Source organism: Neolamprologus multifasciatus, chromosome 7 (genome assembly GCF_963576455.1).
Source record: "Neolamprologus multifasciatus chromosome 7, fNeoMul1.2, whole genome shotgun sequence".
In the NCBI taxonomy this organism is placed as follows: Eukaryota; Metazoa; Chordata; class Actinopteri; order Cichliformes; family Cichlidae; genus Neolamprologus; species Neolamprologus multifasciatus.
The window spans coordinates 24,876,786-24,997,327 of NC_140445.1; the positions used below are offsets into that span (position 1 = coordinate 24,876,786).

The following is a 120,542-nucleotide window of genomic DNA, read 5'->3' on the forward strand; positions in this document are numbered from 1 at the left end:
CCTAACTATATGTTTTAGCAAAAAGGAAAGTTTTAAGCCTAATCTTAAAAGTAGAGATAGTGTCTGTCTCCCGAATCCAAACTGGAAGCTGGTTCCACAGAAGAGGGGCCTGAAAACTGAAGGCTCTCCCTCCCATTCTACTTTTAAATACTCTAGGAACAACAAGTAGGCCTGCAGAGCGAGAGCGAAGTGCTCTAATAGGGTGATATGGTACTACAAGGTCATTAAGATAAGATGGGGCCTGATTATTTAAGACCTTGTATGTGAGGAGCAGGATTTTGAATTCAATTCTGGATTTAACAGGAAGCCAATGAAGGGAAGCCAAAACAGGAGAAATATGCTCTCTCTTTCTAGTCCCTGTCAGTACTCTTGCTGCAGCATTTTGGATTAACTGAAGGCTTTTCAGTGAGTTTTTTGGACATCCTGATAATAATGAATTGCAGTAGTCCAGCCTGGAAGTAATAAATGCATGAACTAGTTTTTCAGCGTCACTCTGAGACAGGATATTTCTAATTTTAGAGATGTTGCGCAAATGGAAGAACGCAGTCTTACATATTTGTTTAATATGTGCGTTGAAGGACATATCCTGGTCAAAAATGACTCCAAGGTTCCTCACAGTGTTACTGGAGGCCAAGGTAATGCCATCCAGAGTAAGAATCTGGTTAGATACCAAATTTCTAAGCTTTTCAGCGCCGAGTACAATGACCTCAGTTTTATCTGAGTTAAGAAGCAGAAAGTTAGTGGCCATCCAAGTCTTTATGTCTTTAAGACATTCCTGCAGTTTAACTAATTGGTGTGTGTTATCTGGCTTCATGGACAGATAGAGCTGGGTGTCATCTGCATAGCAGTGAAAATGTATGCTATGTCTTCTAATGATGCTGCCTAGGGGAAGCATGTATAATGTAAACAGAATTGGTCCTAGCACTGAACCCTGTGGAACTCCATAATTAACCTCAGTGTGTGAAGAGGACTCTCCATTTACATGCACAAATTGGAGTCTATTAGATAGATATGATACAAACCACTGCAGTGCAATACCTGTAATACCTACAGCATGTTCTAATCGCTCTAATAGGATATTATGGTCAACAGTATCGAATGCTGCACTAAGGTCAAGAAGGACAAGCACAGAGATGAGTCCACTGTCAGAGGCCATAAGAAGATCATTTGTAACCTTCACTAAAGCTGTTTCTGTGCTGTGATGAACTCTGAAACCTGACTGAAACTCTTCAAATAAACCATTCCTCTGCAGATGATCTGTTAGCTGTTTGACAACTACTCTTTCAAGGATTTTTGATATGAAAGGAAGGTTGGAGATTGGCCTATAATTAGCTAAGACTGCTGGGTCTAGAGATGACTTTTTGAGTAAAGGTTTAACTGCAGCCACCTTGAAGGCCTGTGGTACATAGCCGATTATTAGAGATAGGTTGATCATATATAAGATCGAAGAATTAATCAATGGCAGGACTTCTTTGAGCAGTTTTGTAGGAATGGGGTCTAAAAGACACGTTGATGGTTTGGAGGAAGTAATTATTGAAGTTAACTCAGAAAGATCAATTGGAGAAAAAGAGTCTAACTTAACATCAATGAAACTAAGAGTAGCTGTAGATAATATTACATCTGTGGGATGATTATTGGTAATTTTTTCTCTAATGATAAAAATTTTATTTGTGAAGAAGTTCATGAAGTCATCACTAGTTAACGTTAAAGGGATGGTTGGCTCAAAAGAGCTCTGACTTTTTGTCAGCCTGGCTACAGTGCTGAAGAGAAACCTGGGGTTGTTCTTATTTTCTTCAATCAGTGATGAGTAGTAAGCTGTTCTGGCTTTGCGGAGGGCTTTCTTATAAAGCAACAAACTATTTCTCCAGGCTAAATGATGATCCTCTAAATTTGTGACACGCCATTTCCTCTCCAGATTACGAGTCATCTGCTTTAGGGTACGTGTTTGAGAATTATACCACGGGGTCAGGTACTTCTGATTAGAGACCTTAGTTTTCACAGGAGCTACAGTATCCAGAGTCGTACGTAGTGAGGAGGTGAAATTATTAACAAGATAATCGACCTCTGTTGGGGTAGCGTTCAGATAGCTGCTCTGCTCTGTGTTGGTACAGGGCATTGACGATGATAACAGTGGCTGGATTATATTCTTAAACTTAGTTACAGCGCTAAGTGATGACAGGCACCTTTATTTAAGTGAAATTCATTATAGATTATTTTTTATTATTAATGATTGATCAATTTCAGCAACAGTAGTGGTTATCAATTTAAATTTATGCTGGTCATGCTTTTTATTTTCACTCATAAAATGCTATCTTTTATATTAATTTTGTACTTGGTGAGAATGCTGCCATGATAGCTCGTGTAATATTCTTAAATGTTGTTGAATAAATTGTCTATATCCAACCCCCCCCCCCCCCCCCCCAAAAAAAAAATAAAAAAATAAAAAAAACAAAAAAAAAAACCAGGTCAACTGATCACAGCGAGCACACAAAGAAAACTCTACTGGGGCTCACAATCCAAATCATCATACCGTACTGCTACACTGGATCTTAGCCTAACCCCACCTATCACATCCCGTTTAAACCCTTGATCAAGAAGCATGTTTACTGGTGCAAGTTTTTGGTCTCTGTGGACAATTTTCCTCTTAACGGGAGTCATTGAACTCAACCTCTCTGGTGTGTTTGCACCTTTGTTGCCTTTTGCAGCATTCCTGCTGTTGCACTTCAAAGCCTTTGTTTTAAAGTTTTGGTAACTGAAGTTAAAGTGTATACTTTAGTGTTTGTTTGTTATGAGCTACCTCTCATTTCCTTGTGTTTTGTTAGGGAAATGGATATATGTGCAGTGATTTATTGAAACGTGTAAACATACATGGAAATTCAGCATATTAGGTAATAACACAGTCAAGCTTAAAAGTCAATATTTGGTATGACCACCTTTGTTCTTCAACACCGCCTGAAGGTTTCTTGTAATTTCTTTAAGTAGTCTTTAGGAGTAGTTCTTCATGGATATTTAAAGCTCTTCTTCGGATGTTTGGCTGTCTTTTGTTCTATTTACTAACAAATATGATCCCACACTGCTTCAGTTATGTTTAGGTTTGAACTTTGGGGAGGCCAATCCATGACTGATAGTTAGTACCATTGTGTATATTTCTATCCAGGTATGGTTTTACTGCATTGGTGTATTTATGATCACTGTCATGCTGAAAAATGAACCTGTTGCCAATCAGATACTTTTCAGATAGATGCTTTCCACCATTGGATCAAATGCATTGTAAACCATGACACAGCTTCTAGTGTGTTTTACAGATGGCTGTAGACACTCACTGTTGTACCTCTCCTGACCTTTGTACTTACTAATGCTTATTTTGAACTAAAAATGTCAAATTTGTATTCATCAGTTCATAAAACCTGTTGTCACTGATTTTCAATCCATCTCTTGTGTAATTTGGCATATCTCAGCCTTTTCACCCTGTTTGCAGTCCTTAAGAATGGCTTTGTGGCAGCCAATTAAAGGGCCAGATGCATCTCTCGGGTCTTTATTTGGCCTTTGCTGGATTTTCCCTTGTCTTTTTCTTAAGGACATGACTTTCAGATACTGTTCACCTGGGGGGGGGGGGTTCTTGGCCTAACTCTTTTCTTTTATCTTCCACTAGTCTAATTACCTCATATTTTAAGGACACACTGCACACCATGTGGAGATTTAGCAGGTTTTCAGGTGTTAGCACTTTGGGAATCACAATGTTGGTGTAAAAATATTATGTTATGCCCGTAAAACTATCTTTGGCATTTTTCAAAGACTGAAGGGAAGAAATTTAAAGAAATGATTATGAGCTTTGCAACATGCTGCTAGTGACAAAGAACTACAGCATACACTTATTAAGTAAATTCTTCGTTAAGTTATCTGCTATGTACAGACACATCACTGATTCATCCCTCGAGTTAGGTGCCTTTTAAGTGTATTAGCAAATGCGACATTCCTATAGAGGCAAGGACTGGACTGAAAATGAGCGAAATAGCAACAAATGTCCAAACAAAAAACTCTTAGTGCTCAAGACCACCTCACAAAATGAAAAAAAGTCTGGCTGGAAAATAAAAAAATGAAGACTTTTGCAGCTTAATGTTTTTAACATCAGACATGTGCTGTGTGTTGATCCTGTGTGGTTTATAAATCCATTTTGATAATCACACTTGCCAACATTAGCTAATAATCCACTTAAAAAGACGGCCCAAAATGATGATTTCCCTTCTCTGTTAAAAACAAAACAAACAAACAAGAAAAAACGCAGATAATATTGAAAAAAAAAAAAAAATCATCAGCTTGCAGGTTAAAAGTAAAACACAAAAATTAAATAAACAAAATCCTACATGACTGAATGAGTTGATGATAAAATTTCCACCTACTTAACTGGGTGTTGTCGTGCTGAAAAACAACCACTGCAGGAAGCAAACATCTTTGTTGGCAAGTAGCAAGTTCTCTGACGTGATTGGGGAAATCAATAAATTATCACATTTTTCAGTGTCCTAACAGGCCTAATTGATATGCAGACAACACTTTTCATCCTCCTCTTCCATTTAATTAGTAAATTCAGCTGTGCAGCTGCACTCTGACCAAGTTGGATATAATTTGCTTCCCGTTACTGCCATGGGCCGGTCAGAAACAGCAAGGTCATTTCATCTCTGGATTTAATCTCAGATTTTCCATGCTACATATTACAGTATACTGTTGTTACATGCCACACCACATTATTTATATCATTTTAAACATTGTGTGATCAGTATAACACTTTTTTTTGCAAAGTATTTATACTGTGTCCTTTAATATAAGAATATGATAGGGAAAAAAGCAACAAAAAAAAGAGAGAGCACGCTTTAACATTTGAAATGTGTTGACTCTGCTGCAGAGGCACAGATGTGCACACAGAGAACACAAAGCAAGAAGCATAACATCTGCTGTGCAAACTAAATAAAACTGGATTAAAGACGGTGTAAACAACAGGCAGCTCATCTGTTATCAGTTCAGTGTAACATGTTGGTAAATGCAGTAGACAATTTTATTAGAAAGCTGCACTAACATGACTTCTTTCTTTCTTTCTTTTGACATTTTCTGCCTGGATAACCAGTCTTTCCCATTATGTGCAAACTTCCAAAATCCAGTGGAAGCAAGAGAAACCACAGCACAGAAAAAAGCAACATTGAGTCAACTGCCACAGTATGATTATTTTTCTGCAGCAATTATATTATGCTATCAAAAATAACTTGATGACTTAAGCTGCATATTCATCAAATACAGGAAATGTGGGCCTTAGGGACCAAGCTGATGAATTTAATTTCACACTTCACAAAGATTAGCTCTGACACCAGCCCCCCTGGTGCAAACAACCACCTTTGTGGTTTCCAAATGCAATTTGAACTCATGGTTTAATGTGCTATTCATATCCAGTAAAGCTGCACCCGTCTGATATGTTCTCTGTCATTTTTGATTAAAAGCTGAAACCCTTCTTATCTTATCTCCTCTAATTCACTGGAAATATTACTATTAAACAAATTATTACAAACATTTTTTTAAAATATTAACATTTCTTTTCAAACAGCGCTGTGGTCCATGACAGTAGTCTGAATTCTAACTGTCTGATATTTATGAAATCTGCTGCTGATATGCACCCTCCCCCCCCCCCCCGTGTTAGCAGGGATTCTTATCTTTCAGCTTGTGGCACATGGCAACCCATACAAAGGAAATGTGTGGATCTAAGTAACCACAAAAGTAGCTGCATGCACTCATGCTTGCCTTAGCCTGGTTTGGGTCCTCTGAGTTTTCGCCGCTCTTGGCTTAAATGATCCGCCTTTTGCACAAATGGGTGCTATTCCCACCTAAACACGACTGATCGTGCCATTTAACAGATCGTCTATTTGCTCACAATCTTTACTCTGCTGCTAATTTTTTGGAGTGATTCCTAAGAAAATGAATGCACATTTTCATGCTCCCCAGGTAATAAACCACGTGAGATTCACCCCCATCCCGTTTTATAACTAATGACTGCATTACCACGAATGTTTAGGTGGAATGGTTTGCTGGTGAGACCTGTGTTTCCACTTGCGCTCAGGATGAGTCAGAAAGTGACACTAAATTAATGACAGAGGATGCTCTTCACTAGTCAATTACAATACCACGCTAGCGGCACAGTGATTGGCAGGCACTCCAATGCGATGATGGCACTTGAACATCTTCCGCAGCTCGGTGCGGAAGCGGTCGTGAAGCCAAGCGTACAGGAAGGGGTTACAGCAGGAGGAGCTCATGGCGCACAGGTGGCACAGCAGTTGGATGAGCAAAAAGTAACGCTTGTTAATGAGGTGAATGTCAATGTCTCTCAGCACGTTGAACACGTGAATAGGAAGCCAGCACACCGCAAACGCAGACACCAGGAGAGCGACCAGGCGAAAGATCTTTCTTTTGCGAGCCTGCTGAGCGCCTGCCTGGTCCTGCGTCCTGTGGCCCGGAGCAACGCAGTTCCTCAGTTTGACAGTGATGCAGAGATAAGAGACAAAAACAGCCGATAGCGGGAGGACGTAAGTAACCAGCAGGGTGCTGTACGCATAAGCACGTCTTTCTTTTTCCTGACCCAACCAGAACTCCTCACAGATAGTGAAGCCTTCCTCTTTGAATTCAACATGATAGGTGTGGGTCACTGCTGGAGCTACCAGGCCACAAGACAGAAGCCAGATCCCAGTAAGGACAGAGGCACAGGTCGCCACAGAGGTCCGCTTCTTCAGGGGGTGAACTGTTGCATAATATCTGCAATGAATAAGGAACAGTACTTTATAAAAAAGAAAGGGAAGGTGCTCATGCTTAATTAATGAATGGCTATTAATGCAGTCGTGAACTCCTACAATTATAATACAAGCTCATTGGCCGTGGCGTTACATAATATTGGCTATAAATGTTAAGTTGAATCATTTTCTCATAACCAGTTACTTTGCATTCGACGTGCTTCACTGAAGGACAATCAAATTTGTTAGAAAAGACAGAGTCGACTCCGTGACCTGCACAGTCCACGAGGAAAAAGAGTGAATTATTTATATTTTAAACTTTAAGACTGAACCCAGTTGTGCATCACAAAATGACAGCAGCATTATATTCTCTGTAAAAGTAAAGGGACTTTTCATTTCATGTTAATGTCTTCCCCTTAGAAGGAACAGACATTGCAGTAGATTGAATGCAAAGTACAATTGAAAACTTAACTAAAGATCAATGAATTTTTCATGGGTCCAGTGAGCAGACCTGTTCAAATCTGAGGTCTGTTGCATGTCTCAGGGGTTTAATGATGAACACCCTATACAGCTGAATAATTAGGTTTTGTCTGGGTCTGGAGCTCATGTAAATGAATTAATGCATTCAGTGGAAAATCTTTATTGTTTAAGTGTCACCTCAATGAAAAGGAAACACTCAGTAATCAGTCTCCCTTCATATCTGCCTAATTTCTAAACTAATGTCTCATTTCCAAGTAATCATAATGAGTTATAATTGCAATTTATAATCACATTTACAGTCTCTCATATATACTGTGAAGAATTTGTTCCTTTCCTGCTGTCTTTCTATTCTTTTTTTTGTTTTTTACATATTTGTCACACTTTGTCCATGTTTCAGATCATGAAACAACAACAAAAAAAGGCAGTTCTTCATGAGTTTCAGCAGTTTTGCTGTTAATGAAATTAACAATTGTCACACTAGAAGAGCAAAAGTGAGACAATCCCCAAAACAGGACTGGTTTTACATCTTTTCTCACATTTAGGATCAGTTTCACTGCTGATAGCCCAAGGCGATACCTGGACCCAACAGAGGTAGCACAGGTAGTCCAGCTCCTCCAGGATGACTCATCAATTTGTGCCATGCCAGAAGGTTTACTGTGTCTTCCAGCAGTCTCAAAATCATGGAGGATTCAGGATTCAGGCAGATACTCTAGGAGAGCTGGATGGGGCTGTAGAACGTGCGTAAACCATCAGCAGGACCAATATCTGGTCCTTTGTGCAAGGAGGAACAGGATGAGCACTGCCAGAGCCAAAGCCCTACAAAATGAATTCCAGCAGACCACCAGTGTGAATGTTCCAACAATCAGAAACAGACTTCACAGAGATGCCCTTAGGGTCCGACATCCTCCACAGTATTCACTGCCTGGCACCATGGAACCCAATTTACATTTGCCATAGAATATCTGAACTGGCAGATCCACCACTCGCATCCCGTGCTTACAACAGATGAGAGCGGGTTCACCCTGAGTACATGTGACAGACACAAAAGGTGTCTGGAGAAGCTGTGGAGAAGGTTGTGTGGCCTATAACCTCATTTAACATGGCCTGTTTGATGGTGAGTCAGTGATGGTCTGGGGAAGGATGCACAGACCTCTGTAGGCTGGCCAAGAGCAACTTGTGTGCTATTAGGTATCAGGATGAAATCCTTGGACCCATTGTCAGACCCTACATTGGTGCAGTGGGTCTTGGGTTCCTCGTGGTGCATGACAATGACAATCCACGTCATGTGGTGACAGTATGTAAGCACCTCCTGAAGGATGAAGCAATTGATACCACTGACTGTCCCCCAGGCTTGACTAACTTAAATTCAATAGAACACCTCTGGGACATTATGTTTCAGTCCATCTGATTCTGCCAGGCGACACCTCAAACTGTCCAGGATCTAGGAGGAAATCAGGACTTCAGCCATCATCTCATTCGGAGGATCCCTCGACATTTTCAGACATGCATACAAGCACGTGGGATCTGTACAAACTGCTGAACACTATTTTAAGTTGCTGCAATGAAATTTCGACAAAATGATCTGACCTGCTGCATCAATTTCTCATTTTGATATTTGGGGTGTTTTCAGGGTCTGATCATTTTTATTTCCATCAAGGGATGCGGCAGCCTTTTGTACCAAACACATTACCCAGTCCATATCAGTGTAGATATCCAAGAGGATTTTTTTTGCCATTGAGATGTGATGCGTTTTCAAGCCTTTCTAATTGTCTGTGAGATATATACATATATATGTACAGAGCAAGAGAGAGAAAGAGGGAAAGACAAAGGGAAAAACATTTAAAAGAATTCAAATAATTCAAATATTCAATTTTGATCTAAAAAAGATCTCATATGCCACAAGGAGCACTCACCTGTCCACAGCAATAGCAGTGAGTGTGAAGACTGAAACATACACTGTGACAGGTTGGATGAGAAACACCAGATAGCACATGGTGCGCCCGAAAACCCAACCATGAGGGTTGAAGGCGTAGGCGAGAGTAAAGGGGACGCAGGTGACACACATGAGCATGTCAGAGAAGGCCAGGTTTCCAATGAAAAAGTTGGTGACGTTGTGCATCTTTCGGGTTCGGCAGATGACATAAAGAAGCAGGTAATTCCCAAAGACACCCACCACCACGACTAGAACGTAAAAGGGGATGATGAGAGGTTTGAAAGTTTGCAGCAAGGCCACGTCTGCAAACTGGGAGCTGCGGTTGGTGGAGTTGGTTTGTACCGCAACTTCATAAATGTGCCCATCAGTCTGTCTTTCTAGCAAAGATGGTTGTATGCTTCCAGTCAAACCACTGTGAGTACCCTCCATGGGAGCAGAATCAGTCTGCCAGTAACTGCACTATAAAAACAAAAAACAAAAAGCAGTGAAACGACACAACATTCTAACTTTTCCAAAGGTAAAATCTCAATTTTGTCCAGTCAATCCGAGACTGGACAAAATGTAACCACATTCTGGTGCAAGCCATTCGTGACATTTGGAAAACAGAACAGCAATTTGCTTTAGTAAAAGCAACACACAGAAAGTGTTGGTCATGGAGAGAAGAGAAGAAGACATTATTATGATAGTTATGAATGCATTTGAACATGAATGAACAGCCCAGCATGCATTCTCTACTTAAGTCTGCATATTGAGAATGTCAACCCATATGATTGTATCTACTGTTAGAGCACATTCTGCGTCTCGAAACTGTGATTATTAAGCTGACTGCTTACAGCACTTTTCTGCATCAACTGAATAATTCAATATGACAAAGATGCTTCGTTTTTATGCATTATATTAATTGATTAAAATGTTGCTTCCCTTTCCGGTTATTGTCACATGCCACCTAGCAGAGAAGGAATTGTGAGTTAATTAATTAACGGGAGGAAACATTTAAGCGTAAAATCCAATTAACCACTTCCTTGTTTTTGTGTGCCTGAAAAGTGGAACCAGGAACAGCTTCACATGTGTAAGGTGGGACCGAACACCTCTTGGCTCTGTGGTTCAAAGACTTTTGGAAGACTTAAAAGAACTACAGATATTTAACTAGTAGGGGTGCAACGATACTCGTATCGATATTGAACCGTTCGATACAGTGCTTTCGGTTCGGTACACATATGTATCGAACAATACAGCATTTTTAATTTATTTTATCAACTTTCCTTCTGATGGTGCTGTCTGTGTTGAGCGCTCATTGGATCTGCGCTCGACAGTGCAGCCTAGGCGGAGTAGTGCAGATTCACTGAGCGCAGGGCAAGCTAGCGAGACAGAAGTTAAGCTCTCCTTGCAACATGGCAAATTGAACCTCCCCCACCCTCATTCAGATCTGGCGTTTGGAACTATTTTGGTTTTCATGTGACGTATGACCCTGAAGGTAAGCGTGTCATGGACTAAAGTAAAACAGTATGTTGGATGTGCCACGCAATGCTCAATTACATGGGTGGGAACTAGTGTGTTAGCGCAGTTAGCCCGTTAATGTGTTGGCCGTCCACCCCCATGCACGGGGCAATCCGCGGTAGCTCGTTAGCGGAGATTTGCCGTGTTGTGGCGTTAACCTCATTTCAGATTTACGCTGACAGCACTAGTGGGAACACAACGAATATGACTGCACATTTATGCCGACATCATCCTAGTGCGGAGACAAGTGGAAGCAGACAAAAACAACAAGCAGGCATGCTACAAACTTTACCCGAGTCATTTAGACAGCCGTTAGCACATGATTCTCCTTATGGGGACCTGATATGTTTAATATGCTGCTGAGAATATAGCCCAGAAGAAGCGTATAGTATAGCTTTTATTTTGGAAAGAGCCATTTCTCTGTAATAAACTCTCTTTTCCAAAGATGAGTGATTCCTCAATCAGATACAGGGCTCGCAAAATCGCTAGCCCGACGTCCCGGGGCTAGCGATTTTTCCAGTCGGGCTGCCCTGCCCTGCCTGTCGGCCTATCGTAGGAAGGAAAAATATATGTCAATGCTTTTGCATTCTTTCGGAAATGTAGCTGGGTAATTATGTCATTGGCATCGGTGAGCCACTGTCAATATGTGACATATTGAAATCGCGTTTGAATTTGCGCTTGTTTTTTGCTTTCACTTTGCAATCGCGTGAACTGTGTATAGAGAGCGACAGTACTGATTGGTGAGTGATGATAATTTGCGCACCAATTCCTCTGACATCATCTTATCGATCGTTAGCTTACTATGCAAACATGACAAGTGAAATCTCCCACAACAAGCTTAAACATGTGAGAGGTTAATCGCGCAGAGAATCGCTGAGCGTTATGTTAGTGCGTGTGTAAAAGCAGCAGGATATATATTTTCGTTCTGCTGAGCCAAATAAGACAGGTCAGCGTGAAGAAGTGACAGCCAAAGAAAAGCTTACCACAAAACGGAAAAGTTATGACAAATCAGACTATAAGGCAAAAAGAAAGTGCAGCTTTATGGTTTCATGGACAAAAGAATTTCTGTGGCTGCAATATGACGAGCTAAATAACCAGGGCTGCACATAAGTGGTCCGCAGGTGCGCATTCGCTGTCAAAATAAATGCGCACAAGATAAGAAGTTGCAACGCGTGTTTGCATACATAAGATTTTCTGGAGGAGGACAGACATTTGTTTAGAACTCTTAAAGATGTCGAAGAAGCTCCTTTAAGCAATTACTTTGGTGTTCCTCCACCTCCAAAGAAATGTCAGGAGGAGTCCGAACCACAAAAGAATGGTGCAGAATGTGCCGTGAAAATTTAATAAATGACAAATTAATAAAAAGGCATGAACATTTTTTTTGTATCGAAAAAATATCGAACCGTGACACCAAAGTATCGAACCGAACCGAACCGTGAATTTTGTGTATCGTTGCACCCCTATTAACTAGTAAAAAACTGTTTTAAATCAGCGAGCCAAAACTTGCTGATTTATCATCATCGATGTTAAACCTGTCCTTGAAGCTGACAACTGGAACACCACCAGATGGAATGAAAAAGAAACGAAGGAAAACAAATGTACACTAATTGATCTATCAAACTAGCTCTTCCAGGCATCATGTTGAGTTTACAAGGATGGTAACCTCCTCAAAATTGCAATGGGCTGCCATTATATGGAGCACCCGGACGGAAATTTCTGAATTTCTACATATTAAATCTCCTGTGCAAAATAACTTCACAGCCTTATTTTGAAACCAGCTTGCTGATGCAATGTGTCGTGTAATTATCTAAATGTAGTAATTTGCAAATAGATGATGAAACAGGAGCCCCTCTGCAAAGCAGTGGTGTTTTGAAATGAAATCTAAAAGGAGCGCAGTCAGAATCGATGAGGTTTATTATTGTGGTTGTTTTGTTTTTGCACATAATTTCATGAAAATCTTTCTGTCCTTTTCACCTCACCAGATTACATCATTTGCAGCTGCAGCACAGACTGTGACTTTCTGTACTCATTCTGTTCTTTTTACACTTGACACTTATACTGCTCCTTAGTGTAGCAGTACACAGAATAACTAAGGACTGAACTGTACTTTGTCAAGGCATTTTTTTTTTCATTTAAATTAATTCTGCCATTGATGCAAAGGACTGATTCTGACAGCTAATCCTAATGTTCACCAAGAGTGTGAAAAAATGAAAAGATTGTAAAATATGATCAGATTTCCTCCATAGTTTGCTGGTGCTTGTTCAGGATTTTGTTCTTTTCAGGTACAACTGAATACAATTCTCTCCTTTGAACCTCTTACAGATTACGGCAGTGAAGAAATTATGCACTCCATAATTTGTATGTATCACAGGGCTTTTTCATGTATTAATGCATATCATGTTGTATTTTCTTTCAGTGACGATTTCCCAAATGGATGTTGACAGGTCTAAAAGACTGACCCTGGTGCTTTAAATGTGGTTAAAAAGATCAGATCTGCACAAATAAAAAGTACTTTGCTCGCCCAAATTACTTTCCACACAAATGAGGCTCAAACAGAATGACATAGTAACCTGAATGTGAATAAGGAGAAGAAATGATGGAGTCTTGTGCACCAAAAGAGCTCCAAAGTGACAAAATATAAAGTGCTATCAATAAACGTTGTATAAGTGAAAAAAAGTAAACAACAACAAATTAATATGCTATTATATGCATTTTTTATGTTTGATAAAAGCATTTTAGAGAACTTTCAACAGCTCTTATGTGGATGAAGGTTTAATGTTATTGTCTCTATATCTAACCCAATATTAATGCATTGATTTGTTTGGGTTTATTTTACATCAGAGCTTTGTAGGAACCCAGAACCTGCTGCAGGGTTCCTTATCTGCCCTTAACTCAGGTGATGAGCTTGTCTTGCTTTACAGACGGGCAAATAAGCTCTCATCTTTCAGAAAGATCACTTCTGACAGAATTCTGTGTATTGTACTGTATATAGGGTGTCAATGGAAAATTGTACTTAGTAGTCAGTATAATCTTTTAATGATATAAGTTTGAATATGGTAGAAAACTGCATGTAATCATTTGTGTTTAGAAGTATGTAGTTGGTCTCATCCTAGGAAGTCTGTAACATTCCAGGGTGTTCTGGCTTTCACCCCCACATCCTAGGAGCATGGGAAAGTTCGTACCTTGTTTTATTGTTTTACGGTAGGATTAACGTAGTTATATCTGTTTCCAGTCTAAGTGCTTTTGTTTAGGTGAACTGCTGGACTTTCCAGACCAGCAGTTTTAGGGAAGTCATTTATGGGGTCACACTCTGACCACACACGCACACACACACACACACACACACACACACACACACACACACACACACACACACACTTCAATGTATGGAACAAACGCTCACTGAAGTGTATAAATAAAGGACCAGGGCGGTCCTCAGGGCGGGTCTCTGAGTCTCACTCTAGGCTGCCCTTGCTAGCAAGAAAATCTGTGTGTTTCTCCTCTCTGATTCTCTGCTGAAGAAGTGTTTTAGAATATATCTCTTAACATAGGGGTATCAGGGTTTCACAGGTTCTCAGCTGATGATGCTGTTGGAGTTCTTCCAAATACTTCTCAAAATAAGGCTTTATGTCTCTTTCATCTGTTGGACACAGTGTCCTGCTACCTATTTTTGTTTCCTGTCCAAAGCTCATTATGTTGGACATCTGCAGAAGAGCCCGGATATCTAGAAACATCTGCCTGCTGCAGAATTTCTGCCGGTGAGAGTCTTCGCTAATGCAGGGTGACCACCACCTTGTGTCCTGTTGCTATGCTGATGTTTTTCATTGTGTAAGATTTCAGATAACCTGCCAGCTCTCCAGCAGCCCCATCTTTCTCATATGTCCATCCCAGATACAGGTTTGTACACCCTTCCAGCACTTCTCATTTACTAGTATTTTGTTATTTATTAAAAAAAATTAATAAAAAAAATATATAAATGATTTCTATTTATTTCTATTTATCTATCTATCTCGCTCTCTATCTAAAAAGATGCAAATTTCTTCTCATTCAGATATTTGCAATATAGATGATTACAAATCTAAACTTTTTCTCTTGACAGACTAATAGATATTTCATATCAAGAACAATTAACTGTTCCAAAATAATGTTTAGCGTTAGATGACATACACAGGTCTTTTTGGTTCCTTTGTGTTCACACACTCACCCTTCAACAATACAAAGCTTCACATGTCCATGCCAGCAGTTATTTGCAATCTGATTTTATGTTAGAAATCCAGCTGTAGGCCCTTGGATGAAAATGCCAAGAAGCATCATGAAAGAGGTCTGGCATGCAAAACTATTAGCTCACAACAATGTATACCTTTATATGCATTAATTGAAAAAAAAAAAAAAGGGGGGGGGGGATAAGCATGTAGTTGCCATATATATATATAACATTCTGAAATTACCTAACATAAGCCCCTACCTGTGAGGCTTGTGTTACATGTGACTGGAAAAGCTTGAAAAACAGGAAACACTCTGCTCGTTTCTGTTCTAATTACATATTTTTATGCACTTGGAAAAAGAAAAATGTTACTACTACTGCTTAAGGTGCAGCTGAAAAAATAAATAAATAAAAAAGAATAAAATAACATGAAAATTCCTTAAAAAACAATCAGCTGATAACCTACCTGTGCTGCTGTTTCTCAGTGCAATGACGAGTTGAGTGTGTGAGGAGCGTGAAGAGCAGACCTTCCTTGTGTGCTTCTCCACAGTGAGTGAGCTCGGGCTGAATGCAGTTTTATAAAGACAGGAAGAGAGAGCGCGCGAGAGAGGAGGAGAAAACGGGGGGAGAGAGAGTGGGTGAGAGAAATGCCAATAAGATAGTTTAGTTCCAAGTCTAGGTTGGACTTGCCAAAGACGTTTGATCTTCAACACGTTAGTTAGCGGTCTGAATGAGAGATCTGGGAATGGTGACAGTTAAGATAATTAGAGCTGTGTTCACAGGCATGTGCAGGACTCGCTATGACAGTAGTTTAATTAATTGCTTGCTGACTCATGTTGACTTAACACACAATCAAAGTGCTGATTGTCAAAAAGATCAGAAAAATGGAAGCTGAAGCTGGATTCCTTCCAATCCTGCTGGAAAGGGGTCTACAAAAGCTGTTGGGTACTGTTGGCTGCTACAGATGCAGGTCTGCATGTCAGCAGTATCTGAAGTATCTCATGTAAAAATGAGTTATTAATTACCATGAAATATATGAATGAACAGTTAAGGGTGGCATAGAAGAATGAAGATCGTGACTTACACTCATATTAATGTGGCTCACGAGAAGGGTTATCACTGTACTGAAATTAAATAAACACTGCACAAGTGCTGTTGCAGTTTTTTTTTAAATATATAATTAGAGATATATTATAATTATATATATGTAAAAATGCAGATGGTTAATAGTGGCTACTACCATTACCTCTTGGCAAAAAGGTCTGGGATTAAAATCCAAAAGCTGGCCATGGGATTTCTGTGTGGAGTTTACATGTTCTTTCAGTGTGTGTGTGGGTGTGTCCTATCAAAGACGTGCATGTGGGTTAACTGGTGATTCTAAATTGGTTGTGAATGCTAGTGTGAATGGTTAGCACTGCAGTAGACTGGCAGCCTGTCCAGGGAGTAACCCCCCTCCTTGCCCTGTGACAGCTGAGAGAGGATCCAATCCAACTGCTGCCCTGCATTGAATAAGCAGAAGGAAATAGATGGGTGGATGGCTGGAAAATGCAAATATGTTAATAAAAAAACAAACATACCCACTGGACCCGCAAAAGGTCAAGTTAGGAAAAGCGAGAACAGCCAGAGGCTGCAGCACAGTGTGGGACTCAATTTAATTTACCACTCACGCTAAGCAATCACACCACAGTTCCACTACAAATCCAGACGCAAACTTAAACTACACCGCCCCAAGTGTGCACACCGAAGAAGACTGTGTTAAAATCACCAGCACAGTATCTTTCAATGCCAAAAGACATAAAACAATCTATGTATTAAAATTACAGGATAGTCAAAACGCAACTGGATAACAATTAATGACAAGTCCGCATAGTCCAGGCACCTACATGTTTTGGAACGTCTTTAAAATGAGTCTTTCTTGGGGAAACACATCAATCTTGGAGGGCCGTGTTGAGTCTTTGCTTGGACAACAAAAAAAGTGACTGTGACACCTGATGCATGGTCGCTTGTTGCCCAAGCACCTCCCACTAGCACACCCACTAAGGAATCCCATACACTACATTAATATAGCCAAAAGAAAAACTGTGGATTGCTCAGATGTAATGAATGGATCCACTGAAAATGAATGAATGCAGATGCCAGGCAAAAAGGAAATTGAATTAACTGCACTTCTCTCACTGAGGGATTCATCATGACGGAAACTGACTTAGGGCGATGAGATGGTCAACAAAGCTTCCTGTTTTTAAAGAAAAATTGCTTTTCAAATGTTTCCATTTAGAGCATTGTCCCGCTAAAGCCTGTACAAGTGCTTGCTTATAGAACACAGCTCCCAGAGCCTGCACAGATAAAAGGTTTTTAAAGTGCACCGTGATTGACAGTTGAGTTTGCGGTGGTTGCAAATGGCAGAGGTAAGCTGTATATAATTTATTTAACTAAAAATAATAAAAAATAACAAACTGACCTTTTCAATGTAGGAGACTGAATGATGTAAATCCGGCAGCTGTTATGCCTCAGCAATTCTTCTGCTATAAATATTTTGACTTTTTAGAGGAAAACAAGGCTGTCATTTCAGTTTTGTGACAGCTGGGACCCTGTTTACTAGAAGGTTTTAAAATTTCTGTACTTTTAGGTGACAGAAGGAAACATGTGGCCTGGTCAAAACACAGAGAGCGGCACTCTAAAAGATCTTTAAATATAGCAAACATACCTTGTGTGCCACAGACTGCTTCCAAACACGAGGGGGCAAATAATACCTCTAAAACACTTAAGTTGGCTTTATTAAATGTTAGATCTTTAGCTGGGAAAACATTTTTAATGATTTAATGATTTAATCACTGAGCACAGCCTTGATTTTAACAGAAACTTGGTTGGACCAAAGTAATAGCGGAGCTGTTCTCATTGAGACGGCCCCTCCTAACTACAGTTTTATCAGTGAGGCCAGGGTGAGCAGGAGAGGAGGAGGGGTTGCTGTCTTATTTAATGAATCATTTCAATGTAAGCAGCTATCTCCTGGAAGTTTTCAGTCTTTTGAATATGTGGCTTTACAGCTGAAGGCCCCATCCAAAGTTCAATTCAATTCAATTCAATTCAATTCAATTCAATTCAATTCAATTCAATTCAATTCAATTTCTTTATTGTCCCACACGGGGAAATTAGTTTAGCAGCAGGATATAAATAAACAGAACAATACTATAAAATAATAATGACAATAATAGTGATAGAAAGTCCAAGGACAGTTATTTGCCATTGAGGAGACAAGATGCAGTGGGGATAAAAGAGACCTGGAGTCTTTTAGTCCTCCTCACAGGTACTCTAAAACGGCGGCCGGAAGGCAACAACTCAAACTCACTGTGAAGTGGATGGTTCAAACAATTAATAATAGAATGAGCCTTTCTAAGCACATTTCTATTGTAAATGGCCAAAAGTCCATCTTGCCAGCGCCCTGAAATTTTGCTAGCAGTTTTTACCAGAAGTCCCAACCGATTCTTATTCTTCACCGTCAGGTTACCAAACCAGGCAGCGATACAAAAAGACATCACAGGTTTGATAAAACTTCTATAAAACAAAGACAACATCTCAGATGAGACATTAAAAGATCTCATTTTCCTTAAAAAGAACAGTCTTTGTTGAACTTTTTTAGTAGTGGCATCAGCATGAGATTCAAAACACAGTTTATGGTCAAGTACCACACCTAGATATTTATAACTCTCAATGATCCCAATATCAACAGTTTTAATGATAGTAGGTGATGAGGACTATACTATATATAATATACTAATAAGAGGACTTCCTAAAATCAATAATCATGTCTTTAGTTTTTGACACATTAAGTGAAAGGAAGGACTCATCACACCAATTCACAAAATCATCTACAACCTGTCCATGGCCTGACTCGTCCCCCACTAGAAGACTGACGATCACTGTGTCGTCAGCAAACTTCAGGATGTGTCTGTTCGTGAAATTGCTGTGACACTCATTTGTGTACAGAATGAACAGAAGGGGAGAGAGGCAGCAACCCTGGGGTGATCCAGTAGAGGAGGAGAGCACATCAGAAATTACACGATTCACCCTCACGCATTGTGACCTATTGATCAGAAAGTCTGTCACCCAGCCGACCAGACTAGTGTCAAGCTTGAAATGATTGTAAAGCCTTCATCACTAAAGAAGTCAGAGCCACAGGCCTAAAATCCTTCAGTACCTTAGGAGAACTGCCCTTAGCAACAGGAACAATGATAGCATGTTTCCAAATCTTAGGTACTGTCTGTAGCTCTAAAGAAAGTGAGAAGATATGGTGAAAAATCCCACTCAGCTGATCAGCACAAGTTCTCAGTACCTGTCCACAGATGTTGTCAGGCCCAGGGCTCTTGCTTTTAGTGTGTCTAAAAAGATTAGCTACCCCCCTCTCATCAATACAAATTGATGGGGGAGTGATAGTCTTTTCCCTCACTGTGCTGGTCTGCCTAGAACAGTCAAAGTTCTCAAAACGAAGGTAAAAACTGTTAAGACTCTCTGCCAGATGTTTGTCAGAGGTAAACCCCTCTAAGGTAATATTACTTTTACCTTTCGTCTGTAGCCCTGCCATTGTTTTCATACCAAGCCAAGCTCCTTTGAGGTTGTTACTGCTGAGTTCTGCCTCAATCTTATTTCTATACCTCATCTTGGCAATCTTTATTGCAGCCCTCACCTCCTTCCTCAATATTCTCATAGTGGGAATGTCTCCCTCGTTAAAAGCAATTTTCCTTTTAAGAATCAGATCCTTAATATCTTTAGAGAGCCCCGGTTTGTTATTAGGGAAAGTCTTAAATTCTCTGACTGGAACCACAGAGTCTTTGCAAAAAGAGATGTAGCTACACACCACATCAGTGAGTTCATCCAAATCAGAAGTGCTCTCTTGAAACAAGGACCAATCAGTGCAATCAAAACACCCCTGAAGGGCAACACAACTGTCTTTTGTCCAGACATTAGTCCACTTCACACAGGCCTTCTCCCTCCTAATCACAGATCTGTAAGCAGGGAGGAGATGAATAACATTGTGATCCAAAGAACCTAGCGCAGGTCCGGCCACAGACTTATATGCCCCCTTAATTGGTCCATAACACAAATCCAGCGTTTTGTTATGCCTTGTAGGACAAGTGACATATTGAAAGAAATTGTTCAGTGATTTCTTAAGATTACAATTGTTCCATCCGGTTGCATCCGGTGAGAGAGTCTGCAGATTGTGTACCACTTTAAAAATGGCATCAGCAGCAACTTTAACGTCAGCTTTAGGATGAATGTAAACAACAGTGACAAAAAGTTGAGGGAACTCCCTCAGTAAGTAAAAAGGCCTGACAGATACTGAAAGGAGCTCGATGTCAGGAAGACACAACCGCTCCCGCACAGTAAAGTTATTACACCAGCCCTGGTTGATATACAAACATAGAAGAGTCGTACATAGACAAACAGGACCACTGTAATCCAAGTAGTTCCTCGCGTGTATAAGTGATTGTCAGTGAGAGTGAATGACTCCAGGTGAATATCGCCAACAATAAAACTAAGGTGTAGAAGATCTCCATCTCAGCAAAAAAAAAAAACTTCATAAAAAGTTAAAACCATGGTTAAGAACAGAGTTAAAACAAAGTTAAAAACAAAAAGAAAAAGAAAACGCCAGTAAGCACCTGCTGCAGGTCGCCACAAGAGCAGCATCCCTTTGTGTTGTGTTGTGTTCTTAATGTTTACAGGCCTCCCAAATACTGTACAGACTTTTTTTAATGATCTCAGTGAACTGCTGTCTGTGATCTGTGTTGATTTCGACTGTGTAATTATTGTTGGGGATTTTAACATCCATGTGGACAACCCTTAGGACAAAGGGACTAAAGACCTGAGTAACACTCTGGGCAACTTTGGGCTGACTCAGCATGTAACAGAGACCACACATAATAGAGGACACACTCTTGACCTACTGATCTCCAAGGGCCTGAGCATTTCGAAGGTTACTGTGTCTGATGTGGGCCTGTCTGACCATTACTGTGTTTTCTTTGAAAGTAAAAGTTCAGCCCACACAAATATATCAACAGCAGTGATCACAAAACGGTGTATAACTGAGTACAGTAGTGAGATATTTAACCAGGTCTTCCCCTTAACACCTGGCCTGTCCAGAGGTTCAGGCAATGAGCTCGTCAATAGCTTCAATGTTAAAATGTTAAATGTAATGGACACTATTGCTCCCATTAAGGTGAAGGTTATCTCTGGAAGGAAAAGGTCTCCATGGAGAAACTCCACACTGGTGAAAAATGAAAAAAGAGAGTGTAGGAAAGCTGAGTGCAGATGGAGAAAAACAAACCTCCAGGTTCATTATGACATCTATAAAGAGAAGCTTCAAAATTATAATTTACAACTGAGGAGTGCAAGAAGGTCCTACTTCTCTGACATCATCACCAAAAACAGTCATAATGCTCGGGTCTTATTTTCTACAGTTGACAGGCTAACAAACCCTCCTGTGTCAGTGGCAGCTGAACTTCATTCAACCATGGCCTGCAATGACTTTGCCAAATTCTTCACAGACAAAATCCAAAAGATTAGACAAGCAATTGGTACATCAACAGCAGATCCAGAATATATACCGTGTCCACTGAAAAACTGTTTAAACACCATGAAACAGTTTCACCCTATTAACAGCAAAGACCTGGAGGACATCTTAGGTCAACTGAACTCCTCCTCTTGCTGTTTAGATGTCCTGCCAACAAGTTTTTTCAAAAAGGTCTCAAAGACTTTAGAGTCAGACCTGTTACAGATCGTCAACTTTTCTTTAATGTCAGGTGTGTTTCCAGAATCACTAAAAACTGCTGTAATTAAACCTATACTGAAAAAGGACAATCTTGACAAGACACAAATGAACAACTACAGGCCGATCTCAAATCTCCCATTTTTAAGTAAGATCATTGAAAAAGCAGTTTCTCAACAGCTCAATTACTTCTTAAAACAGAATAACTGCTATGATGCCTTCCAGTCAGGTTTTAGACAGAACCACAGCACTGAAACCGCTCTGACCAACCGCTCTGACATATGTCTGAATACAGACAGTGGAAAAATGTCAGTCTTAGTTTTACTGGATCTCAGTGCAGCATTTGATACAGTTGACCACAACATATTACTCAAACGACTGGAGAACTGGGCAGGTCTTTCAGGAACTGTACTAAACTGGTTCAAAACATACTTAGAAAACAGGAAATACTTTGTATCAATAGGTAACTTCACATCTGAGCAGACAAGTATCACATGTGGAGTTTCCCAAGGTTCCATCTCGGGACCTCTTCTGTTTAACATTTACATGCTCCCACTGGCACAGATTATAAAGAACAACAAAATAAACTATCATAGCTATGCAGATGACACACAAATATATATCACAATGTCACCAGGAGACCGAGGCCTTGTACAGGCTCTTGGTAAATGCATTGAGGAAATTAATGACTGGTTGTGCCACAATTTTCTCCAGCTAAACAAAAACAAAACTGAAGTAATAGTCTATGGTGACAAAGAAAAACGATTACAGGTCACCAGAGAACTTCAATCTATACACCTAAAAACCACAAACCAGGCGAGAAATTTGGGTGTAGTGATGGATGCAGACCTAAACTTAGAAAAACACATTAAGACAATAACAAAATCAGCTTACTATCACCTCAAGAATATTTCAAGGATAAAAGATCTGATGTCTCAACAGGACCTGGAAAACCTCGTCCATGCATTCATCTTTAGTAGGCTTGACTACTGTAACAGCATCTACCTAAAAAATCAGTCAGACAACTACAGCTCATTCAGAACTCTGCTGCTCGAGTCCTCACTAAGACCAAAAAAGTGGACCACATCAGTCCAGCTCTGAGGTCTTTACACTGGCTGCCTGTCCGTCAGAGGATAGACTTTAAAGTTCTGATGCTGGTCTATAAAGCTCTGAATGGTTTAGGACCAAAATACATCAGTGAACTCCTGACCCTGTATGAACCTTCCAGATCCCTCAGGTCATCTGGAGCCGGTTTTTTATCAGTTCCCAGAGTCAGAACCAGACACGGAGAAGCTGCATTCAGCTTTTATGCTCCATATATCTGTAACAAACTTCCAGAAAGCCTCAGATCAGCTGAAACTCTCAGTTTATTTAAATCCAGGTTGAAGACTCACCTATTCTCAGCTGCATTTGAATAAAGCACCAAATCCACACTTAAGCTTAAATTTCAAAACTTACATTTTAACTACTGATTTTATCTACTGTTTTTTTTAATCAATTTTAAATCATGCTTTTTATTGTTTTTGTTTTTTAATGTCTCTGTAAAGCACTTTGAATCACCTTGTTGTTGAATTGTGCTATATATTTAAACTTGCCTTGCCTTTGTTTATGAGGCAGAAATTTGCTCCAAATTTCAGAGGAAGCCACATATGAATGCATGAATCTTTGTAAAAGACATAAACAAGGCTAGCAAGACACAGTGTCACTATAGAAATACAAAATATCACTTGTGCCATTTCTCATTAAAAAAGAAATACTGAAAATAAATACATAAACTGTATATCACACTACATATACACATAATAATGCTATTACTGGCATAGACAGAAAAACAAAAATAAACTGAATTAGTTTGATCCCCAGATGCTAGAAGTCTATTCTGTCATGTCATTTTCGCAGATTTAGAGGTCTAGTACTGTAGGAAGCAATTTTTACCTGGTGTTGTAAGGATTCAAAGGAAAGGGCGGGCCTGTGGCTGCAAAGTTCATAACATATGCAAATCATGTGTAATCTGTATAAGCAGAAGTATTTTTTTTAAAGAAAAGATGAAAGTGCCCATTTAATGATGCAAAAATGTGTTGCTGTGATGTTGATGCACATGAACCATCTGGTGTCATGTCCCTCAACAAGGTTTCTTTATTATAAATAATATTAAAATATTTTCAAAAATGCTTAATATATCTCTCAGAGTGCTTTCACAAAACAGATTAACATTAATTGTGTGACCTTTAGTGTTTTCCTGTAATTGTCTTGAACTTAACTTAGTAGAAGAGCTCTTGTCCCTTTAGCAGGAAGGAAATTTCATGTTCAAGTCTGCTGACAGATGTTTCCACAGGAACTTTGTTCAAATACTGTTATGGCTGATACATAAGCGGCAGTTAATTAAGGCTTCATTAGAGTATTGGATTTATCAATGATACACCTTTAAAAGTTGCACGTTTTTGGTTTCTGAGTTTTGAAAAAAGTCTCTTTTGCTGGAGTCGGTCCAACCACATGATTACCTATTTAGTTCTTCATTTGAAAAAAGCTCCAATGGAGCATTTAAGCCCTGACTTTCTTGGAAACAGCTGCAGAGCTGAATCCAAATTTTATTAGCAGCTATGATCAATATTTTTATATAGCAAGAGACCCACTCAGTGTTGTCAGTGACAAACCTACAGACCATCCTTATCTGAGTCTGCTGCTCCCTCATGCATCAAGCTTTCACAATTCAGCTCATTGTTCAGATGTCTGGCCCACAACTTTACTGTAATGGTCTCCCACCAGTGATACAGTGCATCGTTTACAGCCTCTGCTTTTCTAAATACACAGAACATAAAGCACCTAAAGGGCAATACATTTTCTCTCAGGAATTACAGACTGAAAGCAGTGTTCACACAATTTGGAAACACAAAAGGGAAAAAACAATGCCAAAGCATTTATTTTGACCTCAAGTGACTATAATGAGGTTACAGTTTGTAATCCTACACCTAATCCAAAATTAGTTGTTACAGGTTTATTAAGAAATTATAAACATTAATAAATTAGTATTGCTTGCGTGTTGTTAATGTTAACTTGGGTTTTAGCTGCAAGTTTTGTTGCTTAAATGTAGGAAAGTTGTGTCCCACTGGCAGCCCATGGATGGGCTTTCCTTGCAGCTTCAATCAAAGATTGAATGGCCCTCCTGCAGCTCCTGTAATGTTCAATTTTGCAAAATGAGCATCCTGCAAAGCTTCTGCATCCTCCTTCTCTTGGCTCACAGAAAGTCCTCCTGCCCCTGTTCCTACACTTTTCCTCCAGGTCTTGGTACCTTCTGCGTTTTCTTCTCAAGGTCTTGTTTGAAATACTCTTTCCAGGGCACCGTGAGTTCCATCGTGATCAAATGTTTTGAAACTTCAGAGGTAATTATCAAGTATGGTCTGACTGAAGTTTTAACAGTGAGCTCTGGGAACTGCTTTTCAAGATATACTTCCAACTGCCAGTCCAAGGCTGTGTGAAATGGCCTGTATTTGTTTGTTGGTTTCTCTGAGGCTTTGACAGTTGATATTGTCTTCTTTGAATCATGATGTCGTTTGCTGCAATTAATAGATAAGTCTAGCCACTGCCATAAGAACCTGGTCAGTGGCTGACAGTGGCTGTCTGCCAACGTAGACATTGTCAAGCCCACCTGATGAAGTTCAAACTGAGCATCAAAATGGGTAAGGAAAAACAATTTAAGTGACTTTGAATGTTGTTGGTGCCAGACAGGTTTGCGTTCCCCAGTATTTCACAGCATTTCAGAAACTCTCTGGGAGAAAATACCTTGTTGATGCCAGAGGTCAGAGTAGAGTGACCAAATCAATTCAAGTCAGTTTTATTTAATTAGCCCCAAATTACAATAGCAGTCATCACAAGGTTCTTTATATTGTAATGTACCACCCTACAATAATACGGACACTAACCCCAACAATCAGACAACCCCATATGACCAATCCCTTGGTGAAAGTGGGAAGGATAAACTCTATTTTAACAGGAAGAATCTGGAAACTCACCAGCCACTCTATTAGGGACTCTTTAGCACTGTCAAACCCAGTGCTAAAGAGTCCTTAATTGAGTGGCTGGTGAGTTTCCAGATTGTTGGATTTTGAACATACCTGCATGTGTGATGAGGTTTATATAGAGACATTTAAAATTTGTATTCTTTTTCTTTTATACAAATGAAAAAAAAACAACCCTTAAAGAGTCATAATCTATATATTTTCTAAAGTATCTCTCTACAATGTGTGACTGCAAAATGAGAAAAAGAGACCTATAGAAACATTTTAAAAGGAATTTAAAATATAAGTACAAGGGGACAAATGTACTTCAGAAGAACTGAGAACAAGTGTGAAACTCACAGGAGGAAAACGAGCTTTGCTGACACCCAGCTCACGCCGGCTCTGATGTGAAGTGACTCCTATGATTGCTGAGGTCATCATCATTGATCTTAAAGAATGTGAAGTATCACAGCACTCGTGACTTGTTATGTTCTCAGTTGATGGGGTCTCAAAACACCTTTATCTGACTCATAAGACGCACAGACTCTGTGTTCACTTCATCAGGATAAAACTCACTTCAAATGCTGCATCACACTCTGATGTAAACAAACCGCACAGTTTGTGAGGGACATGTGGAAGAATAGTGGTGTAGTAAAGAAGAAAATATTAAATGAGAGGTTTATTTTTTTATTTAAAGGATTTTATCACCACATTTTCTTTCTTTGCCTTCCATGGAATCTGCTCAAGGTTAAAGGGGCGATGCACTTTTTAAAAACATGATCGTACTACCCAGGATAACCATAATGATCTCTTCAGGGTAGCTCATCTTCAGCTGGTGACTTAAAGCAATCAATGATCAATAATTTCATTCTGACAATGGAGCACATGCCTACTTGGATGAGAAAGGGTTCACTCAAAACGATTTTTCATCCCTCTCATCAACCTTATGCCTTTTTTGGCAATAGGAGGCAGCTGTTTGAGGTTTAAAAAAGGGGGGAGAGAAAAAGGTTTAAAAAGCCATTTCTTGCCCATCAACAAATGACAGATAAACGACAGCTGGTGAATGTAGAATAATCATAGCAGGGGCTTAAATCACAGCAGCAGCTAGCTGCGGCACCACTAGCTCCCTCCAGAAGCCAGAGCATTACAGAGGCGAGTGCTGCTGTTTTGGGGTGACGCCACAACCTAATGTAGCTGTTTGGCACCGCCAGGGGTTGATGCCACTTCTTACCATAGTTGTTGCTGCTTCATTTATGTAGATTATATCTAAATTATATTCATTTTTTTTACCATCTGTGGCATGGAAAGCTTTTTGTATGGACCCTTAGACTGTCACAGTACTTCAGTCTTCTCTCTGCCCTTTCAAAATAGGCAGCATTTAGGCTTTATCTTTGAATTTTCTCTGAAACCATTAATTTTTATGAACATACTGATTAACAGGACTGTAAAATACCATACAGTCCTGTATGATTTAGTTATTGTAATTAATATACAACTTACTTACTTACTATCAAAACACAGTTTTTAGGGAGGCTAATGATGCAAAACCTACTCATGGCTGCAGTTATAAGACTTGTATAATAAATAATGATGCAGAGTAAAACATTAATCTGTGATTTAAATTGTCCAAATAAAGGACCACAAGTCACTCTAAGTTTCAGCTGGTCTCCGCAGAGACATGGGTGCTGTATTGAGAGAGTTAAACATTATTGTTCTCATTGTTAGCGCAGTATTTGCAATTAGGCAACATTAAACCATTTTGAATTCTGGATAGACATGCGAACACAAAGTTAACAAAAATTAAAGTGAACACAGATTTCTAACATTGAGAGAAGCTAAATTAAAGCCTTTAATTATGCTATAATTTAAAAATAAATAATAATACGTTTTTTGGCAATGATTTTTAGCACTCATTAAAAATTCCAACAAATGTTCCTCCTTCTGATTAAAAAGGCTCATATTATTATATGATATTATATTATTATATTTTGTGTCCAAATATGCAGAAGATAAGTAGCCAGTTGGTTATTAGGTACACGTGTTGAAACTGCTATTTATGCAAATATCTAGCTCAGTGCATTTAGGCATGTAGACGTTATCAAGACCACCTGCTAAAGTTCAAACTGAGCATCAGAATGGGAAAGGTGATTTAAGTTGTTTTTGTCAGATGGATTGCTGATGTACTGGGATTTCCATGCCACTGTTTGTATCATGGATGTAGAGATACATTTTTAAGACAGTTTGGGCCATAAATCAAAAATGCTGAATGTGAGAGACCTCCATATTTAGTCAGAATGTTAGCATGTAGCGAATTAAGTTGTACAAATATCAGATTATTGCCTGATACAAAATAGATCCAATATAGAGTTCAAGCCTATCCCCACTGTCATAGGATGAAAGGAGGGTTACATTATGGACAGGTCACCAGTCTATTGCAGTGCAAAATCAAACCCATGAGCCAGAAATCCAATTTAAGGCCAAGACCATAACCAGCACGACAGAGAGTATAGAACATAAGTATATGACATACGCAACAAAGCAGAGCAGGAATATGTCTGTGTAGGTTGTCAGTCATCCAGGTCATGGTAATCTAAGGAGCTTGGAAAGAAACTGGATGACTGGACTTCTTTAAGTTTCTTGAGGATGTTTCACCTCTCATCTGAGACGCTTCTTCAGTTCTAAGACCAAATGGTGGAGAGTCAGGTGTATTTAAGTGGGAGTTAAGAGGGTTGTTGACCCACTATTGATCATGTGCCTTATCACATGAGCCAAGGTGTGAAAAAGGGTGTGGGTCATTAGTCATCAGTAAACAAACAAAAGACAGTGAAGCACAGAGGGCACGAGTACATGAACGTAACATTAACCCTCTCCAGGCAGACGTTGCAGATTTGCAACAGTTAAGAACTAACAACCTGATTACCCCACATACATATTTTATGAGATTTTTTTACTCAGAAGTATCACTGCAGGACTTGGTTGTGCATTAGCAACAAAAAACTTAATTTGGGCCTGAGAGGGTTAAGAGCGCAGACAGCGAGGCCCCAACGAGGCTGGAGTAACAAAATGAATAGAAACCAGAAATCAATTTCACAAGAGCAAAGACTCACAATCACAAAAAATAAAACTAGCACTACAGTGGCAAGTAAATCAAAATATGAATGAGAACTGAACCAAAGAACTGAAGCGTAACATGACTGGAATAATAATGAAATCAAAGCAGGAATCCAAGACGCCAATCCAAATAATACCCTGGGAATTTTTTTAACAAGCAGATTGAATCTTTTATCTTTATCTTTATATATTTACTATTTAATTAACATGGAACACACATAGAGTTGTTTTTTTAAAGTGGTGTTATACAGCACAAGTCTACAATTCAAGGATCCAAGGATTAAAAGAAAAATAAGGAGAAAATTGTAGCTACTTGGCTGTCTGTGCGTTTGACTTTCCGGATAACACATTGTGACTGGTATCTGAAGCTTTCAGTAAAAACAACAAAACACAAAAATCAGTGTAGGACAAAAGAACGTGGTGAGAAATTGTGTTTTGCACTGACACAACTTTCTTCCCATACATTTTGAATGAATGTACAGTTGTGTGCAGACTATAGATTAGTATGTAGTCTGTACGTGAATCCATGTGTATGCAAATGTACAGGGTGGGCCATTTATATGGATACACCGTAATGACATAGGAATGGTTGGTGATATTAAAGTCCTGTTTGTGGCACATTAGTATATGTGAGGGGGCAAACTCCTCAAGATGGGTGGTGACCATGGTGGCCATTTAGAAGTCGGCCATCTTGGATACAACTTTTGTTTTTTCAATAGGAAGAGGGTCATGTGACACATCAAACTTATTGGTAATGTCACAAGAAAAACAATGGTGTGCTTGGTTTCAATGTAACTTTATTATTTCATGAGTTATTTACAAGTTTCTCTTTGGTCACAGCCATTGACATGTCGAAGAGGTTAACACGTGAGGAGCGGATTGAAATTGCGTTGATATCTGGTGAACGCAGTAACTGGGTCATTGCAGCAGATTTCAATGCAAGACACCCGACGAGACCACCCGTCTCCCATGTTACAGTTAGCAAACTGCTTGCTAATTTGGTGAAACTGGTTCAGTGTTGGATTTGCCAAAATGTGGACGCAAGAAAACTGTCACTAATGAAGAAACATCCGTGGCTGTCCTAGCTTCATTCAGCAAGAGCCCACAGCATAGCACTCGCCGCATGTCACTGGAGAGTGGCATTAGTCGAACATCCCTTCGGCAGATATTAGCTACTCACAAATGGCACCCTTACAAACTTCAGCTACTGCAGCATCTCAACGAGGATGATCCAGGCGCACAGAATTTGCAGAATGGGCAAAACAAAAATTGGAACAGGACCCTCAGTTCACGCAGAAGATTTTGTTCAGTGATGAGGCAAACTTTTATGTGAATGGTGACTAGGGATGGGTACCGGTATCCGGTGCCATGATGGCACCGGTTCTGACGTAAACGGTAGTAACCAGACCGAAAAGCAGCGCACATTTCGGTGCTTTATTTCGGTGCTTTTTTTTTTTCCTGAGCTGTCATACACTTTGAATTCTAGCCAATCATTTTACGTTTCCGAGGATAGTAGGCGGGTCCAGGTACGTACGTTCTTTTAGGGCAGAGCTACAGATTAAAAATGCCCAAGGCGAAGCGGTCAAAAGTCTGGCTGTACTTCACAGCAAAATAAGCAAACTCAGCAGCCTCCAACAAGTGCTTTAAGCTGATACTGTGATGCTGTCAAAGGAGGTAACACCTCAAATCCGATGAAACACCTGGCGACGCATAGCGTTTTTTTTTTTTTAAAAGCCGAAAAATGCGCCGTATTTGATAGCTTGCTGCGAGACCTCACACCGAGCACATCTACGGTGGGTGTGGTGCCTGTTATCGGACCCGAAGTAGCAACATCCCCCAAAAACCCAAAGAGTAGAGTCCTGGCCCCTAGCCCTGCCAGTGTAGCAGAAATGATGACGGATGATGATGCAGCAGCAGCCGTTCTTCTCTGCGTGAGTCGCTTAATGTTGTTCGTGTATAATTTACGTTGAGTAGGCTAACCACGTTATTAAATTAATGCATGTAAGGTGAACTAGCAAACACCGTCGTAGTTACATGCGGCTGTCTTCTTGTTTGATGGCAGATACTCCCTTCACCCTGGCCAAAAAGGCTAAAATGACCAAAGAAAAAGTGGAAAACAGTTAAACATGAGAGGTTTTTGGACAAAGTTTGTGTTTTTTCCATTGTTTAAGCACTGCTTCCAGCCAAGAGTGATACCATATATGCCCCATAGCTGCAGAAAAGGCTAACATTGTTATCTTTTTACAAAAAAACAGCTGAACATGAGAGGTTTTTGGACCAATTTTGTGTTCTCCATTCTTTAAGCACCGGTCTGAGCACCGTTTAAGCACCGGCACCGTTTCAAAAGTACCGGTTTGGCACCGGTATCGGATAAAACCTAAACGATACCCATCCCTAATGGTGACGTTAACAAACTAAACCACCGCTATTGGTTTGACACTAACCCACATTGGATGGATCCCTCCAAGACTGTTGGAACAACAAAAGTGATGGTTTGGTGTGGTATATGGGGTACAACAATAGTGGGTCCATTCTTCATCAATGGAAACCTCAAGGCCACTGGATATTTGAAATTGCTACATGATGATGTGTTTCCCTCTTTATGCGCTGAACCTGGCACGTTCCCTGAGTTTTTCCAGCAAGATGGTGCACCACCACATTATGGGTGCCAGGTCCGAGCATTCCTAGATGAACAGCTTCCTGGAAAGTGGATTGGTCGTCGTGGGCCAGTTGAATGGCCCCCAAGGTCTCCCGATCTGACCCCATTAGACTTTTATCTTTGGGGTCATCTGAAGGCAATTGTCTATGGTGTGAAGATACGAGATGTGCAGCACCTGAAACTACAGATACTGGATGCCTGTGCTGGCATTTCTCCTGCGGTGTTGCTATCAGTGTGTGAAGAGTGGGAGAAGAGGGTTGCATTGACAATCCAACACAATGGGCAGCACATTGGACACATTTTATAAGTGGTCAGAAACTTGTAAATAACTCATGAAAGAATAAAGTTACATTGAAACCAAGCACACCATTGTTTTTCTTGTGACATTACCAATAAGTTTCATGTGTCACATTGCCCTCTTCCTATTGATAAAACAAAAGTTGTATCCAAGATGGCCGACTTCTAAATGGCCACCATTGTCACCACCCATCTTGAGGAGTTTGCCCCCTCACATATACTAATGTGCCACAAACAGGACTTTAATATCACCAACCATTCCCATGTTATTACGGTGTATCCATATAAATGGCCCACCCCTGTATAATGGCTTTCATGTGCCTAAGATTTGGATTTCTCTAAAAAGATCTGTGTGGATTTGTGGGATTTTGAACAAATCTCTTTCATATTCTGGTTGTCTGGAAAAAGCTAATATTTGATTTGTTAAATTCTAGTTCATTGCACTTGCAGCTACGTGTGCAAATAACACATATGGTTTCAATGCATTCAACCACAACAACAGCTTAAGTCTTCCCCTGTGACTTTGCCAGAATTTAGTCCATATTAATGCTTGTGTGACTGTGTGTGTGTGCGTGTGTGTGAAGGAAATGACCTTTATTAATTAAGATTTTCTGCATTGCCCATCTACTGCACTCACAGCCTTCAAAATGGACCCCCTAGAAAATGACTGTGCACTAAATTATCATCTGACTTATAAGAAGTAAATGTGAATAGAAATATTTTTAGCAATTTGCATTTTTTATGCACTCAGTATCGACAATCAGGCTGAAGATGATGTGAAATGTCCATTATTTTGCAAATGAGGATCAGATTTGATCCACAGACATGAACTTATTTACATAGAAAGAGAGAAAACGTCAAAGAAAACTTTCAACAAGACAGTTTGAACAGCGATTGAACAGTGAGTGAGTCAGTATCTGTTTTTAAAATCTCATGTGTCATCTCAGTTTTCTTTGCACAGAGAACCCACACCCCCACCCCACCTGCCTGCCACTTCCTGTCACTGATTTGTGTTATGCAAATTTCTTCCTAATCTCTCAGCAATTGAACACGATGAGCATTTTGTTTGTTTGCTTGTGTAAATTGGGAGCTAAATTATGATCCGCCGCAGGCCTTTGCACCTCGCCTGCTCCTCCGGCATTTGATTTAATTTACACAAGATGTTTGTGTATGCGAACACATTTGCGTAATGTGTTTTTCCCTCATGAAGGAAGCAAATGTTTCAACAAAGGCCTTGGTGATTAGTCAAGCTGAACCCCAAATAAAATTTCCAAAGTAAAAGAGCACAAAGTTGGTCAGACTAAGTATATATGCTCAGGATTTTCACCGAGGAATGGTAATAAAATACTTTAATCCCACTAGATGAGAATGAAGTAATGGATCAATACTGAGCAGGAAAGCAATGAATAATGATCATGTTATGGAGCAAATTTCAGATCACATAATACCCTCTATTTTTGTTTAATGGATTTCTGTGAAATTCATTAATGGGCCCATTTGCTCAGCTTTCATGTCACTGAAAATATTTAAATCTGTATTTCTTTAAAGGTAATTAAGGTGTCCCTTTGAAGTAAAGCAAAAATGAGGGATGAATATCTGTTTAGCTTTATAAATAATAAATAAAAACCTAAACAAATAGCTTCAGATTTCAGCTGTGAACCTTAACTTTTATCCTTAATTTTTATCCTTAAATAATGGATCACTTGAGTACTCAGGATTGTGAACCTAGTGAGCATTTCCTCACAGGTTGAAATCTTTCAGGTTTTTTGTTATGCTTTTCCACTGACATGCTGTTTTTGTCCACCTTCAATGCTCTCATACACCTCTTTTCCACTGACACAGTGTCAATGCCCAATCTAAAACCGGTTCCACACATTTACACCAAAAAAAAAAAAAAAGACTGGTTCCGATGCCAACAAGCTCACAGTGGCATAGCACCACATAATTGCTGGGCACAAAGCTGGACCCACTAACAACAATAGTTACCACAAGAATTGCACAGAGGCAGCACGGACTTTGTCTACCTTTTTTCTTCTTCCACAGAGCTGACCCCAGCTTCTGCTGGTAATACTATACATAATAATAAGTAGTTCTCAGATCCACTGATATCTGGGCTGGTGCTCAAACAGAAACACAGAACTGGCTTTGCACTGGCACACTGCTGGAAAGAGCTATTTAGTGTCATTTCTTTGTCCCAGCAGGTGGCCATGTGTGAAAATCTTGTAAAAAAAAAAAATGCAGCTGCACATCAGCACCAAGCAACATATAACATATTTCCTGCATAATTTTGCCTACAATTTTGTTAGAAGCAGAAGAAGGTGTGTGGCCTTTGGGAAACTAAGCCAAATTGAAAGTTAAACAGAAATAGATTATATATGTAAAAAATATATTAACAACACTCTCTCTATTGTATACACCCACCATTAGGCGGCTCAGGTGTTTGACCCTCACTACCCTCTGCAGCCCATTAGTGACCTGTGGCTGATGTGGAACTAGAGTTTCTGCAGTCACTTCTGTTTTATCTTTGTACAACAATGATGCTGTAAGCACTTGGTGAGGGTCAGTACATTTTTGCTTGGCTATTTCAAAGGCCACGGAAAAAATCATGGAAAGGATTTCCATGTTATTAAATTGCTTTATTTTAGCATTAGGCAATTCTGTTATTTCAACTTCAAGTATTTGAGTTGGACCAACGTAATTAATGACTAATCAACTTGATTTAATTGAGTTAATCCAACCCACACAAATTACGTTAGTATAACAAAGTATTTAATGCTAATATAAAGTCATTTATTATATTTTGTTTGGTAACACATTATAACACGACTAGCAAATAAGGCGCAAGTACCCTGTACTTATGTGCAATTTGCAGGCCACAGATCAGGTTTTCTGGAATGCGAGCCATATTATAGAGTCACATGCAAGACCCTCAAAACAATGAAACAATTACACTGTAAGTATCCTGTACTTCTGTGTATTTTCTGAGCAACTAGTCAGGTTTTTTCAGGAAACAATGAAACAAGTACACTGCAAAAACCTGACTTGTTGCCTTAGTTAATCATCAGTTAATTGGATTGTGGGAGGAAGGCTGAGGACCCAGAGAGAACAACACAGAAAAGGCCCCAGCCAGTTGGTAGATTTGAAATCAGGACCTTCTTGCTGTGAGGTAACAGGGCTAACCACCGTGCCACTGAACTGTCACGCCACAGCAGGAATCAAGGCTTGATACAGAATTTTCTTTATGTTTTTGTCTTTGACAGGTTAAATCACAATAAAAAGCAAGAGCATGCATGTGGTGTGTGTATGCTTTTCTGCCTCTTATAACCCCAGTGATTTTCCTTTGGTTTGAAATCTCACGTGATCTTGTGAAATCAAGTAACTAACCACCCTTGCTAGACTGTATCACTTCATCTCAGTAAGAATAAATTAATAACACGTATTAAGTTGTTGAATTTCATGCAGATTAAATTATGTTCAACATAGAAACATATAATTATTTTGTTAAAATTACAAGTTAGACTCTTGGAAATGTAATGACCACCCAATTTCACTTTTCGAGTGTAGGTTGTCAGGTTTGGTGAAGCTTAGATAAAGATCAGGTTTGGGTTTGACTTACTTTGTCATAGCTACAATCATATTTGTGCAAAGGTCACACAAAAGTCTTATTTAAAATTCATATTAATGATCACAACAGCAAAACAAATATAAGTCACCTGGGTTCTTGCCAGTGTGGTAGCTTGCATATAGCCACTAGAGGGCGAGGTTACAATTAAAATATGTCGGGAGATGTGGCATTCAGGAGAATCTGCATTTTTGCTAAAATGATCAGGCGCTACTCTTCTTCTTTAAACCCATCATCTGATCATTTTCTTTTACTTACCTGATTCAGGGTCGCAACTCACTTATCCAGCTGTCATGAGCCAAGAGGGTCAAGCCAGGGTCACATTCACACTCACACCTACAGCCAATTTATAACCATTTATTAATATAACATGAATGTTTTTGGACTGTGACAGGAAGCCATATTACCTGGAGAGGACCCACCACTTTCTTGGCATGACAACACAGCGAACCACGGCACCATGCCGCCCTCTTAAATCCTTTTTACGTCTTTCATTTTCCTTTCACATACTTTCTGGAAGATTCAACAAGAAATTCAAGCTTCTTCATCTTAAATGTCAAAGCAGAACATATGCATATTTGTTTACTCGTCCACTTCTTTCATTCAGCATGTTGTTGACTGCAGTGGCATGTTGGTAGTTTAAGCTCATGTACATGTAAGTCAAGTCCTCTTTAAACCAGTGCTGTCTTTTACTTCCTGCATGTGTACTGAATGAGGCTTGAATCACAAACAAAGCAAATCTAAAACTGAATGTAAAGAAAAAAAGAAAAAAAAAAAGTTGTGGTTGTGATGCCAATTCACCTTAAGAAACACACATATACATTCATTTTCCCAGTCTTGCATAAATTACTGTGAACTTGAAACACTTTTCTATATTTCCACCTTTTACGGTAACATGACAGCCACATTGGTCCTGAAGCCAAAGCAGCATACCTTTTTACTTGTTGGCAAATCCATATTGTTGATAATGATCTTCTGTCTCAGCTTACCGCCCACTTATGTCAGCAGAGGGCTGAGTGTACAGTATGCATTAGCACATACGGTTTGCTGGAGGTTTTCTTGCTTCGCTGTTATTTCTCTTGTTCTGTCTGTTACATCTGCAGTGCTGTGTTCATTCACCTTCCACAGGACTATTTAGGGATAATTCTCAAAGTGTTGAAGTAAATATAAAGAAATGACCTCCGTGTGTGACCTTGCTATCAGTGCATTCCTCAAGATATAAAATGTCGTTGCTTGTGTTTGCTGTATCGACTTATTGTCACCTTGTCTAGTTGTTTTTTGGTGTAGTAACATATGTCCTGTCGAGTCATTCTTTCTAAGTGGTCTTTTATAATGTTTACCTTGATTAGCTCATATATTACAGTACACAGTGAAATACCAAATCCTCTGTCTTGTGAATAGAACTTACCAAAGGTGCTTGTAAAAAAGGATTAAACTGAACGCAATAAAACAAAATGATTTCTTTGAAAGCTTTTGCATCACAATATATATAACAATGCGATAAGGCGGAAAATGACATTACAAATTTAAAATGTTTTAAAGAATTTACACACCTGTAATAAGACTGAGATCAACAAAGGGGTACAAACTCTGCACGATAACTATGCAGGGCTAAACAACACAGCAGCCTTTTGGGGCCTCTAAAACTTCAAGACAGCCTTGAAAACGCCTTGTTTTTTCCCTCTTAAATGGTTTCAAGCTATAAAAACAGGCCAGATAAAATAGCAAGGAGCCCGCTTATACGGTTGAACATGCCACCAGATTGTCCAGGGAGCAAACAAACATTACAGAAAATATGGATGTCAGGATGTCATGGATCTGGAGACCAGTGCATTCTCGTTTTGTACACTGATCACTCACTAGGACCGCCATAAAGCATACTCTGCTTTTTCATCCATTTTGCATTAGAAGTGACCAAAATGTAAGAAAATGAACGTCTTGCTTCACTGAAGAAGAACTGAAACTAGTGACTGAGACCATGAGGTCATAAAGGAAGTAAGCAATGGGGCATTTTTCAAATATCTATAAAATCAGACTTCTTTTTGCAGCTGAGAATGGAAGTTTAAAGGGGCCTCTTCATTGACTTGACTTTTATGGGCCCTATTTGGAGTTGTTTTGGTTCCACCTAGTGTTCACCTTGACCACTGCACACTACAGCATTACCTGGGCCTATTGTTCAGGCACTGAGCTGTAAGTTTATACTTTATGTGACATTCCCGATAACCTGATTAGAGCATGTACTGCCTCCCAAATCAAGATAGCATCTTGTTAAGTAATTGAATCAAATTATAAAGGGCTGACTTAGCAAATGAGGAACTGCTACCAATTAAACAAATGGACTTCATTGACTAGATGGTAATGAAAATGCTGCACTGTAAAAACAGCTAGATGCCAACAACATCCATCTTTTTGTTGCATTTAAAGATGAGCAACGCATATAAATTTCACTCTCTATAATGCAATTAATAAATCCTTAACACAGCATCAACAACAAGGACAAGAAAAAACAGAAATCTCTGCACAGCTCACTGATCTTTGGTTTAATTATTTTTAGAAAGCGTCAAATAAGGCACAGTGAAATGTAAAAAGCACAGATGAACAAACTGTAATAAAAAAGGCCAATATTGAGTATGAGTAAACACATGGCTGAATGTTGGAGTGAGATTTTCCTTACTCGCCTCCACAGAGCTCGAGCAGGATTTTGCGGTAGTCACCAGATGTGTCTCCCTACGGGGGGTTAAAAAGAAAAAATTAGAACATATTTTTACGACTTCAAGGCTTCTGACCCCCCCCCCCCCCAAAAAAAAAAAAAAAAAACCTTAAGTATTGTCTTGCAACATTTCAAAACAACATAAGGACATTACATAAAGTTAGAAGTGCATATATTACACCCCAGCTGATGTATTGCAAAGCTTTTGATGATGAAAGAGCGTTACCGTCCCCTGTCTTTGGTGCCTCACCTTGATGAAGGAGTGTAGAGTTTTTCCATACATCTTCAGGAACTGTGCTTTAATGTCCAACATGTCAATCTCAGCCCTGGCTACCATTATCCGGATAAGGACACTGTCTGTAGTGCCCAGGCCCTGGAAAGAGAGAAACAAAAACTGTATTTTCACTGCACTGGACTGGACTCGCAGACTATAACAGCCTCGGACTGATTTCTTTTTGGCCTAATTCATAATATATTATGGCATACGGTGCTGTGCAAAAATCTTGAGCCACTTTTATTTTTATATCTACCTACAAGAAGCCTGACTTACTTGTACAAAGTAGTTTTGAGCAATCATTATTCAGGCTCTCTGAAGGTCTTTCAGATTTTTTCCTTTGGACAATGGTTGATTTTTCCACTCATTTCCACTTTCACAGGGATGTTTTTTTGTTTGCTTGTTTGTTCAAACCACTTAACACTAAATTATGAATTATAGAAGCATAAAAAAATCTAAGGGAAGCTTAGCAAAGAACCAAGTTTAAATTGTTTAAACTGCCTAAAATTTAGGCATTTTGTGACAGGCTACAGTAACAGCCTGTCACAAAAATTGTGTTTGTTCCAAAAACACAATTTGCTCCTTTTCTTTTATTTGAACCTACAAAAACATAATAATAATAGTAATGTCAAAAATAACAAAGTTTGACAGGCGTGAAATTTGTATTTTTGTACCAACAAGGTGCTATTAGCTGAAACCTGGGCAAATCTCAGCATGCCGTGCAGTGTGTCCTTAAAAATTTGGAAGAAACTGTGAGAACAAAAGAAAAAGTGGCAGGCTTAAGAAACCATCTACATCAGATCAACAGTATCTGAAAGTCATGTCCTTAAGACTGGCTGCATCTCAGGAAGTAGAGGGTGTCGTCTACCAACTGAGTGGTCGGTGGTTTGATGCATGTCTGCATGGCTAAATATTTCTGGGAAATATATTGAACTCCAAGTTTCCGCTGATGCATTTTTTAGAGTGTGTGAATGTTAGACAAGTGCTGTTTGAAAAAGGAAAAATATAGGTACATAGGTAAATAAGAGTGTTTTATATACCATAGTGGGCCATGTGCCACAGGACCTGAAAGATACATCCCACCCTTCAGCTGATCAATCTGCCATACCCTCATCAGAAATGAGCTCAATAGCTGTCAAGAAGCCATTAATGTTGAGGTCCAACTTCAACATTAATGAAGCAGAGAACAGGACAAAAGGCAGCCAACATCCAGAGTTGAACTATACTTGCAGACTTTTTAAAGAAATTACAAGAAAAACTTTCTGAGAGAGTTCAGGCTGTATTGAAGTATAAAGGTTGTCATACCAAATATTGAATTTGCAGGCTCATTATAATTGCACAAGCTCTGTTTTTGCCTTATATGCTGTATTTCCACGTATGTTTGCACACATTTTAATAAATCTCTGAATCCATTTCCCATTTTCCTAGCAATATATACAGAAATGAGGGGTGACAGGAGGCTTTTGCATACAGTAGCACTTAATGGAAGTAATTCTTTATATTTGTGGTTGTTTTATGATAGAACTGGAAGTGGAAGAAAGAAAAGTAGCTATGTATTACTGCATGAAATATTTACCTTCATTGATTTGTATAATCGCTCAGCAAAAAAAGCCGGCTTGTTCCTGATGCATTTCACTGCAAAGTAGAAAACAAATCACTGCACATGAGATGCAAATCGTAGTGTATGATGCAGAAAAACAATTTATTCTACTTGATTCTTCAGTCGACCTGCAATTCCTCATTTTGTGGATTTTTAAATATTTAGTGTCAACTGATCAGTGTATTTTTGTGTTTCTGCACTAAACTTTACACAGACCACCTGGTAAATCAGCAGCAAATATTGTAGACTTTCTTATTTATTTATTTTTTGTGCCAATTTGAACCCATGTGTATCTTAGACTTCATCTGAAGGATCACGTAACTGAAAAGACACACCTATAGCCAGAAAGACGTCTTCCAGGCAGCTAGACATCTCCCTCTTGATGCTCTCCTCAATGTCTCTTCCAGAAATCTTCTGATACTCCTCAAACACTGGAGTGGGACATAACATGATTCATAAGGACGTTGCCAATAGTGACCTGATGACTCACTAATTAAAAGATTATGTGATTTAACAAGTGATTTTGGTCATAAATTTGATATAATCATTAACTGAAATTCCTTTGGTGGCCAATTTAAGGAAGTAAGGCAATGCAAAGTATTTTCACATGACACCAAGCACTTATAGTACCTCGCAGCAGATGGTTTCGGTTCCTCACACAAAGCACTGTGAGGAATTTAACCTCATCTGTGCCCCATCGAGCCTCACCAGCCTCATAGATTTCCTATAATCACAGATATAAAATTGTTGTCAACCAGCCTCTACGCCTGTGTAACAGGCGAGTTAAATACACCATTTTCCCTTATGACCTGAACCTTTACCTTGGCATCTTGAATAGCCTGGGCCTCGTCCACATTGGTGCTTTCATCCCGTCCAGCCTGCAAAACAGGAGATGCGTCAGCTCAAGAGAACGTGCGGACAAGATTAAGCAACAGAAAAAGTAATATTAACTGGTTATTTTATTATGCAGAAGTGACTCATTCTTCCTCTTCCCGGAAAAAAAAAGATATTCGATAAAGGTCCAACTGACATTTTACAAGTAAGGCTGAACCTGCTAGTAAATACCAGGAGGTCAATACTTCATACTTATAATCTACACAGCCTGACTTTATTCCATTTGAAAATGGTAGTATTAAATATCACACTAAAGTCCAAAATGTTTGGGTTTCCTTACTTTTTTGATTGCTAAAATGCTAAAGGTTCTAAATTTTAAAACAAGCCGAATTTATTTTTCTGTTGTTTATTTTCTATGAATTTTAACTTAGAGCTGTCAAACAGTGTCCGTTCTTTGGATTAACACAGTTTAGTAAAAATGCAAAATAGATAAATATTCACTTTTGTCAGCTTTGTAAATGATCAAACATCCGATTAAAGCTTTGTAAACAAAGTGGAAAAGAAAAAGCGGTTTGCTGGATGAGGATTTAGGGCAGTTACATCAGAAAATGTTCAACAAATTACTTTTTTTTGTTTTGTTTTTTGTAACACGGTTAGGAGATACAGTGAAGTTCAGATAAGCATTGGAAATATTAGAAACTTCAGTTGGTCTGGACGGTATAATTGCTTGTCTACTTTTGCGTCTCTGGCCAGCGTTTCGCACACTGATCAAAGTTTGCTCACCGTGAGTAAAGAGACCAAAACCCTTTGAAACATTCCAGTTGTATCCCCAGTTACAGCATCTTCCAGTTTCTTCTCATATTCTGCCATTAATAAAAAAAAAGACATAAAATCATGTGACATTGTACTCTTTTATTTTTATTTTAAAATTACACTTACCACTAAACATGCAGTTCACTAAATGTACATTAGGCTCTGTTGGTTGTTAGTACTCGTAGGAAAGATGCTGTTAAGTTGCTACTTGCTCAACTAGTTCAGTCAGTCATTAAATGTGTCAAACTACCGTAGGCACTAATAACAGCTTCTCATGTAAATATTAGCCATACAGTAGATCAAGACTGGGCACTCTGGAGGATTCTTGTCGATGGCTTATACCACAGGAGGCGTGTTAGACATAAGTAATATAGTAGATTCTCAGATTTCTCCATTATGAACAACAGCTCGTGGGAAGAATAATATTTACTGCGGGCTTAAAAGGGAGCCATAATCCAGATTTCTATGAGATTCAAACAAAACAAAAATAAAAAACAGATTTGGAAGCCAAATATTGACATTCACGTTCAGTTAATATTCATTGTTTTTAATCTAAAATTTCCAACTATTATGCTCTATAGAAAAACACAACAAAGCAGACAAATCACTCAAGGCAAGGTTACTGAAAACCACTTTATAAATACTTTCCAGCTACTCTCATTTCACCCACAGAGGAACAATTCAGCAACAATAAACCGCCACACAGAGAGCAGCAGTGGCTTTTATGAATAATTTACAGCATCCAGTGTTTTCTAATAAAGGAGGTCATTGCAACTCCTAACAAAACACAGAGTTTTGTTGCTGCTACATAATATCATATATCATTGGTACCAGCTGGTAGGGAGACCTGACGAGGTGACAGTGTTACCTTTCTTGTAGACGTCGTTGATGACTTTTACTTCCTCGTTTGACCTTGAGGCGAGGATATCAATGAGACAAGCCTCTTCGGTTCCAGCCCCCTGTAATAAATCAGTATGCTGTAAGCTGTACATTGGGAATTAAAGGAAAAGGCTGGCGGTATATTTGTTATATATTTATATATAATATATTTGTTATTGTCACATAATCCCACTTCCTGAGGTTCCCAGTCCCAAGCAAATTTCTTCGATATTTTCCCCAAATCACTTCACACTGTTATAAACAGTGCAACTGTTTAAGCTGAGCTACGGATTAATACATATTTGTAAAACAGCAGAGGGCTGATATTGTGTGCAGGATTAGCTCAAAATAAACTACAGTATGTAAATAACAGCAACAGAGAGGTGTCATTCAAAGACTGTGAACATAAATGATGATTTGTGTGACATAAAAATAACAGACTTTGCATACACAGATAATACATGTTCCTATTGTCCTTGGGGACAATAGGAAAATATACAGGCGCATTAGTAAAAGACTAGCAGCTCTATCAAAAACCTCTTCAATCACCTTCATTGCATTTCTCAGCTCGTAGGCATCATATACAGGCGCCAGCATCAGCAGACCCAGAACAACACTCCTGAAGTTCCCACTCAGCTCTGAGGACAGATCATCAGCCAGGTCCTGAAGGGGGATGGAAACAGATTAATGTTCTTATTGTTTTAAAGTTAGTCCTGCATTTATTACTTCTAGCCTGGACTACTGTAATTCAGTATTGTCATGATGTCCTAAAAACCCTCTGAAAAGCCTTCAAATGATTGAAAATGCTGCAGCAAGAATATGGACGGTGTCTACAAAGAGAGCACATTTCTCCCATATTGGCTCCTTGTCATTGGCTCCCTGTTCAATCCAGAATCAACTTTAAAATCCTTCTCCTCACATACAATGTGTTGAATAATTAGAGTCTAGCTTATGTACTGTATCATCCCAATAGAGCACTTCACTCTCAGGATATTTAAAGTAAACCGGGAGGCAGAGCTTTAAGCTTTCAGGCCCCGCTTCTGTGGAACCAGCTTCCAGTTTGGATGCAGGTCTCTACAGCGTCTCTACTTTTAAGATTAGGTTAAAAACCTCCTTTTTGATAAAGCATGTAGTTATGTTGGAACAGGTGAATCTAATCCTCACTTAGTTATCCTGCAATAGGCCTAGGCTGCTGGACAGCTTTACACACCTCTTTTCTCTCTTTGTGTGTTTACACAGCACTCTGTGTTTAATCATTAGGTATTATTAATCTCTTGCCCTCCACAGTGTGTTTTTGTCTTTTTGTCCCTCCCCTTACCCCAAACCAGTCATGGCAGATGGCTGCCCCTCCCTAAACCTGGTTCTGCCCGAGGTTTCTTCCTGTTAAAAGGGAGTTTTCCCTTCCCACTGTTGCCAAGTGGTTGCTCATAGGGGGTCGCCTAATTGCTTAGGTTTTCTCCATATTATTATAGGGGCTTTTACTATGGAAGTAGAATATAAATCACCTTGAGATGACTGTTGTTGTGATTTGTCGTGATATAAAAAACTCAAGTTGAATATTTAAGTGAATTTATTAGGCTGTGCCAGCGTAACAAACACAGACTCTCTACAACATTCACTTGAGTGAAATGGATTTATGTTGACCATGACTTCACTCATTCCAACAGCATTTGGGTCTCCGCTAGAGGGTGTGGTTCTTGGAAAGAGTTTTGGTGAAAAGAGGAGCTTGTTCCACTCAGCCCCACCCCCTCCCCGTGTGGGTGTCCGCGTGTGCAACATGACTCACTTTTCCTGACTGCAACAACTCCGCTCACTCTGCTGTTCCCATAGCTCCCCTCAGTGAACTTTCAGTTGCTTTTAATGACTTTGTACAAGATGTGCAGTGTGTACAGTGTGCAGGGAGATAAATATTATCTTAATATGTCAATACAATAAAGATCTCAAGCTTCCCGTTTTGTTAATATATTGAGCCCCATAATCAGGAAACAACCGAAGTGACAGTGGGTAACACACCTATGTGGGTTCAGCCTGTGTTTTTTATTGACTCAGACCTTCCTCTTCTAGAAAACTCACAAGCCCCTCTCTGTATTAGCCTTTATTTGCAAGTGTTATTCATTTCTGCTTTGCAGTTAAAGGTTAACTTGCACCTTATCACCTTACCCCACCTAAAACATGGACAGTGAGAGTACACAGCAGAGTAAGAAACAACACATCTGCTGCTACTGGCAACAGCGTTCATCAAACTCATTTATATATTATTACTGTATTTAAGATGCAAAGGCACATCTTCAGTTATGAATGGACTACTTTTGCTGCATCTCACCTTCCCCACTGTTTGTTTGTAGGTAATTTTGATGCGCTGCCTCTGGGCAATGGTACGGTGGGCCAGGATCTCAGTGATAGCTGCCTCATTAGTGCCTGAAAGAAATTTCATAGACTCAGGTTATGTAATCTTAACTGCTGTCAATCTTGAAATAAAAGGAACATATTTATTTCTTTTGCTGGAAATTCATTTAAAAGCATAGGTTCGGTCATTTTATGTCAGCCGTAGAGTCGGGCGACACTGCTGCAGGCCTGGAGATTATCCTAACACAAGGTTGTTTGTTCCCATGGCCATAGAAACCATCTGTTTCCAATGGAGCTCAAACAAGAGTCAGGAGAAGATTATTAGAGTATCAAACCCGAACAGCTTGAACATTCCTCTCCATGAATTTGCTGAATTTGTTAACACTACCAAATGCTGAATATTAGAGAGGATCTACATAGCACCTACACAGTATCTCCCTGCTTGGCTTTAAAACAGCATAATCCATGACAAAGCTAGTCTACTACTACAACCTGCATGATAAGCAAGACTCATTTCCTTCCTAATCAGGAGTGAAAATGTTGTAAAACACAAAGGTTAAAGATTAGTCACTGTCAGAGTAAAAGATTACCAATCAAATGGACTATAAAGGAAACACTAAGATACCCCATGACCGCTGCGCAATGTTGAAATTAGTTTTCAAACTTTCCTTCAGAAGAAGGGAGAGACCAAGGAGAATTTATTTTCTCCATAGAGGGCTGAGGAAATCTTTAGCTGATGGTCAGTGGGTGACAATGGTGTTGGATCACTCACCAGCTCCTTTCATGGATTCTCTAAGCTTCTGGGCATCTGCGTCGGGATTAAAATTAGCGGCTTCAGTCACAGTTCCACGGTTTCCGATCTGATTACAAATGACAAAAATACAATTATTAATCTATTAAACAGAAATTAAATAAGTAAACACAAAGATTAAAGTACAACTCAATCATTTTTCCCATTCATGCCATTTTTAAATAATCTCACTATGTACATGTGAAGGGTTTGACATCAATTTGTTTGAACTAGTTTAACACAGGGCAGCACGGTGGCACGGTGGTTAGCACTGTTGCTGCACAGCAAGAAGGTCCTGAGTTCAATTCCAACATCAGGCCAGGGTCTTTCTGTGTGGAGTTTGCATGTTCTCCCCGTGTTTGCGTGGGTTCCCTCCGGGTACTCCGGCTTCCTCCCACTGTCCAAAGACATGCAGCTTGTGGGGATAGGTTAAAAAAATCCAAATTGTCACTAGGTGGGAATGTGCAAATGAATGTGAGTGCGAATGGTTGTCTGTCCCTGTGTGTTAGCCCTGCGACAGACTGGCGACCTGTCCAGGGTGTACCCCGCCTCTCGCCCTATGACAGCTGGGATAGGCTCCAGCACCCCCCGCGACCCTGAAAAGGATAAGCGGAAGCGAATGGATGGATAGTTTAACACATCTGTGTAAGAGCCAATTTTAAAGCCAGTATCCATTTCTCAGAAGCTTATCTGCCCATCGCAAATGTCATCTTTTTCAATAAGTAGAAAAGTAAAGATAAGCAGATGAGCATTTGTAAACATTTTACAGAATTAATTAAAAATATGTGTAATAAAGTATGTCTGATTATTGATCATTTATGCTAAAGTCAAAGGCATATGTGCTACAATGCATAATTATTCTTCTATTCATGAGTGTTAGGTTATTTTACAGTTTTAAAAAGCAGGATTGAATTGTAAGGGCTCTATAATCTTGTTTAGGGGACTTGCATTGAACATAAAAAGAAAAAAACGAAGCAAAACAAAACTATCTAATAAACTACCTTTATCACGGGTTGCTGAACCTTTAACCTTTCTTTAACTTGAATGCCGTGTCGAAAGTGCAGTGACTCCCTACCGGTGATGCAAATTCACACTGACTACATGACCGTGCAGCTGAGAGAGACTTACTGCTGCCATTGTAGGAAGAGTGTAGATTTTCAAATTGGAAGTCCTGAAAGCTACAAAAGAACAGATTTAAAAAAAATGCACAATGAGTACTTTATTACATTGCAAGGGCAGGAAGATGTTACAGGTTTGAATGTGGCCTTCGTTAACCTTTGATCAATATTGTATACAGGTCATCATCTCACAGAGGGTTTCCACCACACGACGTTTCGTCACAGGTTCTCATGTGTCCTACATCTGTGGTGGTTTCCCGGGAGCTTATCTCATTAAACTTGTGTTTGTTTGCACCTGTAATTACTTCACTGAGAGGAAACCTAGTACACTCCGACCTGGTTTTATCCCCGTGGAGATCAACTTACCCTGTCCACTTCCATCCACTTATGATCCAGCACATTAAATGTTTTTACCATAAATTATACATAACATGACTCATCTCCCAGTATTTGTCTGTGGAGATATTTGATATTCAAACACGGGAGCCTAAACTCTGCACTTAGGGTTAGGGCCACACCTTAGCGGTGTGTAATGTAAATATGAAGCATGCGATTCTTGCTGTTGCCAAAGCGCAATAGTGCAACCTAATGTAAAAATCCTCATTTGCGTGAACAAACCAACACCTTGCTTTTCAGGGTAAACTCTTGATCGTGCATGGAGGGGGAAAAGTTCTAACAACTGCTGGATTATAGTTTTCCTTTGGGCTGCTCACGCTCATTCTGATTCTCCGAAAGCGAGCAAGTGGATTGTCAGTGAATTCACATAAAAGAATAAACTAAAAGCTGAAGCTCAAAAACGAAATAGACTCATAGTGCCAAAGACATTCTTGAAACTGAAACTTATTGATCGATGCCTTATAGATCTATGGTTCAGACGTGGTTAGATACGAAATATAAAGAGTACATCGCATCGATTAAAAAGTCAGGAAACAGAAGACTTTACAGTTAACTTGTCTTAAACTCAGTGGACACACCCTACAGACAGATAGACAGAGGAGCTCCCGCCTAATCTCCACGCTGACAAAGTCACACCGCAAAACAGCGTAAATAAATGACTGACCGGTGCTAAAGTATAGCTTACCTATCCCGGAGACAGATCTACTGAGCCTGAAGTCAGACACGAAGGTAGAACGTCACAGTCTAGCGAACTCTACAGCTTATAACTGCCAGCTGTTTTTCTTGCACCTCCCACGGACGTCAGTTTTTTGCAGGGTCGTTCGCGTTTTGAGGTGCGTTCGCGGAATGTCGGCCAAGGCATTGTTTTGTTCCACTGCAGAAGAAAGAAATTACCTTATAACTCAGAGTCAAAATTCTGAGATATGCAGATACATTTTATGTTGTGTAAAATCTATTATAAATTATAAATATATTCGAATGTTTGTTTTTTTCAATCACTTGATTCCATGAAATTGAACATACACAACGTAAATTGTAACATAAAGTTACATTATTTTTGTCTCCATTGTTTTTTAATTAAACCTATAAAATCGAAAGTAAAACATAAATGCAGGATATGTCTTTATATCATTTTATTTTATTTTATCATTTCGATGCACGCGTGCGAGCGACTTGACGTAATCGCGCCACGTGATGACATAAGCTAGGGTGAGGGGGAGGCTGCAGCTGCGCTCTGAACTACAATACCCATAATTCCGTCCGCTCGTCAACAGCAACAGCTAGGATGTTGCGATAACGGTGGAAGCCAAAGATTGCTGTGGTTGCAGAGATTGTACCGCTGGGCTGAAACCTCTGTCTACTTGTTTTGGTAGATGTCAGAGTCTGTGATTACATATTCGCAGCTATAACTGCGACAGGCGGAGGCTTCAGTCTACTGTCGATTCGACGCTTGTTTGTGTTGATGAGAGGCTTCATCGCGCTAATGCGTTAGCCAACTAAAATCATAGTTTTTTTTATTTATTTATTGTAAATGGAAGCAATTAAATAGCAACACAGTCAGCTAGCTATGTGGCAACAAACGGTCGCTCCACTTGGCTGAGGATGGAAATATTTTTGCTGGCAACGCTGTCAGACAAGTTACACGTCGGTTACATCGCACCCGAAGACATTATCTTCAGAGGATAACCTGGATAACCTTAACGTACACGAAATGTCATAGCGCGTAAGTAGCTAGCATTGAGCTAGCCTAAAAATGGCTGGACGAGATGGAGATGGACCGAATGTTATCGCCGTCAGCAGCAGCCGACCGTGAACAGCTGGATTGATAGCTAAAGAAATACTTTCTCCGGAGATGCTTTAGCCTCCTGGGTGGTGTAATTCACTTACATAACAGTTAGTCGCAACGGCTCTAGCTATCACCAACTGTCTTGATCTGGCAAGCAAATGGGAAATTTGCCACCAGAAACCTGAGTTCTCACAATATTATATATCATAAAGGCATCACTACAAGCTCCACATAGACTCGTTAGGGTTACAGTCTGAGCTGCTTTATTATCTATATCACTGCAATAATTGTGCATACAAGGACCTACAGCTCATCTGAAGCCGCTAATACCCCTGTCATTTTGACACTATGAGGAAGTTCTTTGATTCCCGTCGGGAGTTAGTCAGCTCCGGGCCTGGTTCTGGAGGAGGAGGGAGCAGTTCGGGGTCCAGCCACGCAGGCGGCAATTTCATTGGACGAGCCTTTACTGTCGGGCGACACCAAGTCACTGTTGAAGAGATAATTGCTGAAGGTAAGAAAGGGTTGCAAACACCAGATGATGCCATTTGTTTGTTTGTTTTGCCCGTTCTCTTGTCTCCTTCTATGCATGTCACAGTATGATATGTGTCCTGCATGCCCAGTACATGGGTCGCATAACAGAGATGCAACCTTGTATCATTCCCACAGGAATAATGGAGCTGTGCATCTATGTATTTCAGGTACATAAATGCTAAACATAGGCAAGCTACTTCATCCAAACTGTACTCTGACTAACACACATGCATACAATTTTCTTTTAGCTTTTGTGAATCAGATGAGTGATTCAAGCAGGTGGAGATGTACCTGATGTCAGGCATATGTGTGATTTCTTTGAAATGAAAGGTTTACTGTCAAAGAGATTCTGTATTCAAGGTTTTTGTAAGAACAGCCATTGGCAGGAAAACGTGGAACATCAGGATAATATAATGGGTGCTGTATAAGAGGCCTGAAACCTGACCACTAAAAAGTAGTTTTAACAATTATGTTAAACCAGTACATTTAGTCTGAGTGTGCATTTCTAATGTCCAGTAGCAAGTGAATAGGCTTGTGTGAACATTAGCTGTGTATATTCTGTTGTAATGCTTGCATTAATGTATTCTTAAAGTCTCTTGTCTAACTTAGACACCCCTTTATTCTACCAGGAGCTCTCTGAACCAAAGACTGCACAGTATCTATGCTTTTAATCAGTTCTGTTAGGCTGCCAGCTACACGGCGAGTGCCCAGTCTGCATATAATACAAGAATACAGTGCAGGACAGCTCATCGCGATGTCAGCTTTTACTGTAGTCACATAGACGCTCCAGACGTGGCTCTAAACTCTCAAACTAGACTGATGCTCTTGCAGATGTATAGTACCATACTGCCATTACACATGATGAGCAAATGATGCAATGTAAGCTGTGATGTCTGCCTGAAATTGATGACTCCACAGCTAAACTCTGCACAGCAAATTTGTGGTCTGAGCTATACCAGATGGTTAGGCCTCAATGTAGGCCTCTACGTAAACCCCGCAGCAATGACATGACTAATAGATATTATGCTATAAGGCGGTGCCATTTGGTGCTGATTGTGCTTTTTGATGTAAGAATATACATGGATAGGAAGCTCGACAGTTGCTGAAGAATTGAGGCTTAAAAATTAGCACGTCTGCTAAATGTTCAAAATCATGGCATCCTGATAAGGTTCATAAGATTGATGTTTTGATTTTATTTTGAATGCACATTTTAAATGTGTCGTTTCTCTGCATCATGCAGGTGGCTTTGCAATCGTGTTCCTCGTGAAGACAAACCAAGGGGTTCGTTGTGCTTTGAAGAGGATGTACGTCAACAACGAACACGATCTCCAGGTCTGCAAGCGCGAGATTCAAATAATGGTGAGTGACTGAGACTCAACATTTCTCTACAGACTTTCACTTTAAGCTGTCATGGTTTGGCGTGCTAGGTAAAACCACGTAAGGCAAGCACAAAAAAGTCCTTCAGAAGAAATCCACAGATGCCTCATTCTGTCCAGAATAAGTAAGAGCAACGCACACCCTGCAGCAGGCTTGTTTGGATTGTTCTACCACATTTGCCATCCTGGTACTTAGTGTGCTGTTTTTATTTGCCTTTCATGGTTTCATATAAATAACCAGATTAATGGGCTGTTTATTTCTTAATGAATTGTTATTTTCTAAGCATTTATTATTGGTAAGGTATATTAAAAAAAGGATGGGTGTTTGACACATCTCTGATCACATGAAATAACATTGATCTGCATATTTCTGCTATAAATATGTTATACATAAAGATGTTTACATTACTCTAAAGTAAAGATTTCTAGGGAATCGATATATTTAGTATATAAACAGATATTAATGCCATGGTAGCCTACCACAAAATATGAATAGTCTATTATGGGTCTTGGAAAGTTTGACAGCATTTTTGATGGCTATCCTGTATTTGTCTTTGATGTTAGAGTCTGTATAGTTTTCCATTCAAGGCAGCACTCCAGAAAGAACCAAGGAAGAAATATATGGCAACAGGTGTTCAAATTATTAAAACATGGCAGATTGTATCATTAAACAAACACTTCATAGAATTATTTTCATCGTTGGCTTTATTTTGCTTCTGAAGCCAACTGACCTGTCTTCCCCATGTGATGTTTGTGTAATGTATGTATGGTCGGAAGGGTAAGACGGCGCTGGCACGGCTGGCAGCCTTAACCCAATTTCCTTCGGGATGAATAAAGTATGATCAATCAATCAATCAATTAACTGACTCCAGTATTCGCTGTGAAGATGGGGGTTCCCCAGCATTCAGGGATTTCGTCACATCTCAGTCTTTCTCGCTTTGTGTCTCGCACACTCTCATTGAGACACACAAACACACTCATACACAAGCAGATGGTGCTTCACCTGGGCTGTACTACTTGACATTTTTTTTATTACATAATAGAGTTTAGATTTCAGCTCTCCATTGACACTGCCCCTGCAGATGAACGTCTCATACTACATCTCAAAACGCTGACCTTATCGAATGAATGGGTTAGCTTCCTTTTATAGAAAGAAATGGATACATTTTGTGCTTGTGTTCTTGCAGAAAGATCTAGTTGGTCACAAGAATATTGTTGGTTATCTGGACTCCAGTATCACAGCTATGGGATCGAGGGACGTATGGGAGGTGCTTATACTAATGGATTACTGCAAGGGTGAGTGCTGAAAGGGAAGTGAAACCTCATGCCTTGATTATTGAAAGAATTTAAATTTCTGTTGGCCTTTCAATTTCAGGATGGATTTGTTAGAGTGCAGTTGTGCTATTAAATGATCAAAACAATCTTATTACACGATAAGTCTGAAAAATATTGTGATAGAACATGCAGAAGTTAAGGTAAAATCAAATACTTCTTTAGTTAATTTCCTCTGTTTTTCAATGTGCTGCCTAATTGGATGGTATTTTGCAGGAGGTCAGGTGGTCAATTTGATGAATCAGAGGCTGCAGACTGGTTTCACTGAAGCTGAGGTGCTGCAGATCTTCTGTGACACCTGTGACGCTGTTTCTCGTTTGCACCAACGCAAGACACCTATCATCCACAGAGACCTTAAGGTTTGCCACTGACACTCACTCTAAAACTGCAGCAGTTAGCTTTTTCTCTGTTTTGTTTGATTTTTTTTTCCACAAATGAGCAACTTCCAGTCTCAACTGGAATCAGGATAACTGCTATTGGCTTTTGCATAAAGTTGCTGTGTAGCATGGCTTTCTTTTGAACCTTTAAAGCTCAGGGTTGGGTACACAGGAGCAAAGTCAGTTTAGGCTCTATCCCAGCTTTTTGAAGTCATATGTGAACAGCCAGTAATTCACTGCTATGTACCCTCTGCTTTAAGAAAGAACAGGTGGCCAACACCTACTTTCAAGATACTCCCATCCTGGCACTTTCCTTATCTAAACCACACTAGTGCAAAAATGTGTTCCAGGCAGATTATTTTGTGGAGTGTGCGACATGTCAGAGGAAATTTGTGGAAAATGTTCCCTGACTCAAAAGAATTTGGCATTAATGTGAGAAAATGGCCTAGATCAAAGTATAAAAGACATTCAGAGTGGCTGTTTGTTTTAATAAAAATATTGATCGATTCATTCATTGGTGCACAAGAGGACATGCACAAATATATAGAGCTATTAATATTTTACTCCGTTTTTAAGCACTATGCTGTGAGTCAATTGATAAAGAGAAGAAAAAGGTAGTTGTCAAAATACTTCAAATAACTTCCACTCAGTCAGCAGCTGCATAGCTGTCTCATTAGTCTCTGGTTACTGTCACTCAGTAATTATATAGAATTATATGGACTTCAGTGTATTACAGATTTGCTTTTGATTTTGTTGTTGTTGTTTTTTAGTAATAAAACCTCAAAAATAATGTGTGACAGTTTTTAGAGCATATTGAGAGGAACGTGCAAGTTTTGAACGTGGCTTCAATCTGAAAGTCATAATGTGAAGGTGTAGATTATAGATGCAGTGCACCTTTATTATTATCTCAATCTCAGATCTTGCAAGAAACAAAGGCCGTTATTTGACTTGGCAGTGTGGCTCATCGCTTACTGCCAAAATTATTCCTTTCACGATAAAACCCTGTATTGTCCTCAAAGCAAGCAGCCCTGCCCGTCACTGTGTGAGTTACGTCTTGTATGTCTGCAGGTGGAGAACATCCTCCTGCACGATAAGGGTCATTATGTGCTGTGCGACTTTGGTAGCGCCACTGACAAGTTCCAGAGCCCTCAGACTGAAGGAGTGGCTGCTGTGGAGGAAGAGATCAAAAAGTTTGTGCCTCTTTTCATCCTCAACTTTCATTCATTAGCACATCTTTTAGGTAATGTGGCACAGAAACTGACTGCATTTTTAAATTCCTAAGCAGCTCCATTGTTTTGTTTTTTTCTTTATTTTATTATGTTTTTGAACTTTCTCAGTTTTTCACCGTTGTGTGGAATTGAAAGGTTCTGTTTTTAGGTTTAATTTGTGATATCTAAAAGCAAAACGCATTTGTTTGCATTTATAAGCACATTGTGCTAAGCAAGTTATTTTTTTCCAATACCTCACTAAAAATCTGTAGCTGTCCCTTATTGCAGGTATACCACCTTATCATATCGTGCTCCAGAAATGGTGAACCTCTACAACAATAAGATCATCACCACTAAGGCAGACATCTGGGTGAGTGAAGATTGCAGACTGCTGTGATATTCATGATGAGTTAATACATGCAGCCTATACTGGTACCTGGTATAAATCTCAACTTAAATGTAATGTTTGGCTCAAACTACAATATTGTGCAAAAGTCTTGATCCAACCTCTCATTTATTTCTATTTTGCTTCCAAGGAGCCAGCCTTTTTTTGTGTGTGTGTGAATCATTTAATCATTTTTTTACTAGCAGCCTGTCACAGAAAACACGTTTGTTTGCAAAGCTACCGAAGATAACGCAGTTTCACAGGCATAAAAGAGTACTTTATAATTCCTGCAGGTCTAAAAAACTAACTAGAGAAGATGAACAGTATCTGAAAGACGTGTTCTTAAGAAATAGGAAAAAATCCAGCATAAACTTGACACAGGACCTGAGAGAGGCATCTGTATGAGTCCTTCAAGAAGCCTGGAGAACTGTTCCTGAAGATTACTTAAAGAACTTGCACCAAAGCTTGACTAAGAGACTTCGGTCTGTGTTTAAGTGTAAAGGTGGTCACACCAAATATAAACACCTTTGGTTTGAGGCTTGTGTTTTTTCCATATATACTATATTTCTGTGTATGTTTGCAGTTTCAATAAAGCATCGCACATATTTCTCATTTTCCTAGCAAAATTTTAAAGAAATAAAGGGGTGCCCAAGACCTTTGCACAGTACTACAAGTTTGACATTATAGCCCAAGATTAAACACGTCTTAAAGAGAAAAATATAAAATCTCTAGGTTTGTGAAATAGCTATGATGTTAATACACAAATTTGTAGTGCTATCTCAACTGGTGTTTGGATGGGAAATACTTTCTTATCACCATATTTGATTAATTATCTTCCTCTCCTCTCCTCTTGGGCATGCATGTGGTTGTCTTCTCCAGGCACTGGGCTGTTTGCTGTACAAGCTGTGCTTCTTCACTTTGCCCTTTGGTGAAAGCCAGGTGGCCATCTGTGATGGCAGTTTCACTATTCCAGATAATTCCCGTTACTCTTATGATCTTCACTGCCTCATTCGTTAGTACCGCTTACATTTCAGAAGCATAAATTTCATATCTACTAACTGACTGGTGTCTACCTTGTTGAGACTTTCATTTTTATGTACACGGTATGTTTCAGGGTACACGCTGGAGCCAGATCCAGACAAGAGACCAGATATCTACCAGGTGTCCTATTTTGCTTTCAAACTAGCTCAGCGGACGTGCCCTGTTCAAAATGTGAAGGTCAGTGCCTCTTGGCACCAGAAGTAGTCAAAATATTTGGATTTGCTTGACTTTGTCTCATCGAGACTCTGCTATGGGTTCTCTGCCTGACCTACATACAGGCCAGTTGTCACGCTGTGGGAGGAAGATAAGCTTGGATTCTTTATTTTCATAGAGTGTAAAATACTTGTTAGTCCTGATGATATTTTAGTTAAAAAAAACTTTTCCGTTTTTGTGTGTGAAACATTGATTTTCTCATTGCAGATCTCTTTGTAAAATCTGTGCAGACTTCATTGTAAAGCCTTTCCTTTTTTTTCATAAACAAGAATTCTCCGATTCCTTCCAAACTTCCTGAGCCAGTCAAAGCTAGCGAGGCTGCGGCAGCAAAGAAGAGCCAGGCTAAGCCCAGGCAAGCATGACCTGCTTTCACTGTGTTACCATTAAAGCTGTAGTAACATTGTAGAAGTAATTAGGTATCATCTGTATTCTGATACTCATTAAATAATTATGTTAACACTGTTTGCCATGATTAACAAGAAGGCCAACATCCTCCCTTTGTTGCCAGACTGACAGATCCAATTCCCACCACTGAAACCTCCATCACCCCTCGCCAGAGGCCTAAAGCAGTCCACACCCAGCCTGCTGCTGGCATCTTACCCATCCAGCCTGCTGCTCTGACCCCTCGCAAGCGGGCTAATCTCCCTGTTGGTGCAGCACAGCCTGTGGGTACGTACAGCGCTCTGTCCTTATTTTCCTGTCACAGGAAAAGAAAACCAGTCTTTTGAATAAGGATGAGAATAAATACAGGGATGTCACTAATCCTTTGTGTGCACGTTGAATACCTCAATTCTCAACAAGAACAGCTCAAATAAACAGGTGAAGACTCGTGCAAATTAAAGTTATCTAACCAAAACCCCAAAGTGATTATGAAATGATTTTCTCTGCTTCTCTTGTAACAATGCTTCAGGTACTGTAGGTTCTTTTTTGTGTGATGAATCACTTTGATGTGTTTGCGTTTAATAGACTGTTTAATCCACTTTAATGCATTTTGATGAGCGTTATATCGTTTTTTTGTTGTTGTTGTTTTTAAATTCAGATAAACTCGTTTGTGTTGCTTCACATTAGGTCTTTTGAGCATCTGTGCAAGTATTCAGATCGAATTGTCTCCACTGACTAAAGTAATGCACTCTTTTGTGTTTTTGTCTGCAGGAGTCAGTTTAGATCTCTCTCAGCCAGCTGCAGCTCTTCAGTCACAGAAGGCTCAGGCTTCAGCTCTGCCTCTCATTCAGTCACAAAATAATTCAAATCAGGCTGCAGCTCTACAGAAGCAGGTTCACTGACCATTGTGTCTTCTTTTTTAACGAAACAGATTATAAGTTGCTTTTATTTGCAGATCTACTGTTTTTGAGTGACAGTTCCTTTCAAATGTTAAAATCTTTGCATGTTAGGCTGTGCAGCCAGCTCCAGCTCCAGCTGCAGAGACAGCAGCACCAGCAGCAGTGGCATCACCGGTGACCAAAGCTGACATCCAACCACAAGCACAGCCAACAGTCCAGCAACAGACTACACCCACCTCTGTTGTGAGCTCAACCTCCCAACAAGGAGCACAGACCCCATCCAGCCCAGCCCCTCCTCAGCGCCCAGCTCGTCGTAAGCAGGCCAGCCTGGCTCAACAGCCAGAGGCGCAGCCTTCCCCCAGCAAGCCTGCAGTATCTCAGCAGCAGATAACTCAACCGTCAGCTGCCCAGGCTCAGCCTGGCGCTACTGAGAGCAGCCAAAAACCAGCTGAGACAGTAAGTGGCTTGCTGGCAAACATCTAGCTTCAAACAATGCCTAAATACCAGCACTGCAGAGCTGTCAACTTCATCCTTTTCCCCTTAATCTACGTGTGGTATGTCCTGATCTAAAGTGTTTCTCTGTCTCATCAACCAGAGACAGTTCAAAATGTGAATAAATGTGTTGTTTTTTTTATATTCTTCCTCTTGTGAACACAATTAGCTGTCTTTCTAAATTAAATAGTTGTTGATTTTTGATATTTTGGCTTCCTTTGCCTCTTTTGATCAGACCCCACCTGCTACTCCAAAGACAACTGAAGAACAAAGCCACCAACGCACACCGAGTGACGCCACAGCTCCTGCTGTTTCTGCAGTTCCAGAGAGCGACTCCTCACAGCAGCCACAGGGAGCTAATGAAGAAGCAGCTCTCAATCAGTAAGTGTCACATTTTCTTCAATAATATTCAACTACAGCTTCTCCTATTTGGTTTATTTATGAGGTTTTGCTGCTGTTGTTGATGTTTACTTTCAGATCACTTCCGTCTCAGCCAAATCTTAGTGATGCACTACAGGACCAAAGTAAAAATGTTCCTGCTTCTGGTGCCACCACAAACACCCCTACACAGCCAGCATGGAACCCCTTTGATGATGACAACTTCTCCAATATCACTGCTGAGGAGTTTAAAAGTGATGCCAAAAAGGCTAATGGTAACATCTGCATGCTAATGTTCATGTGCAGTATTTTTAAAATAGGATAAACAGTGAATGACAGAGACTCTCCTTTTATCAGACCTAACCCCAGATACTGAAACAACTGCTTCAGAAGAGTTGATACCAGGCCTTCAGGCCTCAGCTGTTGATACCACCCCACAGGAAACTGGTATGTGAGTTTTTACACTTAGATAATTCACATAGTTTTTCTTCTGTGTGGTCTAAGTCAACGGTCCCCAACCTTTTTTGCGCCACTGACTGGTTTATGTCCGACAATATTTTCACGGACTGGCCTTTAAGGTGTCGCGGATAGATACAACAAAATAAAACCAAAAAAAGAAGATTTATTCATAACACACAGGAAAAGACCCAGGGAAACCAAGTTAACGATAAAAACAATAAAAAAAAAAGAACTCCTGAAAACCATGAATTTCATACCCGAGCCTCAACTTTCGCAGCCGGTACTGGTCCGTGACCCGGGGGTTGGGGACCGCTGGTCTAAGTGATCCTTGATTGCTTAAATTTACTATTATAATCTAAACTGTGATTATAAAAATGCAAAAAATATAAGCACGTAATAAACTAATGAAACAAGTAGATACAAAATATGAAGGTGATCTTGTCAAACTAAAATGATCTCATTGTACTTTAATGCTATCCTTAATAAATATAACAGTATCAGGACGTTTAGGAACAAGAGACTCTACAATAATACAGAGACAACCCCAACAATCAGAAAACCCCATATAAGCCTTAATTTAGAGACAGTGGGAAGGAAAAACTTCCTTTTAACAGGAAGAAACCTCCAGCAGAGCCAGCCTCAGGGAGGGGCAGCCATCTACTGCCACTCAGTAAGGGGTGAGGGGAGGGAGACAGGACAACAGACACACTGTGGAGAAGAGCTAGTGTGAATAAATGAATCTTGATAATTAATCTTATGATTGTCATCATATCATCTAACACTAGCATGAGTTTATTAAGACCGCTGTAGATGATATTTACTGTTATCTATACTATGTTTTTTCCCTCCTTTTGTTCCACATGAAGCTCTGCACTATAAAATCTGGAGGAGAAACATTAAAAGTAAACCTCTTAATGCGCCTAATCCTATAATCTGATAGCTTTAATGATCTTTGGAAAACAACAGGGCTGCACTGTAGTGTGTGTTAAACTGGTAACTAAGCTATGCTGGCTCTCTTTTAACTTGGCTCAATCACTGTAGTTAACTATCCTGCAAACCTGACCAGCTCCAGTGCAGAGTTTTGGTTTTAAAATCAGCTGTGCTCATTTTATTTCAACGTCTTCACTAAATCGTGAAGCTGACAGAATATGTTGTATATAAATACCTTGGCCGTTACAGTTACACGAACTGTGTAACTGTCACTTCGCTACGGGAAAGCGTTCAGCTGATGATGTGGAAAATGTATAACTGTTGTTGTATTTTGTCTGAAAGTCTGTTGTAAACTATGTTTGAAATGAAACATCACAGATTAGATAACTGATTAGTCAGGTGGTATTTATGAAAGAGAAATAGCTGTGAATTAATATCACAAACAACTATCGTGATTTCCACGTCCTTCATTGTGGGATAAACAACAAAATAACGGAATCAAAACGATGTAAAGACGACTCATTCATCGATGAGATGTTCAGACCTGACCTGAAACAAATATTTATTTTATTATGAAATAGTTTTCCAAAGCACCGCTGATCATCTAAAGGATACTTTTACTTCATGAGAAAAGTCGCTTTTTTTCTTAATTGTGAAACTAATAAACAGGTATTGCACTTAGTAAGGTTGGGTAAGTTCATTAGCCTCAGTTTTAAAGCATGGTTGTTGGATCTGCTTTTGAATCAAATTTGCACTGGAGCATAATCAGGCTGTTTTCCTTTTGTATTTTTAGTGTAATTTTCCAACCTTATGTCATGGATTATAAATCTTTCCTTTATGACACCTCTCTGCACCTCCTCTGCTTTCTAGTTGAAAGACCAACATCCATTCTTGATGTGGAATCAGGAGCCTCGCTGCTGGCTGTCCCTGATCCTTTCCATACCCTCGAGCTGTCAGATGCACCAGGTAAAGGCCTGTCTTTGTGGATTAGTATACTGCTTACATATGTGTGAACTGTTATTTCTAAATTTCCTGATTTGTTTTAAGTAGCGAGCCCATTCGCCACACATGCCGATGCCTTTTGCAATATTAAAGAAAATCAGATCAGCATCAGGCTTACCTGGTAGCGTACGTTCCAGTAATAGTACTTGCTAGGCATGATGTTCTCAGGTTGTGTGTCCATCTATGCCCTTCTCCTGAACCCAGTAACAGGCAATGGTTTTTAATTTTTACACAACAAAACACTTTAGCATTATATTATCCAAATATATTGTTTAACAAAATTATTAGACCACAACCACAGGAAAGGTCTATGCCCCAGCTGCCCTAAATTAGCAGTATTGGTAATTACCAAATCATCTTTTATGTTTCTGTAATAGTTACACCAGTATGTATACAAGCTTACTAATATAAATGATATTTTTAATGCCTAAATGTATTTATTGATGTTAGTATGAATTTACAAATTTATTGTTTTACACAAAAAGAGAAAAAAATAGTCCATTATTATTTTTTGATTAAGATGCCAAATTACAGTTATTTACTTAGGGCAGCAATTTCTAGCCTGCCTGCTTAGCGCTGTACTGGACTCTGACTGTTGTTAGCCCAACCTACTGCTTTTGAATGTAAGGACGGGGTAAGAAGGTTGCAGAACAGAGCTATACCCCCAGATAGAAATTACAAACTGGAACTGAATGGAATCCTTGAAAGTTTTAAGTTCGAGCAGGCTACTTGGTGAAGGTGTGCAAGCTTCTTTTATCAGTAAATTCTTCAGTTTAGACAACATTGAACTCCGGGCAATGTTTTGAGCTTTGTGTGAATGCCTGTGACTTAACATCTTTACATTTTTGACACAGTTGTGCTTAAATATGTCTCATTTGTCTCCCTCTTATCTTTCCACTGGGCTTTAGAGAAACTGATTGAAGGACTCAAATCTCCAGACACATCTTCACTCATGCTTCCTGACCTCCTGTCATTATCCGATCCTTTTGGTGGGAATGTGGAAGAGTCTGCAAAAGGTGTGTGTGTGTGTGTGTGTATTCAAGTTTCTGTGTTTAAAAATGCATCAAATACATGGAAAGGTTTAAAAAGAAACAAAAACAAAAAAAAGCAATTAAGGCATTTCAGATATTATAGTGTAACGCTATTTATAGTTTTCCTTTCCATTATTTAAAAAACCCTATAAATAAGAAGAGAGAAGTTTATTTATATTTACCTTTGTGTATAACTTCACACTTGGCTCTTTTAATGTTTGAAAGTAGTAGAAGAAACCTCACTGACAGGCTGTGCATTCATCTGTTTACTTGTTGTCAGTGAAAATTCAACCGTAACAAGACCTCTTCCTCTGTCCACCTGTCCTGACTTGTCTCAGATCCTCTCACGGCAGACGACTCTCTCCTGGGCTGCTCTCTGATCTCTGGTCCGTCTGCCCCCCTGGCAGCAAGCAGTGCAACTTCCTCTGTGTCTTCTGCTCCCACTTCTGCTGCCTCTGCTTTGGATGATTTCAGCCTGTTGTCTGGAGACTCCACACAGCCTAAAGCAGGTAAGGAACTCTGCCAGGGCTGAACTGAAAGCAGCATTACCTATGACCTGCTTACCGTGATCTTTGACAGAAACCTTTCTGTATTGTGGGTAGTGGCGTTTTCCTTAGAGACATAGCACCAACGATGTTCTTTACCATCTCAGTCATGCGGCAGACTGAGCTCTGCTGTCGAACACTAGCTGGGAAGCAGAAGCCGGCATCTGTTGTAACAGTTCAGTGCTGCAGCCTCTTCAGTTAATTATCCTGCAAGCTCTGCAATTACCACGAAGGTGCATGTTTGGTCTTATTTTTGCTGGCTAATTAAGAATGACACTTTAGCAGAAAAGCTAATGTGGATGTTGCAGCAGGCTGTTGTCTGGCTCCATGTAGCCTTCTGCTGTGCCTCTGTGTGGAAAAAGGGGAGGCATTGAAACCAAATGACCAAAGAAATCCTCACCAAGTGGAGTTGTTATTTGTTTTCTTATTCACCATTCAGAAAAAAGAAATTTTCACCACTGGGTGGCATCAGAAGCACGGCTTAACAAATCCATTTTCATTCAAAATGTTCTCGACTGGCCTCGTGTGTTTTTTGTTTTGTTTCGTTTTTTCCTGTTTGTGTGTCTTGTGTTTCACTTAATCTTTAAAAGTTAAAAATGAAGGCAAAGTAAATAATCTGTGGAAATGTTCTCTATGTCACAAAGTGAGAGCTGTACAGCTGTGGTTTAGTTTTTCGCTTCTCGGCTGGTGAACAAAAGCCTTTGACTGTCGTTGACAGTGCCAGCTTCAAATCACAGCCTGACTGTGCACCAGCTGCATGAAAACAATAACTACTGGCCTCTCCTCATAATATCTTATCAAACAGGCTTTGTGTCACTGGAGAGCAGCAGATATGTTTTTGTAGTAATGGCTGTTTTTTTTTGTCTTTTTTAGAACATTCTTATCGTAATGAGGAACGATAATGGCTCGTATTATCACTATTGTCTTAAATTATATGTGGAAGAAGCAGCTACACTATAAAGCCCTTATAAAATTATTTTCCTTAGAGTTACTTCTGGTTTCACTTCAAAGGTTTTCCTTTTTGGGATTATTTGGCTTTTATTTTGTGCAGACTCGTCTCTCCTGATCTCAGACTTCGAGTCCCAGCAACCCAACGCAGAGGCTGGTACAGAGGATGAGTTTGATCCTATTCCCGTCACAGGCCGAAAGAATTCCCAAGGTATGTCTTTACACTCTCCTCTAGGAAGCACAGGATGGGAAAGATGGTTCCAGAAAAAAATGAATCGCAGTGATATTTACTGAGAAGCAGACCAGCTAGCTGTATTATTCTACATGCTCAGTCAAAGTAATGTTTGAAAACCTGTAGAAGGAAATGGGTAAATTCAGCCCTCTCTTTCTCTTTTCTCTTTCTTGACCTCTCTCCCCCTTGCTTTGATTGCTTTATGTGACTCCCGCTCCTGCGCCCCTCCTCACCTCTGTTTGCTTGTATCCGTCTCGACCCCTTTGCCTCCCTCCCCTCCTTTTTTGTCTCTCGGCCAGTTTCAGGAGGCCACTCGCGCAGTAACAGTGGCGGCTCTGAATCCAGCCTTCCCAGCTTGGCCCGCTCCCTGCTGCTGGTGGACCAGCTCATCGACTTGTAGGCACTCTCCCCCCCATAGAAGCTGTAACACTGGATTATAGACTGGCATAGCATAACAGCGATCAACACTGTTGTCATAGCTAGCTTCCTGCACCCCTTGGCTGTCATCAGCATTGTAGTTGCTGCAGTAGAAATCACCTTTCAGTGCTTTTTTCCATTCCTGTCCTTTCCACCATATCGATCCAATCATCTGGCCTATCTTCACTTCTCATCTCTCACCTTCACCATCATGTTTTATCTCCTTGCATCATGTATTGTGCATTCTGGAAGAGTGGCCAATACGCAAACGTATCATCATCATACTTTCTAAAGATTAACCATTACACCATTTCTGTCAATCAGGATATAATACAGCTGTCCAGTTTGTCTGAAAAACACTGCATTATTCCTTATAGCAAACTATAGAAGATCATTGTTGTAATGTATAATAAGCATAGTTCTAAGTGGTTGTAGTTATAATCGTGCGCAAGTGAATTTGTCGTCGTTTGCCTTTTTAAATTCTCCTCCCCAGATTTATTTGCACATTTTAAAGAAAAAAAACATGCAGAAAAAAAATTGAGTGACCATTTATTCAAATGAGGTTTATTCCTGTAAAAGCCAAACTTCTTTGAAACTTAGTCATGTAGCCTGATTTGCACAGTTGCAGAAACGTTACCTCTGTCAGAGCTATAGGAAGGAATAGCTTAAAAATTTAAAGCTGCTATAGATTAGGCTGAGAAACATTAAACGGTGTTACAATCTGGAAACCAGACAGCCATAACCTCAGTGAAGTGCCATAAAATAATAATAATAATAATAATAAAAGAAGCAAACTGCTGGATTTCTGAAAGCAAAATGACAACGTCACCACAAACCTGAACTTCTAGCAAAATACAGTATGTCCAACCACACAGTGAGAGCCAGCACGCGTTCTTTTATGCTCTTATTTTGAGCTTCTTCATATTTCTTTTTCTTTTTACTTTTGTCCTCAAGGCAGGCAATAGATAGGGTTGGAATTAAAAATGATGAAACAGGATCATTTATCTGTGTTAATAGCAGCGTGCCATATCGATAGTAATGCATGACAATAATTTGAAAAATCAGCAGTAATAGGATATAAAGTAGCAGTTATATATAGGCAGAGCATACATGACTATTCATATCATTTCTTGGCACTAACGCATCATTTCACAAATTATTTTCACATTAGCATATTCATTCCACATTGTGCAATTCCTTCTGCATTCCTTATGTTTGTTTACTCCTAATTTGTGTAAATAGATATCTGCAACTCCCTGCAGGCTCCTATCCAGACCGTATATTATATGAAGTCATTGTCATAAAGCTTTACTTGTGGAAAACATATTGCTTTACTTGTGAAATCTTTCTCTCCCTGTTAATACATGTTAATATTATAGCGTGTTAGAGAATGAATGTAAGAAATAAATATTAGTCTATAATACAAAATATATCTATGATTCTTAACACCGTAATCATTCAATAATATTGAAGAATATATATAAATATCTCATTCCTCTTTGTGGAATTATGGGTTAAGGAAGTTTTTTTTCTTTCTTTCTTGGTTCTATCTACTCAATAATTGTCAGTACATTGAAAATGTATAGATGATAACCCTAGTCTGTTCAGTCTGAAAGGCCAGACTGAATCCTATGTCTTATTCTATCTTCGTGAAATGAAAGTGAGCCTGTGTTCTGTTTGTTTACATGAACTGATGAAGGATTATATTTTTATTGAGAACAGTCTTCTTCAGAGCGGGAGTTGATGCGCTTCATTTGAAATTGTGCTTTTAAAGTCGTTTCTTTTTCTTTTCTTTTTTCTTTTTGTTTTTGTTGCTTAGCCGGTTTTAGTGGTCACAGGATTCATATCAAAAAGCATGGCAGTGTTGTTGAATGTTATGTTCATGTGTGTTGGTATACAGTGTTATGACGTGTGTGTGTGCGTGGAGTCCAAATTGTTGGCTGTGTTTTTCCAGTAGCCTGTTTGTGTTGATGTTTGCTGCAAATATGACGACGGTCACGTCTCCTCTGAAAGCACAGGCCCTGACCCTCCCCCCATTCTAAATTCTCTCAGGTAGTCAGAGCTACATTGCTCTCTCCGAGAGCTGGAAATGTACAGTATTGGCTTACTGCTCCCTGTCTCGTTGTCCTCTCGAGGTCTGCTCTCCGTATTGCAGTTATTGAATTACAGATGTGAAACGTGTGAGGGGCTCTGTGAAGTGTGGAGAGGTCTACTCTGCCAGTCTGCCAGTCTTACAGTGAACATACTGCACTCCTGCTGTAGCTGTGGCTCAATTATCAGACAGCATTGCTGTCATGAGTTAGAAAGGATCAGCTCTGTAGTCAGCAATATTGATGTGTCCGTAGGGTCCGATGAAGATACTTGCTTCCGTGTACCTTTTACTTGTTAAAAAGTTATTTTGTAAAGGACACTCTAAATGTCCTGATATGTTTGTGCAAGATCGAATAAGAAGACCAGAAGTTTCATGCTAGCAGGTTTAATTACATACATTATATCGGCTCCTGTGTTATTTCAGTTTATCTGTCTCTGCCCCCAAAATTGGAAGTGTTTTGAGCACATCAAATTTTTGGTCCTCATAAATCTGCAGGAAAAAAGAGGTGGAGGAAGCCGTTTTAAAAGCAGGCGTAATGACTGCAGGTCAGCTTGTGTTTTTGAGCATCCTCTTTACGATCCTTCCACTGAACAGCTCAGTCTTTTGCAGTCACTGTTTGAACCTATGCAACTCCCGAGCTTTCTCCCTGTAGCTGCCAGTGTGCCGTTGAAATCCGTGGGAAGACACAAAAAAAAGCCAATCGAGACGATTCCTTGATGTGAAACAGAAGCCCCTCTTTTATTTTGTTCTTCTTTTTTTGGTCATTTGTTTGTTTTCTCCTCTCTTGTTTTTGCCGAAAGTGGCCACTGCCCATTACCTGATATTACTGAGTGTTTTGAGACGCCTCCTGTCATTAGGGCCCAATCCCGCGTCAGAGCTGTGATATTGTGTGCTCCTTCTATTTTTGTGAGATAACTAAAGAATTATAAAGGGATGGCAAATAAAGTACAAATGTGAATGTCAGCTTGTCGAGTATTGATTCTATGCTAATTGTGTAAGTGGTTTATAAAGACTGCATTGTGTTTATTTATCCTGATATTTCTGTTTTTGCTCAACGTTTTTTTGTTTCCTATAATGATATCTACCTGAAGTAAAGGCTTCGAATAGGATTTTGTATGTAAATAATCTATTAAATGTGATGTTATTATGTAGGAGGATAGGTTTAAAGCATTAATAAGAATCTCCCTGGGAAACCTCTACTCAGGTAAGACGAAACAGCAGCTTCATGCTCGATTTAATTCTCGGTCATTTGTCTATTTTTTTACAATTTTTTTTTTTCTTACGCCACGTTTTCTGTGATGGTATTGAGGTGGTTTAATAGCTCCATTATTTGTTTTTTCAGTTAATATTTTTATATGCATGCTTTTAAAGGAAACTTATTTTTAGTCTACCATCATCATGGAGGTTTTCAATTACATAATTATTAATGTAATCATCAATCTTTAATCAATAATGAATTTTAAAGGAGCAATTAAACAGCAACAGTTACGCCTTCATACACTGTATCACATAATTCCAGTTATTCGTGATACAGGTCTGACAGATCACGCTGGCATAGCTGAACATTTTTGTGCCCTAGCACATTTTCTTCTTTACTCTCCTAACAAGTTTTTGACTTTTAACATGCATCAGATAACTTAGTGTACATTCATTTAATTAAAAAAACTTTGAATTAGAATTCATTTTATGAATGCCTGGCCACTGTGATTTGCACCAAAGCAGGTGAAAAGATATCCTTGAAGTTTAAAGTTTGTGTTACACTAATGATCGACTGTTTCCTTGATTTTTTTTTTCTCAGTGTATGTTGCACCATTTTGACAATACTATGATTTTTGTCACAGGGAGCAGTTCACTTGATTCTTTTTAAATTAAGCATCAATTTCTTTTCAATATAAAAATAATAAGAAAAGAAATGTCACTGTGTTGAAAAGCTCTCATGCATCAATCTCCCTAGGTGACCTTTCTCGTGTCTCTTCCTCATACAGACCTGCAGAGGGAGCAGAACAGCAATGAGCTGCGAACCGCCTGGACAGCAGCTTCTGTGCAGCTCGCAGAGGAAAAACAAAAGCTGAGAGTCCAGCAGAGGACTGCATCATGTGTCTATGATAAACACATGTTGCTGACAGATGAATGGTACAGTCAACACCATACCAGACAAACTCCTCGCACCAGTCTTCATTTCACACTATTAGACCAAGAATCCCAATTCCAGCCTCCAGACAGCCAGTTTGCCTCTGATGTCTTCCAGCTGGCCCCTTTTAAGACTCCAGCAAAAGAAACTAAGGTGGCGTCTCATAAACCTGTTGAGGTGTCTGATGTTTTCCTCCAGGCCCCGTTTGGAAAGAGGCAGGAAACCACCAAAGAAGTTCCTATCAACACTTGTGTATTTAAGTCTGGTGCACAGCAAATCCAAGCCAGCAAACCGCGTCATTCAGCCAGAACGCCATTTTCTCACGTTTTTCAGAATAGACGAGGGGCTCCAGAGACGCCTTTGCTTCAGCAGCCGGTGGCCGTGCACCGGGTTGTCTCCAGGATCGGTCAGCAAGCCGCCGTAGGCTCAGTAGCTGTGGGGCCGTTACATTCCTGGACCATAGGGGGTAGAGCTCTCAATGACCCGTTTACCGCTGCACCATTTCAGCCAAGATGTTCTCAGGAGAAACCCTGATTATATAATCATCTTTAAAAAAACAAACAAAAAAAAAACAATTAGGAGCTTTTTTTTGCAAGTAATGAAGAAGCCAACATATAGTTCAGTGGCAGTATTACTTAAATCTCTGGTGTAATTCTACTTTTGAGATTATTGTTGGCTATTTAAAATAATTGAAGTAATCCTTAAACCAGTTCATGTTAAAACTTGATGTTCTACCTCAGCCATGAGATCCGTCTTCAGTCTGAGAACCGCAGTGCATCACATCAGCACTTTACAAATAGTTTGAGCTTTGGCTAAAATGGTCATCGTTCATGGATCTGTCACTGACAAAAGTTAATTGAAGTTTTTTAAGGAAATCCCTCCATGTGTCACATTTTGAAAGGAAAGAAAATCATGAGCATTCGAGCATTATAGAAAACACAAACAACTTCGATCTAATACAGTAGGTGCTGTAATTGTAAGTAGTTGTGTTTATAATGTTGTTGCGGTTTACACCTTAGTTCACATTTAGAATACAAATTGTGCCTTTGTTTTCCAAAATGACTCAAAGCTGGTCGACAAACTGACTTAGTGTTCCCACTGACACCAAATCTTTTGCTACAAACCAAAGAAATTTTACAAAACTGAATATTTTTTCATATTTGCTGCTTTCAAATGAACCGAGTTAAAGCATTGTAGATTTACTAAACCCGCAGCTGCACGTTATTCAGAATAAAGTTCCCAAAGAATGAATTGATTACTCACAAGCTACCCCTGTTGTTCCCAGTTAGTTCCCACTAACTGCTGTCATTATAGCACAGCCAATTTTACAAGCTCCTTATAATGATATTTAAAGAAGTTATATATCATATCTGTTAGTTTAAATCATTGGCGTTTTATGTGTTTGTAGAAACTCTTAGAAAAACCAAGTTCATTTCCAATAAACTGCTACTTCAGTGAGGTTTTTTTTTATGGTTTACAAGATTTTGTTTCCAGTTTTGCTTCACACTTTGGCAAAGATGTGGACTTTTTTTTATAAACCATACTGCCTTTGCTGGAAAAGTATTTTGTTCATGTGTAGTATTTTTTTGAATCTGTACTATCTGATTATTAATACTGGATGTTAGGAAATATCACCAGTGAAAATAAATGAATTATGAACACAATGGAGATCTTTTTATTCACTGCTTTGACAAACAATGGTCACATTTCTGTTCTGAATGTGTTGTAAGAGACATAAGCTGAAACTATTACGTTTTTTTGTCTGACTCTGTTTGGATCGTCCAGATCTTGAAGATTAACCTCTAAAGATTTATATAGCTGAAGGGAAATAGATAAGCACGAGAGATTTATTATAAATTAGCTCAAGGCTGTGTGTAAGCTGCACCGTAGCTCATAAATCTGCATGACTGGGGGTGATTAAGCTGCCTGAAGACACTCACTGCCATTGTTTGTGCAGCCAAGGTAAACAGTAGCACTAGCAAACCTCAGCAAAAGCATAGTTCTCCATTTATTTTGACTGTTTTTAAAGGTATGGGGGAGAAAGAGCTGCACAAACACTGCTGCTCCTTCTCGCATTGATGGCATAGGTTAATAAAAAAGACAAACACTCTCCCCTGTATAGCTGCAAACTGAATGGTGCCTGAATCTTTTTCTTGCTTTCATGTGAATTCTTTGCCAGCATTAGAATGCATAAACACCTTCTTCCACATCTCCAGGTCATCATGGTTGGATTTTGCTTTCACTTCGGCAGTTTGCTGCCTTTAATCCCACTGCCTGCCTCTGCTTCTGGAGGTTTTCTTTGACACGCCTCCATGAGCTCACTGCTCACAGGACTGCAAGTCCTCCTGCGCGTGTCTGCGAAAGCATTTCCTACTGGTGAAAAAAACTGAACAAAAACACATGGAAAAGTTACATTAGGATTTATTTTAGGAGATCTGAGTTTAATGAAAATCAGCTGACCGGCTGCTCTGGATTGTTACATAATGCATTTTCCCCTGTCTTTTGTTATAGAGAGCCACATCTCACCCGAAAAGCAAATCGCTGAAAATGTGTTGTAACATGGTTTAACCTATCGCAACGATATATACTAACTTGCCATTTTATTAGGCACACTGAATAAATGGCTTGTTAGCACAAAAGTCAGCCAATCACGTGGCAGCAGCCCAACGCATTTAAGCACGTAGACATGATTAAGATGATCTGCTGATGTTCAAAGTGAGCAGAGCAGAGTGATGTAAGTGACTTTGAACGTGGCATGGTTGTTGGTTCCAGACAGGCTGGTCTGAGTATTTCAGAAAGTGCTGATCTGTTGGGATTTTCCCACACAACCATCTCTAGGGTTTACAGAGAACAGTCCAAAAAAGACTAAATATCTAGCAAGCAGCAGTTCCCCGCCACTATAACTCAAATAATCGCTTTAGAATCAAGGTATGCAGAAGAGCACCTCTGAATATGACACACTGCGTGCCACTCCTGTCAACTAAGAACAGGAAACTGAGGCTATACAGTTCACCCTAACCACAAAAATTCACCAAATTTGGACATCAAAATGTTGCCACCCTGACAAGTCTTCATTTCTTCTGCAAAATTCATATGGTAGGGTTAGAGGTTTATGTAAATAACATGAACGCGTGCATCCTGCCTGTATCATTACTTCAAGCTGGTGGTGGTGATGTGATGGTGTTGGTAATATTTTCTTGGACCACGTTGGGCACCGTAGTAAAAATCAGGCATATTTAAAACAACACAGCCTTTTTGAGTAATGCTGCTGATTCCATCCCTTTATGATCACAGTATATCCATCTTCTGATGGCTTCTTCCAATAGGGTGGATGTGCAGTCGACAAGCCGTGTGATGCTATCGTGTCTGTATGGACCAAAATCATGAGGAGTGTTTCCAGCAGCTTGTGAATCTATGCCAGAAAAAATTATGGGGGGTCCAACCCAGTTATTAGGGTACTAGCAAGCTGTACCCTAATAAAGTGGTTGTGATTATATGTTCTGGTTTTGTAGTTTATTATAAATCCTTTCAGTAACTTATATATGCATGTATGTATATGTCCACATTTCAGCTGTAGGTGTTTTCCCACTGAAGCACAGCAGTAAAGTCCATCTGCCTCTTTTACTTCCCCATTCCCACTGACTTCCATATATGGAAAAAATGGGCCTTTTCTTTTCTTTTCTTTCTTTCTTTCTTTCTTTTTTTACAAGGATTAAGAATCACTTCAGGCAGCTCACTTCCTCAGCTTCAAAGCTCATGGAGCCACTCAGAAAAGAAACCTTATTTTGATTTTTTCCACTTTTTCAGTATTGCAGTCATGAGCAAATGAGTATAGTTTTGTCGTCTGAAGTGACAGTAGATATTTTTAATTCATTTTTGTTTTTTATTCGAGTGTCCCTAATAAAATTGCATGTAATATACAGGTAGTTTTTGAAGGGGATCTCGCTGAGTCATAACAAGCGATTCATAAGATGACTTTTTTTATATATATATATGCTATGATACTAGTAGCTGTCTTCTCTCCACTGTGACAAGCCAAAATCTGTTTAGGCTTAACAAGTGCACACATTTATCGGGTTACGTGGTGATACTGAACATTATACACATCTACTACACACTTAAGAGGAGTTTATGCATTCAAAATGAATGGAAACCTTTGCAGAGGTGCCTGTAGTGTTCAAATTTCTGATAAAATCTGTGACACGGGGCAAAAGAAGGAAAGTTATCTTTAAAGTGATTTATTGCACATCATAGTGGTGTGAACAAATCAGACGTAACATAAATCTGAGTCTGCCGTTCTGCCAGCTGAATCAGTCGCACAGTGACTTTCCAGAGGTCACATTTGTGACAGAACTTAAACAGCGTCACACACTTCCAAACTCAGTGTCTGAAGACTCAAACATCTCCAGTCTGTGAAAGAATTTATTTCCACACTGACGAGACGAGTGGACCAGTTTCTCTGCAGCAAACAATGTTTTTGTCAGCAATGTGTAAATCTTAACGGTGGTAAATATGCTTATTTGTTTTCTTGCCAAAAGCTAGGTGAGGATATCAAAGCCACTCTCGTGCCTGTACGATGAATGTGAAGCTAGGGTGCAGTTAGCTTAGCTTAGCATAAACACTTGTAGCAAAACAGCTTGCCCAGCTCTGCTTACTTTAAAAAAAATTACCCAAAAAACCTCAAAAATACTCATAGTATTAAAAACAATCAACTTCCATTAAATACAATGTGTGTACATGTATGTTTTTGTGATTCAAAGAACATTCATTCACAAAATATTGCTTCCTGGACCAACTTTCATGTATAAAACACATGATACCTTTGAGGAAGCACTGGGTTTTCTGCTGTTCAAACGCGTGACAGTTTAAAGACAAAGGTTACAATTTTCATTGGTAATCTGAAATGTTTGACCAAATTATCTGATTTGAAGAGCAAAACTTCTTTAAAAAAAAGAAATGAATGCTAACTCCATTAGCCAAAGCTGTGCTCATTTACATCAAAAATTTTCACTTTTTAAACTTAAAAAAACAAAGTCACAGTTCATATCATGGCAGGTGTGGGCCACGAGTGGGTGATCACCAGGTGAAAAGACACAGTGAAAAGCCCTTTTTTTAGGTTCCCGTTCGGAGCTGGGATCCTCCAGCATTTCAGTTTTTAGCTATCAGTGGTTGTCATGATTGGGCCGTGGAGGGGGCCGCGATGGAGGTGGTGCTCTACACGGAGGTGGACCCTGAGGTGGAGGCGGCAGAGAGCTGGTAGGAGACGGAGGAGCAGAGAGAGAGCTGTTGCTGGTTGAGGGCAGGGCTCTGTTTGGAGGTGGCGTGTACATGGGTGAGCTGGTGGAGGATGGCGGAGGAGTGGATGGCAGAGGAGGAAGGGTTGAAGTTGGAGAGGGGGGCAAGTGGGAGAGCTCGTTGCCCTCCGACAGACGGCGCTGGTAGCTGTGGGGCAAAGTATAGACAGGTGTGGCGGGGTGTTTGTAGATGGGGTAGCGAGGAGCAGGATAGGATTTACTCCGGGTGAAGTTTATGCACCTGCCCTGTAATTACAGCACAGGAAGTGTTCACGGCTCAATACAGAAGTTTGCTTTTGTTAAGTACTTCAACTGTACAGTGAGAGACATGAAGAAAAAGGGCAATTAAGACAAGAAAAGTCCAACATCTCCTGTGGCACAGCGGTTAGCAGGTTTGGAGAGATACAGCTCTCGGATGGAAAGAGAAAATTCCACCATTACTTTGTGCTGTGGAAGAAAACAGCATTCCTGACAGGCCAGCCATGCTGACGCTGGGAGTTTAGGAAGGCAGGCAACATCTACTCTTAATGATTTCTGCAGATGATGAAAGCAATGCTCCAGACAATGCTGCAGTTGTTTTCACTTTTGTCTACTCGCTGTGCCACTTGAGGGTTTCCTTGAAGTAAATACTCCTGTGATTTGAAGCAGCTTTGACTTAAAAATGTTTAGTTTATTGGATAAGTGCAGGTAATGTCATGCAGATAAGATTCAAGGTTATTTTCCATCCACTCCACTTTTCTTTTTTTCCTTGTTTGATCCTGAACTTCAAACATTCCTATTTTCCAAAGATAATAAATTCAGACTCTTAAATGTCTTCCTGCCACAAGCTGAAATAGCTGGTTTGCAATCCTTTTATTATTTCAACGTGTGCTCATCTTACAAGCGTGAAATATCCAGTTGTGTTACCTTGCAGAGGAGGTTAAAATGTTACCTTTTATTTTCTCATGCCTCACCTTGTCTCCGGGATAAGGTCGCATTACAGACACTCTGTAGTAGCCTTTTCTCAGAAATACACACAGAGCATCCAGTTTGCCCTAAAGGAAGACGATAAAAAAAAAACCAAATCAGCATAAATAAATAAAAATACCAACAATCCCTTATCCACAGTTAATTGCCAGCCTGGCTCTGGAGCACTTTTGCTCCAGATGTATCTCAAGAGGCTTTAATATGACAAAGAGACAGATAAACAAAGAATGTATTTTGTTTGAAATAACACCCGCTCAACAAATTCCATATTCAGGGGTTAGCTCAGTGCATGTCTGGTTCCTATTACCATCCATCCAGCTGACTAATATGTGAGGAAAGCAATTGTATTAACTGTTTCCTGGTCATACATAAAGTCTTTTTTTCTGTGTTGGAAGACATATGTAAGGAAGGGTCCTACATGTCAAAGAAGAGCATCTGGAAACACTATTATCTATATATTACATATGTGATCCATGCCTTAGAATACATTTTATGGCAGTAATACATTTCTGTGTCATTGCCATGAGATTTAAAACTCTGGGAAAAGCCAGCAAGTAGAGCTGAGATGAAATTTCTTTTCAAAACAGGAAAGCTACAGTAATACTTTGGATTTATTTAACCCTTATTTAACCAGAAAGTGTAACTCTTGATATTAAGAATCTCTTTCGGGAGAGTGTATCAGACCAAAATAGCACGTTTTTTGATGGCAAGCAAGTCTACTGTAGAACACAGTGCACAGAAGGGCCATGAACAAACTGCCAAACAGATGGACATGAAAAGTGAAACACTGGAGCACCTTGATGGGTGAGTACCACTTGTGGGGTTGGGAAGATTTGTGTGAGTTGTAGTAATGCCGCAGTGGAGCAGGATCGTACTCCTGCGCGGGCATCACAACGCGAGCGTTTTTAGCCTTTTCCAGTTTGGCTCCTTCTTCAGTCGATCCTTTATCTCCCCATCGAACCTGAAAAGAAAGAAAAGCTTTGCGTTTCAGACAGCCACGTTAGTATGGAGCCTCCAGTGGTCTCCAACGGTGGTAACAAAGCTCCACATCTCAGCAGAGAATGGATGAAGGGGTGATAGAAGATAAATAAGGATTTTGTCATCAGTCATGCAAAGCTTCTCTAGTAGAGTCCAAGAGGAAAAATATGAAGCCAGAAAAAAGTGAAAAGTTGGACCGAAGTTGTGATTCTGGAGAACTGACAAGATCTGAGCCAATAAAATCACATCCAGTGGGTTCTAGTTTTACCACTGCCTCTGCACGTGTGTCAGGGTGCCTGAATGTGACTGCTGTAAATGAGGTTTGTGTTTGACACAATGTGCCACATTTCTTTTTACTTAAAGAAACAAAAAAATCTCTTTCCTTGTACGTGTTTAACATGTTTTGAAGCACAGCATCCTGTGTGGGTTTTAATTAAAGCCAGTCCACTGAAGTCCACAAGATCTCAAAACACACACACACACAAAAGTATCTCCTTTGGCTCTGACTTGAATTGTTTCAATTTGCGACACAAGTTTTACATTTAGGTTTTATTTCTAAACCTTCAAGAGGATATAGAGCATTAAGTCTCAAACCATATTCACTAAGAAATCTTAAGATTCAACAAGAGCCCGACTGAGTTTTTCTCTAACGCAAATATCTCGATTCTCAGAGTCACCAATAAAGCTAAAAAAGGAACCCGGCACAGTAAGAGTGAAAGCACTTCTGTCAAAGCAGCCTTGAAAGTTCATTACTCAAATTCACTCCCTTTCAGCTGCACCAGACAAGCCACCAAGGCTTTAACTTGGCAGAAAAGGCACATAAATGAAGCTGTGCATACTTTCCGTAGCTGGTTTTGGAAGTGTTCACAGCAAAGACTCTTCAGACTTCACAACCAGTCTGTTAAAAAAAAAACCAAAACTTCACACTGGCTGGACTGTCTCCTTGACCTTATCCTCCCAAACCACGCACACATCTGGTCCTCTCTGGTCTGAAGATTCTGTTGTCTTCCTCCTCCTCCTCTCGCATTTCAGCGTACACTGGGAACAGCTTGCTTGCTCTTATCTCAACACCATGAACCAAACCGCTCCACTCTTTGGAGCACTTATGCCGACTTCGCAGTTTATTGTGCACAGGGCCCCATCTTAACTCTTTCTGTTTCTCAGAGCTAATCACGACAACAAAGTGACTCAGTGCCGTCCAGCACAGAGTCGCATACTCATCTCTTTCAAAGGCTGACTTGCTTCCTGTTTTCTTGTGTATGCTTGCTGTACTACTGTTTGATCTCATTCCCATCTTTGAGCATTTACTTTCAGCTGAATGCCGGAGTGAAGCTTGCCACGTGTATATCAGTGAGGCTGAAACCAGTCAGCAGCACCAGATAAAATGTACAATCACATTAGAACATTTTAATTTCATTTTCACTTGTGTAAGATTCAACAAGAGCCCAATGTTTTTAAGTTGCCAAGCAACTTAAAAACTCAAATAGCATGCAATCTAGCACACAAGCAGACTGGTAACTATATAAGTATATAGTCACAGGATTTTTGACTGACATAGTAGTATTAGTTGTAATAGTCGCCCGAGTGCTTCCATGTTTTGTTCCTGTTTTACTTTCAACGTGAGTTTTTTTTGTTTTCTGTGTTAATTTTGCTTCCTGTATGACTTCCTGTTTCCCTCTTTGTTTCCACCTCATTCTCCTCCTGCGTCTAAACCCCAGTCAGCCCTTCGTTTTTGCGTGCATCTACATATTGCCCTCATACTGTGAAGAAACAATATCTTTCCATCATCTTCTGTTTGCTTACCCTAATATCGGCACTCAGGATGAGCGGTCAGAGGAAGCTGATTATCAGCTTGTTAAGTTAACCAAATGGTACACATTAAAGGAGCATCTGACTAACAGTGTAGTGTACAGCGTGACATGCAGCTGATTTTACCAGTGAAAATGAAACTATAATATTAGAAAAATATGACGATGTTAAACATACAATACAGACTGAATATAACACAGCTGCTACAGGTGTGAATGTGTATTGGAGGAAAAGCACTGTTCAGTATTTTAGTAATAAAAGTGCTGCATGAACCTTTGAGGCCTTTAAACATTTTGGACTGTAAGGCTGGAGAAGACCTACTATATTAATAAAGTCACTCTATTTGAAGCCTGGCAAAAATATCAACTGTGTAGGTTGACAGACTTATCGACATCACAATACTATCATTAAGACACAGGAGAATGAGATGGATTAGAATTTTTGTTCCATTAATGCATGTAAGACAGTTCAAGTTTCAATTCTTTCAGCTGCAGCCCCGTTTATGCTAAATGATGACAGTTTGACTTAAAATCCACAAATGCAAACAGATGTCCTGTTTTAGTATTATATAATAATGCTTATAAACAGAAACAATTCTTTGCAACCAACAAGGAAAGTCAATGAGTCAGATTTGAGACTTTAAATGCTACTGAAAAACAGAGGATGTGAGGGCTCTTCCAGGAATACTGATGCTATTTTCCAGAGAACTGATTGGTCAGTAGGTCGTGACTTCATGGTGCTTCTACAGTTACCATGGTGATACAACCCAAAAAAGAAGTGATCTGTATTTGTAGTACAGAAAACCCAGGGTTAACAATTACAGAGATAAGCTCAGATCCTGCTCCGCAGTACAGACCTCTGGCTGCACTCCTTAGATTCTTTAGTATTCCTCATATTCCTCTTTGTATCCTCCTTTTGGACTGTTTATTTTGGATTCTGGAATAAGCTACAATGAAACGGATCAGCCCTCGTTAAACATTCGTTCTTCTGCTTCCCACACTTTTGGATCCTAAATCTCCTCTCAACAATCCACATTAGGCCTTAGCTCCGTGATAGAGTTTAATCGCATTAAATAAATAAAGTTTAATCCTGGAGATAATTCAGTTAAATAAAAGAAAACGAAGAAAATCACTTTTTTTGGCTGGTTGATTAATTTAAACTGTACAGCCAAGAGTTTGATTTCTATTAGCCAGCATGAGCAACTGGTCGATACTTGTTAATGGGAAATATGCATGATAGTTATTATACATATGCAGTACTGATCTATTTACAGTTTGCTTTCTGGATTACCTCCATTCTCTTGATACCCCCGACTCCACGGCCTCCGTAGTATGACGCATCTACCGTGGGCCACCTCTTCTTTGGAAAACCATCTTCATCATCCTAAAGAAAAAAATAGGCATAGGTTATTTCTAAGAAAGGGAAATTTAGGGAGGAACTTTAAAAAAAAAGAAAAGAAAAAAGAAACACTCCACTTACAGAAATGTCCTCTATTACTGGTGGAGGTGGCTCATGGATGACCTGCAAACCAAAAAGACAGTGCCTGATTTTTGTTTTCGCACCAAAGAGCAACAACATGAATCATGTAATTGTGAAAATAAGCATTGCTAATTTAGTTGGGATGTAAGTTTTTCATGATCATACCACGGTGCAGCAGAGAGGCCAAAACCACCACAGCAGAGCGATGGTCAACAGGAGCAGCAGGATCAGAAGCGCGATGGCCACAAAGGTCCCGTCAGACTACAAACAAAAGGACATATTGATGTTGCTCATAGATACACTATTTATATTCATCCACTAATGAACTGCAGAACACTGTGGCAGTGGGTCGAGCGGTTTAACCTGCATAATGTGCGTGCGAGATGACAAATTTCTGTGACGTTATGTCATTATGTGCAAATTCTCCTTCTAAGTCAATAAAGTTCCTCACATACTTTTAGCCATGAGGTAATGTGTGGGGATTGTTTTTGTCCCCTCCTGGTTTCCATTATACTTACACAAGCTACTGCAGTGATTGTGACAGAGCTTGATATGAAGCTCAGGCCATTATTCATGCTGACATGGAGAGTGGCAGACCTGTAGAAAAGGTAAGAGCGTAACTAGGACTCGGTTTGCATACTTAGTGCTCCTCTAACTCATAGATGCTTACTGCAATTATAAATAACGATACAAATGAAAACACTTTCATGCTGTCAAGCTGTGTATACTGCTTACACTTTGATAAGAAGTAATGAAGCTCATTAAAGTTTCCTGTAGCAGCGATTACTTACGTTCCCTGTTTTTCCAGAACAGGAGCTGGGCACAAAAGGTAGGTATCTCTCACCACCAAAGGTCTTTTCACTGTGCAAAATGAAATAATGTGAAAATTTATATTTAGCACTGCACACAGCAAAGTAAACTACACATTACGTGAGTATCCATGATGAAAGAGAAAGCTGTGAGTGATGCAAAGGAAAAATTTACTTCACTTTCCTCTTGCAGTCCTGTAACTTTAGGAGATTCAAACCTCAAAATATCTTCTTTTTTTTTTTTTTTTTTTGAATTCCTGGACTTCCTGCTCTTATGGAAAATGAAGCAAATGAGGGAGGGCTGTGGTTTATTTACCCTGGCTGAGCGAGTGTCTAGAGTGTGCAAAGACAGTGCTCGTCTCTGATGAGATCCACATTCCCCTTTAGACATCTGAGATGCGTAAAGCGCTATACCAGCTGATTAAAAGGAGAGGAAGAGTGCGCTGATGGCTTTTCACGAGGGCGAGGATTTACATCGCCAACAAAGAGCTGCTGTCCCCCACCCATCGTACTCCCACGGTGGCCAAAGTAAATTTAGCACAATGAAGAAAATGCTGAGGGCAATCCCTGAATAATACATTCTGCTGATCATTTAAAGGATAATTGTTGGCTTAACTGATTCACACATTTTTCTTTCTGCAAACACCAACCACAAACTGTATATAAAAGATGGCTGTTACTCCCAGCTCTGGAAAGTGAAGTATTTGCAGAAGGTCCTTGACTCTGTATTAATCCTAATAACCAGACCCCTCTGGGTATCAGAGACCACTCTGACAACTCTCTACAGGTAAATGATTGTATTGCTCATTTGCTTTTTAGCCCCAGTAAACATTTTCATAATAATTTTATCTCCTCAATCATCAACCACTAGTTTCAAAACATGCTAAATAAAGAATTAAGATAAAAAAAAATGGTTCCAGTTTCCAATTTCTTCCCCCTGACTATTCAGCTGTAAGTGGTGGTGTAAAATTACAGAGCAGGGTCCCTGAGTGCTGAGCAGAAACATGCTATCCTGCAATAAAAGTATTTTACCTGCAAACTTTAAACAAACTCATTTTCTTCCTCTGTTTCCAATCTATATAAAGAGCAAAGCTAACTCCACTCTACGTTAAGAAGCTTATGTTTTAGTTCAATAAGGAGAATCTCTAATCCCTCATCTAGCTGCTTTCCTGTGTGCCTGACTGCTCGGCTATTCTTTACGTCAAATCCACTTTCTCACGCTGTCAAACTCCATGCTGACATCATTGCTGTAGTCCAATCATTTTCTTTATATCTCAGTGCTCTTCTGTCCTTCTGCCTTTTGGATCTCATTTGTCCATCTGCCTTCTCTCCATAACCACTTCAGCCTGGTCACTCAGACCTCCACCCAAGCCTGCTTCTTCATCACACCAGCATCTCAACTTCAGGAAATCCTGTTCTAATTGCAATGGATTCTGTTTATTGAATTCAATAAACATGCTTAATACTGCCAAATGATCTCTCCTGATTGAAATAGTTAAATACATCAGAGTGTCTGACTTTCTGCAACAAAGTGTGTCTTTGAAAGAATATTTCAAAGTGAGAAACTATTCATTTAGGTATAGTTATAACCCAAAAAAGTGGATTTCTGAAAACATAGCATTGCTACATCCAGATGCAAGCATCAAGATATAGTTATAACCCTCATCCCTTGTGTTTTTACAGCATTAACAAAGAAGTTATAGAAAGCATCTGTTTGAGTTTGTGCACACTGACTGGGTGGAGGTGGATTTCATTGTCCAAAGCAATAACTGAATATAAACAGAATAGTTTTAGTCTTGTTGGGGCAGAACTCCACAATAAGCTCACACGTGTGAGATATTAGACACTTCAAAATAGGATTTCGCAGACGTTTTAGCAAATAGCTACAGGCACAAAGTAAGATTAGTAAGCCTATATTCACTCTAGTTTTGCTTTGTGTTTTGGTCTTTACTCATAGAAGTATTTGGCTCTGTAGCCTCATCACATTCACCAACTGGTTGCCAGTCTTGCCAGTCTGCTTTTTAGCCCTCAGCATGTATCACTGCCTCAGTAATGTTAGTAATTAGTCAAAACAAATCAATGAGAGAGAAAGGTGCAATGAAGCTCTATGAGAAATGAGAGGGCTGGAGAGCTGGGTAACATAATGGTGTGATGGTTTAAATAAATAAAGTCTGCATGGGAGAGGTGAAATTACAGCTAAGAATGAATTAAAATGAAAAACTTTGTAAGTGGTACTTACTCAAAGTAACAGTGTCGTTGATCCAGAAGCTGCAGAGAACTTTCTGTACATCTCGGGCATGAAGGAAACCATTTCCACTCACCACCACCTGGAAGGATTCTGAAGTGGGATGAAATTGATCATTTAATCAACTTTTGTCTTTGTGGTAAATTTGGAATACTATAGAGTGAGTTTTAGGGTGGGAAGTGCTCTCAGTAGGACTACTGGTCCATACTGATGCTACAGTACTGTTATGTCATAGTATAATGTCATAATATCTGATATAGATGATGAAAACGTTTATGGGCCTAAGATGTACCTGTGTGCCAAGTTTGGTTGCTAAACTGTGATATTAGTAATTGTCTGAGTATAATTTGGAGTATATATCAAAAGTAACGATCAAGTGTAAGTAGAAAGGTGTATTTATACATCAAGCTTTTGCATTTTGAGACAGTATTTTGAGTTCAAGTTTCTTCACCTCCTTCACAGATGCTGGAGGGCTCGACAGCTAGGATTTCAATACATGATCTCTTTAAGATCTGAAAGAGAAAATAATATCAGAAGCTTAACTTAGTGCAGGACCTTCCACTGATATAATGCGATCTCATTGTGTTTTAGTACCGAGTCTATGACGCCTTGCAATGCTTGAAATCCATCATTCACAGGGAAGACGTGATCCTTGCTGTCAGCTATTGTTGAAAGCTGTGGAGAAATATGTCTACATGGTTGAATGGTTCTTTAGCTGACTGATTAATTGATCTTCTAACTGTTAACTGTTAGATTTACCTGGGTTTCATTAAAGTCTTTTACTCCCACACAGTACACAGTGGCACCCAGTTGCCGTGCTCTGCCAGCCTGAGAGAAAGTGAGACATTAAACAGAATACTGAAACGTAAAAGCTCCATCAGCTATTTTGTAGTTATTCTCATGTCGCTGACAGCTGCTGGGAACATCTGGAAGTAATGCACAAGAGGTTTCTGTTATCGACAGTATATGAAAGATGTACATAGCCACTGTGACATTACCCGTGGCTATTGCTATCTCGGGACACTTCATTTTTCTCAAAGATGTCTATAAAACTTGAATTTTCTTAAAACCTAAGAAATCAACCCCTGATGACCATTTAAGAGAATGTAGGTTTAAGTTATTCCACAGTCCATCTTTTATTTACAGTCTGTGATTTCTACCTATAGAGGGACACACACTTTCTGGAGTGTGTACAGTAGTTCAGCATGCATTCACACTTTAGGTTCTCTAATGTTCTAATAGTGTTTTGAGCAATATAGTGAAAAGAAAATACACAGTACACTGTATTTACATTATCATATGCTTTGTACTAAAACAGGCTTTAAATTTCTATTTAAGTTAATAATTGTTCATAAACTTCTTAATTAATGAAGTGTTATTAAGTTTCTTTTCACACTGATTCTTCTACCTCTCTTTGAGCCAGGTCAAACTGATTTTCTCTCAGTTCACCGTCTGTCAGGGCAATGATGACACTGGCTGTCCGGTAACCTACAGCACAGAAGGAAGAGCTGTTAAAACGCTAAAAAGAAAAAAAAGTCTTTAAGAGCACAATCTCTATGATGTGAAGAGCAGCTGTGTTTCTCTTGTTTCCTTATAGAGTGATTGTAACGTGTCTGAATTAGGAGTGAAATTAATTTCAATGTTTGGGTCAAAGACTTTACTGTGATTAAGTGTTAAAAAAAAGAAAAGAAATAAAAAATCTACTTACCATCTCCAGTCCCGTAGTATATTTGCTCGCTGGCCTGAGAAGGAAGTTTTGAGGCGTCAGTGGCTATAAACTTTAAAAAGGCCTCATTTAAAGGCTCAGATGCCATACTGTTGGGCAGGGTCCGTTTTTCATTGACTTTACAGATGACTTACCCTTTGAAATCCTCTGTGCATAAAGGTGTCTCCGCCTGGCTGCACCATACGTAACTCCTCCAGTCCCGCCCGAATCTGATCTCTGATTATTGACACGTGAAAAAGGACAAAAACTACTGATCAGAAGGGGATGATACAACAAAATAAAAAGAATTATTAAATTTAGGTGTGTTAGTATATGTGCCACCTGTCTTCTGTTAGAGGCATGAGAATCCTTCCTTCTGTTGAAAATACAATAAAAGACATCCGCAGCTGAGGACTGTGAAAACAAAAGCACCGGAGATGATTGTTACATGTTTTTATCTTCTCTTCCCCCCGTTTACTCCTTTAGTGCCACGGCTTGTGCGTAACTGTACCTGATAAACTTGTGAGCCAGATGATCGACGAAGTAATAAATCTCATTCCAGTAATGCTGCACACTGCCAGACCTGAAACAAAGATTCAGCGGTTTCAGTGACACACAGGAGCTTTGGCACAAAAAAGTCAATTCACAATTGACTGAAAAAGACACGCAACACAATTGACTAAGAAAGAGCTTAGAAATACTCTAATAGTGAACAACTTAATGCTGTTTTACTGTTGTTTAGCTTCTTCGCTTCCAGAATTAGGAAGAATAAAAAGGGAGTCATCAAAACAGACAAGAAAATCGTGACATTAAAAGCTGAAAGACGGAAACACTGAATATCTGTGAAATTGTGGAAACTGCCTTTAAAGTCTAGATCTCCTTATAACCCTGTAATGTGATGTAATTAAATATTGTTTTTGCACTGCATACAATATAATAGCTTTTGCTGACTGGAGTCTATTCTTACTGACAGCGAGCAGCAGTGATGGAGAACACGGTGGACACTTATTAAAGGTGTTTTAGTTAAAGAGTATTCTTATTGTGATTATCAGCTATCACCTGAATCTTTTTGTGTAAAGATATTTTAGAAAAAAGAGGAAATTACTGGTGTTGAGTGCTTTAAAAGAAGGTGACTGGACTTCTTTTTGGCTTGTGAAGATGTTTTTAACTTTTCATCCACAAGGCTTCTTCAGCTCTAAAACAGCTGGCTAAGAGTCCAGGTATTTAACCTGTAGTGGGGACAGTCCATTGTCCGCTTGTCCCCTGTCCACTCAACTGAGCTCTAGCTGTTGTGGACACCAAATTATGGAATCAGTGTGAACAACTGATATTTTTAAACAGCTTCTAGAGTCATAAATATTCTCCAAGACATTTTAAGTTTAGTACCAGGGTTAGGGTCTTGCCAGTTTTAGTCATTTTTTAACCTCCTTTTTTTTTTTTATTCATTTTTTTCTATTTTATTTCTTATACATTTTATTGTCTATTTATTTCCACTTTGTATGTCTTGCTGTTATTTATTTTCTTTTTATTATATGTTTGTTTTAGTTTTTTATTGCTCTTTTTTTTTTTTTTTTTTAACTGGAAAGCACTTTGGTCAGCACTGATGTTATGCTAAATAAGGTTGGATGGGACTGGTATGCTATTCTTGGCATACTATTCATAAAAAAATCTCACTTTTTTATGTGACTTTATTGCCCACTTTTACTCCAAGCCAAAGTTATAGTTCCACTTGATCCTTACATGGCTTCCTCCTGGGTCCAGGTTTTGCGACAGGTGCAAACCAACATAAACAACCAGCTGATTTCTCTAAGTGGAAGGCTGTAATTAAAGAGACTCGTGGAGCAAATATGCACAACTTCTTGTGGCCCCTTTCTCTCTCTGCACTCTCCCTTCGCCTCCTCCCTTATGTTTTCATTTATCCTGTGATGTGAGTCGCAGTGCAGAGACAGCCAAACACTCGGGATCTTTGGAACATCTGGCTCTAATGGAGAAAGGGTTCTGCAGACCGAAGCGCAGAGAGATGAAACTGGGTCTGGATGTGGGCAGCGCCTGTCAGCGAAGAGCGGCCGCTTTTGGAAAACAGGAATCCCTGCAGGGCAGTTTATCATCCGCTGATGCATGCATGAAGATGTCACTGTGTAAACACACTTCATGTCAGTTCTTACAACTTTGAGGTGATTTGCAAAAAGAAAACGATATGCACGTTTTTGATTTATGTATGCACGGCTCTTTTAAGAGAGAATTTATGAAACAGCACACTGATGTGACTTGACCTGTTCAACAGTGTCATGTTAGCCTCATGACATTTAATTGAACCCTTATGTCAGCTCTTGGCATTTGAGTCTCTTATAACCCGCGACTGTTTCCTTGAATAAAATGCGACGATACCGCAATAGCAGCTGAGAACAATAAGTATTCTAAGATAAGTACTATAATATCACAATCATTTAAGCCATTTAAGACAAAAAACAACATTTTTTATATGAATAGAAATATTTTGGGGTTTTACATTGTACAAAATAACACATTTAAAGGCTTTATTTTAGACTCTGAAACTCCAATTGGTGTTTTTCACCATGTTAGCCTTTATATACAGCATTTCTAATCTTATTAACCACTGAATGCAATTTACCCTGCAATCCACACTCATTCATTCACAGATATTCATATAGTGCTTTTTCTTCAATGCATATGTCAAACATACTGACACAGATTGGTACAACAGGGGCCACTTTACCTCCTAAGCTGTTTGCACAGTGATTCAAAGCTACTGATCACCTAGAAAATCAGTTGATAATTCATTCTGTTTTAAGTTGATGGTGTAGGTCACAGCAGCAATGAGTTTGTATCTCACAATGCAAATGCAATATCATGACTTGGAGTTTTGAACTGTTGTGGCAGGTACATCTTTAGGAAATTAGCAAATCTGATGACTGAGTCTGTTCTTTTTAAATCAGGCTTCTACTGGTGTGATCAGAAAGTCTCAAGCTGGTGACATTTCAAAATTAAAAATGCATTATATGCATGTCACTTACGGTCACATTCGATTCAGTTTCTATCTGGAATCCAGACCCTACCTTCAGCTTTATAAAGGCCTTAATATTTCAGTAGGCTAAAACATGCTAGTTACATCACATTCGCATATTTTTGTCAGGCAGCTAGCAGCCCATCATTGCCTCTGGATGACAGCTTGAATGATGCGTGCACCTGTACCTTCAAAAGGCACCGCCGAGTCACACAGATCTCTTCTGTGATCAAGTAAAAATAAAAGCACTCACTTGTCCAAAACAAAGTAGAGGTCAAATCCTCCATAGCACGATGACCCGGCTTGCCTCCTCTCAAATAGCTGAGCTGTGCTGCCAGCCGCCAGGACTGCCACCAGTACACCCAGTTCCACACAAAGCACGACCCGCCTGCACCAGCACTGGGACATCACTCCAAATTTAGGAGAGCAATCAGCCTGGTAAATGGCAAACATAAATATTGTCTCAGGATGAAGGATTTTTCTTTTCCTAGTGGCTCCTCTCCTTACAGTGCTCTGGAGGTTTCAGCCATACAGACTGAGGGATGAAGAAAGCTCTCCTCCTGATCAGGGTCCCATCTCCTCAAGAGCAGATGTGTGGTGGCAGAGGAGGAGTGAGTCTTTGACTCCCACTCACATCACACTTGTAGAAAACTTTGCTAAGAGTTTGCACAACAAAACAAAACTCTCACGGATAGGTGGCTGATTTACCCCTCCTCTCTTCTCAGAGTGTTTCTCTGAATGACTCCACAGCTTTGTCCAGGTATTTGTTTTCACTCATACTTTTCCTTGTTTTGTTTTTTTTTCCTTCTTTTTTTCCATGACTTCTTTTGGTAGTTCACTTGAATCTACAACTTACCCATCAGTGCCACTCAGTGGTAAACATATGCACTGTGCAAAGCTGTCACTGCAAATAAACATTAAACACTTTTTTTCCACACTGCTTTTAATATTTTAGTGGAACTGAATGCCAGATGATTCACAAGATAAATACTATACAGGGTTAATATAAAGTGTCCACATGAAGGATTTTCTCTTTGAGGCTGAACCATTTCTTGGTTATGCTGCTATAGGCTGAGACTGCTGCAGGGAGCCCTGCAATACACCGTGATGCACTGAGCACTCCTCCACTCACCTCTTTTCATTACTCATTTCATTGCTCGAGGCTTCTTCCTGGTAAAAGGGAGTTTTTCCTTCCCACTGTCACAAACTGCTTGCTCACTAAGTGCCGCTTGTATAGTGTTGCTTTGATTTGGTCTATATAAATAAACCTCAGTGGAACTGAACTGAAATGAACTCTTTTAGCTGATTAACAATCAGTAAACTAATGGTTAAAGAATAACACAGCATGAGTCACATGCTGTCTGATACTGTATGTTCCACTTCAGAAGCCAAATCAATTAAATGCTCCACACTCAACAAATTAGCAGTCATTAACAATAAAAAACTAATTTTATATTTCTGTTATGTAGGAATTTCAAAAACATGATTGCTGGATTTTATTATATTTAGTAAGCTCTGGTATATATCATTTCACATGCTTTCTTGAGTGTATTTCATCTCCCACCTTTCCAACAGGTGCCCTTGGTCTGATTTCCAGTCTCATCCCTCAGTCTTCTGGCACATTAATCCTGTAAGACACTTAGGAGCAGCTGGAAAAGGCATCCAGCTGCTCCTAAGTGTCTTACAGGATTAATGTGCCAGATTATTATTATTATTATTATTATTATTATTATTATTATGATGATGATGATGATGTTAAATCACTCACGATAGAAGTCCCCTTCTATCAGTATTACTACAGTGAGCCTTTCAGAAAGTTTCGAAACCTCATCACACATTACTTTCATAATTTCTTTTGATGGGAAATCTTACTGTAAATATAAATAAATAAACAGTTCTTTTGTTTGTTTTTGGAAATTAGATAAGACGGATAGTAAGTCTTTTGGCAAAAAAAATAAATAAACGTTTTTTCTTTTTCTTTCTTTCTTTCTTTCTTTTCTTTTTTTTTAAATTTCCCTTAGCTTCAGTTATGAGTCAGCTCCTCTCTTAACTGCTGAGTCAGTATTCCCGCATTTCAGAGCTAACGTGTGAGTGGACCTTGTTGCCTGCAGGTGGTGTAGCGGGTCAGGAATCAGCACCTTGTGATAGTCTCTGAGGCATAAACAGTATCGTGATTCTGTTACACAAACACGACCCAGTCTCTCTTATTTAACCGATGTAGGTTGTCGAGAAACAGTTGTAGTGCACAAATACAGGATGGGCTACATGTCAGCTTTGTGTTCCTGCTATAGGTGTTTTCCCCCCTTTAATTTTAAATGTTTCTAACATGTTTAATAACACAGAAAGAAATGACACGGATTTTACCCGCGCTTACGTCCGATGTAAAGCCCCCTAAGTCACCTGACAGCAGGTGAAGCACCTCTCTGGCTTCAGAGGCATGGGTGTGTGCGTTGCTGTGCGCTCGGTGCTGGATGCCAGCGAAATCACTGCAGCAGCATGGAGACGTGAGGAAACAGCGCCGCCGGGCAGGAGAGTCTTTTCAGCGCCCTTTTCTCTTACTGCAGCACAATTACAAACTTTACCTCCTCTGCATATTTGATCAAAGGCAATGGAAGTCGTCCCTAGATTTTTGTTTGTTTGTCTTTGCGTTCCTCTGGCGGCTGATTGGGAGACTGTGGACGCAACTTTTACTGACCTCGGGGACGAAATCGACTACAAGGATCCATGTAAAGCTGGTACTGTCCATGTTACTGTACATGATACCTCCTTCTCTTGTTGTGTGTTATTGGTGTATTTTTGGCCAACAAGTCTTGAAGGCTCCAATCCCTGTGAGAAGAGCTAGATGTTTATTAAAGGATAAACCTTTAAAAGAAGAAAAAATGATGCTCTCAGCTTAATAGGTGTGAAGACTGGATGCAAATAAGCTTTAAACCAGGGAAAATATTTTCAGTCCAAAAATAATATTTACATATTTTTATTTTTTATTTTTTTACATTTTATTGTTGTTTGAAAATATTTAGAATAGCAGCTAATCGATTGTGAGGATGTTACACAATATGTTCAAATACAAAAAGTGTTAATGTTTTATATCCTCTGGAACAAAAAGTGATTTTTTTTTAACCTAAAGCTATTAAATCAAGTTTAATAAGAAGTAGAAAAAATAAAAAACTGTTAAACTACATGAAAATGGTGTAACTGCAGTTTTAAAAGACAAACAAACGATTGTGCCACTGCAAAATGCAGTGGTATTTACAAAAAGGACTACTTTTAAAGTCAAATGTAGACTTTCTGTACTGAAAAAGTTCAACCAATATTTTTTTTGTTTGCACTTATTTATATGTGTTTTTTCTCAAAGTAAAGCAAGCATGTTTTTATCTGTACTCAGTTGTAAGAAAGAAATGCAGAGGTGACAGTGACGCTGTAGACATAGCACAGTATGTACCCCAAATTAATTTATTTAGTGAAATAATTGTTCTTTTAATCATGTTATACTTAAAAAAAAACAACTATTATTCCTGTATTTTGTTTTCAATTTTAGTGTTTAACAGTGTAAATTTTGTTACACTTCAAAGGTCTGTCATGTAAAATAACAGTAATATTAACATTAGCATTCTGGTAGAGAATGTTAAAATAATACATGCTCCAAAATAAAGTAATGTCATATTTCCTTAATATACAACAGAGTATTGTGAGCAAGATGCAAGAAACTGCATCTGTTGAAATTAATGTGTTAAAGTACAGTAGTTGTTTTTTTAAATGCAATGAAGAGTAACTTTAAATACCTGCAGTCAAGACAATACCATAACTTTCAATTAACATAAGTGCAGTGGTACATGTCTGTGTTTTTAATATAAATAGGTTGGACTGTCATAACTAAAAGTTTAGGCAATGGCACTGATTTTGCGTTTTACACACTTTGGTTCAGGTTTTTTTTGTTACATTTTTACTTCTTTTGATGATGAAGAACAATCATAAGCATTTTATGAATTTCAAAGACTTTTATTGTTAAACAAAATACATTTTTACAAAGAGTCTGTATTTACAATGCTGACCCTTCTTCATAACTTCTGCAATTCTCCACGACGTGTTGGATATCAGCCTCAAAATCCTGTTTGATGGTGATCCAAACTCCACGATGTCCCCAGTATGTGAGCTTCTGCTTGTCCATCCACTTTTTTAAGGTCTCGCTAAGGCATAAACTCTTGGTCTGGAGAGTTTCCTGGTATTGAATCGAAAATGTTAATTTGATGATTATCGAGGCACTTTCGACTCGCTTTTGGCTTGTGACATGGCGCTCCATCATGCATGAATGTGATTATGATCATCGTTGTGATCAAGTTGGTGCACTGACAAGCCAGGAATGGCTGGTCATCAATCAGGATTTACAGAAGCCGACATCCAGTCTGCCACAGAGGACTGCAGAAGTCATCAAGAAGAGCATGTTCCTCATGTTTAACATTTATTGAGAGGGGGAAAATCCCATTAAAACAAGAAACGTTTAATGTCCTTTACCAATATAGCATAATATGTCATATTATGTCATATTATATATATATATATATATATATATATATATATATATATATATATATATATATATATATAAGGTGTACTCTCAGTGGCAAGGGAACAATAATAAGAGAACAGCACCACCAAGGCTGGAGACGGAGCAATACTGGAAGAGCATATGGGAGAAGGACGCAACCCATAACGGCAATGCTCAGTGGCTAGTGGATCTGAGGGCAGACCATAGCGACCTCCCTGAACAGGGTCCAGTAACCATCACAGTGGCAGATATCCAAGAAAGGGTCTCCAGTATGAAGAGTTGGACAGCACCAGGGCCCGACATGGTTCACGCCTACTGGCTAAAGAAGCTGACTGCACTCCACGAGCGTCTGGCAGCACAAATGAACCAGCTGCTAGTTAACGAGGGACACCCGGAATGGCTAACCGAAGGTCGGACGGTCCTGATCCCCAAGGACCCCAAGAAGGGACCAGTCCCCTCCAACTACCGACCAATAACCTGCCTCAGTACTACATGGAAACTCCTGTCAGGCATCATATCGGCTAAGATGAACAGGCACATGGGCGGATGAGCGGGACACAGAAAGGAATTGGCAAGAATACCAGAGGCGCAAAACACCAGCTACTGGTAGACAGAACAGTCAGCCGAGACTGCAAGACCAGACTAACCAACCTGTGCACTGCCTGGATTGATTACAAGAAGGCCTATGACTCAATGCCCCACAGCTGGATACTGGAATGCCTAGAATTGTACAAGATCAATGGGACCCTAAGAGCCTTCATCAGGAACTCAATGGGGATGTGGCGTACAACACTAGAGGCCAACTCTAAGCCCATAGCACAAGTCACCATCAAGTGCGGGATCTACCAAGGAGATGCTCTGTCCCACTGCTGTTCTGCATAGGCCTGAACCCCCTCAGTAAGATCATTAACAAGACTGGCTACGGATACCGACTACGGAACGGAGCAGTTGTCAGCCACCTCCTGTACATGGATGACATCAAGCTGTATGCCAAGAGTGAACGAGACATCGATTCACTGATCCACACTACCAGGCTATACAGCAATGACATTGGAATGTCGTTCGGACTGGAGAAGTGTAGTCGGATGGTAACAAAGAGAGGGAAGGTAGTCAGAACTGAGGGGATTGAACTACCAGAAGGCAACATTGTAGACATAGAGGACAGTTACAAGTACCTGGGGATCCCGCAGGCGAATGGGAACCATGAAGAGGCCGCTAGGAAAGCTGCAACCACCAAGTACCTGCAGAGGGTCAGGCAAGTCCTGAGGAGTCAGTTGAACGGTAAGAACAAGATCCGGGCCATCAACACGTATGCCCTGCCCATGATCAGGTACCCTGCTGGGGTAATAGGCTGGCCAAAGGAGGAGATAGAAGCCACTGACATAAAGACAAGAAAGCTCCTTACCATGCATGGAGGGTTTCACCCCAAGTCCAGCACCCTGAGGCTGTACGCTAAGCGGAAGGAAGGGGGCCGGGGACTGGTGAGTGTCAGCACCACAGTCCAGGATGAGACAACGAACATCCAAGAATACATCATGAAGATGGCCCCAACTGACAGCGTGCTCAGTGAATACCTCAGGCAGCAGAAACCCAAGAAAGAGGAGGGAGACGAGGAACCATCATGGAAGGACAGGCCCCTGCACGGTATGTAACACCGGCAGATAGAGGAGGTGGCTGATATCCAGAAATCCTACCAGTGGCTGGACAAAGCTGGACTGAAAGATAGCACAGAGGCACTAATCATGGCAGCACAAGAACAAGCTCTGAGTACAAGATCCATAGAGGCTGGGGTCTATCACACCAGGCAAGACCCCAGGTGCAGGCTGTGTAAAGATGCTCCAGAGACAATCCAGCACATAACAGCAGGGTGCAAGATGCTAGCAGGCAAGGCATACATGGAACGCCATAACCAAGTGGCCGGCATAGTGTACAGGAACATCTGTGCCGAGTATAACCTGGAAGTCCCGAGGTCAAAATGGGAAATGCCCCCAAGGGTGGTGGAGAATGACCGAGCTAAGATCCTGTGGGACTTCCAGATACAGACGGACAAAATGGTGGTGGCTAACCAACCAGACATAGTGGTAGTAGACAAACAGAAGAAGACGGCCGTAGTGATCGATGTAGCGGTTCCGAATGACAGCAATATCAGGAAGAAGGAACACGAGAAGCTGGAGAAATACCAAGGGCTCAGAGAAGAGCTCGAGAGGATGTGGAGGGTGAAGGTAACGGTGGTCCCCGTGGTAATCGGAGCACTAGGTGCGGTGACTCCCAAGCTAGGCGAGTGGCTCCAGCAGATCCCGGGAATAACATCGGAGATCTCTGTCCAGAAGAGCGCAGTCCTGGGAACAGCTAAGATACTGCGCAGGACCCTCAAGCTCCCAGGCCTCTGGTAGAGGACCCGAGCTTGAAGGATAAACCGCCCGCAGGGCCGTGCTGGGTGGGGTTTTTTTTTTATATATAAAAGGTTTCCATCATCCAACATGACAAACAGTTCACTGCGGTTATCCTGGGCCTCCAGCGGGTTGGGGTTCCTTTTTCACTTGTGACTTCTGAAGCTTTCAAAACAGACCACTCTTCCACTCTGAGGGAGTTGCCTGGAGACTTGAGGTCACTGAGGCTGTGCCAGCACAACCCTCAGCTGGACTGTGGTGAAATCCCTCGAGCTCCAGAGCATGGGGTGCGCACTGCAGGGGTGACAGTCATTTACAGTCACCCTTTGCTTGAGTGAGTTTACTTCAAAGGCTGACACAGGGCCCACTACCTCTTTTCATTTGTACTTTCAAAGGTTGTTACACACACTGTTAAATGAGGTATTTAGAGGGAAAGACTCAAGTGAGCAGCTCTGCTTGGCCAATATGACGGATATTATTTTTCAAAGAGCATTTCATGTCATCCTTGAGTTTTGGAAGTTATCTACAACCCTTAATTGTGTTCCTCACTCTCACCTTTGTTGGCCACTGGAAGATGTTTTGTAGCTAATCTTGTAGTTCAGCATAGAAGTTTAGGGTTTCTTCGTTCACTTCCCCACGGCCTGTTAGAGCCCAGTTTTCTGTCAGACTCTTCCTTAACAGTTCTCTGCAGCTGACACTGAGCTATGCCATATCTTGAAGCTGTTTCACCACTTTTGTCTTCTACTGTGTTTGCTGCACTGCTGACTTTGTATGAAATCCTGTAGTGACGCAACTTGTTTTTTTCTTTTTTGTTTTTTTTTTAAGGTATTGCAGAAAAGTTGATGAGACCTTTAAAAATCTACCTCTGGGGCATTTACCTCTGTGAATTCGTGGAGTTCACTCATTTTGTGTGTCAAAGTGCAAATTCAGTCTATTTTATCTGCTGTTAGCATTTTATATACAGACCTGTATGAAAGAGCCAATGCTTATTTCTTTTTGTTGTGGTATAGAAAATATGTGTAGTGATTTATTGAAGCAAGAATACATGGAGAGCCAGTATATAAGGTAAAAAAAAATGAGTGCAATTTTAATAAGTTTGAATGTCAATATTTGCTCTGACCATCTATATTCTTTAACACAGTCTGAGTCTTAGTCAGGTTTTTTGTAATGTCTTTATGTAGTCTTCAGGAATAGTTCTAGAGGCTTCTTGAAGGACATTCAAAGCTCTTCTTTGGCTGCTCTTTGTTCTGTTCTATCAAATATGATCCCACACTGCATCAGTAATGTTGAGGTCCAGGCTTTGGGGAGACCAATCCATGAGTCTCGTGGATTGGTCTCCAAACACTTTACAGGTGGTACTGCATGGCGGATCAGAATCTAGTGGTATTTTTCTATGTTCATAATTCCACAAATTTTGACAAGATCTCCATCACCACTGACTAAAATGCAACTCCAAACCATGACAGAGCCTCCACTGTGTTTTACAGACAGCTGTAGACACACCATTCCCTCACCTTCTGACCTCCTCCATATATCTTGATAATGATTTGAATCTACAATTTGGATTCATCACTCCATCAGTCTAGTTCTTGTGTAATTTGGTATACCTCAGTTTTTCCTTTCTGTTTCTCTTTCCTAATAATTGCTTATTGACAGCCGTCCTTCCACTGAGACCATTTCTGATGAAGCTTCAGTGAACAGTAGATGAATCAACTAAAGAGCCAGATGTGTCTCTCAGATCCTCTGTCAGGGCCTTTCTAGATGTTTTTTTCCTATTTCTTAAGGACATGACTTTCAGTTGCTGTTCATCTGTTGTAGGTTTTTGGCCTTCCACTCTTTGTTTTTCTTCCACTTGTGCAGTTTACTTAGTTTAGTTAGACATGGTGCATCTTATGCAGAGATATCAGCTGATAGCTGGTTGGTGCAAAAATCTTATTTTCTATCTGTCAAACTGTGCAATCTTTGGTATTTTTCATGGATTCAACTAAAGAAATTGGAGGATTTTTATTTAATTATTCATTTTACAACAAGCTGCTAGTAGCAAAGAGCCTGAAGATACAATTTAAAATAGGTTCTTTGCTAAGTTGTTTGTTATGTGCAGACACAACACCGGTTCACCCCTTGTTAAGTGACTTTTTATGCTTGAATGAGTAATAGGTCAGTGGTAAGTGGCTTAAACAAAAAAACAGACAAACAAAAAGAAACAGTCCTGTGAAAATGGTCTGGTACAAGAACTGAAATAAAATATGAGTGAAAAGCAATGTGTAAAAGACTATTGCTCAAGACCACTTTAAAGAATTACAACAGTCTGTCTCCTTGGAAGCAAAGCATAAAGAAATGGGTGTTGGCTCAAAAGTTTTGCACGCTACTGCATTTAGAAGTCCAAATTTTGCAGCTTGTGTGGATTTAAAACAAAAGTCAAATATCATACTGATATCTCAGATATGAACATACACACACGAACACACACAAGAGTACACTGATCCGGTCAGTTGCTAAACACTGAATAGCAGGTTTTTTAATAGTAACTAACTTTAGCATTGCTCTAAATTAAAACCACGCTGTTAGAATAATGATTAATGGTATTTCTAATCTTAAATTAGAAATTTATCTCAACTTATCCCAACCTTCTTACCGACTCCAAAGAGATTTTATGATATTTAGTTAAAAATGTGAACTGATTTAATCATTCAATTTCTACTGTATGCACCCATTTCAGTTGCTATTCAGCAGTCCTGCAAACTCCAGCTCAGCACGGTCACAGTCCTGTAATGTATTCAGTTCACATCTTCCTTCCTTCCTTTAAAAGGACACAAACAGTCCCCAGATATGTTTTAGTTTGTGAGCCAAGGGCAGGTTGCAAAAAGAGATGACTTCAATAAACTTGTTAAAGTAGATGAGACAATCCAATAAAAGTCCCACTGAAGGACAAACTAATAAGAAGAGTCAAAACATAGAAGACAAAATAAGGCAGCAGGAAGAGGTGAACATGAGCAAACCACAAGAAGAAATAGCAGCTCTAAAAAAACATGTAATCGAATGAGGACAAAAACACAAAGAAGGGGAAAAGACAAACGTTGAAAGGGGTTGAGAAAATAAAACAAAAAATTAAAACCTTTAATCAGAGAGTTTTTAATATCAGCGACTTTATGTTCATGTTGTTGTGTGACTGCTCTTTAAGAGGTGGTTTCTAAAATTCTCCTCCCTGTCACTTTAACACAAAGTTATATATCTTTAATTTATCGGAGAACTTTTATCCTCATAGCTGCCTTTTTGGGAGACATCGCACTGGATGAAGACGACCTCCGCTTATTCAAAGGAGCTGATGATGCACAGCACGCTGTCCAGAGCAACCACACAAACTCAGGTGTCGAAACAGAGAAAACCCAACTAATATGTTAGGAATTCAAACTGAATGTGCAAATAAGGGGATCATAATCAAAACAAACTCCCCTGAACGTCCTATCTATCTTTTACAGCTAACAGTTCCACTTCCAGTGAAAACAGAAGGAGTGAGAGGGCTGCTGACAGACGCAGCCTCCGTCGACAGAGGAGAGCAGCCACCGCCAGACCTGAGCGAGTATGGCCTGATGGTATCATCCCCTACGTGATCAGCGGAAATTTCAGTGGTGAGCTTTGGTGGACAACAATAAGTCTTACATCTGATTTCACCATGATAGGATGGTTGCAGGTTATCAAAAAGCAAATGAATTTTAGGTGTAATGCTTAACAGTGCATCCACCTGACAATTCAATCAAAAAGAACTGACAACATACCAGACGGCATAGAGGTTATTTTCTGCAGACTTGCTGGGCCTCAAAATCTTCGGCTTGCCCTGTAGTGTGCATTGGGCACAAAAACATTTAAAAACCACTGCTTTAAGGAGTCTTTGTTGCCATGTGCAGCTTGGACATCCTGAAACTGTCAACGTCTAATTCAGAGTTTCCTTTCAGGCAGTCAGCGAGCCATTTTCCGTCAGGCGATGCGTCACTGGGAGAAACACATTTGTGTAACGTTCACAGAGAGGGCGACTGAAGAAAGCTACATTGTTTTCACTTACAGACCTTGTGGGTAAGTTGGGAGCATGTCAACATTTTTATGATGTCATCTGTTTTTTAACAGAAGTGTTTGTCTCAGCTAACTGGCTTAGAAAAAAAATGCACAATGATCTAAACTAAAATTATTGGAGTTCTTATTCCTTTATTTATTTATTTTTTACCAGATTTATTGTTTCCACTGTTTTCTATTCAGAAACCACAGACTGTATATAAAAGATGTAAAGCTCAGACTGAATACTTTCTTTAAAAGTGGGCATATACCTCTCTTTATAGTTAACCTGTTAAAAACATGGGGGGGGGGGGGGTAATAAAAACAGGATGTGGACCTGAATAGTGTCGCTGACCGGCAGGTGTTGCTCCTATGTGGGGAGGAGAGGTGGCGGTCCTCAGGCTATCTCTATAGGAAAAAACTGTGATAAGTTTGGCATCGTTGTGCATGAACTCGGCCACGTGATTGGCTTCTGGCATGAACACACACGTCCAGACCGTGATGAGCATGTAAGCATCATCAGAGACAACATTCAACAAGGTACTCTTACTGCATGCGTGCGTTGAGGATGAAATAAATATGTGGGAATGGTTACTGATGCTGCAGATGTTTGTCTTTGCATTTAGTTGTTTGCCTGTTTGTCCATCAAAAGGGCAGGAGTATAACTTCCTGAAGATGGAACCAGGGGAGGTCGACTCACTGGGAGAGGTATACGACTTTGGCAGCATCATGCATTACGCAAGGAATACATTTTCCAGGTTGGCATCTTTTTTTGCTTCATGTTTTATCTCCTAAAGTTAGTATATTCTCAACAGAAATGTAAGCTTTTTTTTCTTTTGTTTTTGTGTTTTTTTCTGAACATTTACACTTTTAGCTTTACCATATTTACATTAACAGCCAATTAAAAACCTTTCTTATGGCAGTTAATCGCTAAATATCTCTTAAATTCATGATTTTCTCTGCCTACCTCCAAACTGCGAACACACTAGCCTGACTAGCCCCACGTGTCATCGTCACCAAGCTTGTTTCTGATTATCTAACAGGGCTATTACCCTGACCTGGTGTTTGTCCCTTGAGTCAGCTCTGCTTAGCATGCCTCACAGGAAACCTCTGGGGGATTTGTCCTGTATTGTTACAGAAGCGATTCCACACTAGTCTCCTTTTTTGTTTCTCTCCCATGCATGTCGTTGCCCCTTTCAGTTTCACTGTGTTTTGGTTTTTTACCCCCATAACCACATTGCAGGTCTGGGTCATGGAGGCATGCCAAGCTAAAAAAAGGCCCGGCAGTTCAGTCTTTGTCAAACAATTTGGGGTGGAGTGGCCTTTTACTCTGGCATTCAGGAGCGGGCTCCACTGAGCCGGCTGGCACCGGCGAAAGGCCCCATTCAGAGCGCTCTGTTTGCACATGCTTGTTATTCATGGGTGCATCACCATGGGAACTGCGGGGTGGGAGCTCCAAACTCAGTGAAAGATGATCACAATCAATAAATCAAGGTCCTGAACAGGCGGTACATCAGAAAAATCATGTAGATTTCATCGATCCTTCAGTTTAAAACCTCTGAAACTCAGATCTTCTTGCACATCAGTAAAAGTTAGAAGTTAGAAGATGTTTTTTTTCTCTTCAGGCTTTAAGTGTTGTCACTGAATTCTTTGCTGTGGTTTTTCTGAAACAGAGGCATCTTCTTAGACACAATCTTGCCCCGTTATGATGTCAATGGAGTCAGGCCGTCTATTGGGCAGAGGACCAAGCTCAGTAAAGGAGACATTGCACAGGCCTGCAAACTCTACAAATGCGCAAGTAAGCTACATTTGATGTAGAGAGGCTAACCAAACTTCACCAAACTATATAATAAAATCCCATGTGGCCTTTATACTTTTATTATTTATTAATTTAAAAGTAACTGGTCTAACTGAAGATAAAACTTCTCTACCCTTGTCAAACAAAAACAAAGGTTTAACAAAAAAAGGTTCAGGGATTCTTGCTTGATATTAAATAGAGCACAAAACCATGGAACAAAAACCTCCATATTCAGGAGAAATAATACAATTTTACTCTTGGATAAAATTCTTCTACGATCAAACACAACAACACAAACGGTTTAAGATGCCAAAATTAAATCCCCTGTTCACTTCATGCTATTTGGACAGCTGTGCCGACTTCAATATCTAATATGAAATCTTGTCAAAATACAACAACACCAAATGCTGTCAGTTTAAAGAAAGAATAAATAAATATTTCACTGCAGTACATTTCTAAGAAAACAGTCTTGATGCCATATTTTATCTGCTTTCTTGCAGAGTGTCTTCTGGAGTGTGTCACACTCATTTACCCACATTTCCAGGCAGACGTCAGCTGTTGATCCATTTACTGAGATCAACAGCTGACCTTTGGAGTTCCTGCGTCAATGAATATGTAAAAATTGCTCAGCTCACTAATATGTTTCACAGACTCGTGGGCCTCATGTTCTAGCCGAGAATGACGCAGTGAACGATGGTCAGGTTAAGGTTGATCTTTAGACACACAGGAGTGTCGCTCCTCGTCTCTATCAAACCAATTATAGCAGCTGCTCACTTGCAAAGCCAACAGACTATCCACATAGCTGGATAGTCTGGATAGTAGCTTTTAATTTTTGCTTAGAGACGTTCTTCACACTGATGGTTTCTAACTGCAGGACAGTGCAGACAGCAACTGTGTTGCATACTGTAACTGCAATCGAGAAATGAAAAGCTGCTCACTCTTTAGGGAATTCTGATATAGATAAGGCATGTGGTTTAAGACTCCTAAAAACTCTAACACTCCTGGATCCTTTTCATTTCTGTTTTATTTAGTTAGTGGTAGTTTTCAAGTTGAAACAGCAGTTTCAACCTTATGGCAGCATAATGAAAAGTCTAATCTCTAGTGTAACAGGTTAAAAGTAAAAGTGATTTTATTATTATGTGCACCATGGACTGTTTCATACAGAAGATGATTAGGGTCACTGGAACAAAAATTGGGCACATCTTTTTTTTTTTTTTTTTTTTTTCCAGAATTCAGACTTTAAGCTCAGAAAAAAAGTCAGAATTCTGACTGAAGAGTGAGCAGCTTTCCATTTCTTGATTGCAGTTACAGTCAGAATTATGACTTTTTTTCTCAGAATTCTGGAAAAGAAAAAAAAAGGTGTGTCCACTTTTTTTCTTTCAGTGGCCCTAATCGTCTTGCATAGATTCAAGATGTGCTAAAAATCCGAGGAGATTATATGTTTTTATCCCCATTGTACACCCTATTTGAAGCAAGACATGGAACTCATTTTTCATTTCTACTAATTCTGTGCTTGTGAGGCACTCATGACTGAGAGTTAATCATCACTGGTTTAAATAAATTGATAAAAAATGATATTATTTCTCCCTAAAATGAACCCTTTGTGAAATGGTTTTTTTTTTTTTTTTTTACCTGAACACCAATCAGACGATCAGTCAAGGCTATGCAATGTTTCTTTCCTCAAATAAACTCTTTCTGTTTTAAGTTCTTAGCTAAATATATTTTAAATAATCTCCTATTGTGACAGAATGTGGGGAAAGTCTGCAGGACAGTTCCGGAAACTTCTCTTCCCCTGGTTTCCCTAACGGATACTCGGCATACACCCACTGTGTCTGGAGGATTTCTGTCACTCCTGGAGAAAAGGTACTCAATATGTGGAGCTAATATGCATTAGCTCCATAAGGGCATGATCAGCATGGTTACTCACCTATTGAATTTATAAAGCCTTTATCCATAGTGATCATGAGCTAAATCAAAAGATAAAGTGGTAGTGCAACAAGATAATGAGCTTAAACACATCATAGAATCATAATTTATTTTTCAAACTGCCAATTCAAAGCCCTGATGTTAGCAGTTAATGTGAGGAAATCCACTAACATCTTTCCAGGGAATACAGACACAGATAGCTGCAGATACCACAAACGAGCAGTCATTCTTATTTATGCTTATTTATGCATAAGAGCCCATGAGTAGTTAGTGGATTGTTATGTAGTTTCTTCAAGTGACTCCTCAAGTCATAAGGAAAAACTTAGCGTGCGAAAACTTGGCAGGCATGCAGACATCTGCGCGGAGCCTCGCCATCTGAAGAAGAAATTTGTGCCACTTGAACTTCAGCAGATGCAGAAACTATAACGCACGCATTACAGTCGAAGCTGTTCTGCAAGGAGGACTTGAGTAAAGTTGAAATGGGGTCCATTAAGTGTTGCATTAATGCTCCATATCAGTTAGCAAGCATTCACAGCACATGGACTGCAACCATCCTTTTTACTTCTTCTGCTAAGTTAACAAGTTTCCCAATCGCAAATGTATAATATTGAAATAATTTTCTTAAATAAGTTAGTGACCAAGTCATATGTTTTTTGTTTTTTTCTCATTTGTTTGGGCTGATTGGTGTTTCTAATTTAGCCACATAGTGAATATGGCTAAGTCAGTCTAGTTATTTCATTCATATAATAGCTACTTTTGGTCGCTCTTATTCACAAGGCGTCAACACAATGAGTCGTACTACGGTGGCCCTGAGAGGCGAAACATACTGCAACTTAAGAAAACACCAGCAATAAGAAAAAAGCTGCAAAAGCACACAAAACACAACGTTTTTTTCCTATTTCTGTTCTAGTTTTTCCTATTTCTGTTTTGTTTTTTCCTATTTCTGTTCTTGTTTTTCCTATTTCTGTTTTGTTTTTTCCTATTTCTGTTCTCGTTTTTCCTATTTCTGTTTTGTTTTTTCTTATTTCTGTTGTCATTTTTCATATATACGTTGTGTTTTGTGTGCTTTTGCAGGGTTTTTCTTATTGCTGGTGTTTTCTTAAGTTGCAGTCCGTTTCATTTGCTAACACCCTGGTGTCCTTCTGTCTCCTCTGCATCTTAGATTGTTCTCAATTTTACGTCCATGGACCTATTCAGGAGTCACTTGTGCTGGTACGACCATGTCGAAGTCCGAGACGGCTTCTGGAGGAAGACTCCTCTAAAAGGTCTGTTGTACTTGCGTCTCTAATGTGAAGTTCTTACCGAGAAGAAATGACAGTTTGGGGGTTTTTTGCACTTTTGCAGGGCGTTTTTGTGGAGACACACTTCCAGCTCAGATTATCTCGACCGACAGCCGACTGTGGATTGAATTCAGGAGCAGCAGCAGCTGGGTGGGCAAAGGATTTTCAGCTATTTATGAAGGTACAATGCTCAGTTTTCCCGTGCATCTCCTTTTGGTACAGATGTGAATTTGGCCATATGAAAGCAAGTCTGTGACTGTAATCAACTGCTGCTTATGTCACTTCTCACCTCCTGCGCAGCCATCTGTGGAGGAGAGGTGAAGCGGGAGAGCGGCCAGATCCAGTCGCCTAATTATCCTGATGAATACCAGTCCAACAAAGAGTGTGTGTGGAAAATCACAGTGACAGAGGGGTTTAATGTTGGCCTCTCCTTTCAGTCATTTGAGGTAAAATGACCTCTTTTGTTGTTATTCCTGCATTCTGGCAATGTGCTAGCAAATAAAATTAAAAGGTGGTCCCTGCAGTGAATGGTGCAGTTGGCATATAGAGAAGAATGGCCAACCTGGAAAGATTTAAAACAGTCTTAGCTAATTTGCAATGATTTTAATGTGCTGCTATGTTGGAATTTGTTTTATTAAACTTGTTAAATAATTACTATACTATACTATACTATAGTACTATAGCAACTTTTTTAAACTCTACAGAGTGTCAGCAGAAAAAAAACCATCTCACTTTTATTGTTTGTGGATGGCGAGGATGACGCTTTGGACAGACTTCACAATCCTCTGCTGTAATGTCTATTAGCAGACTTTTGTGTCCACGCTGTGCAGATTGAGAAACATGACAGTTGTGCCTACGACTACGTGGAAGTGAGAGACGGCGCTTCAGAGAGCAGCCCGCTGCTCGGACGTTTCTGCGGGTACGACAAACCAGACGACATCAAAAGCACCTCCAACCAGCTCTGGCTCAAGTTTGCTTCTGACGGATCGGTCAACAAAGCTGGGTTTGCGGCCAACTTTTTTAAAGGTCAGAAGGTCATTTTAGCAGCAAACAATCTGGCAGCAGTGAGACCTGTTTGATGCATTTGTCTGGCACAGAAAACTAGTAATTGCCATTTTCTTTTGTTAGAGATGGATGAGTGCTCCAGACCTGACAATGGTAATTGCGAGCAGCGCTGTCTGAACACACTGGGTAGCTACAGATGTGCTTGTGACCCTGGGTTTGAGCTGGCAGCTGACAAACACACCTGTGAGAGTGAGTTTACAGCCTGACTGCTCATATTAAATTATTGTCAACTTCAGAATGCTACTGCTTCACGATATGAAGTACACTCTGACGAGTATGTTCCCTCTACATGATATATACTCACTATGTACACCTTTAACTGCTCATTAACCAAATATCAAATCATCGAAACATGTCAGCAAGACAGTATATTTAGGCATGAAGAAATGGTCAAATGATCTGCTGAAGTTCAAACTTGAGCATCAGAATTGGGAAGAAATGTGACGCTGAACTTATCAGACGGACTGTTCCGAGCAATTTTCTGGGATTTTCCCACACATCCATCTTTAGTATTTACAGAGAATGGTCCAAATAAGTTAAAATAACCAGCAAACATTTAACATTTAAGCATTACCACTCTCGGTTTATCAGAATTTACCAGATATTTAATGTTAGCTTTGGCTTGGATGAATAGTGGGTCTTGTCTGAGTCTTGTAGCCTTGAAGATGGCAGCAGATGTGCATGGCCGTGTAGTAAATCGGTGTGTTGCCCGACACTTTTCAAAGAAATAAGAATTTACTCTTGACTAACTTGACTCTCAGTTTCTCAGCTTTTAAAATACACCAACTTCTTTAAATCCTTAAACTATAGAAAAAACAAAAACTTTGCAGATTCCTCCGCTTCCATCAGTGACTCCACTGAAGTGTTGTTGCTGTATGTCTCTGCAGGTCACCATGGAAACACTTCATGCAAGTTTGTGTAGTTGTAAACTAAACACTATTTATTTATTTTACACTACACTATTCTATACTTTATTTATTATTATAGTGTAGTATATTAATATGTATATAATATACTAGGCTATAGCTTCCCTAGTTCACTGCTGTGAAAAATTAATACAAACGGTGACTGATGACTCAGAAAAGAAAGATGGAAATTCCAACCTGCAGTGATGAGGTTGATGAAGTGTCTTAGGGGTTAAAACACTGGGTCGTTAGCTTTGCAGGGGAACGATGCATAAGTTTGAAGCCTGACAGCATCTCTTGTATATGTAGCTCTGGTCTTTTGGATAAAGTGGCCCTTTAAAGAGCTCAGCGGCAGAGACCTTTTTGTATTTTGTTAAAACCTAAAGCCCCACAGCATAATAATAATAGTTTATATGAGACATTCATTATTCATGAGGCTACCTCATGTCATTTTTTCTTGGATACTAATGTTTAGAGAGGCCCCACTCACCATGGGAAACACACATGTGCACAATAATAATTCCATAATTCCTGCAGGTACTGACTTTAGAGGGAGAATCAAGACACATAATAAAGTTGAGTTTAGGTAAGGGTTCAAATTTTCAAAATAAAAGATATTTAAACCACCTCGTAAAACGGTCTCTGGTTAACAAATGAGTCCAGTGCGTGATGACTGCTTCCAACAGTATAATGTCACAAAGCTCAGATGATCCCAGACTGGCTTCTTGGCCAGGACAGTGACTTCACTGTACTCAAATGGCCTTCACAGTGACCGGTCCAATACACCACCTTTCAGATGTGGTGAAACGGCAGATTCACATTGTTAATGTGCAGCTGACAAATCTGTTTGTAATTTCTGTAGTTTAGAATTTCTGCCATGTCATGCTTAATTTTACGGTAGTGCGCCTAAGCTGTCAGCTCTATTATGCTTACAGTTAAATCCCACATCTTTTTTTCCCTGTGCTATAAATAGATAGATGTAAACCTAAAGTTATATAGGCCATATATATATGATTTCTGATAATAATCCTGAGTATTTGGGACTTGCAGGTGTTACTAGAATGAGATTTTTACCTTGTTGAGTCATGTTTCTACCACATGAGGGCAGCGCTCCCCTGTTGTATCTTCACTAAGAACTTAGATCTTGATTCATCGTTTTAAAAGTGTTTGCAGACACAAATAGCAGTAGGAGCTGACGTTTACTCTCATTTTAAAAAAATAACAAATAATCTAACTAATGGTGTTAAATTTAAGGATGTCTTTTCCAGTACCACAATTTCAAATCCATCAGTTTAATTATTTTGATTTAAAAAAAAAAAATCTTCTGTTGTTTCTGGGATTTGGGGTTTTGTGTTGTTTTTTGTTTTTTTTACTTTTACCACTTAAATCTGTGTTTTTGCCCCACCAGCAGCTGCCTGTGGTGGATTCATCACCATGCTGAATGGCTCCATCATCACCCCCGGCTGGCCCAAAGAATACCCACCCAACAAGAACTGTGTCTGGCAGCTAGTGGCACCCATTCAGTATCGCATCACCCTGGTGTTTGATGTGTTTGAAACCGAAGGGAATGATGTTAGTGGGGTTTTTTGTGATTTGCTAGGAAAGTGCTTGTACACATGGTTAAAGAGCATTCAGCAGGAATAAATACCTGATAAAAATCTCTCGTGCTAAAATATATGTGTAAAAAAATACATCAAGTGAATGACGCACATCAATACATTTATTAACAGGGATCATTTCTGTGTGTTTCCCATCAGGTGTGTAAATATGACTTTGTGGAAGTGCGCAGTGGGTTGAGCTCAGACTCGAAGCTTCACGGCAAATTCTGTGGAGCAGAGAAACCAGAGGTCATCACCTCCCAGCAGAACAACATGAGAATTGAGTTTAAGTCTGATAACACCGTCTCCAAGAGAGGCTTCAAGGCTCATTTCTTCTCTGGTGAGTTGACTGATGATTTAGGAAGCATAGAAGGAACTGCAGAGTAAATGTATCTGTTATGGTAACTGGAGGGACTCAAACGCAGGACTCCTTGGCTCAAAGGAAGAACAGAGGGTTTATTCACAAACACCAGGTGAAATGTGCAACAGTGACAAAGTGCTATATACAAGGGTGCAGGGATCAGGGCTCCAGGGAATCCACAGGGAAAAGCAGGGGAACACTCTCACTCCTCTTCAGTCTCTCTTGGTGTCTCACCAGTCTCTTACTCCTCTCTCGCACTAGAATCTCTGTAGGCAACAAGGGCAGGTCCACGGTGTCTGTACACTGGAAACAATGTGTTAATGCAAGAAGCAAAACCACAGGAACTAGACTGCAGTGTCCTAGCCAGGATTTCACTGACACAGGTCAAGCATCGATCCAGCGAAGAGCAGTCTTGCTTCTTCCCTTTAGTAGAGGCCAGTTAATGAGACGCAGATGTTCATCTCGCAGGTATGTAGGCCAAAGGCGGGAGCCCACAATTTGATATACCTTTATTAGTCCCACAAGGGGAAATTTCACAATGAACTCCACCCAGGCGACAGAGGGAGAGAGAAAAAAGAGGAAACAACACATTTCTCAGGCAGATCTGCTGGACCGTGACAATAACAGTATGGTGCAGGGAAAACGGCAAAACCAGAAAGATGCAGTCCGCTGACTTCACAGTGAGATATAATGTATCACAGAGATATAATCTTACACAACCTTGCCCAGAATGCTTAGTATTCGTGTGTAAACACATTCTTCCTCTTGTGTATTTTTATTATTCACATCAAAATCTGCGGATTTTCTCTTCTTTTACAGTTCTTTATTTTTGCCCCTTTAATCAAGCTAGTCAAATAATATAACAATAAAATCAAAGCATAAAATTTCAATAGAACAGAATAGAATAGCTACTTTATTGTGATTCAGAACACAGACCAGTTTGTGCACATCAGAAAAACCATTTGGTGCATTTACTCACCATTGGACTGTACGACTTAAATCATAATACAATCTAAATCTATGGATGTGAAAAGAATCTCAGATATGTAAACGTAAGAATATAAGAGACATTTGTCTAAATACATTACTCAAAAAAAGAGAAAACCTGTAAAGAATATTAGGAAAATAAGAATAAAAATTTAAAAAAAGAATCATAATGTCACCATTTCAGGTATGAACATTTTATATTATTAAAAAAAATACTGCACATATAAATGGCCCCTCTCCATTACTTAAATGGTAAACTAATTGCCCAGTTTGTAAATATGCAGAAAATTTTCCAGAATATGGAACTGAAAATGATTATAATAGTTCCCCTTTTAAAGTCTGGCTAATGACCAGATTACATGTTTTTATGCAATATCATTAGATAAACAGCTACCTGAAGTTTTTTACTTTTCCTCAGCAACACTAAAAAGCACGTTTAAACTCTGTACACTACGACAATGTATGATTTCTAGCAGCCATATAATCCTAAAATCCTGTGCCTAGTGTAGCAGACATTTCCTTCTTGAGGAAAGGCTTAATCTCAGTCTGACCCAATAAGTTGTGCATGTTTTCTGATGCCTGCTTTCACACATTAGAGTGTGGGAAAAATTCTATTCTGATTATTTCAGATTATTCTGAAATGTATTATGTAAACTGCCTAGAGTACCAGGATCAGCAAGCTCTATATAACTTTTGGGAATTATTTTTACATCAGTCAAATCCTTATAAATGATATATACTATGTGTAGTAGTGTCAAAATAAAAAGCAAAATTACAAATTACTTCTACAATATCTGAATGTTACTGTTTGTCACTGGAATTTGTTGCTAGTGACAATAAAGTTTCTATTGTATTCTATTCTACTCTATTCTATGTCCACAGATATAGATGAGTGCTCCAAAGGTAATGGAGGCTGCCAGCATGAATGTGTAAACACCTTCGGGAGCTACAGCTGTCAGTGCCGCAGGGGCTTCATGCTGCATGACAACAGGCATGACTGCAAGGAAGGTGCAGTATGTTCACTCATCAGTGTGATGTATGGCCTTATATATCCTTACTTTTCTCTAGTGGACACATGAAGCTATCGTTTGTGATTCACTTACTATGTAAAGATGAAGTAGTCTCCTAGAGGGAACACACCCTTTACCAGCTGCTGCATATTTACAGACAAAAGTATGACCTTAGGACTATTTATTAATAGCCTGAGTGGGAAAGTAGGATTGCTTAAGGGGAGCTTTAGTTTTGCTTTCATTTTGACAGTTAATATGTTCGGCCTGTTTTCCACAGCATGACCTCAGAGGATGCTTGTGCTGGAGAAAAGGAAATGATGTGTAGCTGTCATTGTTCTGCATCCTGCTTTGTTTTTTTGCTTTCTTGTTTGTTTGTTTTTTACAGCTGGATGTGATCATGTGATAAACAGTGTGTCCGGCACCATCGCCAGCCCTAACTGGCCTGACAAATATCCCAGCAAGAAGGCTTGCACCTGGTCTCTTTCTACAACCCCGGGCCATCGAATCAAACTCGTATGTCACGATGCCAAAATTAAAGCTGTTCAAAATCATTTATATCGTTTTAAGTTTAACTCAAAACCATTTCCAGATTTTTAATGAGGTCGACATGGAGGCTCATCTGGAGTGCGCTTATGATCATCTGGAGATTTATGACGGACGAGACAATCGCGCCGCGACTCTGGGACGCTTTTGTGGCACCAAAAAGCCTTCTCCGGTCATCTCCAGCGCCAACAAAATGTTCCTGCGTTTCTTCTCCGACAACTCTGTGCAGAAGAGAGGGTTTGAGGCTTCGTACAGAGCAGGTGAGCAAACTACAGTGGCCCTGAGAGGTCAAACCTTCTGCAACATAAGAAAACACAAAACGCAAATAGAAAAATGCTGCAAAAGCACTCAAAACACAACAAAGGTTAAATAAAGGAAAAACAGAAATTTTAAAAAATACAATGGAAATAAAAAAAAAAACAATAACAAACACAAAAAACTCACAAGTGAAAGCGTTTTTGGAAAAACACCAATGTGAGTGAACAGCTGCAGAAGTGACAAGCTAACAGTTGCTTTGCTAACAGCAAACATGTATCTATATTATTATATGAATCATAACACTGCATGAATCCTTTGAACACGTCTCAGTGAAAGCCTTCCCATGTTTTGGTCTCCATCAGCTCCACAGCTGTTAACGTCTCCTCAAAAACACTTGAATCTTTGAATCCTTTGTGTTAGGTTCAGTTTCCATTTCCAACTTCCATTGTGTTTTGAGAGATTTTGTTTGTTTTTTTCAGTTGTCTTTGTGTTCTAGTCAACTTCTATTGTGTTTTATTCAGCTTCTATTTTGCTTTGTTCAGTTTCCTTTGTATTTTATTCAATTCACCTTATGTTTTGTAAGATTTTCTTCAACTTCTTTTGTGTTTTGATTGTTTTTTTACAGTGTTTTCTGTTTGTCTGTGTTTTCTTAAGTTGTTTTGCATCTCAGGGCCACTGTAGTAAACAGACTATAAAATACTGCTCTGCTAAAAAAGAAAAAAAAAAACCCCAAGCAAAAATAGAGTAAAATGGTGTTTTGAAGACAGAATAAAAGCTAAAAAATGTCACAATTCAGTTGCATTCCTTCCTAACTTTTATGAGTTCCTCTTTTTGACCCTCTAATTTTGTGGTTGTGGATTCTCAGAATGTGGAGGAAGCTTTAAAGCAGAGGTCAAGACAAAAGATCTGTACTCCCATGCCCAGTTTGGAGATAACAACTACCCTGGAGGCTCTGACTGTTTGTGGGTGGTAACTGCTGAGAAGGGTTACGGTGTCGAGATCATCTTCCAAGTGTTTGAAATTGAAGAGGAGGCTGACTGCGGGTACGATTATGTGGAGCTATATGACGGCGCTGACACCAAGTCTCCCAGGCTGGGACGATACTGCGGATCTGGGGTAGGGCTGAATAAAGTCAGTCTCGCTCACTAATTTCTATTTTTTATTTATTTGTTTATTTACTTGTCTGTATCGGTTGCTTTTCCTCAGGCCCCAGAGGACGTGTACTCAGCTGGAGACTCCATTGTTCTAAAATTTCAATCGGATGACAGCATCAATAAAAAAGGCTTTCATGTACGCTACATAAGCACAAAGTTCCAGGACACATTACACGTAAGCAAGTGACTTTCCAAACCTTCCCCAAACCTAAATGGAGACTTCACCCCTAGCATTTGGTTGGTCACACCCATTTCCTGGCGAGGAGTGAATGCACGGGTTGATACCACAAACAACAGCCCAAACGCTTTACATTGACTTCTGTTAGACAGACTGAAGCCATGCAGAGACATTACATCTTCACTCTTCATCATCATATAGCCCTGTACCGTAACAGTTTGAATGATTTCATATATAAATATGCTATCGCACCACTTGTAATGAGCTGATTGGAGTTTTAAAATGTAAAATGTATATATTGTGATAATAGTTTGCCTTTTTATTTTAATCATAATTTCCACTGTCACTTTTTTCTCTCTGAGGTTGAAACCTTCATCACTTCTGTTGGATGTAATGCAGTTTCATGTATTATATTACTTGATAAATTAACTTAATATGTATGGAAAACAGCAAAACTGTATTCTTGAATCATACCTAATCACTTATTTAAGATTATATTCTTATCTGGCTTTGCTTTAAATTAGTTTAGTTTTTGAGTTTGTATGTCAGCCATCCTCTACAGCTTCTTGTTGTTGCTTCACAGCAGTTACGTTTTTTTTCACCCGATCAAAAATGATTCCTTAAAATCCTGGACTACTTGCTAATCGGGAAGTTTTTCCTTTGCTGAACTTGGCATAAATGCATGCAAATTATCACCTGCTGGGTGTGGTTACAGCTGCATCATCACTGATGCTGAGCGTGCGGAGAGGACGCTGTTGTCTTGGAAAAATGTTTGATTTTTGTTGTGAACAAAGTTCCGTTTATGAAAGCTGATGGTGAATCAACCAACTAACTTTCTTTCCCAATTTCAAATTACTGAGAGATGTGTGTACGTCTGCACCTTGATGAGCCTTTTCATGGTTTCCCATCTATGACTGCAAAGATGTTTTCACAAGTAACATCCAGCTTTGTTTGTAGTTTAGTATGAAAAACCCTCTGCACACCTGTGCCATGCCTGACATCTTTTAAATCAAAATCGATTTCACATATTTTTCTCTTGGCTACAATCTTTCTCTGCTTTGCTCTGATTATTTGGGACTTAATGCTCCCCTTTTGTTTTCTGAGCCAGATCTAATTCGCTAATTGGGTGAACTGAGTGTATTGCGGAGACACAGTCACATAAAATTAAACCTACTTGAAAGAGCAAGAAACTGCAGTTCTTCAACCAGCCACTTGAAGCTGCATCCAAAAGCAAGAATCATGTTTACAGCCTGGTAACAAATTGGTTTTGGCCTCTGTGCATGTTTTCCCCCTTCAGCATCACTGCAGGTGGGTGAATCTTTTTAAAGCTAACTCATCTATCTGGATACTGGAGTTAGGGAACCTCTAGCTGCTGTGTTATTACTGTTACAAATAGAACTAGCATGCCTTGATGTGTGGTTTAGGCCACCCAAGAAGTGCTGAAATTACTTAGAACTAATCAGCAAATATATGTGTGCATTGCACATGTACAATTTATGAATCCAGTTTGTTAACCAAGCATCCACCTACTAATCCAAATATGACATTCTTGCTCCAAAACAGCAACATGGCCATTAACATAACGCTAACATTAGGGTTTCAAAATGAAGCCTAAAGCAAATGGGTAACCTGGCAGTGACAATGGCCATGTTTTATTTATTTTTTTATTTTTATTTTTTTGTCCCCCCTGCACAATCAGTCATCATTAAAGGGACAGTTTTTTGTTCCAGGCTGCAAACGTGTTCATTTCAGTTCTTTGCTTGTGACCCCGTAGTGTAAAACATTTATTCATAGCGCTGCAAGTGGTTGAATAAATTAATTAATGAACACTTAAGGGTACCATAAGGTAGTAATAGAAAGCAGAATTAAGGAGTTTGATCATGGAGGTGTTCTGTTCATTTTAATACTGGAAATAACACGCTTGTGCATATAATTACGGACATCATTTTACATCTTTGGTACCACACATTTAGTGTAGCAGGCTTTTGATCAATATGTGCAAAGATTTCTCAGTTACAAAAATGTGCACACATACAAAAAGGCGATTTAAATTTATTTTTATTTAAGTATGTGCAAACCTAATGTTTGTTATGATGAAATAAAAAGTTTCTCCACGGTCCTTGAATGCATCACATCATCAAGTCTTGTGACTCCAGTATAATTCAGGATGTCAGTTATTTACAGAGTAAAAAACAAAGTACTGAATGAATTAATGAATCATGCATAAAGAAGATTACATAACAGCACATTACAATAATGTCACTACAGTCAGAAAACCAAACAGTTTCACATTCTTCACCGAAGCACAGCTTCTCTGAAATGAAATGGTTGACAGTAGATTCATAGTCTGCAAACTCAGCAAAGCTTAGATACACGTGTTGCTGATTTCTGATGAGATAAACTGCACAGTGCATTTGCACAGTTTCAAATCTGTACAGTAGGAACCTTTTTTATTCATATATGTTTTTTTGCATATCTAGTCATTTTTGGTAACTGTTTGACCCTTTGTCCTCTGTTTTTTCACAGCAGTTAAATCTTTGGCAAGAAAACTTTGAGAGGCTCATTTTCATGCACTTTGTCCAGGAAGCCCAAGTTGAAATAAGGATACAGTGTTTCAGTGAAGGTCTCCCTGAAGGTGTACAGGTGTGTCATGCTCTCTGCGTTGTAGAAGGACACCAGGCCCCTCTTGTAGTCCACGTACACACCGATCCTGGCCAGTGGCTCCTCCAGTGACAGGACAGTTGGAGGGGACGTACCCGCCATGTATTGAATCCCATAAGAGAGAGAGATAGTCCAGAAGCCGTTAGCTGGAAGAGCTTTGATGACTCCCTTTCTGGGTACCGACTCCCGGGCTACCCCCACAGTCCAGACTGTGCTGCTGTAGACCTCAATCTCCCAGTAGTGGCGCCCGTGGGTGAAGCCCTGGCTACCCAGCAGTGACAGGGCGGCATTAAACCTGTTGGGATTGTCCTCCACAGTGTGGTTAAAGTTCTGGTATCGAACGCAGGTGAGGGAGGAAGTCAGACTGAGCCAGGGGTTGGCCGTGCTGGAGTTAAATGTAATGGAAGCTGGAACTAAAAAGAGGAGAAAGCAAAGGCAAGAGAGGAAGTTTAAGGCTAAAGATGCTTCTTTGCTGGATATTTCGATGATGCTTTCTGTGCAGTGCAGCGATTCAGGAGTCTGAGTGTCACTTTTAAGTACCTGGATAGATGCTTCCTTTCATAGATTTCCACACTCTGTACTGTAGGGGCCCTGCAAACCGGCCCTCACACAAACTAGGCGGTGTAAACACGGGTTTCTCAAACTTAAGTGGAGGCCTGTCAACGAAAGCAAAGTCAAACAATGAAACCAAAGAACAAAAACAGAGCTTTTCAAGGACAAAATATTCTGCCCCTTTCCCACGCTCACCTCTGGAGAAGTGCTTTGATGCTCTGAAATGAGACACGGGGATAAACACAGGAAAAGAGACAAAAAGACTGTAATTAGTTTTGCTGTATTTGAAAGAAGAGAGAGCTTTTTCCACATTACATCAATGTCTGACCTCACATTATCCCACCCTGCGGGATCTCCCTGTGGCCAGGGGAAATTCCCACTGCCTTGGCCTGAGTATGGCCCGGTGCCTGAACTGAACTCATTTTTCTAGAGCTCAGCGACTGAGGTCGTTGGCCTGAATCTTGTCTAAGCTCATAAATGTTTTGTTTGGAAAAAAAACTACAACAGTGTTGTTGTTATTTATCACGCTTTACCCTTGAAGTTTTTTCATACTGATGTAATCAAATCGACCGTCTTGCTAAGACCACTCTGCAGACTTAACAGGAAAGCCAAAGCGGTCACACCCAGCTCAGTTATATCTTGAATGTTGACATTGGACCCTGTTTAACTTGTTGGCACAAAAATGTATGTCTGCTACATAATAGACTGAAAAACACCTCATTTTCTTCCCAAATATTGTGCTTCTGATTCTATTTCTTTCAAAACAGTGATACAAATGTTTTGAAAACGTATTTAAAATCAAGAGTTCAGCATTTTTTGGCTTAATCATCCCCAGAGCTGACTCATCATCCTGGTAATAACTTCCAGATGAACTGTGCTGTATGTACAAACAGGCTAAGCGTACCCGGAGCAGAGTGAATGGGTCCTGCTCTTTTAGTTTGTCCTCTATCTCATGGACGGCCCTCTGCAGACGCGAGATCTCCACGCACAGCAGGGCCTTGTGCTCGTCCAGGCGAATCAGCTCTCTTCGCTCCTCCGTCTTCAGCTTCACCTGCAGCAGTTTCTCCTCCTGGTAGAGGAACTGGTGCAGGTCGCTGAACTGGGCTTCAATGCGCTGCTTCAGATCAGCGGTGTGCTCCTGAGTGGGAGATGCATATTGTTACTAGGAGCAACGGTCTATTTCAAAAAGCACAACAGCCTGTGCACACATACACAAAAACATTAAAAATCCATGAGGGGAATGAGACAGGAAACTGTGGGTCGAGTGGGTCAGTCTGGATATTTATAGTGATTGTAGCATGCGCAGTGGCGAGGTTTTGATTCCGATGTGTTTCCTCTCACCTTCAGCTTCTTGACCTCGTCTTCAGCTTCTCTGTCACACTGCAGCGCTATGTTGAGCTCAGCTTTTAAAGAGTCCATTGAGCTGTGCAGAGATGCCTGTCAGGGCAGAAACACAAAATCAAAGCATTTTGTTTAACCATCCATTCTCTTCTGCTTAGCCAATTCAGGGTCACGGGGGGCTTTAGCCTATCCCAGCTGCGAGAGGCGGGGCACACCCTGGACAGATGGCCAATCTGCTGCAGAGCTAACACAGAGACATCCATTCACACTCACATTTACACCTGTCTATGTGTTTGGACTGTGGCAGGAAGGCAGTACTTTGAGAGAATTCACGCAATTCAAAGGGAGAACATGCAAACGATGGTGGATTCAAACCCCAGACCGTCTCACTCTGAGGCACCAGTGCTAACCGCCTCACCACTGTGCAGCCCGTCAAAACATACTGACTCCCTCAAAGTCAATGTCTTGTCCAGGATGATTTGCTGAAAACACAATGGGAAGCGTGATAAATTAGAGCTTACTTTTGCTTTAAGCCTAACCTGGGAGACTCCACACTGATGAACAACACAAGAGGATGCATGTTTGCAAAACCAGAAGAAGTTGTTCTTGGGAAATATGCAGCCAAGTCTAAAACTTTATAAAAGCAAAAACAGTTTAAACCCCATTAACAGTAATATTGACTTCCTGCTGAACGTTTAACTGCTGACAGGCACTTCATTAAAGCTTAACTCACCCTGTACTTCTGTTCTGCCTCCTGGACACACACCATGGTGTGACTTCTGTGCTCCTGGGAGATGCCACACACCAGACACACCAGCTCCTGGTCCTCCTCACAGTACAGTTTCAGCTCCTCCCTGTGTCGGCTACAGCGTGCAACCGGTGCAGGAGCCCTCTCTGGCACCCCGGCATCTGGCAGGCAGGGTCCAGTCCCGCTCTCCTCCAGACCCTGACAGTAACTCTCCACTATGTTGGCCACTATACGGTTGGGTCTGTAGCTCGGTCCGGGATACACCTTCCTGCACTGAGGGCAGGAGCCGGCTCCACCTTGCCCGGTGCCCCGTGGCCCTGCCCAGTAACCCTCAATGCAACCCTGGCAAAATGTGTGATCACAGGGCAAGGATACTGGCTGCTTGAAAAGATCCAAACAGATGGAGCAAGTCAGGTCTCTGCTGATTCTGTGAGCCGAGCTTTTAGCCACTTTTCCAGCTATGGGAGGCTGTCGCGGCTTTTCCATTGCTGTTTGCACAGCAAAGTCTCCTTCTTTAGGTTTCCAACTTTTTTTGTCCGGCTTTATCCCCTGGTTCACTTTCTCCAGGTTCTGCAGATAGACTGACTGGATTTTCTTCACTTCTTTCTGATTCTTGCTCATTCCTTTGCCTTTAGTGTCCTTCTTTGTTCTTACTGTACTGCTGGACTTCTGAATCCTTCCTTTCCTACAGAGTGTGGCCGCTCTCTTTGGCCTCCAGTTTTCCTGTTGCTGTGGGGAAAACAAGGGGGTGGTGCAGAGGCAGCATGAGCCTCTCACATGCAGATCAGATAGTGAGGGGATCTCAGAGGCCCCCCTTTCCCCCTTAGACTGACGTCAGTCAGGAAATTGAGGCGGACCATGGATATTCTTTCCTTTGCATGTTTGTTTAGTAAAGTCTGCGCAAGTAAAGTCCGACTTCACTAAACTCTTAATCTGCTCTAAGAATAATTAAAGAAAAATGTAAATCCAGTGGATGTGACTGTGTGAGCTCTTGCCGTGAGTGTGTGTTAGATGGACAAAGCAGGAAAACATCTGTGAGTAGTAGATAGCGATTTCATCATTCTAATTATGGCCACGATCTCTGCCAAGTAAGTAAAAGGTAGAAGGGTATCATTCAAAACTGTACGCATAGAAAGCTCCACAACAGACAGAGTACTCTTTATCCAGACATAACGTCCAGTAAAGCTTATTTAAAAATCCAAGCTGAGTGAGAAATTTGTGTTTCGCTTGCCAAGACTCGTATCAGCAGCACCACATGGGCCGGCTAAATATTACAGGATGTTACATCAGGCTAATGACACTGTAAATGTAGGCATGCTGTGATTATTTAGTGCATAATCACAGGTCGGGTGAGTAAAAGCACAGCAGTACTGCATAAATGTTTATACTGAGTGAGAGTTTTTATTTGTTTGCCTGTTTGTTTGTTTTAATCAGCCTGTCTTGTGTGTGCCAATATTCTGATTGCTGCACTTTCTGTAAATAACACTTAGAAACGTGTTCCTCCTATGATGAATGACATGAATATACCTGAAGACGTTCTTGTTTTCTTTTAGAAAACCTTTCAGTCAGTTTCTCTGCCTTTTCTCTGCCTGTACTCTGTGTTATGAGCAATAGGGACATCTGGTGTCCAAAGTGAAACTTTAACTAGAACTAAACTTATTACAGATCAATATGATGAACATCAAATTGATAATATAGCTGGGTAAACAACAGCTATGATTAAGCAAACCCATTTTTTTTTAATGTAGTACCAGTTGAGGGTGGAAAGCAGGAACCAACACCTAAAGGATTTTAGAAAATTGTTTTGCATTGAATCAGAGTTTTACAGGTGAACAAAGTGCTTGCAAAGTAGCAATATTGCAGTGTAAAATCAGTGTGCTGCAAATTAAAGGCATCACAATACACTCATGGAAACTTATTAAGTACATCTATCTCACTGCTCGTGTCAGCATCACATGCACTTAATCATGTAGGCATCAAGTAAACCCGCTGAACTTCAAACTGACCATCAGAACGGAAAAGGATGACTTAAGTGATATTCTGGGATTTTCCCACAAAGCCATCTCTAGGGTTTCCAGAGAATCGTCCAAAAAAGAGAAAATACCCAGTGAGCTGCAGTTCTCTGGTGAAAACGCCTTGTTGAGAATGGCCAGGCTGCTTCGAGTTGATAGGAACAGTGACACAAATAACCACTAATTACAACCAAGGTGTGCAGAAGAGCATCTAGTGAACACACTAGATTTTCAAGCAAATGTGCTAAAGCAGCAGAAGATGGGGGTGATGTGATGGTGTGCAGGATATTTTCTTGGCACACTGGGCCTATTAGTAGCATCTGAGCAGAAGTTAAAAGCTACAATCTACCTGAGTATTGTTGGTATTGCTGACCATGTCCATCCCTTTATGACTACTGGTGGAACCAGAGAGTCTTCGTCTTTACCATAAAGAATTAAGGCTGCTCTGAAGCCAAAAGGAGTCCAGCCTAGTACGAGCAAGGTCATACTAGGCTACGAATATTTATTTATGAATTTGTTATATTTCATTTCCTTATGAATATTGTCAGGTAATTGTCAGGAATCCCAATTAAAGTAAAATAATATCACATCTTTCTTCTCCTCTGTATTTTTACACCGGTTGTCCTTGCGCCTCTTATCTTCCTACAGGTTTGCCTCACTGCTGCAGACACTTAAGTTATTTTTAGCAGCACAAGTTCCAGAGAGCCTCCAGTTTCCCTGGTGTCTTACACATGAGCTCCGAGTTTAATTGAGGGTGTGTGCTCAGTGCGGACGTGCTTCATGTGTGCGTGTGGGAGTTTCTTTTATTTTCTCTCTCGCCTCATGAATGTTGCATTTTTTGTCCCCTCTAAATTTGCCACAAACACTCACATGCATGGCTGCACGCATTTATGCACATATCCGCCCTTTTGTTCTCAAGCTCTGCCACAATCATAAGAGGCAAGCCTACCTGTTTCTGCAATATTATTAAAATATATAATAATAATGGATTGCATTTATATAGCGCTTTTCGAGACCCTTATAGCGCTTTACACTGCCACTATTCATTCACTCTCATATTCACACACTGGTGGAGGCAAGCTACAGTTGTAGCCACAGCTGCCCTGGGGCAGACTGACAGGAGCGAGGCTGCCATCGGCCCCTCTGGCCAACACCAACACCATATATCCAAAGCTTTAGATGACTATCAAAGGATAAACACGTGCACATGATGCACATGAGGTTTTACAGCCTCATAGGAAAGAGCACATTCAGACACTCTCCCCAAAGGTTCAACAGGATGAAAATACAGAGGAACCAATATTAAAATCACCACAGCCTTTGAAAGAAAAATTATACTTGTCCTTTGAAGACTTTGTACTGTCTTTTGCGCTAATACATATAATAAACAGCTTATAAATCACAAGTAGTCTGTTCAAAACAGCCTGTAAAAGCTATTATTATTATCATTATTATTAAAAGCTGCAGGCATGTTTTTCTTCAGTGTCTGTTTAGACAGAGGATCTTGGCCCTGTTGGACGCTGCATTGTGTTGTTTTTTAAAGCAGCAGGAGGAACATTTCCAGGAATACAAAGATTCCTTCCACCACGATGTCTTTGTCCTCTTCCCCTCTGCCTTTTACTTCGACAGCCTCTCTGTTGATTTGTCTTTTATTAAGTGAAATACCAAAATTGCCGCTGGAGTTTTGCAGCATGGCTGTATGGCTTTTAACGTGGCAGACTAGAACTTCTTCATTCACCCCACTCAAATTTTTTGACCCACAAGTCTTCCAGGAACTGTAACATTGAGGCATTTCAACATCTTAATTAACTCAACAACCCTTAACCCCTCCCCCGTGTTAATTATGTGCCGGCATCCCCGAGCAGCTTGAAAGATGTTGTCATGGCCATTTTTTTTATTAGGGACTCCTGAAGGTTAATTACACTCAGTGCCATCATTTTATTATTTTTTCCACCAAAGCCTCATCATGAATGTGGAATAGAGCAGATAAAAGTTTCATATCATACTGGCTTTCTTCTCTTTCCAGCCATTGAACATCATAACTAATGCAGCACATGCAGCATATGCGACCTGGGCTTTTCTTTGCAGGGTTTACTTCACTGGACGTACGTGTGCATGTAAAACGTGAAACAGCAGCCACAGAATCACTGCGTTCAAAACAATTTATGAGATAGTTTTCCCACTGTGTGTTGATAAACTGTGTTTCTTTGACGCATGGTGTATACTTATTTTTTTATTGTTTTTGGATACCATGAGAACAATCTCCTACTTCTAAAAACATTAATTCTCTGTATAAAAATGTTATGGTGCTGCCAGACGCAGTGTCTTTTAGGCTTGTCTTTTCTGTCTCTCTCCGCTCTCACTGTCTCTCCCCCTTTCCTTACCTGCAGAGTGATGAACTGTGTGGATGCAGGCTGGGATGTTTTCCTGTAAGACAAAAGGCTCTTCCCTCACCCGCCTGCCCACTCTCCACTAAATGCTAGTGGTTTCCAGTTTGTAATACTAACCAGCTCTATCCTCAATTGCAACAACAAAGACACGTGTCATTAAAATCAACATACCTTCCAGTTCTGAATGAAGTTATTTGTAAAGCTAACCGGCTAATCTGTCATTGTCTTCTCATTTTTGCTCTTGCTCACTCCCCCTTTCCCTTCCTTTATCTCCAGGGTGTAGGGAATACCAGAATTCTACCCAGAACTCATGGACATCACCAACTGCCGTGTTTCTGGCCTTGTCACCTTCTGCCAGGCCTTTCATGCTGCCACTTTCAGTCGCTGCTTCTTTGCGGGTTTTGCTGCCCTCAGTTTTGTCTTCAGTAACTAAAAGGTAGGTTAAACCATGTTGAGATCAGGTGGTGGCCACCTGATCATTGCCTTGAGAAACTCTTGGGTTGCTTTGGGTCACTGTTGCAACATTTGGTTGAATCTAAGCAGCTTATAGCAGAGTACACTTCAGACTTCATCCTGTTACTTCTATCAGCAATTGTATCATCAATACAGGTTTTTCTGAATGCTTAAACCCTAAGTGTGATTCTTATAGCACAATTTCTAAAACTATTACAGTTTTTTCTGATGACTTAAGCACCTTTTTTGTAACTATTGGCTATTTTTGCAAAACTCTACACACAAATAAGAAAACTCTTCACCCAATCAGCAAAACACTGTAGTTTTCTTGTAAAAGCAAATAACCCTTGCTTACAGTTTTTTACAGACGCTAGGACACATTTCTCAATACTTAGGTCACTTTTGCAAAACTCCTCACACAGTGAGCACAACAGAAGTCTATGTGGGCTAAACTGAGGATCAGTTATCATTGTTTTGGCACAAAATGCATTCAATGACTACATCTCTCAAATTTCATGAATTATTTTCTCACTCAGACACAACAACTGCCAAAAATCTTTGTACGTACAGGACATTTTGCATGTACTTACATACTGTTTTCAAAACTGTTAAACTTACGGTCAAAACAATAACATAATGAAAAACTGAATAAGACAGCAAAATTCAACAGCAATATTTTATTGAAACATATTTTAAATCTAAAAATGCAGTTTAACCAGCCACAGGATGCAGTTGTGTATCAGTGGATGATGTGTATACAA

The 120,542-nt window shown here is 39.9% G+C and overlaps 6 protein-coding genes across 9 annotated transcripts; 2 read left to right on the top strand and 4 right to left on the bottom strand.

Annotated features, from left to right (window-relative positions):
• Positions 1–2,427: 2,427 nt before the first annotated feature.
• On the bottom strand, positions 2,428–15,761 carry prlhr2b (prolactin releasing hormone receptor 2b). The gene is made up of 3 exons (XM_085166985.1): positions 15,345–15,761; positions 9,158–9,636; positions 2,428–6,789 (listed from the first exon to the last, which is right to left on the bottom strand). Exons 2-3 carry the CDS (start codon positions 9,604–9,606, stop codon positions 6,156–6,158), a joined length of 1,083 nt encoding a protein of 360 aa, XP_085023111.1. The 5' UTR covers positions 9,607–9,636; positions 15,345–15,761; the 3' UTR covers positions 2,428–6,155.
• A 21,047-nt stretch (positions 15,762–36,808) lies between these two features.
• anxa4 (annexin A4) lies at positions 36,809–47,911 on the bottom strand. Its single transcript, XM_085168215.1, has 13 exons — positions 47,768–47,911; positions 46,697–46,746; positions 45,551–45,638; positions 44,756–44,850; positions 42,982–43,095; positions 42,422–42,512; positions 41,524–41,603; positions 40,728–40,784; positions 40,537–40,630; positions 40,242–40,337; positions 39,883–39,941; positions 38,283–38,405; positions 36,809–38,049 (listed from the first exon to the last, which is right to left on the bottom strand). Exons 2-13 carry the CDS (start codon positions 46,703–46,705, stop codon positions 37,993–37,995), a joined length of 963 nt encoding a protein of 320 aa, XP_085024341.1. The 5' UTR covers positions 46,706–46,746; positions 47,768–47,911; the 3' UTR covers positions 36,809–37,992.
• A 406-nt stretch (positions 47,912–48,317) lies between these two features.
• Positions 48,318–70,282, top strand: LOC146514348 (AP2-associated protein kinase 1-like). 2 transcript variants are annotated; one of them, XM_085167325.1, is made up of 20 exons: positions 48,318–49,379; positions 50,640–50,758; positions 51,963–52,071; positions 52,324–52,466; positions 53,553–53,674; positions 53,981–54,062; positions 54,957–55,089; positions 55,192–55,295; positions 55,601–55,683; positions 55,840–56,000; positions 56,484–56,605; positions 56,723–57,067; positions 57,339–57,484; positions 57,581–57,756; positions 57,839–57,928; positions 59,741–59,836; positions 60,781–60,888; positions 61,242–61,412; positions 62,500–62,607; positions 67,123–70,282. In XM_085167325.1, exons 1-20 carry the CDS (start codon positions 49,217–49,219, stop codon positions 67,800–67,802), a joined length of 3,261 nt encoding a protein of 1,086 aa, XP_085023451.1. In that variant the 5' UTR covers positions 48,318–49,216; the 3' UTR covers positions 67,803–70,282. The 2 variants fall into 2 exon arrangements, with proteins under 2 accessions (XP_085023451.1, XP_085023452.1); XM_085167326.1 differs by lacking the exon at positions 67,123–70,282 and adding an exon at positions 62,928–66,101 and having other exon boundaries at positions 48,320–49,379.
• An 847-nt stretch (positions 70,283–71,129) lies between these two features.
• Positions 71,130–87,146, bottom strand: antxr1b (ANTXR cell adhesion molecule 1b). Its single transcript, XM_085167327.1, has 18 exons — positions 85,832–87,146; positions 83,065–83,136; positions 82,896–82,967; positions 82,709–82,790; positions 82,557–82,590; positions 82,257–82,336; positions 81,608–81,676; positions 81,443–81,523; positions 81,300–81,360; positions 80,843–80,941; positions 78,586–78,655; positions 78,313–78,391; positions 77,960–78,055; positions 77,795–77,836; positions 77,606–77,698; positions 74,325–74,489; positions 73,516–73,596; positions 71,130–72,808 (listed from the first exon to the last, which is right to left on the bottom strand). The coding sequence occupies exons 1-18, from the start codon at positions 86,029–86,031 to the stop codon at positions 72,431–72,433; spliced, it is 1,854 nt and encodes a 617-aa protein (XP_085023453.1). The 5' UTR covers positions 86,032–87,146; the 3' UTR covers positions 71,130–72,430.
• A 659-nt stretch (positions 87,147–87,805) lies between these two features.
• LOC146514350 (bone morphogenetic protein 1-like) lies at positions 87,806–109,633 on the top strand. 3 transcript variants are annotated; one of them, XM_085167496.1, is made up of 20 exons: positions 87,806–88,313; positions 95,780–95,881; positions 95,994–96,143; positions 96,468–96,585; positions 96,923–97,101; positions 97,214–97,319; positions 98,235–98,359; positions 100,107–100,222; positions 101,448–101,550; positions 101,630–101,746; positions 101,866–102,011; positions 102,396–102,591; positions 102,694–102,819; positions 104,944–105,107; positions 105,293–105,473; positions 107,364–107,489; positions 107,877–108,004; positions 108,081–108,294; positions 109,158–109,408; positions 109,499–109,633. In XM_085167496.1, exons 1-20 carry the CDS (start codon positions 88,187–88,189, stop codon positions 109,631–109,633), a joined length of 2,910 nt encoding a protein of 969 aa, XP_085023622.1. In that variant the 5' UTR covers positions 87,806–88,186. The 3 variants fall into 3 exon arrangements, with proteins under 3 accessions (XP_085023622.1, XP_085023623.1, XP_085023624.1); XM_085167497.1 differs by having other exon boundaries at positions 104,947–105,107; XM_085167498.1 differs by lacking the exons at positions 87,806–88,313; positions 95,780–95,881 and having other exon boundaries at positions 96,026–96,143; positions 96,472–96,585.
• Positions 109,634–111,665: 2,032 nt separating this feature from the next.
• trim69 (tripartite motif containing 69) lies at positions 111,666–115,547 on the bottom strand. The gene is made up of 6 exons (XM_085167499.1): positions 114,912–115,547; positions 114,179–114,274; positions 113,742–113,975; positions 113,033–113,055; positions 112,826–112,941; positions 111,666–112,698 (listed from the first exon to the last, which is right to left on the bottom strand). Exons 1-6 carry the CDS (start codon positions 115,545–115,547, stop codon positions 112,154–112,156), a joined length of 1,650 nt encoding a protein of 549 aa, XP_085023625.1. The 3' UTR covers positions 111,666–112,153.
• Positions 115,548–120,542: the final 4,995 nt, after the last annotated feature.

Bases quoted from the DNA above. Each gene is read 5' to 3' on its own strand.
- prlhr2b (XM_085166985.1), bottom strand. From the start codon at position 9,606: ATGGAGGGTACTCACAGTGGTTTGACTGGAAGCATACAACCATCTTTG. The intron at 6,790-9,157 runs GTGAGTGCTCCT...TATTCATTGCAG, and splicing joins ACTGCTATTGCTGTGGACAG to ATATTATGCAACAGTTCACC.
- anxa4 (XM_085168215.1), bottom strand. The intron at 41,604-42,421 runs GTAACACTGTCA...TATTAATGGCAG, and splicing joins CAACGACGTCTACAAGAAAG to AATATGAGAAGAAACTGGAA. The intron at 40,631-40,727 runs GTAAAGGTTCAG...CTGTGATTATAG, and splicing joins AGGCTATTCAAGATGCCAAG to GAAATCTATGAGGCTGGTGA.
- LOC146514348 (XM_085167325.1), top strand. From the start codon at position 49,217: ATGAGGAAGTTCTTTGATTCCCGTCGGGAGTTAGTCAGCTCCGGGCCT. The intron at 53,675-53,980 runs GTTTGTGCCTCT...CCCTTATTGCAG, and splicing joins GTGGAGGAAGAGATCAAAAA to GTATACCACCTTATCATATC. The intron at 56,001-56,483 runs GTACGTACAGCG...TTTTGTCTGCAG, and splicing joins TGGTGCAGCACAGCCTGTGG to GAGTCAGTTTAGATCTCTCT.
- antxr1b (XM_085167327.1), bottom strand. From the start codon at position 86,031: ATGTTTGCCATTTACCAGGCTGATTGCTCTCCTAAATTTGGAGTGATG. The intron at 81,677-82,256 runs GTAGAAGAATCA...ACTTTCTCTCAG, and splicing joins TTGACCTGGCTCAAAGAGAG to GCTGGCAGAGCACGGCAACT. The intron at 78,056-78,312 runs GTAAGTATAATG...TTTTGTTTGTAG, and splicing joins CAATCACTGCAGTAGCTTGT to TCTGACGGGACCTTTGTGGC.
- LOC146514350 (XM_085167496.1), top strand. From the start codon at position 88,187: ATGGAAGTCGTCCCTAGATTTTTGTTTGTTTGTCTTTGCGTTCCTCTG. The intron at 102,012-102,395 runs GTAAAATGACCT...CACGCTGTGCAG, and splicing joins TCTCCTTTCAGTCATTTGAG to ATTGAGAAACATGACAGTTG. The intron at 108,295-109,157 runs GTGAGCAAACTA...GTGGATTCTCAG, and splicing joins TGAGGCTTCGTACAGAGCAG to AATGTGGAGGAAGCTTTAAA.
- trim69 (XM_085167499.1), bottom strand. From the start codon at position 115,547: ATGAGCAAGAATCAGAAAGAAGTGAAGAAAATCCAGTCAGTCTATCTG. The intron at 114,275-114,911 runs GTGAGTTAAGCT...CTGCCCTGACAG, and splicing joins AGGCAGAACAGAAGTACAGG to GCATCTCTGCACAGCTCAAT. The intron at 113,056-113,741 runs GTACGCTTAGCC...GTCTCATTTCAG, and splicing joins ACCCATTCACTCTGCTCCGG to AGCATCAAAGCACTTCTCCA.